This window comes from Malaclemys terrapin, chromosome 9 (assembly GCF_027887155.1).
Source record: "Malaclemys terrapin pileata isolate rMalTer1 chromosome 9, rMalTer1.hap1, whole genome shotgun sequence".
Taxonomy (NCBI): domain Eukaryota; kingdom Metazoa; phylum Chordata; order Testudines; family Emydidae; genus Malaclemys; species Malaclemys terrapin.
Window position 1 is genome coordinate 51523776 of NC_071513.1, and position 144179 is coordinate 51667954.

General features: G+C 44.5%; 1 protein-coding gene across 2 annotated transcripts; it reads right to left on the bottom strand.

Moving 5' to 3' along the window:
- Positions 1 to 7608: 7608 nt before the first annotated feature.
- On the bottom strand, positions 7609 to 115781 carry RYK (receptor like tyrosine kinase). Of its 2 annotated transcripts, XM_054039425.1 has the most exons (16): positions 115411 to 115781; positions 91098 to 91219; positions 87497 to 87596; positions 87213 to 87281; positions 85452 to 85586; positions 83991 to 84047; positions 78726 to 78870; positions 72940 to 73040; positions 65183 to 65308; positions 57361 to 57447; positions 34598 to 34667; positions 28276 to 28408; positions 22508 to 22617; positions 18039 to 18198; positions 10222 to 10358; positions 7609 to 9603 (listed from the first exon to the last, which is right to left on the bottom strand). In XM_054039425.1, the coding sequence occupies exons 1-16, from the start codon at positions 115673 to 115675 to the stop codon at positions 9492 to 9494; spliced, it is 1929 nt and encodes a 642-aa protein (XP_053895400.1). In that variant the 5' UTR covers positions 115676 to 115781; the 3' UTR covers positions 7609 to 9491. The 2 variants fall into 2 exon arrangements, with proteins under 2 accessions (XP_053895400.1, XP_053895401.1); XM_054039426.1 differs by lacking the exon at positions 87213 to 87281.
- Between the last annotated feature and the right edge of the window lie 28398 nt (positions 115782 to 144179).

Here is a 144179-nt window from a genome sequence, read left to right on the forward strand (position 1 = left end):
GGGCCTCCGGCCACCCAGTCACTCCACCCCAGATGATTGCCTGAGCATCGGAAGGCTAGCCTTCAATAAGTGTTAAAGTTTTAAAGTTTTAAACTGCAGTGTGTCCTTTTCCTTCCCTCCTCCCCCACCCATCCCGGGCTACCTTGGCAATTATCCCCCTAGTTGTGTGAGGAATTAATAAAGAATGCATGAATGAGAAGTAACAATGACTTTATTGCCTCTGCAAGCGGTGCTCAAGGCACGGAGGGTTCATCAAGGAAAACCAAACAGAAGTTTCACACTGTAGCCTGGCCAGTCACAAAACTGGTTTTCAAAGCTTCTCTGATGCTCACCACGCCCTGCTGTACTCTTCTAACCGCCCTGGTGTCTGGCTGCGCGTAATCAGCGGCCAGGCGATTTGCCTCAACCTCCCACCCCGCCATAAATGTCTCCCCCTTACTCTCAGAGATATTGTGGAGCGCACAGCAAGCAGCAATAACAATGGGGATAATGGTTTCGCTGAGGTCTATCTGAGTCAGTAAGCTGCGCCAGCGCGCTTTTAAACGTCCAAATGCACATTCCACCACCATTCGGCACTTGCTCAGCCTATAGTTGAACAGGTCCTGACTACTGTCCAGGCTGCCTGTGTACGGCTTCATGAGCCATGGCATTAAGGGGTAGGCTGGGTCCCCAAGGATAAAATAGGCATTTCAACATCCCCAACAGTTATTTTCTGGTCCGGGAAGAAAGTCTCTTCCTCCAGCTTTCGAAACAGACCAGAGTGCCTGAAGACGCGAGCATTATGTACCTTTCCCGGCCATCCCACATTGCTGTTGGTGAAATGTCCCTTGTGATCCATCAGGGCTTGCAGCAGCATTGAAAAGTACCCCTTGCGGTTTATGTACTCGGTGGCTTGGTGCTCCGGTGCCAAGATAGGAATATGGGTTCCGTCTATCGCCCCACCACAGTTTGGGAATCCCATTGCAGCAAAGCCATCCACTATTACCTGCACGTTTCCCAGAGTCACTACCCTTGATTTGCCCACTCCAAATTGATTCCCGACTGACCAGTAGCTATCTGGCATTGGAAGCTTCCACAGGGCTATCGCCACTCGCTTCTCAACTGTGAGAGCTGCTCTCATCCTGGTATTCTGGCGCTTCAGGGCAGGGGAAAGCAAGTCAAAGTTCCATGAAAGTGCCCTTACGCATGCGAAAGTTTTGCAGCCACTGGGAATCGTCCCACACCTGCAACACAATGTGGTCCCACCAGTCTGTGCTTGTTTCCCGGGCCCAGAATCAGCGTTCCACGCCATGAACCTGCCCCAGTAACACCATGATTTGCACATTGCTGGGGCCTGTACTTTGTGAGAGGTCTATGTCCATGTCAATTTTCTCATCACTTGTCGCCGCGCTGCAATCGCCTCCTCAGCTGGTCCTGGTTTTGCTTTGGCATGTCCTGGCTCTGCTTATACTCCAGGACAATGCGCTTGGTGTTCATAGTGCTCATAATTGCCGCGGTGATCTGAGCGGGCTTCATGATCCCAGTGCTATGGCGTCTGGTCTGAAAAAAGGCGCGAAACTGACGGAGCGAGGGAGGGGCAACTGACGATATGGCTTACAGGTACAGGGAATTAAAATCAACAAAGATGGCTGTGCATCAGGGAGAAACACAAACAACTGTCACACAGAATAGCCCCCCGAAGATTGAACTCAAAACCCTGGGTTTAGCAGGCCGTTGATTTCACGGAGGGAGGGGGAAGCAAATGAATACAGAACAAATCTGGTCCATCTATTTTTTACATCTTAAGCTGGCAGCAGACGGTGCAGCATGACTGATAGCCATCGGCATCTTCTGGGTGCTTGGCAGAAAATGATGTACTACGACTGATAGCCATCACTGTCAAGAATCAGATGCCCAGAGTGAAAAGTTTGGTGCAGTATTTCTTAGAGGAATCTGCTGAAGAACTTTCCCGGGTGCCTCTGATTGAACTCACTGAGGAGTACAACGACGACGGATACCAATCCTAATACACCATCCACTGCCAAAAGGCAATTAGCTGCTGCTGTGTAGCAATGCAGTACCACATCTGCCGGCACCCAGATGACCTATGGTGACGGTGAGCTGAGCGGGCTCCATGCTTGCCGTGGTATGTTGTCTGCACAGGTAACCCAGGTAAAAAGGCGCAAATCGATTGTCTGCCGTTGTTCTGACGTCGGGGGAGGGGCCTGACAACATGTATCCAGAACCCCACATGACACTGTTTTTGCATCATCAGGCATTGGGATCTCAACCCAGAATTCCAATGGGCGGCGGAGACTATGGGAACTGTGGGATAGCTACCCACAGTGCAACGCTCCGGAAGTCGCTGCTTGCCTCGGTACTGTCGATGCGGTCCGCCGACTTAATGCACTTAGAGCATTTTATGTGGGGGGGACACAATCGACTGTATAAAACCGATATCTATAAAACCGGCTTCTATAAATTCGACCTAATTTCGTAGTGTAGACATACCCTCAGTCAAACAGGAGTTTCATCACTGACTTTTGAATGGGGTCAATTAGGACAAACACATGACTCTCTTTTTGCCTGTATCATTACCTAATTTAGAATGTAAACATTTAAGGGGCCAGAACCGTACCTTATTTTGGGACAGATTTTCAGAAAGGTGTGAGCTGAATTTGCAATGCCTGGACTTTGATGCATGCATCCAATCTGGGACTTATATATACATGTTTGCACAGCTCTGGGTTGTTGCATGTCCATCGAACCTTGCATACATTTTTGAAAAATCCAGTCTTGTCTCTAAAGTGCCATACACACCTGATATTGCAGAAATGTTAAAGTATTAATACCCCTACTCAAATTCTCTCAATTTTTAACTCAATTCTAAAAGGTGCTGTCTCAGCCTGTGAAAACCCCAGAATGCACTTTAGTTCACCATGCACTCCATGGTGTACTCCTTTCCAGAGCAGAAGCCAAATGACAAACTCCTACTGCAATATTTAACAATCTTTTAGTCAAGCAAGCAAACTCTGGGTGGGGAAGGATGGAAATGTCAGTTATTAGAAGAATTTAAAAAAAGAAATAAACAGCAGAAGAGTTAGGCTGCATAGTCACTCTTTAACATTGGTTATCTGGAAACTGACAGGGGACTCAACTGTTCCCAAGTATCCACATGAGGAACTTTCTGCACTCGTACCTCCCTCTTCCATGCATCAGCCCCCTTCTTTCCCAGTCGCCACAAAGTCACAATGGAAGTTAGAGAACAAAAAGTCACTAGACAGGTAAACAATAAAAAAGGGTCTGTCTCAGGCCAAAAGAGTGCTAAGATCTTTCTGAACCACTGTTGTTGGACAGGGAATGGAAAGGAAAGCACACAGCACACTTCTAGCCTTAACTCATGTGCACTGTTTACAACTGCTGTCTCGAATTTCTTTGCTCCAATTCCATTCTATGCCCTCTCCAATCCGGCTTCAACTTCTTATTCTCCACTGAAACTGCTCTGCCAATGTCTCTAATGACCTCTTCTTAGCCAAAACTCAGAACTAGTACTTCGTCCTCATCTTCCTTGACCTGTCAGGTACTTTTGACATTGTTGGCCACACTTCCTGAATTTTTTCCCTCCCTCGACTTCTGTGACTGTCTGCTCCTGGTTTTCCAGGATGTCCTTTGGAGGCCCCTCCAACTTTCTGATAGGGCTCCCCTTCTCTTCTTCCTCTATACCTTCTTTTTGGGTAATCTCGTCTGCAAACACAAACTACCATTCCCTAGGCTGACAACTCACAGATCTACCTCTACTCCAGATTTGTCTCCTTCCGTCCAAGCTAAAATCTCAGCCTGTCTCTGACACTTTTGGCCATTGGCTCCAGCTCTACATGGCTAAAACAGAGTTCTTAATCTTTCTCCCCAGCCTCTCGATCCCTATGGCTAGCGAACACCACAATTCTACCTGTCACTCAGGCCCGTAACCTGGGCGTCACTTCAACTTGGACCTCTCTGTAGATCCTCACATCCAGGCTATGCCCAAATCTTGTTGATTCTTTCTGCATAAGATCACTAAGATACAGGTATTTCCTAACCACTTACATAGCTAAAACTTGTACAGGCTCTCATCCTCTTGATTTCTTCAACTTTCTTCTCTCTGGCCCTGACAAATGCAATCTTGCCCCACTCGTATCTGTTCAGATAATTTTCCTGACCCATTGCTTTGACCATGTCACTCCTCTTCCACTGATCCCCCCCTTCTCTACTGCATTAAACAAACAACTTGTCTTCACTTTCAAGGCTGTTCAGGGGCTATCTGGACCTATCATATCTAATTCAATATTGAGATGTCAACTCCTGCCTCCAGTGTCCACTTGTTACATTTTCAAACAGTAACCTTCACGCTTTTTCCTCATACTTAAGAGGGGCTGACTGTAAACATCTGTGAAGCTACTTTAATTATCTTCCTTCAGAAACCCTCAATATTATTCTTTGCCGTGATGCCTACAAAAACGTGAGGGTTAGGCTACTAGTGAGCTGAGACCATTGCCCATCCTGCTGACCAATATTGTCTCATTGTTTCCTTATACTCCATCGGTCATATCATATACCCTGATTGGATGCTCTCAGGGGCATGGACCGTCTTTTGTTCTGTGCTTGTACTCAACAGGGTCCTCAGCCATGACTAGGGCTCCTAGGCGATACGGTAATACTAAACATTTTAATACAGAAAAGGCATTAAAGCTGATATGCTCCCTTCTAATGAGCAGAGATAAGAACAACTCTCAGTAAACTGGATGCGAGAGAAAGGAAGGACAAGACAAGAGTGCCTATGCAGTGTGTTCTCATTCATATTCTTTTTGGCTGAGTAGTGGGTAAGGCGTGAGGCTTTGGCACAACTCCCAGTATTCCCAATTTCTGAGCAGCTTCAAACATAAAACAATTGAAACAACTTGCTAGGGAAATATTTCTTTCCTGCAAACATAGAATTTCCCGATAAGTGTTCTGATATGAACTGTACAGACAAACATTGTCCCTGGCTCAAAAAACGGATAGCTAAGAAGTGACATGACACAAAGGGTGAGGAAGGGAAGTCAAATATATACAACTTTTAGAAAGATCTGCATTTTAAGAAGAGTTACGAGTGTTTATCAACCAATCTGCCATTCATGCCACCACTGGTTTATAGGTATCATAGCAGACGTGAGTCTCATGGAGAGATTTGAAGACAGTGGCTTTGTGGATCAGTTCAGAGAGAACTGATGCATAAGGAGCAGCACAGAAGAGAGTTTGTTTCATGTTTGTACATGAAGTTAAGAAATGAACCGAAGCAGCAAAAGCCAGATTGTGAAAGTGAGGAATGGATAGTGGAGACAGAGTTCTAAAGGGCATTTCAGCTGCTTTGCCTCACCTTAACACTTGATACTGATATGGAGGGAGCCAGTGGAGGGGCTCAAATGGTGGTGCTGAACAGGAGCAGAAAAAATGTTATACAGATGTGATGATCTGGGGTATAAAGATTTGAGCTGTCACATTATTCATGAATAAGGCTAAGATTTTTTTCATGGAGGTCATGGAAATCATGGAATCTGTGACTTCTAGTGACCTCTGTGAATTCAGCCCTGTTGGCTGGGAGCTGCAGGTGGTGGGGGGACCCTGCAGCTCCCGGTGGGCGCAGGAGCTGGGCCCCTCCCCCCCATAGCTCCCAGCTGCCGCCGCAGGCAGCTATAGCCCCTTCAGAGCTGCTGCGGCTGATGTAGATTGTGAAGCCTTCTGGAGCTCTTGGCTGCCAGCGGGGCGGGGGTCCCGGGAGTTCCGAGCCGCTGAGGGTGGCAGGGCCTCTGGAATTCCAAGCCACCACAGGACCAGGGGTCCTTCAAAGCTCCCCACAGGCGGTGGGGGCCCCCAGAGCTCAAGAGCAGCCCCCACAGCTGCCCAACCTCTGCAGGTGGTGTGGGGACCCCACAGCTGAACTCCCCATTTTGTCAGAGATATTTTTAGTAAAAGTCAGAGACAGGTCACAGGCTTTCGTGAATTCTTCTTTATTGCCAGTGACCTGTCCGTGACTTTTACTAAAAATATCCCTGACAAAATCTTAGCCTTATTCACGAGTGGGACATGTAGTTCTTCCCAAACAAGTGCTGATAAAACCTCTATAACCACACCAGCATATAGAAGCCACGTATGCAATAGCAAAAACTCAGTGACCTACACATGATTTTAGGGTCCAATTCAGAGGCTAGAAGCAAGTGGTAGGCCCCATCAGGTCCCTTATCAATAGCATAAACCTCTGCAGATCAGATCTTCAGCATCTCAGTGGTAGAGGACTGAATAAAGTACCTGTCCTTGTCTTTGGCCAGGAACGAAAACTCTACAACTGGAAGGAAACATGGCAGCCTTTAGAAGCTGCTCAGAGGTTTGCAATCAGGCACCACCAGACGGATTATCAAGTAAGGCAGTCAAAAATTGACCAGTTAGTTGTAGAACTGGATCCGAATTTGTCCAGGGATTAAGCCAGACCCACTTCCCTGCTGGGAAGATGAGCATGATGGCATACCTACCAGAGTTTTGTCCCTGGATCTTGGTCAGTGCTCCATTGTTTGTAATGATGGCAATGTCATATACCCAAAGCCCTACAAGCTCTCCTCTTGCAGCTGAAAGGGAGAAGAAACATGCGTCTCTGGTCCAACCCCCAAGTCCAAGCTGCTGTGTGGGTATAGGTCTTCTGATCATTTACCCCTTCTTGAGCATATTTTTGGACCTTCTGCTTCAGTGCTAGCCTTTACTGTTGCTCAGAGCTTTCCTAAGATGTAGTGGAGTGAAACTGACCCAATTTTTGGCAGTTTCACTGCCCTACACCAGTTCCCAACAGTAGCAGGGAAGAGGGAGAACATTAGTCAGCTCTCACTCTGCTACAGCTTAGGCAGAAAAGCTGTTTGCAAACTCAAAGACAACAGCTCTCCATCAATTAACTCTGGTTCCTTTTGAAAGGTTTACTTCACCTGTGCAGCCAGATTTCTTTAATTTTTTAAAATGACATCAGAGATTTCCCAGAGTTGATGGCTCTCACCCAACTAAATGTCTAATTGCGGCAGGTGAATGGATTTTGTGTACACAAAGAGGCACACCAAGAAGTACATGATCAGAGCAGTGCACTCAATGGAGTAACTTTCTTAAATATATTATGAAAATCCAGAAATATGGTCTGTGCTAGAACCTGTTTCAAGATAGTGATCCATAAAATGATTCCTCAGCAATGATGATTGCAGAAAGTGAAGCTAGAATGTGTTTTGTTTTTAAACAATACTCTAAGTAGTATATCATTTTAAAATAATGCTGTTTTCTCTGCTTAGTAATCTCAGATGAGCATTACAACCGCAGTGTCTTTGTGGAACTCTTCATAAAGAAATTTGTAGAAAAATGGCCCAGCCCTGGATAATTTTACCAAGTGAGTCAGCATAAAACAAATATTGATTTTTTAAAAAATCTCAGCTATTGAAAGTGCCAAAAGTGTCTGGATGGCAAGGTTTTTAAAACCACCCCCCAGCAATTAAATATATGACTGTAAAATCAGTCATATGAAATGCGTTCCAACCAATTCAAACCCACACACCTCTTACAGCATCTCTTAGACAGAATGCTCAATGGGTGTGCCAGCATTTATTATTACAGCTCATTACAATGATCAGAAAAAGTTGTTTGGAATGAAACATGACTTGTTTCTCTGATCACAGGTTGAGGACCTCTCCATGTAAGGATAAAGACAGCTTTTCTATTTGAGGGACTTAAAATTTTCTAGTTCCATGTTTCCCAAATTACAGGGTACATGCTGTAGAAAGTATGAAGGCACAGCTCGGGGAGGAAAGGGGTACACATACAGTAGCATTGCAAACTCTTCCCAGATACTGCCTTAACGTGGCAGGGGAGAGACTGGTTTTATTTTCCTGAAAGGGGGCTCAGATTTCAGAAGTTTGAGAAAGGCTGCTCTAATTTTTAATATGCACATATCATAGCCAAGTCTAATTTCTTGTCCTTGTAAATCAAAGATTTCTAAACCTTGGTGTCAATAACCATCAGGTACAGGGCCTATTCTGACAGCAATGGCCAATGACAGCTGCAGGGAGCTTCAGGGTATGGGGCTCTCATCCTAAAGTGAGTGAAACTAGTGGGATGCTTGCTGGTTGTGCTTATGTGCTGTATGATCTGAAGTATAGGCTGCTTCATGCTGCCTGAGAGCTCTAATGGAGGCAGCTTGAATCTCATGAAAAAGTGAAAATTCTCCTCTCTGAGCCTCAAGCTGAATCAATGGAAACCTCCAGCCTCCATTTCCCTACAAGCCATACCTATATTCTGGATGTTACTTACAACTCACTGACAGGATGGAACATCCCCATCTCCTCCCCCGGTGAGATGGCATAGAAGTCTGGGGCAGATGGGGGTGGGTAAGATAACGATACATGTTGAATCTTTGGGCTTTGCAGTCAAGGGAGGTGCAATCTAATGCTTTCACAGTGGGCTACATAAACTAGTCCTAATAAAGATATATTTCAGAACCTGCAAGCTTGATACACTAGCCAGTGTTAGGGATTAAATTTTCACAATCATTATAATAGAAAAACATTCTTTACTCTGCAAGTGTGTGTCTTTACAAATATATATTTATGTATTTAAGCCCATTTCAGGCCATAAAAACCCTAAAAACAACCAGTACCTTTTCAGCAAGAGAAACTGCAATCTAGAAATCTGAGGTGAAAGGCACCCAAATAAGGGCTATTTTGGTGCTTCTCTGAAGGCCTCTACTTAGCATTTGGAACTATCTTAAATCATGTCAGCCTTTCATTTGCAAGAACAGGCTCCATTCAGTCCGATCCTTACCACTCTGTATGAGGTAAACTGGAATCTCTTTTACATTGCTTATTGTCTTAGAAAGATGATATTGCATCTTGAAGACCAGCTTTTCCAAGAACCGTTGATGAAGAATTGGTTAAAAAATAAGATGCCACTTATGGACCCAATGTTTTTGTGCCATCGTCTCAAAAGAAAAGCAGTTGATACTAAAAAGCTATTCCAGATAAATACAAAATCAAGCACTAGAGCTGGTCAGAAAATTTCAGTTTCTAAATGGGAAAAGTCTCTGCAATGTTGTTTGCATAATTTCCCCCTTTTCCTACCAGCTCTAAAATAACCTTTAAAAAAACAACTTGTGTCTGTTGTAACAGTGCAAAAGTCCGTCCAACTCTTGTGTTCAAGTTCACTATCACTAATATTTTAGAAAACCTGGTGGCAAATAAAACTGTCTCAATTTAACTTAGCAAAAGTGATATCTAGAAAATACTCAACATCAAGAGGTCTTACAAAAAAAGTCAGGCTACAAAAGCATTCTAAGGCACAGTGTTTTGGAAGAAGTGCTTTCTCCCGTTGGCGTTGCTTTATACACTTAGTGCGTGAGTAGGTCCAAGTGATGCATGGCGCTGGACGTATATGCACTGTCCCTTCCCAAGTAGCATATGGAATCCATGCCTGAAGCGTCAGACATAAGCTCCCAGAGCTGCATGGAATTCCGTTAGACATTGCACTAGCTGCTGGAATTTGGGTCTTTCCTCAGGATCTAGGGCCCAACAACAGGCCATCACAGCAAACCTGAAGACAAAAACAAAGGGGAGACATCAGAAGACGACAGCTAATCATGATACACACAAGTGTCAAGAACTTGAGTAAAGAGATCCAACCACAAGCAAAGTTTCTTTTTTCCCTTTGACCATCAATATTTTTACCACCTTATGGCACTGTGCCAAATTGTTTTTTCAGAAGTAGCATATCTGGAGTGACCAGCAAAGGTACTACTACTGGAGGTGCTGATCTGGTTTGACAAGAGATAGACATGTCAAAGGCAGTCCAGTAGTAGTATTAGGATAATCTGATAGTGCAATTAAAATGCTTTAAAAACATTACTTAAAGAATTTCTGTAGGCGGGTACAGAGAAAGGGAATTTTGGGAAGACAGGCTGAGACCAGGAAGGTAGAGTGGAAGAAAAATACTGGTTCTCTTTACTTATTCCACTTGAAAAATGTCCGAGTGTGACCTTTAAAACAACAACAACAACAACGCATCATTTAAATGAACATTTAACATAACCTTGTCGGGATGACTGAATTGAGACTTCCTCTGTTCTCTGCTTGCTCTGAATTTAAAAAATGTTTCCTGAAAAGTGGAATAAAAACCACTCTTCCTCCCGTCTCGTAATAAGCCCACACTTACAGTTCATCAGGGCAGTTGATTGGCTGAGCTATTCTGTATCCATCCTTTAGATATGCAGCCATCTCAAAAGGGTCAATATCCACATATGGAGTCTGCCCCAAAGTCATCAGCTCCCACAGTGTTACTCCAAATGCCCACTAGGGAAAAAAAAAAAAAAAAAGTGTTTTATACTGCAGCAAGTTAGCAGTCCAGTAGGGTTTGGGGCCTCTGTCAGCTTCAGTTCTCTCACAAAATTAGTCATGCACACTAAACAACTATTTAAACTTAATGTGTTCCTCATATTTTTGATAAGGAAGATATAAGAGCTTTATAAATGTGGCAACTCCTGTCCTTTCATGTTAAATGCAGTGCTGCTATAATTTTTCTCCCAAAATAGGAAAGTGACTTTTCTCATTTGCATCATTGAACATTTAAATGGGAATAACAACCTTAGAAACAAGAACTGGTTCTAACTTTCAACAGTAACAGATAGCTCTGACAGCACCAAGCTTTTAAACACACATAAAATCACAAAATGCATATAGGATAATAAAACGCTGCTTTTCTATAAAGTATTTGATCTGAAGATTTCACAACCCTTAAAAACACTAAGTTTAAGTAACAATGTACAGTACAGTTTACTTTGTAGAGAATGTAGCAAACAATTATATTTACACAGGACTTTAGATTTTCACAACACTGTGCAAACTAATCCCCACAACAGGTTTGGTGAGTTAGTTACTAACTTTATATTTTGCTCAGCGGACGTATCATAAGGCATGCCTTGGAGGTGAATGCCTGGCTGGAGGTGAATGCCTGGCTGCGAAGATGGTGTTGCCAGGAGGGCTTTGGCTTCCTAGACCACGGGATGCTATTCGAGGAAGGACTGCTAGGCAGAGATGGCGTTCACCTTTCGAGGAGAGGAAAGACCCTATTCGGACACAGACTGGCTAACCTAGTGAGGAGGGCTTTAAACTAGGTTCGACGGGGACAGGTGAGCAAAGCCCACAGGTAAGTGGGGAACATGGAGACCGGGGAGATGGGTCGGAAACGAGAGGGAGTGTGGGCTATATTGGCAGAGAGAAAGGAGAGTCAGGACAAAACTGGGAGGAAAGATCAAACCAGTATCTTAGATGCCTATATACAAATGCGAGAAGTATGGGGAATAAGCAGGAAGAACTGGAAGTGCTAATAAATAAATACAACTATGACATTGTTGGCATCACTGAAACTTGGTGGGATAATACACATGATTGGAATGTTGGTGTGGATGGGTACAGCTTGCTCAGGAAGGATAGACAGGGGAAAAAGGGAGGAGGTGTTGCCTTATATATTAAAAATGTACACACTTGGACTGAGGTAGAGATGGACATAGGAGACAGAAGTGTTGAGAGTCTCTGGGTTAGGCTTAAAGGGGCAAAAAACAAGGGAGATGTCATGCTAGGAGTCTACTACAGGCCACCTAACCAGGTGGAAGAGGTGGATGAGGCTTTTTTCAAGCAACTAACAAAATCATCCAAAGCCCAAGATTTGGTGGTGATGGGGGACTTCAACTATCCGGATATATGTTGGGAAAATAACACAGTGGGGCACAGACTATCCAACAAATTTTTGGACTGCATTGGAGACAACTTTTTATTTCAGAAGGTTGAAAAAGCTACTAGGGGGGAAGCTGTTCTAAACTTGATTTTAACAAATAGGGAGGAACTCGTTGAGAATGTGAAAGTAGAAGGCAGCCTGGGTGAAAGTGATCATGAAATCATAGAGTTTGCAATTCTAAGGAAGGGTAGAAGGGAGAACAGCAAAATAGAGACAATGGATTTCAGGAAGGCAGATTTTGGGAAGCTCAGAGAGCTGATAGGTAAGGTCCCATGGGAATCAAGACTGAGGGGAAAAACAACTGAGGAGAGTTGGCAGTTTTTCAAAGGGACACTATTAAGGGCCCAAAAGCAAGCTATTCCGCTGGTTAGGAAAGATAGAAAATGTGGCAAAAGACCACCTTGGCTTAACCACGAGATCTTGCACGATCTAAAAAATAAAAAGGAGTCATATAAAAAATGGAAACTAGGACAGATTACAAAGGATGAATATAGGCAAACAACACAGGAATGCAGGGGCAAGATTAGAAAGGCAAAGGCACAAAATGAGCTCAAACTAGCTACGGGAATAAAAGGAAACAAGAAGACTTTTTATCAATACATTAGAAGCAAGAGGAAGACCAAAGACAGGGTAGGCCCACTGCTTAGTGAAGAGGGAGAAACAGTAACAGGAAACTTGGAAATGGCAGAGATGCTTAATGACTTCTTTGTTTCGGTCTTCACCGAGAAGTCTGAAGGAATGCCTAACATAGTGAATGCTAATGGGAAGGGGGTAGGTTTAGCGGATAAAATAAAAAAAGAACAAGTTAAAAATCACTTAGAAAAGTTAGATGCCTGCAAGTCACCCGGGCCTGATGAAATGCATCCTAGAATACTCAAGGAGCTAATAGAGGAGGTATCTGAGCCTCTAGCTATTATCTTTGGAAAGTCATGGGAGACGGGAGAGATTCCAGAAGACTGGAAAAGGGCAAATATAGTGCCCATCTATAAAAAGGGAAATAAAAACAACCCAGGTAACTACAGACCAGTTAGTTTAACTTCTGTGCCAGGGAAGATAATGGAGCAAGTAATTAAGGAAATCATCTGCAAACACTTGGAAGGTGGTAAGGTGATAGGGAACAGCCAGCATGGCTTTGTGAAGAACAAATCATGTCAAACCAATCTGATAGCTTTCTTTGATAGGATAACAAGCCTTGTGGATAAGGGTGAAGCGGTGGATGTGGTATACCTAGACTTTAGTAAGGCATTTGATACGGTCTCGCATGATATTCTTATCGATAAACTAGGCAAATACAAATTAGATGGGGCTACTATAAGGTGGGTGCATAACTGGCTGGATAACCGTACTCAGAGAGTTGTTATTAATGGTTCCCAATCCTGCTGGAAAGGCGTAACGAGTGGGGTTCCGCAGGGGTCTGTTTTGGGACCGGCTCTGTTCAATATCTTCATCAACGACTTAGATATTGGCATAGAAAGTACGCTTATTAAGTTTGCGGATGATACCAAACTGGGAGGGATTGCAACTACTTTGGAGGACAGGGTCATAATTCAAAATGATCTGGACAAATTGGAGAAATGGTCTGAGTTAAACAGGATGAAGTTTAACAAAGACAAATGCAAAGTGCTCCACTTAGGAAGGAAAAATCAATTTCACACATACAGAATGGGAAAAGACTGTCTAGGAAGGAGTACGGCAGAAAGGGATCTAGGGGTTATAGTGGACCACAAGCTAAATATGAGTCAACAGTGTGATGCTGTTGCAAAAAAAGCAAACATGATTCTGGGATGCATTAACAGGTGTGTTGTGAGCAAGACACGAGAAGTCATTCTTCCGCTCTACTCTGCTCTGGTTAGGCCTCAGCTGGAGTATTGTGTCCAGTTCTGGGCGCCGCATTTTAAAAAAGATGTGGAGAAATTGGAAAGGGTCCAAAGAAGAGCAACAAGAATGATTAAAGGTCTTGAGAACATGACCTATGAAGGAAGGCTGAAAGAACTGGGTTTGTTTAGTTTGGAAAAGAGAAGACTGAGAGGGGACATGATAGCAGTTTTCAGGTATCTAAAAGGGTGTCATAAGGAGGAGGGAGAAAACTTGTTCACCTTAGCCTCTAAGGATAGAACCAGAAACAATGGGTTTAAACTGCAGCAAGGGAGGTCTAGGTTGGACATTAGGAAAAAGTTCCTGTCAGGGTGGTTAAACACTGGAACAAATTGCCTAGGGAGGTTGTGGAATCTCCGTCTCTGGAGATATTTAAGAGTAGGTTAGATAAATGTCTATCAGGGATGGTCTAGACAGTATTTGGTCCTGCCATGCGGGCAGGGGACTGGACTCGATGACCTCTCGAGGTCCCTTCCAGTCCTATAATCTATGAATCTATGAATCTATGCCAGCCCTGAAGTGCCCCCTTCTAACCACACAGCACTGCAGGCACTTCCTGCCTCAATTTTCTCTAACCAGGTTGTGTCTCTCTCTTCTCAGGGTTTCACACACCTCAGCCTTCAGCATCTCAGGCTCATGGGGCTGTTTCACTGCCATGTAGACTTCTGGGCTCAGACTGGAGCCTGAGCTCTGGGATCCTCCCACCTCACAGGGTCCTAGTGCCCAGGGCTCCAGCCTTAGCCCGGAAGTCTAAACAGCAATGAAACAGTTCTGCAGCTTGAGCCCCTCAAGCCCAAAAAACTGTCCAGGGATGTAAACACAGGTTTTTAAAAAATACAAAAAGATTGATAGTCAATGGACTCTGGTGAGAGTTTTGAAATAAGCAGCAAACTAAAATTTAGGAAACTGGATAAACAGATAATTCAAGTAAAACTACTTTATATAGTGACAACGTAGTTGTTTCTCATTTTATAACTATATTGTCTCAGAAAATTCACAAAGAAGGAAAAAGGCCCCATCTATCCTGGAAAGAAAATAGTATAAAAACATGGCTCCCACTGAACTATTTTTTTTCAACACTTTGGCTGACTGCTGTGGATGGGAAAAAAAACCTTGTAGGAACCATTTAAAAAATCAGCTAAGCCATATGAAAGAAAAACAGCTAAAACGGGCTCAACATAATGTGTCTGAACCCTATTTAAAAACTGTTAAAAGCACGGATTCCTTTTTCTCAGTGCAGACAAAACCTAAATGTGTACAACTGATACCACTATGCATAATGTATTACATGCAGTTGATACCTAACATTTGTTTTTGGAGGAGCAGACAGAAGAGTATAGATCTATAAAACAGCACTAAGGTAAACATTAAGAGGGAAGTTAGTTAGGGTGGATAGGCCTTCCTTTTCAGTTTCCGAAAATGATGAAGGAATTTTAATTCAGGCACATTACAGTATTCTAGTAGTTAGCTATAGCACACCTCTACCCCGATACAACGCTGTCCTCGGGAGCCAAAAAAAAATCTTACCGCGTTATAGGTGAAACCGCGTTATATCAAACTTGCTTTGATCCACCGGAGTGCGCAGCCCCCCCACCCCCCCTCCCCGGGAGCGCTGCTTTACCGCGTTATATCCGAATTCCTGTTATATCGGGGTAGAGGTGTTCTATCAATTTATTAACAACATGATCTACTATATGTTAAAATGTAGCTGCATTTATACTGTATAATGCAAAACATTTATGTATTGCATGTTAAAGGGGCACATTTAAATCTGTAGGATCTCAGAGACCCTACTACATTCTGACCCCCTTGCTCTATTGACGGATTTTGTTGGACAGACTTCAGCCTAGAAGGCGCCATTATAATTATTCTTCACACCCCCTGAGAATAAGCCTCTAATTCTGTCAATGCCAGGAAATTCATTAACTACCCTGTTATTTTTCAGCAGTGATAAAAAGGAGTGTTTGTAGACTGGGGAGTTCCAGGGAAGGGGCTCAACAGAAGAAGTGGAGCTGATAAGTACAATGTTCAAGTGGCTAGGGGTGAGTATAAACCATGCAGCTTCAATTTTATATATTAGAAATGATACACATCCATGACACAAAAGTGGTAAGACATGCACTATTTTATGTTCACCATGGCTCATGGTATCTCCTAACCAAGAGCACTTCACTGGTCCAGGGTAAAATTTCAAGAGTGCTTAAGTGATTTAAGTGCCCAAGCCCAATTGTAAGTTTAGGACACAGATGCTAAAGTCACTTACACTTGAAAATTTTACCTCTAGTCTGATCTTCACAGGACACGTTCACACCAGTGAAGGTTTAATATTGGAGATGAAATGGATACATTGTACTGATTCCACTGAATACAGCAAATCCGGCTAATGCAGGCTATTTCAGATAATAATCTACTCAATTTACAAAACAACAAGACTTTAGAAAAACAGGAAATACTTAGAACGTTTTATGCTAATATAGAAATAACCCTGAGGTAAAGCTGATCCTTTTCAAAGTCTTGATTACTAACATAGGAACTATGGCAATATGCAAGAGAATGGGAAACTTCAGTGGAATATGAGTTATGTGTACACACACCGTTAGAAAATTTGAGAAGACTTCTAAAACAGATGAGACACGAGGTTTCAAAAAAAATGCACAACACCTCACTGCATCAAAATTGTAAAGGTAACATCATTAAATGGAAATTACCCTATGTCAGGAAAACCAGATCACATGGCTGTGTCGTTTATCAATGGCTAGTGCTCAAACTACTGCACAATCTTAACCAAGGTTCTCCAGAGTCACTCTTACTATTGATTGTTGAAAACCGTTCTTTCCAATATCTACGGTTGTTGAAAGTCTTAATGAAGGAAAAGGTGTAAGGCATTTATCCTGCAAGCTGATCAGCACACGGCAACCACGGATATCAACAGGAGTGAATGGTACTTAGCATTACATAAGAGCTTCTTTTCACTTCTCAGAACAGGGCCTTCAATAAGAAACTCAGGGCAGACTGAAAAGAGCAATCTGATCTCAAACTGGAAAGGAGAATTTTTTTAATGCATGGTATGATCTATATGTCAAGGATTTACAGACTGGACAGTTGTGTTGGGGGATAAGAGCAACAATTTCATAGCTTGCTCTATGTCAGGGGTAGGCAACCTATGGCACGCGTGCCAAAGGCGGCACTCGAGCTGATTTTCAGTGACACTCACACTGACCAGGTCCTGGCCACCGGTCAGGGGCTCTGCATTTAAATTTAATTTTAAATGAAGCTCCTTAAATATTTTAAAAACCTTATTTATTTTACATACAACAATTGTTTAGTTATATATTATAGACTTCTAGAAAGAGACCGTCTAAAAAAATTAAAATGTATCACTGGCATGCGAAATCTTAAATCAGAGTGAATAAATGAAGACTCGGCACACCACTTCTGAAAGGTTGCCGACCCCTGCTCTATGTAATGAATGTTTTGAAGATGCTTAGTGTAAAAAGAATACTAATGTATTATACACTAAATGCCCTGTGCATTAAATTCACAAGTAATGTGTCTCAAGGAAGTGAGAATGCGAAATGTAAGGGTTTGTACAGTAGATAAATTCTGAAGCATTAAGACAAGCTATATGACAAGCTGAAGGCCATCAGGGTAATTTGCTCAGGAAACCATTCTGGCATACTTTTCAGTACTGCTCCTGCGTGATAAAATTATTCTTTTGTAGCTCAGTCACACACTTCCATTCTGAGAAGACAACCCAAGAAAAGCAGTGTCACAATTACCATTGGACACTACAATCAGGGTTGGAAGGGACAGTACATTTTAGATTCACAGAAAACATAGAATACATGAAAACGCCAGTTCTTGAAATCAGGTGAATTGTTTAGAAAGTTTCAGGATTTAATCAGCAAGTCCTCTGCTCATCTGTAGGTCTCTAGATAGAAGCCAGGCTATTAAAGGATAGCAGTGACTAAATGTCAGTAACATTTCATAATTGTTTAGTGGTATATACAGAACGTGTTCCCTCCTCTACTTTAGGAGAGAAGTGTCTGCGTCAAACACGCTACTACACTTGATACCCTTGCAGGCAATCTCAGAGGTGCCAAACCACAATGGGAAAGGAGTGAACAATCCTGTCGTTCAAGAGGTGATCCCTCTATGTTAGGGCTGGATACCATAGGCATGGCAGTGCGTGGTGGAAGCAGGTACAGCTGCTGTTCTGGATATATATGTTATGCACAGAGGACTTCAGTCTTCAGCACTGTCAATTCAACTCCTTTTTTCATGAATAAATTGTGTGAAAAAGGTGTTTAAAAGAAACCCATATAACTATATACTGTTTTAAAAAATGTAAATATAAAACTTACCACATCACTAGCACTGGAAAATTCATTGTTAACCAAGCTTTCAAGAGCCATCCACCGCACTGGCCTGTTTTCATTATCTCCCAGACAATGATAGTCCATGGGGAATAGGTCTCGGGATAGCGCATTGTCTGTAATCTTGACCTGAAGTGCATCATCAATGCTGATTAAAAGACAATAAGAGCATTTAGTTATGCAACATATTAATTATTTACAGTTGCGTTACTGCATCTTTTAAAAATATTGTATATATAGGACTTCACAGATGAGCTTGATCATGTTACCAAGGTTTTAAAGCCTAACATTTTCCCAGATCATGACACTGATATGCTGCCATTACCACTAAGTACATATCAGTTAACTTCAGGATAAAGTGATTTCAAAATTATTTTTGGCTATGAAAAGATGAGCAATAGAAAGCCAGAAATCTCAGACATAAAATAAAACCAAACTGTTTTAAAATGGGGAAATGTCCAGTTAAAATACTCAACAACTTTCTCTGTCCCTGTAACAACCAACTTTCCCAATTCCCTTCTTGTTTCCTTGCAGACCGATTTTACAGGATAGTAATTTAGGATTTCTCATATCTGATGAAACAAAGGTTCCACCTAATGGGTATTCTGCCTCTGACAACTGTCTGTATCAGATGCTTCAGAAAAAGTGCAAGAAAGCCTGAAGCAGACAGTTATGGAAGAACCTACTTACAGTGGCAAAGTTTCTTCACTTGCAGGCTAATTTACACTCTTCAACGTGAGAATTTTGTATCTCTTCCAAACTTTTTAAAAATCCTCTAACTGTGGATATTCTGATAATCCACCTATGTGTCTAATCCTTTTGCAAATCCTGCTAAACTAGACATCTTGTGGAAATGAGAGCCACAAACTAACTATGTTTTGTTTAAATTTCCTTTTATCAATTTTGAATTTGCTTTTCAATTTAATTGAATATCCCCTTGTTTTTATGAGGAAGGGTAAATAAAAATGTTTGATTTATCTTCTCTACACCATTTATTACTGATCATACCTCTGTCACACAGCCTCTTATTCATCTCTGCTCTAACATAAGCAGTCCCAATCTCTTCAATATCTCTTCATATGGGAGATATTCAGTGCCTTTAATATCAGATCACATGCCTCTGAACTCCATCTATTTCTGTTTTATCCTTTTTGAGATATAGTGACCAGAATTGAACACAGCAACCTAAATTTTCAGAAGTGACTTGATTTTTGGCACCTCAATTCAAAGAACAAAAAACTAAACTTCACACAGGTTGGAAACCTACTCTTAGAGAAAATTCAGGAATTAAATCCACTTTAGAACAGAACACTAACTATGGAGTTGCAAACAGGTGACTTCATAATGCTTTGTTTTAGAATTCTATTTTTAATTCTTGTGTCAACCAATTATCTTGGTAATTAAGTGAGGCACTACGAGGATCACCTTTTATGCCTATCTAAAGATATTGCAACATTTGCTACCCTCCAATATAATAGTTTATATATCAAGGTCAAGATAGTACATATTTGTTAACATTTGAGCCACTTCATTCTAAACTTACTTCAGCTCCTCCTCTTTTGACATCTCACACTTATAGTACCTGAGGAGACTCCTACTCTTTTCAATATCCTCTGGTAGAGATCAATACAAAGAAATCATGTCTTTTCTCTACAGTGTTATTTATCTTCCTTAATGACTTGCTTTACTTTCATAAGAACATAAGAATGGCCATACTAGGTCAGACCAATGGTCCCCAAAGCCCAGTATCCTCTCTTCTGACAGCAGATAGTGCCAGATGCTTCAAAGAGAATGAACAGAACAAAGAACTTTATCAAGTGATCCACCCCAACATCCAGTCCCAGCTTCTAGCAGTCAGTTATTTAGGGACACCTAGGGCATGGGGTTGCATCCCTGACCATCTTGGCTAATAGCCATTGATGAACTTATCCTCCATGAATTTAACATTCTTTTTTGAACTCAGTTATACTTTTGGCCTTCACAACATCTCCTGACAACAAGTTTCACACGGTCACTGCATGGTGTGTGAAGAAGTACTTCCTTATGTTTGTTTTAAACCTGCTGCCTATTAATTTCATTGGGTGACCCCTGATTCTTGTGTTATGTGAAGAGGTAAACAGCACTTCTCTATTCACTTTCTCCACACCATTCATGATTTTATAGACCTCTACCATATCTTCCCTTAGTGATCTCTTTTCCAAAATGAACAATCTGTCTTTTTAATCTCTCCTCACACGGCCGGCTCTAGGCTTTTTGCTGCCCCAAGCAAAAACTTTGCCGCCCCAAGCTCAGGTGGGGCTGGGGCTCGCAGGCGGCACTGGAAGCAGAGGGAGTGATGTCACCTTCTCCCAGCACCTGCAGGGGCTTTACCCCCTCCCCTGCCCGGCCGCGCAGAGAAGCCCCGATATAAGGGGTGGCACAAGGCAGCACAGCAGCCAGTGCGCAGATGAGGCGGCGCAGCTCCGGGGGAGAGATAACTCAGTGGTTTGAGCATTGGCCTGCTAAACCCAGGGTTGTGAGTTCAATTCTTGAGGGGGCAATTTGGGGATTTAGTTGGGGATTGGTCCTGCTTTGAGCAGGGGGTGGACTAGATGACCTCCTGAGGTCCCTTCCAACCCTGATATTCTATGATTCTCCCCGGCAGGACTTGCCCTCTCCTCCCCAGGTAGCGGCTGGGCCCTGGCAACTCAGCATCCCGGGGCTGGGGCTTCCCCTTCCCGCTGCGGCTGGGGGCGTGGCACTCTCGCCCCATCTAAGTGGCGCAGCTCCAAGAGCGCAACTGCCCCGAAAAAAAAGGACGGCCAGAATGCTGCCCCGGAAATGTGCTGCCCCAAGCACGTGCTTGCTTTGCTGGTGCCTAGAGCTGGTCCCGTCTCCTCATATTGAAACTGTTCCATACCCCTATTAATTTTGGTTGTCCGTCCCTGTATTTTTTCCAATGTTAATAGATCTTTCTGGTAGTCCAGTGTTATTCTTTCAATTTTTTTCAAGGCTTAAACATCTTGAATCTGGAAAAATACTGTGTAATAGTGACCACAGGGTACCATCTCCCCCAACTTTTACTCATAAGGGCTCTTGAGATTTCTGCAGATAGATTTCAAATATTTCAAGTCTGGATATGTTTGTATAGCTTGTGGATAGAGTATCAAAAATGTGAACCACAAAGCATTAGTTTCATAATCACTTTCACACACGTCTTGGATTCTTGGCATGGTGCTTAGTTATTACTAACATCTTTTTACCAAAGTGATATAATTTCATAATCCACACCTATACTAGCTCTGCATCTAAAGCTACTTATTTACAGAAACTGGAATTTCAATGAACACTGAGGAATGACTGCTTTATCAGGAATTTTTGAAGTGTCTCTCTGTGGACCATGTATCACCATAAAGAAAGCTGGAGTCAGTGCAAACACCATACAGTTAAGGCTAAAGTATTAGGTTTTGTGGACAGTGAGGGGCGAAGCTGTCAGTTATGGATGGACAAAAGTTGCCTCACTTATTAAACTGCCTTTGTAGCAATCCTCCAAGAGTTACAACTGCTGCTGGGGGGTGGGGGAGGCTTAACTGTTCCTTTCTATGCCTTCAAATACTTATTTAAATTTAATCTCACCTCTGAATTTTCTGGGTTTCTAATCAAGGGGAAATCAGAACAGACTTTTTGGGGAACGTAAAGGGGAGCAGGGCAGGCTGTGACTTTTTTATTTTACATTTTGAGGGCTCTCCCCACAAGGCAAATGTTTCGAGACCTGCTCTTCTCTGTCTTTAAATGAAAGGTAACATTTCAATTAATCATTTGGCTATTTTAAGAAGTCTACCAGGGACAAACAAACTATTCTGATATTCCTGATGTGCCAGAGAAAAGCTTCTCATACGCTAAGGGTACATCTACACTACCTGCTGGATCGGCGGGTAGTGATCGATCCCCAATTGCTCTGCCGTCGACTCATGTACTCCACTGTGGCGAGAGGCGGAAGCGGAGTCGACGGGGGAGCGACGGCAGTCGACCCCGCACCATGAGGACGCGAGGTAAGTCGACCTAAGATACGTCGACTTCAGCTACGCAATTCTCGTAGCTGACGTTGCATATCTTAGGTCAATCTCTCCCCCCCCACTGTAGATCAGGCCTCAATCTAAACAGTGTACTAGATCTCACCAAGTCCTTTTAAACTTGAAGTGTAAGAAACATTTTGAGACATGATCAGGCAAAAAAACCAAAACATTAGGAGTTTTCAAAACACAATTAAAAATTATTTTTTTTGCATCCTATCTCAAAAACAGTTCATCTGATTCACTTCATATCTGGACACAGACCACACGTGCAGCATTTGAAACATCTGAGGATATGGTTTGAGGTGGGAAAAATCAGATTTATAATGGAAAGCACATCTCAGCCATAACCATAGACAGGGTACAATCTGGCTCCATAATAGTCCTTTAAGACACTGTACTTACACACAGTTTCTAGCAGCCAGGTCTTTGTGAATGACCTCCCTTCTTGCTAAATAACTCATTCCACAGGCAATCTGAATAGCCATATGAACAAGATCCTGCTGGGAAATTGCCTGCAACAGCACAGAAAAATTATTATCACCACAAAATCCTACAAATAGAGAGTTGAGTGTCTGCCATGTTGAGTATTTTTTCTCAATTTTAATATTCCTTCGTTTCCACATTTTATCTCATTTATAAAAACTATCTGCAACCACTCGTTCTTCAGGACACAACATCATTGCTCCCTGGTATTTCTTGATACTTATTCAAAATACTTAACCCTTAATTTCTGAAAATGCCTTATTTTTAGCTGTAAATTGGCTTTGAAATATTTCCTAGCTTTCATTTTCCTTGTCACCATTTTTTCACATAAATCAGGGATGGACAGACAAAATGGTACCTGGATCCACCAAAATTTCAGCCACCCTGCTATACACTTCTCTGCATATTACTCACAAGAGCAGCACTCATTTTCAAGGAACAGACCACAACCAAGTATATAAAAGGAGCAGCAGCCTCAAATTTATAATTCCTATCCACTGCTGGAGACTGCAAGTCTCAACACCTTTGCTCCATATCCCTTTGTAATTTTGTCTGTGTTAATTAATGGAGAGCTTTGTAGTGAGAGTGTTTAATTTTAAAATGTAATATATATATGTGCAAACATTATGTTACTGCATGTTGTCTGCCATTTGAGACATTTACTACTTCCTGTGGCCTGCTCCGGGATACGGACACTGATTTAGTATTATATCATTGCCAGGGTCCTATGTATTCTGCAGAATTCACTTCAGAATCCACCGCTTCCCACAGATGTGTGCTTCAGGTGCTCAGTTCACAACTGCTGCAACAGTTATGCAATTTCTACACAAAGTTTTGTAGTAACATTCAAAATCTGAGGCAGAATAAAATAAATTGAATCTAATATCAAATGACATAAGCAATGTTGTACTGGTCACATTTAATGCAATAAGTCACAGATAATGATGAGAAAACAGAAGAATGCCAGCTAAATTGGAGTTTGCTAAATTAATCGTTTTAAAGTATTTGAATGAGTGAAAGAGGAATGGCACTCTCAACGAAGGACTCCGGTTTTATGGTGTTAAGTATTTCCCACTTTCTTACTTTATTTTACATTAAAAGAAAATATGGTCATAGCTAGTTAATACAAGTCAGTTGTGAAAACACTGTCTGTTTGCATTAACAGGGCCTTAAAGCAATAGTACATGAACTGTTATCAAACTGGATTAGTGTTTTCCTGCAGACTTTCTTTGGCACACGGACAGCGAGTCCTATGTGAATATTCAGAACACAAACTCCATCAGATGGGCTAATATCTGGATGCCTGGGAAGGAGACAGTATCAGTCTGTAGACATTTGCAATTTAGAGATCAAGCCACAAAGCAAAAGCAGACACAATCATAGTCCCACAGTTGCTCACAGTACAATACCTCTGCAAATTAACAGGAAGAAAGCCCTTGACTGCTTGGTACTTAGTGTACAAAGCAGGGATGACTTATTGACCCCAGTGAACCAGATAGCCCATAAAAATAAAGTAAGTGACAAGTCAATCATCTAGAGAAAGCCAGGCAGTGTTGTGAGAGAAAGATTAAGAAGAGCATGATGGAAAATTATCTTAACAAAATACACAGGCATGTGTCTGCTGTGGTTGATAAATCCTTTTTCATTCAGATTTTCCGCTTACAAGAGTTTTGTTCCATTTCGTTTCTGTATTAGACGATTAACATTTACTAGGGCTGTCAAGCGATTAAAAAAATTAATCGCAATTAATCACGCTGTTAAACAATAACAGAATACAATTTATTTAAATATTTTTGGATGTTTTCTATATTTTAAAATATATTGATTACAGTTACAACACAGAATACAAAAGTGTACAGTACTCACTTAATATTTATTTTTGGTATTTGCACTGTAAAAAACCAAACTAAAAATAGTATTTTTCAATTCACCTAATACAAGTACTGTAGTGCATTCTCTTTATCATGAAAGTTGAACTTACAAATTTAGAATTATATACAAAGAAAACTGCATTCAAAAATAAAACAATATAAAATTTTAGCGCCTGCAAGTCCACTCACTCCTATTTCTTGTTCAGCCACTCATTCAGACAAACAAGTTTGTTTACATTTGCAGGAGATAATGCTGCCTGCTTCTTGTTTACAATGTCACCTGAAAGCAAGAACAGGTGTTCTCATGGCATTGTTGTATCCGGTGTCTCAAGATATTTACATGCCAGATGCACTAAAGATTCATATGCCCCTTCATACTTCAACCACCAGGTCAGTGGACATGCATCCATGCTGATGACAGGTTCTGCTCAATAACAATCCCAATCTGAGTCAGATGCCACCAGCAGACAGTTGGTTTTCTTTTTTGGTGGTTTGGGGTTTGTGGTTTCCACATTGGAGTGTTGCACTTTTAAGACTCCGGAAAGCATGCTCCACACCTCGTCCCTCTCAGATTTTGGACGGCACTTCAGATTCTTAAATCTTGGGTCAAGTGCTGTAGCTATCTTTAGAAATCTCACATTGGGACCTTCTTTACGTTTTGTGAAATCTGCAGTGAAAGTGTTCTTAAAATGAACAACATGTGCTGGGTTATCATCTGAGACTGCTATAACATGAAATATATGGCACAGCAGGAGACATACAATTCTCCCCCAAGGAGTTCAGTCACAAATTTAATGAATACTTTTTTTTTTAAAATGAGTTGCATCAGCATGGAAGCATGTCCTCTGGAATAGTGGCCAAAGCATGAAGGGGCATACGAATGTTTCGCATATCTGGCACGTAAATACCTTGCAATGCCAGCTACAAAAATGCCATGCAAACGCCTGTTCTCACTTTCTGGTGACACTGTAAATAAGAAGAGGGTAACATTATCTCCCGTAAATGTAAACAAACTTGTCTGTCTTAGGGATAGGCTGAACAAGAAGTAGGACTGAGTGGACTTGTAGGCTCTGAAGTTTTTGAGTGCAGTTATGTAACAACAAAAATCTACACCTGTAAGTTGTACTTTCACAACAAAGATTGCACTACAGTTCTTGTATGAGGTGAATTGAAAAATACTATGTCTTTTGTTTATCTCTAACACTGCAAATATTTGTAACAAAAATAATATACACTTTGATTTCAATTACAATGCAGAATACAATGTATATGAAAATGTAGAAAAACATCCAAAATATTTAATAAATTTCAATTGGTATTCTATTGTTTTACAGTGCAATTAAAACTGCGATTAAAAAAATAATAGTTATTAAAAAAATTAAGTTAATCACGTGATTTAACTTAACATTTACTATAAATCTCAGTAGCACAAACACTATTAAAATGTTCCATCTTGGACGACAGTAAAAGTTCTCGGGTAGAAAAGGTCCCCAACCTCAAATTAACTTGTATACTTCTCATCTGTGTTTCTCTTAATACGATCAGTCCCCACTGCCCATCTCAAAAAAACATGACAGTTGCCAATAAATCATTATATTCAATTTAGTAACATTAAGCAAGCACTTTTGGTAAATTGTACAGGTTCCACTCTCCCTTCCCCCTCCCCCCCAACTACATGATACAAGTCAAAGGAAATAGAGATAAAAAGATTAATTCACTTGCAATTTGCTGACGTTTCCTTAAGATTTTCTTTTAAAAACATTAAGAACTTCAAAAATTAAGACCATTAATGGAAGTGTTATGATTAACTTCTAACAAGTGCATTAAATATCAATAAAACATTAAGTATGCACAGTTAAGTAACCAAAATTAAAGAATTGTCAAAAGTTAAAGTTGTGCACAACTAACCCCCCCTTTGTGTGTGCGCATTATAATTTAATTCTACCGTCTGTTTTGTTTTCTCAAACAATTTTTTAAAAAGTTAAGAACGATATACCTCTGTAGCATCTTCCACTTGTGGTTCTGTGTATGTTAGATACATAGCCTATTACAGATATTAATGTATAATATATGCATGAAAAGAAGTGTGATACTGAATTATGTCAGAAATAGTACACAGCTGCGTAATCGAAGATTACGGCAGTGCTCACACATTAGGAAGTGGAGTTCAGGTTGCAGTATAGTCTTAACTTTGGCATTTCTGGGTGGAGTGAGAAACTGCAACATTAACATTTTCTTAACAAAGTTTGCTAGAAGTTTTTCTGAGAAAAAGGAGGAAATACTCCATACTCAAGCTATTTGGCTAGACAACCACAATGCATACAGAGAAGGGCCACTAGGATGATCAGAGGAATGGAAAACCTGTCGTATGAAAGGAGACTCGAGGAGCTCGGTTTGTTTACCCTAACCAAAAGAAGGCTGAGGGGGGATATGATTGCTCTCTTTAAATATATCAGAGGGATAAATACCAGGGAGGGAGAGGAATTATTTCAGCTCAGTACTAATGTGGACACGAGAACGAATGGATATAAACTGGCGGTGGGGAAGTTTAGGCCTGAAATTAGACAAAGGTTTCTAACCATCAGAGGGGTGACATTTTGGAACAACCTTCCGAGGGAAACAGTGGGGGCGAAAGACCTCTCTGGCTTTAAGATTAAGCTTGATAATTTTATGGAGAGAATGGTTTGATGGGATAACGTGATTTTAGTCAATTAATCAACAGCATGCCATCGCTGGTAAATAGTATCAATGGTCAATGAGGGTCTGGCTGGAGAATCTTGCCTGCATGCTCGGGGTTCTACTGATCGCCATATTTGGGGTCGGGAAGGAATTTTCCTCCAGGGTAGATTGGCAGAGGCCCTGGAGGTTTTTCGCCTTCCTCCGCAGCATGGGGCGGGGGTCGCTAGCTGGAGGATTCTCTGCGACTTGAAGTCCTTAAATCACAGGATTTGGGGACTTCAACAGCTGAGTCAAGGGAAAGGGGGTGGGTCAGCTTTTGTGGCCTGCATCATGCGGGAGGTCAGACTAGATGATCATACTGGTCCCTTCTGACCTTAAAGTCTATGAGTCTATGTAAGGAGTGCACACAGGGATGTAAAGGGTGCCTATGGAGTTCCCTCACTGAGCACAGTGAATGCGGCAAAGCTCCTACAAAGAACTGCTGCTTTCAAGACACACCTTAGGAGATGGGGTCACACTGACAGATTGAGTTACAACACAGTGCTGCCTCACTTCCAAGATGCACATGACCTGCGGATACCATGTAGCCAAGAAGATGCATAAGGCAATGGAAGGAAGCTGTTTGGTGTTCAGAATTTTTGAAAACCAGGCAGATATTTAACTACTGATTTAGGAACCTAATTTTAGACTCCTATATTTGAAATTCTTATTCTGCTCTACAAATTTTAACAGCACTTCACTAACACCATAGGTCTTTAGGCAAGTAAACTATCATAACATTTTAAAAGAACCTGTGATGTTCAGCTGTAAAATATTAATCTGAAAACAGACAGAATGCAAAGTGAAACAAATGCTTAATGTAACACTCCCAATTTACAGTAAAAATAGGGAGTTGCTGTAATCAATAAGACACTGGAGTCAACTGTCTGTGATAAATGCACAGAAAAATTACTTTTTTTGTGAACCACAAAATATACACTTCCCATGTCTGCTTTTAAGTTTCAACTACATAATAGGCTTTCCAATTCATTCAACTCTGGAAAAGTCATCCCTGTACTGTCTCCACAGCTGGATCTTTAAGTCCGAACAGAGTTCGACCAACTAAAACATTGAGTTTTTAAATTAGCCGTTTCTTACCTGAGGATTGTTGGCCTCTACTAACTTGCACTGGCGCAGGAACAGCTTAAGGTTCCCCCAGTTCATGAAAGGCAGCAGCACCATGGGTTTCTCCCCATCTTCTATACTGACATGGGTGATAGGGAGCAGGTTCCTGAAAGATGAGAGCAGATGCTCCTAAATTTTAGAAAGGTGATATCTGATCAAAGTTAGCAAGTTGTCTAAACAAAAGAACCCACTATAAATGATAAATAGAAGTACAGTAGAAAAGGCAATAGATTATTTAACAAAATAAAGTAACAAGGTCTCCAAATAACTTGAAGCTACATGTTTAGGAATGTGTGCAAACATCTGAGTAGTTTTCCATCAAGAAAAAAAAACTTTTGCATGATCCAAAGCTGATTAAAGATAAAATCCCACTGAAGATTATTCTTTACACAAACTATGAGTGTATCTTCAGTTTGGAAATGTATCCATCTCTTTAAAATGCACCTATACATTTTACAGATTCCATTATATTACAGTAAGCATAGTTTATAGAACTGAGCAAAAAATTGGCATTTCCATTTTGCTGGAAAATGATAGTTTGACATTTGTCCTACACAAGGAAGGAAAGTCAATATTTGAATATTTTCATGGAACAAAAGTCTGAAAAACACTGGGTTGGAAGTGCCAAATCAAAATGTTTCATTCTGAGTCAGCTTAATTTTAAACTCATCTGTCTGTGGTGCTGCGGGGATTTATGGGTGCTGAAGCTATTGTGTTATTACGGGCTGGCTGAATCTCCTAAGATGCACCACGCAAAACAGCAGCTCCAGTTTAATGCTGAACTGACGTAAATAAAGTGTTCCGGTTCTGTTCAACAATTTTAATCTTGGTCAAAGCTACCCACATAATATTTTGTTTCAGTTTTCCCCAATTTACTATGGAAAAGTCATTTACAAAATTCTCAACCAGCACTAGTAATTACTTTATTTAGTACTTTTGATGCAAATTCCAAAGCCCTCTTTCTAAAATCTGTTTCAGCATCCCAGATCCGAGAGAGAGAGAGAGAGAGCGAGTGTGCATGTGCGTGTAAAAAAAGAGCCCCTCCCCAGAAAAAGTTTACAATCTAAACAGAAATCAGATTGGGGGAGAGGAGAGAAGAAAGCAAATATACTTCTACACTGATACATTTGAGCATTTTCATGGGAAGCATTATTTTGTTTATTTCCTTTAATCCAATCTCTTTTTAGCCATAAACTAGAACTTTAAATTAAGCATGACTCTGCAAAGAAAAGTGACTTAAAAAGGCAGTGTGGATCTTGTTTGTGTTTCAATGATTTCCGTATCAAACTCCTTCAGATTACAAGATTGCTCAATTGCCAATACGTGAGACTTGAATGTCAAGCTGGATTTGAATGTCAAACTGGGTTCCTTCCTGCTCACTTGCTATTACCAGTTAAAGATCCTGAAGACCAAACGAAGCCCTCAGTGATATCTCAAACCCCAGTGAATGGAGATTGTCTTGGATGACGTACATAACTCCCTTAAATACAGACTCCAAAAATCATGACAATAATTCATGTACACTACACCCATGCTATTAAGCACTCTTACATCCTAGATGCTTCCTATTTAGCAACACATAGTACTGCTTGGAGGCTTATATTTTTTTTGCATCCATTCTACTCCTTGTTGATCATTGTTATAACACTATTGGCAGGATTTATCTCTTGATATGCAAGAATACTTAATAGCGTGATGTATAGGTGGTGACAGAATGTACCTGAGTCCACACCCTATATATGCTACTGTAATAACACTGGTCTACAGTTTTTGAGAAGTCGTCTGCTTCAGAGATAAAATGTGCTATTTATTATGTATTTTGATGTGCTGAATTCAAATATGACAATTAAAACAACTGATTGGCTACTGTTTCTAAGATATTTAAGTTTTTACATTTTATGTCTATGTATATTGTGTAGATAGTAGAATTTTAATCATAAATTGTAAATCTAGGTCTTTTCATGTGTTTATGGTTGCTTTACATGATAATATTTCACCTGTCCTGTTTATGTAACACGGCGCTTCTTGGCTTGTCTCTTGTATTCATTAAATGGAGCATCTCTTGTCACTGTCCAGCAATAGTCTGCAAGCATTGATGGGCTCCATTTTCCCTGATAGCGTTTCTCCATTGTTGCAATGTCCTGGTGAAATCGCTCGCCGTGCTCGTCGCTCACTGCTCCGCAGTTCGGTGGAAAAAAATCTAGATGAGAGTGCAGAAAGTGTATCTTTAGTGACATGTTGCAACCAAGGCTTTTGTATGCCTTGAGGAGGTTTTCCACCAACAACCTGTAGTTGTCTGCCTTGTTGTTTCCGAGAACATTTATTCCCACTAACTGGAAGGCTTTCCATGCCGTCTTTTCCTTGCCACGCAGTGCATGGTCAAATGCATCATCTCGAAGAAGTTCACGAATCCGAGGACCAACAAAGACACCTTCCTTTATCTTAGCTTCACTTAACCTTGGAAATTTTCCACGGAGGTACTTGAAAGCTGCTTGTGTTTTGTCAATGGCCTCGACAAAGTTCTTCATCAGACCCAGCTTGATGTGTAAGGGTGGTAACAAAATCTTCCTTGATTCAACAAGTGGTGGATGCTGAAGACTTTTCCTCCCAGGCTCCAATGCCTGTCGGAGTGGCCAATCTTTCTCGATGTAGTGGGAATCTCTTGCACGATTATCCCATTCGCAGAGAAAACAGCAGTACTTTGTGTATCCAGTCTGCAGACCAAGCAAGAGAGCAACAACCTTCAAATCGCCACAAAGCTGCCACTGATGTTGGTCATAGTTTATGCACCTCAAAAGTTGTTTCATGTTGTCATAGGTTTCCTTCATATGGACTGCATGACCAACTGGAATTGATGGCAAAACATTGCCATTATGCAGTAAAACAGCTTTAAGACTCGTCTTCGATGAATCAATGAACGGTCTCCACTCATCTGGATCGTGAACGATGTTGAGGGCTGCCATCACACCATCGATGTTGTTGCAGGCTATAAGATCACCTTCCATGAAGAAGAATGGGACAAGATCCTTTTGACGGTCACGTAACATGGAAACCCTAACATCACCTGCCAGGAGATTCCACTGCTGTAGTCTGGAGCCCAACAGCTCTGCCTTACTCTTGGGTAGTTCCAAATCCCTGACAAGGTCATTCAGTTCACCTTGTGTTATGAGGTGTGGTTCAGAGGAGGAGGATGGGAGAAAATGTGGGTCCTGTGACATTGATGGTTCAGGACCAGAAGTTTCATCCTCTTCCTCCTCCTCGTCTGACTCAAGTGAGAACTATTCTGGTGCATCAGGAACTGGCAGTCCTTCTCCGTGGGGTACTGGGCGTATAGCTGATGGAATGTTTGGATAATGCACAGTCCACTTTTTCTTCTTTGACACACCTTTCCCAACTGGAGGCACCATGCAGAAGTAACAATTGCTGGTATGATCTGTTGGCTCTCTCCAAATCATTGGCACTGCAAAAGGCATAGATTTCCTTTTCCTGTTTAACCACTGGCGAAGATTTGTTGCACAAGTGTTGCAGCATATGTGTGGGGCCCACCTCTTGTCCTGAGCTCCAATTTTGCAGCCAAAATAAAGGTGATAGGCTTTCTTAACCAGAGTGGTTATACTGCGCTTTTCTGATGCAAAAGTCACTTCACCACAAATATAGCAGAAGTTATCTGCACTGTTCACACAAGTACGAGGCATCTCTGCTCACTTCGGCTAAACAGAAATGTGTCCCTTTGCAAAATCAAACACTGACAAATAAGAGAGCACGACACTGTATGATTTCTAGAGCTGATATAGGGCAATTTGTTCAGCAGAGTGATGTAAGCTTTGTTATGACTGCATCATCCATGACTTCTAGGAATAACATGATGCAATTCATATCATGTATGACGCAATACCAGCTTCAGATTGCATCATTCATTGTTTTGCCTCAAAAGCAAGTACTGTCCAAACCTAGTCATAGATTTATTCATAGATCCAGTCAAAGATGTATTTTGGTCATTTCTGGTTTAAACTGAGATCCCTTCCCTTTATAACTCACTTATCCTCCGCCATTCCCAAGTCAAGGGTCGTATATACTGACCCAATAGCATATCTTGAAAACTAGAGCCAATCAACAATTTTAAGCATCATTTTCGTTCTCAGTTACCCAGAATTAGTAAAGTTTGACTACTTTTATTTCAGAAGCATTTTGGCTGTAGAGCAGTGTAATCTTTGTACCAAGCATGCCTTCTGAGATATCATTTAAAAACTATTTTCTGATCAATAATATCATGGCAATATGCATGTAGCAGCATTATATGTGAAGTTATAAACATAAATTGAGATTATGACTAGGGCCACATCTACACTACCGGCTAAACTGGTACTGCTGCGATCGATGCAGTGGTGTTGATTTAACTGATCTGGTGACGACATGCTAAATCAATGGGAGAGCATCTCCCACTGACACAGCGCAGTGTACACACTGTGGTAAGTGGATGTAGCTACGTCGACTTCTGTTACGTTATTCACGTAACTTAGATTTATTTACCGTGGTAGTGTAGACCAGCCCTAAGGTTTGGTCTACTCTACAGAGTTTGGACAACGCAAGGCAACTTATGTCGACCTATGAAGCGTCTACACTTAATTTCACTCTCACCGACGGAACTGCCCCACTACATTGACTTAACTCCACGTCCATGAGCAGTGTAGTCAAGGTCGATGTAGTTTGGCATTGCTTACCTCGACTGTTACTGGCTTTCAGGAGCTGTCCCACAAATGCACTATGCTGACAGTACAACTGATACAAGCGTTCCTGGTGAGGATGTGCACCATCAATACCAGGAGCCAAGTATAAACAATGCACAAGTGATGTAATTACTGTGGCAGCGGTATGCTGACATAAGTCAGATTGACTTAATTTTGTAGTGTAGACATGGCCAGTAAGTTTTCCGGAGGTGTCTGGGGAATGGCCAAACCAGTTTCTCAGAGACAAAGGGCACACTGATGCCTCAGACAGGTGTAAATAAGCTGATGGGCCAACTACTCACTAAGCGGCCATTCTTTGGCAGGAAAAGGGGGGTGGGGGAATCTACATCTTAGTAAAGAAACAGCATGAAAAGTCCCCTTCCAAACAGACTGCCTGTTCTCCTTGCTCCCAGATGGAAATACTTCCCAAAGGAAGGAAAGGACTATAAGAAGATGCAGACAACCCCAGGCACCTCCACCTTCCCCATCGTTCATCGATTGACTGCATAAATATGGACAAAGGAAGCAGCCATTAAACAGAAATGGTCCTGGCCTAAGAAGTTTGTCCAGTGAGACTGTTGAGAGCACGTGGTAAGAAACTTTGCTTTGAATTTAACATAAGTTTGTTAAGTTAGGCACTAGTTGCATTTTATCTTTCTTGTAACCATTTCTGACGTTTAGGACTCATTACTTGTATTCATTTAAAATTGCTCTCTCTGTAGTTAATAAACTTGTTTTATCTAACCCAGTGTGTTTGAACTGAAGTGTTTGGGAAACTCTCTTTCGGATAACAAGACGTGTGCATATAATTTCTATTAATAAAATGACAGTCTTTAAATAAGCTTGTACCATCCAGGAGAGGGCTGGGCAGTACAGGACATACATTTCTAGCAGGAAATTAGGACTGGGGGTGTGTTGGGGTCACCCCACAATATAATCAAGGCTAGCAAGAGCCAAAGCATGGCTGGTTAGCTGCAGCTCACACAGACATAGCTGGGATTGACCTGCATGCTGGAGGCTGTTTATGAGCAGTCCAGACTAGAGGCTGGAGTGGTAAAGCAATGTAAAGGGCACCCCAGATTAGAGGGCAGGGGTGATACCCAGGGTACGCTTCAGACTATCTGTATGTCACAGTGGTGTACAGGAATTATTGGCAGGATTGTGTGATGACTGTGTTACTGGCTATGGTTGGAAGATAACCAGGGTGTGGATGCAAGTCTGACAGCACATATGCTGCCTTCTTCAGCATCAGCAAGACAGCACAAGTAACAAACTTGTTAATTTATATGGTCTCTGGAATAAGTGCCTGCAGCACCTCATGGGACTGTGAGGTGGTAAAAGGTGCATGCTAAATGCTCTTTACTTTAGTGTTCATTCTTAAAGGGTCTTTTCAGATTTTTATAACTTTGCCAAACATTTTTTGGCTGAAGTATTGTACATTTAAGTTGGGAAGTGATTTGTTTCTGAAATTTTTAGCACTGAAAAGACACAAATATTATTTTCAATACACATGGATATAAATTTAATTTAAAGCCTCTTACGGTGAGAGTGAAAGTAACAGTACTCACCTGTGATGAAGGCCTCGGAGTTTACAGCTTTCTGTCAGCATCATTGTCACTTGCACTTCCGAGGCTTGATCTAAAAAAAAAAAAAAGACAAGACAAGAAGGAACTGTAACCAATATTCATTCTGCAAACAAACTAAAGTGTAATTTTTTACAAAACTGGTTAAATAGGCACATGCACAAGTGACCAAAACTGATTTTCAACAGGCCAGCTTAAATAAATCAAGTGAACTGACTCAAGATCCTTCTGAAGTGAATGCAAAAGTAATTATCTGCATTAAATGTTCTTTATTTTCAACTTGTAGCCAGCTGTGGATATACTAGATATTTTTTCACGCTTCAACTGCACACTAAAGAATACCCGATTTGATTACTAGATTTATTAATTTTAACTAAATATAAAGTAAGATAGGTGAGTTTTGATGGCCATTTTTGTAACACTGCTCCCTTTGACCACCACCCACAAAAAATAACCCACACACTTACAGCGAGAACTCTACAACAATCACATATTACAGCAAGGAAAAAAATTGACCAATTCAAAATGAGGGTTTATTTTTAAAAAAGTTTATACATTTCCTCTAATTTTTTAAAATGTCTTTTCAAAAACAAAACAAGGATTAGACAAACATATTCAGGAAAATCCTTTATTGAAGCTTTCTTACAACTGCTCCAGAATCCTTCCTACCCTCACATATGCATAGCCAACCTATGGAATTCACTTCCACAAGATACTGAATCTGAGCTTGGTCGGATTCAAAATGTCATCTTGTTCACATAGATGCCTAATATTCAGTTACATTAGATAAGATACAAATGTAAAATGCATAAACCCTTGTACCTATGGGGTAAGTCAACTGGTTGGTGTGAGCAAAGCTTTTCCTGTAAGGGCATGTTACTTTATTAATGTCCATTACGAGGGGGTCACACCTTAATCTGCAATGTCTGGTACTAGTTACCTTTTGACCAGGACAGTGAACCACTGGTTTAATCTGATATGGCAATTTCATGTTAGTAGCAATCCTATGTTGGACTACTATAAACCCTCACCTGTAGCGTTTCCTGCCTGGAAGTGTTGGAGTTTCCCAGTGAGGCAAGAGGGGGTGTTTCTGAGCAGGGAGACAGGTGTTTGAAGCTGTTCTGAGCTGGGATGGAGCAGTGAGAATGGTTTGGTTAAGCGAAAGAGGGAGTAGAGTCAATTGGTGAATGTGTGTAGGTAAAGAGATGCTATTGGGGGCGGGGGAGGAAGAGAGGGAAGGGAAGGTGCTTGGGACAAGTATCACAGGGATAAATGTTGCTGTATTGGTCCCAGGATATTAGGCAGTATCTTTTCTTGGATCAACTTCTATTGGTGAAAGACAAGCTTTTGAGCTATGAAGAGCTCTTCTTCAGGGATATATATCATTTTCTCCCTACCTGGCACCCTTCACGGCAGGAGAGTCACTGTACAAAATCCCCTAGTGGACTGTTGGCCTCTATTTGTGGATATGCTGCTGGAAGCAAAGACCTGAAGCAGCTTAGTGTGTTCAGTATGATTTCTGTTAATCATCAGCCATTACTCCCCACATCAATGCTGGTACACAGGCCACACTGAAGATCCCATTGGACTGTTTGAACAAGAGTCCTAATTTGGAGCATTGGTAGCAGAGAGGAAATGGAGAGGAGTAAGGTACTCCATTCATGTTTCCTACTGCCATTCCTACAGGGCAGATTAAGGTTATCTTGTGGGAGTAGAAATCTGTGTAGTATTTCTTGCAACAGGAGGCTTTTGGGGAGATATATGCTGCTGAGGCCTTAACTGAGCATTTCCTGGTTTTATAAGGCTTGACGTCTCATGTTATGAAAAGGTATGGTGAGCTTTCTGGTAAGCGATTTAAATATGCAGTGAAGGAGACAAAAATTCCTATGTAGTCTTGTGCACCAAATGAGAGAAACCTCAACATTTTATTAAGATGGAGACCTTGTCTACACTACAGAGTTTTGTTGACAAAAGTTAGCTGTTGTCAACAAAACAGTGGGGGTGTACACCCTGAAATGCTCCTTCCGCCGATGTAACTCCTCTGTTATGCCAACAAAATAAAACCACGTCAACAAGCAACACAGAGCTTTTTGGGACGCTGAGCGATGCAGCGTCAGTGGAGACACTGAGCTTACTTATGCCACCCTAATTGGCCTCCCGGAGGTGTCCCACAATGTCCATCAGGACTGCTCTGGTCAGCAGTTTGAACTCTGCTGCCCTGCAGTTACACAGACATGCACCCATGGATTTTAGGCCCAGGAATTTCTGAAATTCCTCTTCCTGTTTGCTCGGCACGGACTGTTCACACAGCATGTTCCCAGCTGACCATGCTGGCTTTCCTCAACAGACATGGTCCTGCTTGGAGTACACCAGAGCTGTTGCATCTGTGGGGAGAGGAGGCTGTGCAGTTGCAGCTTCACTCAAGCTGTAGTAATTTTGATATCTATGGGCTGATTGCTCGTGGCATGCAGGAAAAGGGACACAAAAGGGACACGCAGCAGTGCTATGCTGAGATCAAGGAGCTGAGGCAGGCATACCAGAAGGCCAACCATCGCTCTGGTGTGGCACCAAAGACATGCTGTTCCTATGTGAAGCTGCGAGCCATAGTCGGTGGCAAACCCAATGCCACCACCGAGAGCCCCATGGATACTTCGGGGGACTGGAGGCAACAGCCAGCAGTCAACCCCGAAGACCAAGTGGTAGATGAGGAAATGGAGCTAGAGGGGGGATGTGGGACATGTGATAGGGTCGTCTGGTGACGTGACAAGCCAGGACCTCATTTTGACTATGGAGGAGTCTGCCAATCCCAGCACGCTGGCTCTGGTGTGCCTGAAGCAGGAGGGGCTAGCTCTGGTAAGCATGCCTTTTGCTTTGATATGCACACTGAGGATAGGCGACTACCGTCTCATTTACTTTGTTATATGACAGAGGAGGGATAAGGGGTAGAAATTAACAACAGAGCCTACACAGCTATGCAGTGGGGGACCAGTGGAAAAGTTTGTCCCAGGAATCCTCCATAGTGAGGACAATATGTTTCACAAAGTGCAGCAGTCAACAGATACAGCAGATAGCAAAACAAGAGCGTGGAGGGAGACAGTTAATGACAAATTCAGACTGGATAGCCTGGAAAGGAGACAGGAGCAGGAGTGGATGATAAAGCTACTGGAGGACCAGACAGAGATGCTCAAATCCCTTATAGCACTGCAGTCTGAGCACATCTGTACACGACTCCCCCTGCAGCCAATACAGAACGCCATTCCATGCCCTCCCCAAATTCCCTCAAACACATTGCCCGCATGTACCCCTTGCACTCCCTCCCTAGAGACTGGTTTCATGATGAAAGCTGGAGTTACAGCTGTGAGTGCCTTAACTGAGAGACTGTTCCTCATTGGTATGTCCTGTTTGCAAACAAACAAAAAAAAAAGGCATTTTATCCTTTTAATTAAAAGTATAGTCTTTGAAACAAAGTGAGTCTGTGCGTCATGCACACAGTATTTGCTGCTAAAATTCAAAACAGTGGCTATAGGCAGGAACATTAGCTCACTACAATTAAAGCTCAGGAAGAAAGCATTACGGGGGTTATTCAAGGCAGCAAGTAAACATTGCCTGGCCAAATGCACCACAAAGACACATTACTGGGGCTGTGTTCCCTGTAAGCTGCATGCTTGGGGAGCTGTACAGGAGAGATTTAAGTGGCACCCAGCTGATAGAGCACATACAGCCAGCAGCATGTGTTCAGGTGTCCTTCCCCACACGCTGCTCCATCCTGCAGCTGCTCCTGGGACCCTCCTGCTGGCTGTGCAGAATGGGGAGGAGAATGCTGATGTTAGGGTGTCCCCCTCCCCTGTACCCCATCTCCACAGAGCAGGACAGAGGGGACAGCCTGGCTCAGGAGGACTTGGAGCTACTGCGGTCTGAGCGCGTGCCTTTCTTAAAAAGACAGTGCACTTTTTCTGAGATTTCCCCAGCAGCCAGCTCAGTCTCTCCCCCCCCCCACTCTCTCTCCCACCCCATGTACCCCATCTTCACAGAGTGGGGGGGAAGGGAGAGAGACAACAGATCTCAGGACAGAGCAGGAGAGCTTTCAGTAAGCATTTTAGGGAGACAGTGCACTGCTTTTCCCACCCAGCCAACACACAGACAGTCTCTCTTACACATAAGTCTCTTTCACACTCGCCTCCCAACACATACTTGCATTATTGTTGTTACTTCTTGCTACTTCGTGCAATGCACATATATTCTCTAATTTTATTCTTTCAAAGTGTTATTTTAGTGTTTTGACTGGTCTATGCATTTCATAATTTTTATTTCTCTTACACTTAAAATTTAATTCTTTGAGTAGTGAGTTCTAAAATGCCTAACCTGGCTGGAGTAATTATCCCTATGGTAACTTAATAAAATTATATATATCTCATATCTAGGTTTTGTGTTTATATTGGTGGCGCACATAGGCACATACCTCGGTGCACATAAAATGTATTCTGCACATGGATGGAAAAAATTAGAGGGAACATTGCTGGGGGTCATTGTCAAAATGCTCCTTCAAAGCCTCCCTGATTTGAATAGCTCCCTGCTGAGCCCCTCTAATTGCCCTGGTATCTGGCTGCTCAAAATCAGCAAGCAGATGATCCACCTTAGCGCTCCACCCCTAGGGAAGCTTTTCCCCCTTCACTCTGCAAATATTATGCAGAGCACAGCAGGCTGCTAAAACCATCGGAATATTATCCTCACTGAGGTCTAATCTGCCAAAAAGGCAGCACCAGTGACTTTTTAATCTGCCAAAGGCACATTCAATGGTCATTCAGCACCAGCTGAGCCTGTTGTTGAAGCACTTCTTGGTGTTGTCTAGATTCCCAGTGTAAGGCTTCGTGAGCCAGGGGAGCAAGTGGTAGGTGAGGTCTCCCAGAATCACTATGGCATTTCCACATCCCCCATTGGAATCTCTGGTCTCGAAAGAAAGTCTCAGCATGAGCTTTCTATACAGTCTAGCGTTCCTAAAGATTCATGCATCATGACTCTTCCCTGACCAATCCACATTGATGTCAGTGAAACACCCCAGTGATCCACCAGCGCCTGCAAAACCATAGAGAAGTAGCTCTTATGATCGATGGCACCGCAAGATGGTCTGGGGGCAAAATTGGGATATGCGTGCCATCTATTGCCCCGCTACAGTTAGGGAATCCCATTGCTGCAAAGCTATCAAGTATTTCCTGCACATTACTCAAAGTCACTGTCCTTCATAGCAAGAAGTGACTAATGGCCCTACACACTTCCACAACCCCTACCGTGGACTTTCCAACTCCAAACTGATTTGCAACTGATCGGTAGCGGTCTGGAATTGCCAGCTTCCACACAGCGATCGTCACTCGCTTTTCCATTGTGAGGGCAGCCCTCATTCTGGTGTCCTTGCGCTGCACTGCTGGAGCAAGCGGCGCACACAGTTCCAGGAAGGTGGCTTAACATATCCAAAACTTCTGCAGCCACCGCTCGTCATCTTATACCTGCATCACGATCTGATCCCACCCCTCAGTGCTCATTTCCTGAGCCCAAAACTAACAGCCCACTGTGTGCAGCTACTCTGTGAATGCCAGCAGCAATTTTGAATTATTTCTTTCCATTGCCCACAGCAGGGCAGATTCATTTTGTTCCACAGCTCATGAAACACTGCAGGACCAGCTGCGTTGTGTTCATAATGCTGATCACCAGATTGGTCAGCAGTTCAGGATCCATGCTTTCAGGCAGAGATGGCGGGCACACAGTTTACAGGGGCTGTTCAAAAACAGCACAAAACAAGGTCGGAAGCCCATGGAATGATGGGACAGAAAGAACTGCATCATGGGACAGTGAGCATGCCCCCATGATGCACTGCAATCTGTTCCCAGATCTCCCAGTGGCAGAAGGTGGTGAGTTGCGCATTGGGATAGCTACCCACTATGCAATGCTCTCTTTGTTGATGCAAGGGCACAGACTGTGGACACTGCTGACACAAGGAGTTGTGTGGATGTGCACAACCGATGTAATTAAAGCAGCTTAAGTCGATTAAACTCTGTAGCATAGATATGGCCCGAGTTACACAAGCAATATAGCCCTCATTTACCAGACTGAGATTGTTAACATTTGTTCTTATGAATAGCTGAACCTTTCCAGAAAAATGCACCCTCCAGGAGAGACTAGACTTGGAAAATTCCAGGCCAAAACGTAAGTTACAAGAAGTTATAAGCTACTGGAAATGAGATCTCAGAATAATGCATAGGCAACTTTAATTACCAGTTTCATTCCCACTACAATTGAACCCAGAACTACTACATTGTGAGGAAAGAGGTTATTTCATTTTATGTTTTATTTTAAAACCTGTAAGCTTGGCTTGTATACCTCTCAGAAAGAGGAACTGACCCTGCACTCACGTAACTACTTTTTGGTATTTTAAAATTAGAAGTTACATTGCAATAATCTAGTGTTCCAGGTCAGAAGGTAGTTTAAATTGGCTGTAAAGTCTACAGAACAAGTTAAGCTTGTTTAGAAAAAACTCCTACAGTGACAATGAATTCATCCATCTCTTCACAGTAATACTGTTGCAGACCGTATATTTCTTTGTCAATGCCCTTCCTCTCTCCATCATGAAATCCAACAATGGCTCACTGAAAAACTACAGTATGTTCCATTGTTTCCTTTCAGCTCAGAAAGAACATTATATTTTAGGGGTAGGGCTCCCAAAGGATGATTGACTTCCATTCAAGTATATACGGAAATCCAAATCTTATCTTGTGAAACAGTTCCAGCATCCGTATTGTGTATTCTTATCAATATTATTTCCTTGTTTTCTATAAGTCAGCCTGTTTCTGCGGGAAAACAAAATTATATAAATGCAATGCATTCAGGACAAACAATAGGAGCACAAAGCCAAATCCTGCTCTGAGTTACACCAACGATAATGTAGAAGAACCACATGAGAGTCAATGTAATTATTCTGGATTTACACCAGTTGCAGCTCAAAAGAATCTGGTCCACTACTTCCAAAGTTTCTTTGGAAGAATGACTCATGGTGAAAAGGATAAATGGATAGAAATAATGCAACTGTCCTGTTGCAGTTATTATAATTCATTTTAAAAACTATTTTTTCATTAGTTATACTGGCCAAGACATTACAAAATGGTGATATAATTGGGGTCGTAAATCCATATTTAGGAACCAAAATAAGTAGCCTGATTTTCAAGAATTCCAAGCACCCAGAAGCTCCCACAGCCATCCAGCTTTGAATGTCCCCTGACATTCATGTAATAAGGAATGATTTTGATAGTGTCTATTTGTGCCCCTGGAAAATCTAGAATTATATATAGTGAAGTTCTACAATTGTCTTGCATCAGTTGTGCTGTACTTTGGATAGAACTTACAACAGCACACACAGAACTCTTCAGCACCTACTTCCTTTGGCATAGGGTATTCTGTCCTTATAACATTTGGCAGAATGCAGCCCAGCACCTGTAGTGCTAGCATTGTGGGAAATCTTTGCACTTAGGCTAAACTATGGTGACTCCTTATAGTGGTCTTAACTTCCTCTACTTGGGCCATAGGGTAATTCGGTGATTGAAACCATGACAAATCTCTTGTATCAAAGTCTCTGTTTATGGGCAGTGCTATTAAGAGGCCACATTCTCCAAGATTATGACACTGAATTTGTGTGTCAAGTTGCAACTTTGAGTTTAAGGGCTTGTCTACACTGGCACTTTACAGCACTGCAACTTTCTCGCTCAGGGGTGTGGAAAAACAACACCCCCGAGCGCAGCAAGTTTCAGTGCTGTAACATGCCAGTATAGACAGTGCCCAGCACTGGTAGTTGCGCCCCTCGTGGAGATTTTTTTTTAGAATGCTGCCGTGGCCCTTAATGTTGCCAATGAAGACGTGCCCTAAGCCAAACGCTCCAGGGTTCCCAAAAAGTAACAGAGCCACAAGTCTTGACACCTTGAAGAATTTAAAGAGCTACTCTAATCACCTTTTGAGATGTTAATTTGTTAAAGCTGCTTGCCTCTAAATGTTGATAGATATTTGCCAGCACCCAACACTCCACACCATTACTGCAACTCAATGCTTTAGAGTTTGTATGTGGCATGATCACTACTTCTAGGATCAAAGCACCCAACATCCCGTTTCATGAGACTGCTCTGTGCCAATATTCTACAATAGTTCAATGTCTCAACAACCAAGAATTGAGTAATAGCAGAGATCAAGACCAAGGTTGTCGAGCGACCTATAATTCTGGACGTCCAACTTGAGACACCTTAAAGGGTCTGTTTTACCAAAAGTGCCGAGGAACCTCTTAAAAAAAACTTCTTCAGACAAGATGGACACAAATAACGGAAGACATCCAAGATCACTAATTGCTTTTGAAAATCTTAGCCCAATGTCTCATGTCAAACTGTTGAGCATCAAAGATATCATGTGGAGCAGCATAAGAAAAACCTGCTACTTCCAGCCATAGAACCAGGCTGATCACCTAGCTCTTGATATGTTTGTATTGATACCCAACACGATGGACCAGGAGCACATAGCTAGCGGCTCAAACGGGGGGTCCGTGAGGCGGGCCAGCACCAGGTTCAGGTGCCACTGTGGGATGGGGGAAAACTGACGTACGGGAAGAGACGATCCAATCCCTTAAAGAATCGGCCAGTCATAGCATGGGAGAATACCGTGTGGCCCTGCACCGGTGGGTGGAAGGCCGATATGGCCGCCAAGTGCACATTGACGGAGGAGGGCACCAGGCCCTGGGGTCTAAGGTGAAGGAGGTAGTCCAAAATAAGCTGGATTGGGGGCAGCCATGGGGGAAACACCCCACTCTTCCGCTCATCGGAACCAAGACCACTTTGCGAAGTAGGCTCAGCGCATGGAGGTTTGCCTGCTTTCCAAGAGGAAGCGCTGAACCCCTTCCAAGCACGTCCTCTCCTTCCGGCCTAACCATTGAGCAACCACACTGGGTTGGAGTGGAGGAAGCGGCCTTGGTCCTGGGAGAGCAGGTCTGGGCGGGACGGCAACAGCCACGGCGGGGCGACCGCCAGTCCCATGAAGGTACCATACCAATGCTGCCTGGGCCATGCCGGGGCAATTAGTAGGACCCGGGCCCTGTCAGTCTCTCTTTTCCAGGACCTTGCCTATCAGTGGGAACGGTGGGAAGGCACAGAGAAACCGGCCCGACCAGGAAAGGAGGAAGGCATTGGAGATAGCACCTCATCCCAGCTCCCCCGGAGCAGAACCGGAGACAGTGATGGTTCTGCTGGGTCGCAAACAGGTCCGCCTGGGGAGTTCCCCACTCTTGGGGAAGTCTGTACACCACCTCTGGGTGAAGGGACCACTCGTGCTGAGAGGAGAAGTCCCAGCTCAAGTGATCTGCCTGCGAGTTCCAGATGCCTGGTAGGTGGTAGGCCTGTAGGCAAATGTCATGGGCTATACAGAAGTCCCACAGCCTGAGGGCTTCCTGGCAGAGGCTCGGGCCCTGCCTTACCTGTTGATGTAAAACATTGAGGCCATGTTGTCTGTGAGAACCCTGACCACCCAGCCCTCCAGGTGCGAGCGGAAGGCCATGGATGCCTGGATGTTTATGTGGGGGCCAGGTCCTGCGCAGACCACAGACCTTGGGTCTGAATGTCCCCCACACGGGCTCCCTACCCCAGGTCCAATGCATCAGACACCAGTCCCATCGATAGGGGCCTGCCTCTGAATAGGACCCCGTGGAGCATGTTCCCCAGGAAGGACCACCATCATAGGGAGGTGATCACGTGTTTGGGCATAGTGAGGACTTTGTCCATCCTGTCTCTGGCCTGGGAGAACGCAGAGGCCAACCAGAGCTGGAGGGGCCTCATCCTGAGTCTGGCGTGGCGGAACACATATGTGCATACCAACATGTGACCGAAGAGCTGGCTGTTGTCTGGAAACCTTGTGACCGTGTCGATGAGCCCTTTCAGGGCCTCGAACCTGTCCTGTCGGAGGGAGGGAGGCGGTGGCTGACGTGCCATCCACAACCGCCCCGATAAACTCTATGCGTTGTACTGGGACTAACGTGGGCTTGGTGTCGTTTACCAACATGCCCAAAGTGGCGCACATGGACAGAAGGAGCGCCACGTGATTCCCACACCTGCGACCAGGAGCTGCCCTTGACCAGTCAGTCATCCAGATAGGGGAAAATCTGGATCCCACGGTGCCTGATGTAGGCAGCCACCACCGACATACACTTTGTAAATACCCTGGGGGCAGTGGACAGGCCAAAAGGGAGGACCGTAAATTGGTAGTGCTCCTGCCCAACTCTGGAATGGAGAAAGCGTCTGTGCCCCTCGAATATATGGATGTGGAAGTACACTGCCTGCAGATCGAGGGCAGTGTACCAGTCCCTGGGATCCAGGGAGGGAATGATGGAGGCCAGGGAGACCATGCAGAACTTGAGCTTTACCGTGTACTGGTTCAGGCCTCGCAGGTTCAGGATGGGCGTAAGCCCCCCTTTGGCCTTCGGGATAAGGAAATAGCGGGAGTAGTACCCCTTGCGTTTGAACTCCACTGGCACCACTTCCACCGCTCCTAGGCCAAGGTGCCACCTCACCTCCTGCTCGATCAGAGCCTCGTGAGAGGGGTCCCCCAGGAGGAATGGGGGTGGAGGGTGGTCGGGTGGGGTGGAGGTAAACTGGAGGGTGTATCCCCAGGAGATGGTGTTGAGGACCCATTGGTCTGAGGTCAGCTCCGGGAGGAAAGCTCACAACCGGTTGGAGAAGGGAAGCTTTATTGTGAGTGGATCCCTGATGAGAACTGTCAGGGTGCCCCCGGGTGTCCCGTCAAAAGTGCCGTTTCCCTGCCTGTTTGCCCTTGGAGGACCCCCCAGGCCGGGGGGCAGACCGAGATTGCCTCTGCAGGCATTTTATAGTCCCACGACTTTTTATAAGCAGGATTGTATTTAGAGTGGGCGGCCTGGGCGGGAGCCTGCTGCGGCTTAAACAGAGGCCCAGAGCCTGAAGCATCATGTGGAAATCTTTCAGGCCATGCAGTTTTATATCCATTTGTTCTGCAAACAGAGCTTTGCTGTCAAACAGGAGGTCCTGCAAGGAGGTCTGCACCTCACTGGACAGCCCAGAGAGCAGGAGCCATGATGCCCTTCTCGTGGACACCGTAGAGGCCATGGACTGCGCGGCCGTGTCCGCTGCATCCAATGCTGCCTGCGGGGTTGCCCTGGCAGCCGCTGTACCCGCCTCCACCAGGGCTTTGAACTCCTTCCTGTCACATTCCTGGAGGGGGTCCTCGAATTTGGGCAAAGAGGCCCACAGTTTGAACTCATACCTGCCCAGGAGAGCCTGATGGTTTGCCACCCATAACTGGAAGCTCAAGGGCAAATAACTTTTCCTTCCAAATGAGTCCAGCCTCCTTGAATCTTTATTTTTCGGAGTAGGGGCTGGTTGGCACTGCCGCTCCCTGTGGTTGACCGATTCGACCACCAGGGAGTTAGGGGCAGAGTGGGTGTATAGGTATTCATGCCCTGTGGCAGGCACAAAATACTTGCATTCCGCTCTTTTAGAGATGGGGGCCAATGAGGCCAGGGTTTGCCACAGGGCATTTGACATTTTAGTCACCCCTTCATGGAGAGGCAAGACCACCCTGCCCAGTAGAGGCGGACAGTATGTTAAACAGGGAGTCCGAGGGCTCCTCCACTTCCTCTGCCTGGAGGTTGAGGCTGGATGCCACCTTTTTTAATAGTTCTTGGTGGGCCTTAGAGTCCTCCTGAGGGACGGAAGGAGGAGGGACCGCAATCGCCTCATCAGGTGAGGGGGAGGAGGCCGGCGCAGTACTCTGTGTGTCCACCGGGGGATCCATCACCTGGTCGGTCTCCGGGCATGGTGCTGAGGATGTACGACCTATCGACTCCTTCCTCGGAGGTCTGGAGGCCGACGGCCCTTCTGAGGCTCTGGCCACCAAGCAAACACCCACTGGGGGCTGTGTTGGGGGCCACAGTGCCCATTGGTACAATTGCACCAGTCACAGGGCCCGGTGCCACTGCACCTGCTGTGGCACCGGGTGAGCGGGCTGTTCGGTCTGGCTGGCCTGACCCATCGATGGATGGGTATGAAGGGAGGCTGGGCTGATGCATGACCTGGACCGGGAGGAGCGGTGCCGACCTCGAGACCGTGACCTCGATGTGGAGGACCGGTACCATAGGTAACAGCTGCTCAGCGATCAGCTCCGACGGGCGGATCCGCGATGGTGACTCGCCGGTGATCGACTCCCGGGGCTGCGGGAGCAGTGCCTTGGCGGGGTTCTGGAGCAGGACGACAAACGGGAACGGCGCTGACATTTGTGTCGCGACCGGCTACGATAGCCCCTCTGAGACAAGGACCTTCGGTGTCGTCTGCCTCGGTCCCATCGGTGTTCGCTCCTCGAGGTGGAGCGGTGTCTGGAGTCTCGGACAGATGGAACCCAGCCAGACAACCTGGTGGGAGTCGACGGCGACCCAGGTGGACTACGCATGGAATGGTTGCTGAGTGGCAAACAACATCAGGAATGTTCCCTCAACCGAGACCAGTACTGAGTCGGTGGCCACTGCCAAAATCCCAATGGCAGTGCTCCTGGTACCAGCATTGACATAACGTCCCGGGGCGCCTGCAGGGCCTCTAGCATGGAGGACATCTGGGGAAGCCTGCTCCGACTGGGCCGGGGGACTCCGCTCAACTTTAGTAGGAGGCCTAGAGGCCGATAGGGATTGAGGACTGCCCAACACGTGTCTAGTCTCTGCCCCAGATTTACTCCGATGCCGCGGCGGCGAAGGCCTCTTAGCCTTCTTGGCGTGCCCCGTGGACGGGACGTGGTGCCGACTAGTAGTTGGCACCAGGAGGTCGCCGTGCACCGACATCACGGTGCCGACTTGGAACAGCACGCCAGAATCGGGATCAACACCGACTCCATGAGGATAGCCCGGAGCCTAATGTCTCTCTCTCTCGGTCCGAGGCTTAAACGACTTGCAAATCTTACAGAGAGAGCAGAGATGAGTTTCACCCAAACAGCGTAGACAGTCCGCGTGCAGATCACTCACTGGCATCGGGTGCCTACAAATGTTGCATGACTTAAAACCCGGGGCACGGGGCATACCCTGGCCCAGGTGCACTATCTAAACTAAACTAAACCAAACCTAATTGAGTACTAACTACAGGTCACATACTCTGAATGAACAAGAGTTCTGGGGACAAGCTATAGCAAAGCAGTTCCGAAGCACCTTCACTGGCAGCAAGAAGGAACTGAGAGTGGGGGGGACTGCGCAGTGCCCCTTATACCGTGCCATGGAGGTGCCACTCCAGGGGTCGCTAGGGGTACTCCCCTACGGGTACTGCTAGGGGAAAAACTTCCCACACTGACGCACGTGGCGAGCACACGCACCTATTCTGGAATACACATGAGCAATCTCTCGAAGAACCTTTGACATTTCTCAGCGTGGAGAGCTGACAGAGCTGCTGAAGATGCTGTGGGAGAACTCTGAGGGAATCACAGAACCATCAATGTGGAATTGGTAGGCAGGCAGAGCCGGCTGCTGCTGCAGGAAGATGGGGGTGGGGGGAAGGGGAGAGACTGTGCTGAGCATGGGCTGATATGGGCGGGGGTTCCCCGTCCCCCAGGCTTGGTTGCTCAGGCTGCTGTCTGAACTTAGAGACAGCATGCCAACACACTTCCCAACACACAGTTTCTGTCTCTTCCCCCTCCCCCCCACACTCCCTATCACACACAGTCTTCCCCTCCCCCATACACTTTAGCTGAAAAGCAGCTGGCAATCTAGTAAGATGCCCATGGAATGATAGAATTGAGAAACCTGCATCATGTGATACTGGACCTGTGCCACGAGGCAGGGCCGTCCTTAGGCATATGCAGCTGTATAGGGCACCTGAAAAATTGGGGCACCACTGGGTCTTCGTGTCCACCCTCCCACCTCTTCCTATCCCTGTTCTGACCCTTCCTGCAGGCTCCCACCACAGTTGGCTGCTGCAGCCTGGGGAGTCTTCCTTCTGAGGAAATTTAATAAGCCTTCCAGCCTGCCAGACCTATTAGCATAACACCGAAACTGTTAAAGAACCATTCAAGTGGTAATGAAGCCATTTAACAGGCATTTGCCAATATACTGTCAATTATTTTCTCAGAACATGTTAGTCTACTACAGGACCTTAGTTTAAAATTTGCTTTAAAAATACTTCATTAGTGAGTTGGTGAAGATTATAAAATCACATCTCTAAAAAATCCTTGCATAGATTTTTAGATGCACCATCATCTTTAGCCTTAAATGCTCAGATCTTCAGACAGTTTTTTAAATAAATCCTTCAAAAGACCACCCTTATCTAAAACACACATTTTAATTACTATAGTAAAAAAAAAAAAACTTGCTTCCAAAGTCTTCCTGTCCTTTCTGCCCATCCCTTTCTCCCTTCACGTGCCCTACCTCCAAGTTTAGTGCTTTTAATTATTCACCATCTGGCATGCAGTGGAAAACATGCTTCATTTTCTTTAGAAAGAAATCACAGAAGAGTGTTTTTTCAAATGTACGGTAATTTGCTTCATTTGGATGGAAGGGGGTGAGCAGGGTGAGGGAGGGAAGAGAGAGGGAGACAGTGGGGAGAGGGCAGGGCCTGGGCAGAGTGGGGTGGGGTCTGGGGCGGAGCAGGAGTGGAGTATGGGTGGGGCCACAGGCAGAAGAGGTGGGCTGGGGAGCTAGCCTCCCCAAGTGGAAGTTTTACCCACTGCCCATGACAGCAGGTAAAAGCGGGTCGGCTCCCGCAAACCCAGCACGGGCCGTATTCACAGAGCCGAATGTGCCAGCACCACGTATTCTGCGTGAGGGGGAGGGGATAGGGGTCTCTGTGGGGAATTGTGACTCTCTGGGGAATTGTGACTCTCCACTGCCGTGAGGCGGGCTGGGCATCTCGGTATCCTTTGCTGCCTCATCCCTTCCTGCCCCCGGGGTGCCGTCAGGCATAGGGGCACCAGTTTAATAATACTGCGTAGGGCCCCATAAATCTTAAGGACGGCCCTGCCATGAGGCATTGCAAACCCTTTCCAAAAGGCCCTGAGGCAAGTTGCACAGTGTGATAACTACCCACAGTGCACTGCTCTGTCTTGATGCAAGAGCTGCTTCTGTGGATGCGCTGCGTCAACACAAGGAACATAGTGTGGACATGCACTATAGCTTTAATTAAAGCAGCATAATATTTGTTGACAACTCTATAGTATAGACAAGGCTAAGATGAACTGAAGTGTTTTTTAGTAACAAAACTTAAATTTGTATATTTTCTTAATGACTTAACATCTTAGAGAATATCAAATACATTATATCTGAAAATTTTTAAAAATTCCTCATTTGCTTAATGTCTAAGATGAGAGTTCGGGAATCTGTTTCTTCTGAGAAGTTCAAACACCTAATGCAGGCTGGAAGATGCATTCCTTGCCCTACTTCAAGTGTTTAATGATTTGACAGTTTAGGGAATCTGTCTGAACAATTTATGATCTCACACAGAATTCATGAACTATGTATGTATTTTTACCAAGCTGCAAACTCCATTTTCAACATTCAGCCCCTTTGCCTTCTCCATTGTCGGCTTGCCTACATGTTAGACTGAAATTCCAAAGGCTAGTGACAAAGAAATAACAAGAGGTTCATTGCTTAAAGGGCTCTCCCATTGAAAAGAAATAGCTGAGACAGTAAGATAGCTCCTACCCAGAATCCCTGGTTTCTCAAGGGATTGGTCGCCTTGGCAACGAGGTCAACTGGTAGGGTCTCTGGTCACCTTTCAAGGCTGACGAGAGAGTCATCTGACAGAGGAAACTGGAAAGTTATGAAAAGGGATCAATCTGGAGTACTTGGCCATTTTTCTCCAGCTGAGGACAAAGGAGAAGCAACTGAACATGTAGCAGCCTGATGAGGTAGGGGACTCTGCATACCTACCTGAACACAGATGATCCTCCGATGACTTCCAAGGGAAGGGTGAGCTAGTGAGGGGCACTGTGTTTAGGATGTTTGTTGTGTGCTATGTGATCTGTACTATCTTGTGCTTTATCTGTTAAGTAAAAAAGCAATGGTGTTAGAATCTTGTGCTAAATGTCTATGATTTATGCTTTGCACTTACCACAAGTCTCCTGAGAGAGGTTCACACCTTGGGGTGGAGTTCTGGGAGAGGGGGTGTTTACACTATGGGGTAGCCTGAGGAGTCAGCACTGATCCCAGGGGCCAGGCAGCTGGTCAGCAGGTTCCAGCTCCAAGGAGGGGGTGCTAGAAAGTGGATCTGTACTTCAAGAATGTGCTTAGGATGCCCCAAACTGGGGCAAGTGGCTGAGCTCCATTCAGGCTCAAGACTTAAAACACCTGGGGATCAGCATCTAGTTTCCTTCATAGCAGTCTGGTGAGTATATCAGAGGGGGTGTTCAACTGGGACCTGTGAGATGTCATGAACAAATACTGGAGAAACAGGATCCTGGGAAGGTAAGAACACCTTTCAGTTTACTTATTATAACGTAGCTATGTGTACTTTTAAGACTACAAAGATATTGATTTAAGCTCAAACATTTTTGCATTAAAAAAATCTGTAACCTTTAACAAAACTGCACACAAACAAGCTCTTGCCCTCTTACTACTTCATGTGCCACAAGTCTAACTCTTCTTAACATGTTCTTCCCTCTAACAAGCCCTGCATGAATCTGAGAAGAGCCAAGACACTAGACTGCCTTCAACTGGTTTGTGACAGCTGAAATAGATGTAAATGAACACAGGTAGTACTTGTCGAAGCCAAACAGGTAAGTTAAGAAGGAAGTCAGAGTTTGTATGTGTGCGAGTTGTCAGCTATCCAACATGGCCTGTTTGCATCATGCTGGAAACCTTTCACTTATAGGTCCTCTGGATGCATCTTGGTTTCTCTGAAGGAGTCTGAAACATCTGGCAGAACACACCATGGTTCCTAAGTTCTACTTGATCAGCAGCTATGCTGATGAGATAGACTCCATGTGGAGATGCAGTTAGGTTGGACAATGATCCAGGGCCAATTCCAGCAAATAGGCCGGTCACAAACATCTGAAGCAGATTTGAGAATCCTTGACCAGTATAGATAGGGAAACTAAGATAACAAATTCTCTTCTTGGAGCTTAGCAAGGACTCTTGTTACCAGAAGCACTGGTGGATAGACTTAAGCCTCCATCCACAGTAGACAGACCACTGGAGCAAGCACATGTCTACCTCTGTTCATATGGCATCTAGCACAAAAAGGCCTTGATCTTAACTGAAGCCTCTGGGCACTTTCATTATTTATATCATGGCAGAATAGAACTGTTTTATTGCCCTCCTCTTTACAAACAAGTTAATTTTTAGGGGACCCTAGAATCTGCACACACACAAAAAATTCCAAGTATAGCAGAGAAAATCCTTTAGACTCTTGTCAATACTCTATCATTGTTATTAAAGAGGGGAGGGAATCTATGATAACTGATACTAAGAAACAGCTTCAGTAGTGAAGCCCAGAACAAATGGGGGGGGGGGGAGGGGAAATCCAAGAAAAGTTTCCATTAAGATGAAATTTTAAGTACCCAGAACCCAAGCCATGGCCTATTGTAATGGATACAATAGGTGTTGTTTCTGTGCTGTTAAACAATCTATGTGCATCCCCAGGACTGATTTCAAGCTGGCAGATACTCCAAGTAACAACAGTTAATTTCTGCATCTAAGCTGCAAACCCCTAAAACCACTAAAGCAACTGAAGAAACCTAAGTCACATTACAAAAAGCAGAAAGCAAAGAAGGGGAAGTTAACCTAGGAGACCCGCCCTTACTGCTGAATTGACTTGCCAGTCTTTTCTTCCTTCTGAAGATATACTTACCTGATGCTAATCCAACTCCACTCAACAAAAAGAAGGAGGTGACAAAGTGCCAATCACTTCCTATAGAAGACTATGCTCCTTTCCCACCTCAGTCAGCAAAACTTCCCAAGGAACCACATTGCAAGTGGGAAAGATAACAGCAACTAGGATGCCTAAGAGAAGAAAACTGACATACTGAAAATACAAACTGTCAATAGAGAAGGTGGGTTTAAATTAAGAAGATTAGAACACTTCTACTAAACTCACTTAGCCTCACAAGTAATCAGGAGTGACTGGTAATGGGAGACAATGATGACCGCCATTGTGGTTTTTCAGATGCAGTATTGACAGAACAGCCTTTCCAACCAAAGCAGCCTGTGCTACTCCAATTGAATATCTTTGAATATTGCTGAATAAATGCTGACCTGCCCTAAAGTAAGCATGTGTAACAATCTTGAAAACACAAAATATAGCATTTGCAGCCTTTTTGCTTGCTTGACAATACAGAGTGAACTTGAAAAAGGGCAGTCAGGCCAAGATAAAACTACGGGTGAATGATTATCCCTTGAATTAATTCTATGAACTGGGCCATCCACAGATCTGGACTTAGCCTTCATGAAGTGGGATAAATCTTCTTCCAACTGGTATCAGAGAAGCAAAGTGAGGGCTGGAACTCTTTCAGAAGGGCTGCTTGTGAGAAGGAACTGGGTCTGAAAGGGTGAAGCAGAAAGGAGCAGAATGTGGGATAAGGAGAATTGGATTCAGAAAATTCCTTTGTTTGTTGTGGCGACCCACCCCAAACAATTCCTCCCTAACCCCTTTAAAAAAAACAAAAACAAAAAACAAAAAATCCAGGAGACCCTATAACTAGCTTAAATTCTATAGCTGGCCTCTGTTATTCCAAGAATAAAACTAGAGAAATTAGAAGTAGTCATAGTGTTGGCTACTCATGTCACACTAAAAGCTGCAACCTCTGAGATCATCTCCAACTGCTGAAGGGACGTATCATCTTTACACAATGAACAATATTCCCCAAAATTAACTGAAAAGAGAAATGCATGGTGATAAAGGAGGACAGAGCTATGATTTTACAGTCTGTGTAGAGGGAAAATTAACTCATCACATTTGTGACTCAATAGGTCATAGGTTCTATAGGGAGGGGTCCAAGCCTACCTTTGGGACAGAAAAACCCTAGTCAACCTCTGAAAAGGTATTATGTTTAGCATTGATCCATCTAGTTCCTCTCCTGGCTCACCACCCCTAGGCCTATTTCATGAAGGGGCAAAGTGGCTAGGGATTGGAACAGCATCCCTCTCAACCAGATCTGCCTTGGGTTTCTCAAAAAAAGTTTCATGGGTTCCCCCCTCCCCCACTTTCGTGATGGGGCAAGTGAGATCTCTTATCTAATGGGTGTTTTTTTTTTTTTTTTTTAAATCACTTTTATCCATAAATGCCCCTTTTTAAAAGTTCTATTGTTGGTCTCTACTTTTGCATCAGATTATATGTTCATTCTGAAATCTGTTTCTCTATCAAGGTATTTCCTCCACTACCACATGCACACAGATTGTTATTGTTGGATTACTCATGGCTGAACATAAGAATGGCCATAATGGGTCAGACCATGGTCTATCTAGCTCAGTATCTTGTCTTTTGACAGGGGCCTGTGCCAGATGCTTCAGAGGGAATTAACAGAACAGGGCAGCAATCAACTGATCCATCCCATCATCTAGTCCCAGCATCTGGCAGTGAGGCATGGGGACTCCCAGAGCATCCCTAAATAGCCACTGATGGATCTATCCTCCGTGAACTTTATCTAGTTCTTTTTTTAACCCAGTTACACTTTTGACCTTCACAACATCCCCTGACAATGAGTTCCACAGCTTTACCACAGCGCTGTGTGAAGTACTTCCTTTTATTTTAAACTTGCTGCCTATTAATTTCATTGGGTGACCTGGGGTTCTAGTGTTATTTGAAGGGGTAAATATCACTTCCTTATTCACTTTCTTCACACCATTCATGATTTTATAGACCTCTATCATATCCCCCCTTGGTCATCACTTTTCCTAGCTAAATGGTCCCTGTCCTTTTAATCTCTCCTCATATGGAAGCTGTTCCATACCTTTTTGCTGCCCTTCTACATTCCTTTTCCATTTCTAATGTATTTTTTTTGAGATGCGGCGACCAGAATTGGATGCAGTATCCAAGGTGTGGGCATACCATCAATTTATATATAGTGGCATTATGATATTTACTGTCTTATTATCTATCCTTTTCCTAACGGTTCCTAACATGGTTAGTTTTGACTGTAGCTGCACATTGAAAAAAGAAATCACCAGTCATCAAACAAGTCCTGAAGCATTTGTTTGGAAAAAACAAAGATCATCGTCTGACCTGATGAAAATCCATTTATGTTCTACACCTACCAACCTTGTTAATTCCTATTTTATATTCAAAGGGAAGAAATGCACAGACTGGAAGGTTTGGCTAGAGAAGTTTAAAATTTAAAAAAGAAGAAAAAAGAAAAAAAGAATCAGCCTCTACAAATAGTAATATGAAAAATACAGTAACAGGCTACAGGAAAACTGTTTGCTTAAATTTTAAAATCTTGCTGGCCATCAGTCAAAAATTAATCCAGGAAAGGTTTAAATTTGCTAACTAAGCCAAGATGGAAAAGGAAACCTTTTCACTGAAGCTCCAATTTGCAAAATGGAAAATGACAAACTATAAAAACACCAGTTAACTCAATCAAAATGATGTAAGAATGTCATAATTAAAGTAACAACGGCACAAAAGGTCAATCAAACACACAAACCGTTATAACAATACTTAATTTGTCTCATTATGCTGAGTATTTTACCAAAAAGAGCAATGATAACTAAGAGTTGTGGAGGGAAGGTCTGGATGAGGTTTTTTTTTATTTAAGATACTGACATCCTAGAGTACGGTTAGGTTACATCTACATCAGGGGTAGGCAACCTATGGCACGCATGCCAAAGGCGGCATGCGAGCTGATTTTCAGTGGCACTCACACTGCCCGGGTCCTGGCTACCCGTCCGGGGGGCTCTGTATTTTAATTTAATTTTAAATGAAGCTTCTTAAATATTTTTAAAACCTTATTTACGTAACATACAACAATAATTTAGTTATATATTATAGGCTTATAGAAAGAGACCTTCTAAAAACGGTAAAATGTATGACTGGCACACGGAACCCTGAATCAGAGTGAATAAATGAAGACTTGGCACACCACTTCTGAAAGGCTGCCAACCCCTGGTCTACATGGTGAGCAATGGCCACTGCCAGTGTGTGATTTCTAAAGTGCACTAATTGATTTACTGCTGGTGAACATTAAGAGTTCCTGTAGCGAAGCAGACTCACCGGTGCAGCACCTCCTGCTGGTCGTCTTGGGAATTAGCTCTTGTCCAGCCCAGAGCGCCCTCTGCAGGCTGGTGTCTCGCCTGCCTTAGGGCCTCTGTGTCCCTCTCAGACCGCGGTGTCCCTTTTCCTCAGGGTTCTGCACCCAGCAGAACCCCCTTAACTCTGGGTCTCCCCTCCCAGGGGAACCCCCAACCCTCTAAACCCACCTTGCCTCAGTGGCTACTGCCAGTCATCTAGCCCCCACTCACTGGGGCAGACTGCAGTCTGTAATGGTCATTCATTGGCAAGAGGTTAGGACCTGCTGCCTTTGCCTATTCCCTGTATCTCTGCAGCCCAGGACCTCTGTAGGCCTTCAACAAGGCCTGCAGCCTGGGGTTTTACCAGGTTGGAGCTCCCCAGCTCCCTTGCCCTATTCCCCAGCACTGCTTCAGTTCAGGTACCTTCCTCTCAGGCAGCTAGCCCTTCTCCCTCCGTGGCTGGAGAGAGACTCCTGTCTCCTGGCTCCAAAGCCCTTTTATCAGGGCCAGCTGGGCCCCAATTGGATCTGGCCCCAGCTGTGGCTGCTTCCCCAATCAGCCTAGCTTGGCTACTTTTAAACCCTGTTCTCCAAGAGTGGGGCAGGCGCCCCACTACAGTTCCCTAGTGCAATTTAATGTCTTGTATTAATGTGTTTGGAAGGTACTGTCTTAAAATGCACTAGGGAACTCGTAGCCTGCACCAGAAGGGTCTACATGGACCAATTGGTGTGTGATACATTGTGCACTTGAGAAATCATACCTCCATAGTGCAGCTCCATTGTTGCACTGTGGAAACATGACCTTCATATAACTTTAGTATGTACTTAGGCACAACATGAAAGTGGAGGAAGATCTATCCATCAGCTTCTAAAGACCCCTTCAAGTACGCTTCTACAAAAACCTATTAACCTTACAACAAAAGGGAAAATGGGTTAAACAAGTTTGCATGATTTTAAAATGAGACCATCTAATGCTTTGTATATCTGAACCACTGTCTAATTTAGAATGGAAGCATCTTGGGCAGCAGCCATCTCTTCTTCCTCTACGTTTAGTACAGACGCCTGTATACTCATGTTACTTAATAAATAAAAAAATTTGAGTATTACGGCGTGTATAATTACCCATTCTTTCTAAAACGGAGTTTATAGAGGGGCACAAAACAGGTTAAAGAGCTCATATTTCAATTATTTTTCTGTAGTATCAACATCTGAAAAACAAAAATTTTAACTGACATTTCTAACTAGCATAGGACTAAAGCCCTGGAAAACAAGGAGATTAAGGGTGCAGTAACTGGCACCTCTGGTGGAGGGTACATCCAATCTTTCTTGCACAGTAGATTTCTATTCCTGACGGCAGCATTACCAAGCTTATGCTTTTATGGAGAAGGCAACCATTGGGAAGAGAGTGTACATAACTGTGTACTTTACTTACCATTTTAAAAGGCAGATTTGATGCAGTGAACATGCCATAGTCTACTTGAACAACATGAGGGAGAAACACTACAATAACCTACCTTTGACTGTTTTGACAAAAACTTGTTTCTCTTTACTGGGGTCTTTTTCCTCTATTAAAATTCCATGGAAAATGCGTCCAAAGGTGCCTATGGAAAGACCATGCAAAATTATTGTATTGTATAGTTAATATATTACGAGATTAGAAAAACCTTTTAAACACACTTTGATGGGTTATTATAAATTATGTTCTTGTAGTATGCAGCAGAAAGTCTGGATGCTTTTGCAGTGAGATTTGGAAGGCAAAAATATATTTAAGACAGACTTTGAATACCTCATTAAAACAAAACTGTCAATCCATGCCCACATAAGCTACCAGTCTCAGAATTGTGTAGAAGACACCCCCACATCCCCTATGAGGGGCACTAGGACTTTTATGTTATGATTCCCCCTTCCTCCCCCCCAAAAAATAGTCATGTGACCTTTGGGACAAAGTATAGGGATCAACCAAGAGAGAGTGAAATAGTACAGTAGCTGCAGATAGCATTTAAAGCAAGGACAACATATTCACAGCAGACTGCTTTCTGAAGTTTGCATTGTAAACATTCTCTCTTGTGCTGACTGTTTGCTCCAATACCCCCCAACACACATCCCCCTTCCTTTGTCTTTTATCTAGCTAATCTCCAATTCCACTTAACATAACCCCACTGAAAGGATTTAAACAAAATTCACAGAACAGGACTTTTGTCACCATTGCATTGTTCACTCTACTTGTGTTATTCCTTTCCCTACCCTTTGTCTCATCTATTTAGGCCTGGTCTACACTACCAAGTTAGGTTGACATAAGACGCATTAGGTTGATTTAATAATGTGTGTGTCTACACTACCAAGTCCCTTCCGCCGACCTAAGTGGCCTGTAAAGTACACTTCTGTACTTCATCTCCGCAAGAGGCGTAGCATTTGATTCGTCGTCCATGGATCGACATGGAGATAGTGTAGACATTGCGTTGTATAATTCAAATGAATTGACCTCCAGGTGGTGTCCCACAGTGCTCTGCTGTGACTGCGCTCTCCAGAGCGCTTTCAACGCCACTACACGACAGCAAGGTACACAGAAAACAGCCACTCCCCTGTTAAAGCCCCGGGAACTTTTGAATTTCCATTTCCTGTTTGATCAGTTTGGAGAGCTTGCCAGCACAGCTGATCATGGAGACTCAAGGCTGCAAATGTGCTCCAGCATGGAGTACACAGGAGGTGCTGGATCTTATTGCTGTGTGGTGAGAAGAGTCTGTGCAGGCAGAGCTCCGATCCAGCAGAAGAAATGCTGACATCTGTGCCAAAATCGCGTGGAGCATGAGGGAGAAAGGCTACACCAGGGACACAGAGCAGTGCCACGTGAAAATAAGAGCTTTGGCAAGCATATCAGAAGACAAAGGAGGTGAACAGTCGTTCTGGTTCTGCACCACAGACATGCCGCTTCTATGAGAAGCTGCATGCGATTCTCGGTGGTGACCCCACCATTACCCCAAAATACTCCGTGGGTACCTCCTAGGAGCCCCAGGTGACCTCGAGCAACAACGAGGAGAACATTGTTGACAAGGAAGAGGAGGAGAGGATCCACTCCCTAATAGCCAAGAACTGTTTTTAACCCTGGAGCCCACCCCCTCACAGGATGAATTGTCGGCAGAGGGTGATGCCAGGGAAGGCACCTTTGGAGAGTACACATTTCCAATCACACTGTAGGGGTTACAAACTATTATTTTTAATGTTTAATCTGAACAAAAAAGTAGGTGTAGTGGTTATCGGTGGCCACTGCAGCTACGCAGAAGGTGCTCTCAGAAAAAGACTGTTTATGTGCATGGGGATGGCCCTAGAATCCTCCATGGAGATCTCTAGGAAGCTTTCATTGAGGTACTCTGCAAACTTTTGCATTCCTTGCAGCTGAAACCTTGTTGGTCAGTGCATCCCTCACACCAGGACAGAGACTTTCCCAGATTAGAAAGTGGAAAAAGAAGACTAGGGAGGACATGTTCAATGAGTTAATACGCACCTCCGAGAGTGCACAAGGATAGGGAGGACAGGAAAGCATGCAGGATGAGATGCTGCGGATTATGAAGGAGCAAACACACGTTGAGGCATCTGGTTGAGGTTTAAGAAAGGTAGCTGGATGCTAGAGTCCCTCTGCAGCCTATGCTGAACCTGCTGCCATCATCACCCAGTTCTATATCCTCCTCTCCCAAATGTCCTATGAGGCGGGGGGAGGTTTGGTATCCCTTGCACTCAACTCCAGGGGAGGGTACAAGGACCAGAAGACACCCATTCCCACACCTTTGATTGTTACTGCAGTGCAATTGTAAGCAAGCTTTCCTCCCCCCCCCCCCCCCCGCCCAACCCCGTGTTATGAGCCCTTTTGCCCCAGTTAACTTACTTTTCTTTGCTGTCTCTATGTGTTTGTGAGCATAAAACTTAATAAATTGAGGAGAAAGGGCTCTTTATTCATTCAGCACACTCTGGTTAGTGAGGGTGGAGTTTACAGGGGAGAAAATGCAATGAAGGTGACAAGTTGGTAAGGAACACCACACAAGTGTCACATTACTGAGGGTCATTGCTGAAACCGTTTTTCAAAGCCTCACAGAGACGCAGAGCCCCTTGATGTGCTCTTCTTATTGCCCTGGTTTCTGGCTGCTCAAAATTGGCTGCCAGGCGATCTACCTAAACCCCCACTCCGCCAGAAACTTTTCTTCCTTTGTTTCACAGATATTATGGAGCACACAGCAGGAACATCAACAATGGGGATATTGCTTTCACTGAGGTCTAACTTAGTAAGCAAACAATGCCAGTGGCCTTTTAAATGCCCAAAGGCACATTCCACCACCATTCTGCGCTTGCTCAGCCTATGGTTGAAGCAGTCCTTACTGCTGTCCAGGCTGCCTGTGTACAGCTTCATGAGCCATAGGTAGGCTGGGTCTCACAGAATCACAATTGGCATTTCAACATCACCAATGGTTATTTTGCAGTCCGGAAAGACCAGAGTTTCTAAAGCTGCCTGTGTTATGCACCTTTCCCGACAATCACACGTTGATGTCAGTGAAACAGCCCCTGTGATCCACAAGTACTTGCAACATCATTGAGAAGTATCCTGTTTGGCTTATGTACTCTTTGGCAAGGTTGTTTGGTACCAAAATAGGGATATGAATTCCATCTATAACCCTACCGCAGTTAGGGAACCCCATCGTGGCAAAAACGTCCAGTTTGTCCTGCACATTCCCCAGAGTGACAACCCTTCTTAGCAGAAGTCTATTGATTGACCTGCAAACTTGGATCACAGACCCCATGGTAGATTTACCCTCTCCGAATTGATTCCCCACTGACTGGTAGTCTGGTGTTGCAAGATTGCACAGAGCTATCGCCACTCACTTCTCAACTGTCAGAGCAGCTCTCATTTTAGTACTGCACTTCAGGGCAGGGGAAAGCTCTTCACACAGTTCCATTAAAGAGGCTGTACACATTCGAAAGTTCTGCAGCCACGGCTCATCATATAACGATGTGGTTCCACCAGTCAGTGCTTGTTTCCTGGGCCCAGAAGCAGCATTCCACCGTGTCACGACTGTCACCAGCAACTGCAAATTGCTCCGCTCAATGGCTTCCAGCAGTAGTGCTTGCGTGGTATCACACTGTTCTGCATGGCAGCACCTGCTTTGGATGAGTAAATACTGCAGGATAAGGTACGAGGTGTTTGTAATGCTCACAACAACAGTGTACAGCTGAGCAGGGTCCATGCTTACCATGCTATGGTGTCTGTGCCGGTAACGAAGGTTTACAAAACAAGGTGCAAAAAAAGCTTGGTTTCTTTGCCGCTGATTTCAGGGAGGGAGGTAAGTGCATCATGGGAGGCTAACACCATATTCCCATAACTACCCGCGCAAATGTTTTGGTCCCATAAGGGACTGCAAGCCCAAACCAAAATTCCACTCTGCTACATTCACTGTGGGATAGCTACCCACAGTGCAGCGCTCCGTGCATTGATGCAAGCCCTGATAGTGAGGATGCACTTCACCGACACAATGAGCATAGTTGGGACACGCAAGATTGACTTACTTAAATTGGAGGCTCGATGTCAACTTACATAAAATTGACTTAATTTTGTAGTGTATACGTGCCCTTAGATTGTACACTCTTCAGAATAGGAACTGTGATTGTAAAGTGCCTAGCACAATGTGCTACTATGGTAAGATGCAAATTTCTATATACTAACTACAGGAAAAACAGATTACCTCCACAGACACGTTCTTGTAGTCCATGTAAAAGCAGTTAGCTCTAAAGAGAGCTAACATGCTGTGATAAATGAAAGGGGGGGGGGGGGAGCAGCTCCCTTTTAAGTACCCCCAGCCAGCCAATTAGCTATAAAATCCTTGTTAGTAGCTGTTCTCTACTTGCTTTACCTGTAAAAGGTTAAAAAAAGCCCATAGGTAAAAGGGAGTGGGCACCTGACCAAAAGAGCCAATAGGAGGGCTAGAACTTTTTAAAATTGGGGGAAAAAAAAAACTTTCCCTTTGTCTATCTGTTGTTCTCTCCGGAGAGGAGAGACAGAGCAGCTATGCTGTAAAAAGCTGTGGGCGAGGTATGAAAGTTACCAGATCATACATAGAAACTACTGATTTGAAACCCCAGATATGTAAGTAGATCAGGAAATGTCTAGGAAGACGTGATTAGGTTCATCTCTTATTTCTTTATGGCTTGTGGACTCTTCTGTGCTAATCACAGGTGCTTTGTTTTGCTTGTAACCTTTAAGCTGAACCTCAAGAGAGCTACCTTAATGCTTAATTTTTGTAATAGGCTTTTTGCTAGATTTAAAAAAAAAAAAAAAAAAGTTCCAAATGTATTTCCTTTCTTTTTGTTTTTAATACAATTTACTTTTTAAATAAAAACAGGATTGGATTTTTGTGCCCTAAGAGGTTTGTGCATATGTTGTCTAATTAGCTGGTGGCAACAGCTGATTTCCTTTGTTTTCTTTCTCAGATCTTCCCCGGAGGGGGGAGTGAAAGGGCTTGAGGGTATGCCACAGGAAGAAATTCCAAAGTGCACCTTCTTAGGGTCTCATGGGGTTTTTTATGCACTTGGGTGATGGCAGCATCTACCCATCCAAGGTCAGCGAAAAGTTGTAACCGTGGGAGTTTAATACCAGCCTGGAGTGGACAGTATTAATTTTTAGAATCCTTGCAGGCCCCCACCGTCAGCACTCAAAGTGCCAGAGTGGGGAATCAGCCTTGACACATGCAATCAAATACACAGCCTGGATTGTTTCAAAAAGCAAAGCAAGCCAGTCTTCCTCCCTCCATTCCAGACTTGAAAACAGCACTGCTGAAAGTACTTTAGATCTGTGTTACAATTCTACAAAGGCTTGAAGAATCCCACAAAAGCAAGGACATTTTATACTATAATATGACTTTAGCATTATTCTTCCCATCTTCAGTACTGTAGCTGGTGTCTACCTACCTTGTAATCATGAACTGTTGGGATGAAGGCCGTTAGAACAAGTTAATCTTTCATATACTCCAGTATTTAAGCACAACAGTGATATACTCGGTCTCACTTTACACACAATTTCATGTAGGATTTTTATAATACATCAGAAGAGTCACAATATTAATATAAAATCCTTATGAAAATGTATAGAAACTATACAGACAGCATTCTTGTTTCCTGAAGTACTAATTACAATTGCTCCACGCTCTTCAGTCTATGCTCCTTGAAAACTCCAAAATTTGCAGTGCTCCAAAATTGAAGCTTTGAGCCATTAATCTAGTTTATCAGAAACTGGCACGTCTACCTACCATTATCATCTATCCCATTTAAATTTAGCTAAATTAAAAGCTTTGTTAGAAACAACTTTTGGGGACTCACACCAGCTAGTTTTGCAGGATTCCTCAAAACCTAGTCATATTGCAGTGCTGTAATCCAGCATTGTGCCACGTGTTTGGGTGTCATGACACTGTGCCAAAAACAACAACAATTGTGCTACTGGGCACACCCCAATGTTTTAGAACGATGGTACAACCTCTCCTGACCTCTTCTCGCTATATTGCTCCTCTCACCTCACCAACAGGAGATGGGTGGTTCAGCACATTTGAAAGTCAGGCCACTTATTTAGATGTCTAACGGAGAAAGTGAGGTCTACATCCATGATCAGGACCTCCCCCTGGCCTTGTATGTCCCCTGTTCCACTGGAAATAGTGTGCAGAGCACAGGGTCAAGTGGTGAGAGCTTCCATAATACACTTTTGCCTGTGCATATTGAAACAACTGAAAGTGTGTGCTGCAATAAGTTCTGGACAAGATTTTCAGATGTGGGATAACTAACTTCAGATTCCATTGACTTTTAATAGGACTTAAGCACTTCTGAAAAGTTTACTAATACTTCTACTGATGGACCCTTTGACTGAAAATTTCTTTTTCTTGATCACTTACAGCCAAAGCACTGCTACAATTTTGAATGGAAATGGATGATTCTGGCTTAGAAGCTTGACTTCAAGTGGGGCACTCACTTGAGCCTATAGCCTTTGAAACTTATGAGACACTTCAAATCAAGTCAGAAAGCTTCAGGCATGCCAAATATAAATCTAATGTGTCTCTTACAATCCATCTACAAGGCAGTATTATTTGTGCATATCTTGCCTTCAGAAGCACTTGGATCCTTTCCAAGACAAGACAAGCAACCCTATTTCTCTTTGTTGTGGACATTTATGAGCATACCTGGGGTGGCATTTGAGGATGCTTGCTGTTTCAATTCTTTAGATATCTCTCTGCATTAGAGTTAATGGCTGGAAGTAGAAAATTAGAAGATTTTCCCCTACACACAAAGGAAGCAAATTAATGGTTCAAGAGCCCTTAAAAACAGCTCTTTTTTGTGGAATCAACTAGTTGAGACAGAGGAACAAAGTTCACTAAGGTTTAAAAAGTTTTGGATAAGCGTAATGTGAATACTCAAGTGGGTTTGTTCACTTCAAGAAAAAGAACAGAGGCAATTAGTTTATATCTCCTCACAAAGATTCAGCATAAGCTCTCACGAGGTGATTTAATAGCTCAAATCTCTAGCTTTTAGTGTTCTAACTCCGGTCATGCTTTGGAGAAGATACACAAGAGCATAGATCTACTGTAATTGTACAGATTACTGAGAGAACATGAAAACAGCTATTTTTAAAATTAGTTTCTTTACTTCTACATTACCAGATACAAAACTGAGGTCAACATAAATCTACAAGTGTACTTTCAAAATGAAAAACACTGAGCCAGACAGAAAAGAATCAAGTGATCTCTCTTCTTGTGAACTTTCACATCCACAATCTATTTATTCTGCACCCATTACTCACATTGTGGTAGTCATCGGAGTCTTCATTTAGCATCCTCTAATTTGGCTGAGTTGAAAGGGAGACTGCTAAGATCAATTTTAAAGGCTGACTGAATTTTTCAGTGAAGCGCTTTCTCTACCATTGGAAAATGAGTTATTTTGCCATCACTTTGAGTTGCAGGTAGTCAGCCCACACTTTATGGGAGAGCCTGATCAAATGCTAAGACTTATTTAAATAGACTATATTATCAAGACAGACTAATTGAAATGCCACCTTTCACAATAATTTAGTTTGAGGAATTCAGGAGACCAGAAAATAAGAGAAAAGCATTTTAAAGAAGTGAATTGTTGGACAAATGGTATGCATATTTCAAGTTTCTAATCATTTCCTTACATCTTCAACAAAAAAATCACATAAGGTTCAGAAGTAACATCTACTGTCCATGTGTAACATTCTTGGGGAGAAAATCATGTGAGGACAAAAGAATACATCACTCATGGTACCTAGCAAGTGTTTAAGGAAAGTCTTGTAAATACCTTCTTGGAGTACATCTTTTAGAGTTATCCTCTCTCTGGAGATTGCTATGTCCTTCACTTTAGCTTTTGCCTCCATCAAGGTGACGCTTTTAAGATCATTCTTCTCTATACGTAATGTAGGATAACCTGAGGAGCCAGCAGAGCCAAACAAACCAATATAAATACCCTTATAATGAGAATCCAAGCACATCACTTCCCTCAATACCACCTACAGATGGAAAGAACACTATTAATACCAAGTTGTAAGTAATCAAGATAAGGTTTCAGCATAAAATACAAGGCAACATGAATATAAATGCCTCTGAAGTGAGCACATGCTCAGTCATTCTATATAACTAACTCATTCAGTTTTTATTTGTTTACCTTGTTATATACTTAAGCCAGTTATTGCCTTAACCAAATGCACAGATTGGTGGGCAACTAAACAATCATGCTCAGAACTGTGCAGTACATGGCTACAATGAAGCCAACTTCTTACTATGGATTACAACAGCAATCTGAAAAGCACAGACACATCAGTGCCCTCTTCTGGACATTTGAGACTTCTAAAGAGGTGACTATATTCAGGCAGGTTTTAATGATATTGTAGTAATGGAGTCCATGGATAAATGTTTAAAGGGACAACTTGAAAGTCATATTTATTCAAAATCTGCTACAAGTTAACACTTAAGATTACCAAAACCAAAGTAGGTCAGAGAAAAATGATTTTTTTTTCAGTTTACTTTGTACATATATTTTCTGTTTAGTCATTTCTACTGTTTCCCCATCGGTATGGGTCTCAGACAACAGGTAAAAGATCCTTAGAAATAGAAAAATGTAGGTTGAACTCCATTTAGCAAGAAGTCTCACCATGGTAATGACGATACACAGCATTGCCACTGTAAATCTGGTTTGATGTTTATTGTCATAAAGCACAAAAGTAAAGCTGGTTTCATACAAACAGTATGTGTACTGAGAGTAGGATCCTTTATAAGACCTAAAGAAACCTAGATTATGTGACATCACCAGTGCAGCACAATCATTTTAATTTACACGACATCTTTCATCCAAAGATAACAAAACAAATGTTAAACCTCAAACCCACCTCGTAGGAGAGTTAACTATTGCATATGTATTCACAGGTAGCACAAACCACATTCCATCAATCAAGGGACCCTGCTGGAGTACGGCTCTGCCTAAAGAAGATCATGTGAGTGTCTTTTTTTAGGCTCATTAATAGGTTTCCAGGGGCTCAAGATCCTGCCAAAGTAACTGAAGTGCAACTTATCTGAAACCCCACTGGGTTGCTCCTTATTTGATATGACATCACCAGCATAGCGTGCAAGAAAGGCGAGGAGGGTTTGGGAAAAAGGTAGATCTAAAATCACTGTATGCTAATGTCCTTTTCTGACCTCTTGTGGGCATTCATCATAATTTTGAAATAGATTCTTAATTAACAGTTTCTTAATTCTATTTGTAAATCACCTTTGCAGGAGCTTTTTTGTTAGAGGAGAATGAACTCAAGACTTCAGAATTCACTTTGTTAGGGAAGATAAGTGTATGCAATTTCGAGGACTGTTATTGGAGATTATAAATGCACAACTTCCTCCAGTTGGAGGCATCAGGAAAATTTATTTGAGATTAAGTCTATTTCTGAAGGCGAAGGAAGTTCACTGAAATTTCTCCTGATATACTGTACTGGTGGCGTAAGTAACATCACAGTGATAAGAATAAACAGTGGAAAGTTTTTGGTTATATGAGCTTTTTTTTTTTAAATCAATGTTTTAATATTTTTACTTTAACACATTCACCCTATTCTAGGTAGCAGAATAGTGAAATATGATTAAAACCTCAACTTATCCCACTACTAAACAAAACTCAGCCAGTATACATGCAACTGCCAAGTGCTCAGGCAAACAGCTGAGCATTGTCAAGAACAAAAAAGTGACTTGATTTACAGTTTTACTCTTTCTAAACTAGCCACTGGAGATACATTTCTATTGAGAGAAATATGCAGCTGGGGTTAACAGGAAGGTGGAGTTAGTGCCTCCTCTCTGGCTTCACTGACAGTTCACACCCTCCTTGTGCAAAGACATATTCCTCACCTGCTAGCCCAGCCATGTCACCTCCTCTTTGGATCTCTCAAAACAGGCTCTCTGAAATACAACATCAAGTTCACATTCCTCATAATTGGCATGGAAAGCCTTCATAGACCTACCCTACATCTCTGACCTCATGCCTTAGTACATTATCTCCAACCCTAGAGACCCTTTCCTTCCTTTACACTCTTAATACTCCTGACTCCATGTTTTTTTCTCCCACACTGCTGCATGTCTGGAACACACTGCTGATGCCCATTCTAGAGACAGTCAAAACTTCTGAGACAAAAAAGAGTTTTTGAATAAAATAACTTTGAGAGTCGAGCATGTTGCATAGCAAATTTTGATTTTTCAGCAAAAACTGAAATTTTCAGCCCAAGTTCTTGGGTTTTCAATTTCCACCGAAAACACATTTTCTACAGGATTTTTTTATACCAGCTGTTCCCATTCAAACCACTATCCCGCCTCATTCAAGTCCCCATTTAAAACCCAACTCTGATGTCTACCATACAAGCAACAAATTAATTACAAACTAGTACATTACCACCATCCCTGAATTCTGCCTCATCCTCTTGTTTTTGTGTGTCTACCTTCTAGATTATGAGCTCACTGGGGGAGAGACTGTCTTTAATTGTGTGTACTGTAAAGCATCAAGCACACTGATGGCACTAAAACTGAGAGAGATGTTCTAGTGGACGTAGACTTAAAGAACACGAACTTTGTTTTAAATACAGCATCAAACTATTAACTCAATGCTTCATAGATTAGATAGAAAAAGTTATATCAGCCATTAAGGAAGTTTCTGTAAGAAAAAAATTACAGTATATGCAATTAAGTTGATCATTTAGGAGAAAATATTAGTCATAATTATATGATTGAGTACAAGAAGTGCAGTAGACAGGTCTAAATTTGGATATTACAAGCCAAAGTGAAGCTATTTCTCATCTATTTATTTCAATTTAAATAAAAAAAGCCTGTACAAAGCTTTGGACATATTAAAACAAAACCCCAGCAACATTAAACTCATTTAAAAGGAACTCTGCTAGCCAGTCACCTATGAGAAAAGCACCTTTCCACAGTCTAATCATGTGTTTAGCACTCTTCCAAAACCCTATTAACAGATGTCTCTTACACAGGGGTGGCTCCAGGCACCAGCGCAGCAAGCGCGTGCCTGGGGCGGCAAGCCACGGGGAGCGGCGTGCCAGTCCCTGTGAGGGCGGCAGTCAGGCTGCCTTCGGCGGCATGCCTGCAGGAGGTCCGCCGGTCCTGCGGTTTCGGCGGTGGGTGCACCGAAGGCTCAGGACCAGTGGACCTCCCGCAGGCATGCCGCTGAAAGCCGCCTGACAGCCGTGCTTGGGGCAGCAAAATACATAGAGCTGCCCCTGCTCTTACAGCCTGCCCAGAAGGTCTCTTTCTGACCAGAGGGGGAGCAAGTTCCAGAACCCTCAAGCCATGCCAGAGAATTCACTGCCAACAGACTCCCACTTTGACTGCTATGGCAGTATGGAATGGGGAGAGGGGCAATTCCTCCTTACTGTTGTAGTTTTATAAATGAATTTCTTACTCAGGAACTTTTCTACCAGAGGTGAAGTTGATCAGTCAGTCATCTCCACTATAAAGCTCAGTCCAATTCCTTTCCCAGACTTCTCAAGTGACTTCCAGCAAAGGTGACAATAGATAAAACATCAAAAGAGGAAAAGAGATGGGAGAGATTAAGGAGAAATGGATTGGGCTGATTTTCGGTATCAGAGAAAAATAAGATGGTGGGGACATATAGTCTTACTAGAAAGTTAATGGTTTAAACATGCAATGAGCATTGATTGTGTGACAGGCTTTCACACTGTTTGTTCCTTTTCCTTTCATGGATGCTTCTCATGCATTCACCTCTGCACAATATCTACTTGCTATTCTCTCATCACAAGCATCCGGTCTCCCACATCTTCCACAGCTCAGTTAACAGAGTCATCTCTGAATCTGTGTTCTGTCTTTTTTTCATTCTCTTTCCTCAACCTTTCCCAATTTTCATTTAGGTATTATTTTGTTTTTGACTTTTTAAGATGTTTTCTTCCTCTCCCAAAGCCTTATCTTGCAAACATGGAAATCAATGGCTAATCTCTCCCTGACTTCAGTGGATATAGGATCAGGGCCTTTTTCATCAGCGGTTTCCTCTTCCCCTAAACTGTATCTACAGCTCCCTCAGTACTTCCTGGTTTCCCCTCCTAATCTTTTGTTGCTTTCCCATATGGTGTGGAGAAAGTCAATAAGGAAGTAGTATTTACTCCTTCACATAAACACTAGAACTAGGGGTCACCCAATGAAACGAAAAACAAACAAAAGGAAGGACTTCTTCACACAAAACGTACAGTTAACCTGTGGAACTCTTTGCCAGGGGATGTTGTGAAGGCCAAAATTATAACAGGGTTCAAAAAAGAATGAGATATGTTCGTGTAAGATAGGTCCATCAATAGCTATCAGCCAAAATCGTCAGGGATGCAACTGCATGCTCTGGGTATCCTGAAGCCTCTGCCAGCCAGAAGCTGGTACTCAATAACAGGGTATGGATCGCTCAATGACTGCCTGTTCTGTTCATTCCCTCTGAAGCACCTGGCATTGGCCACTGTCAGAAGACAGGATACTAGATTAGATGGAGTATTGGTCTGACACAGCATGGCTGTTCTTATATCTTCCCTCATATGCTTCATAACTCTATTTCCTCATATTTACCTCCACTATGTTGTTCCAGATAAGGCAGAAGATAATTAAATGCTGAAGCATCACCACACTTGCAGAGCTTTTAAATTGATTTTCTGCTCTGCCTGGAGCAGCAACATGCAGAGAAACAGCACCCAGAAATAAGCATTATTACTTCATACTGATGTCCAAGCCTGAGCCCTAAATGAAGATGCTTGACCCTCTCTCATCCATTTCCTGCAGATCTTTTTCTCTTACATACTGCTATTTGCTGTTTTCAAGAAATCCTAAAGCACTGCATAAGAAAGCTCCTCGGAAGGATTAGGCAAGACATCAGTGGATACACAGAGGCCTGGTCTACACGACAGAGTTAGATTAAAGTAAGCTGCCTTGCGTGGACCTAGCTATGCAAGTGTCTACACTTAAAATTATTTCCCATGAATACAAGCATCCAAATACAGCAAAGCAGTACCACCACTTTCCCGAGCGACGCTGAGCCACGGTCAAGGTACTGAAGTCAATGCAGCGCAAGTGTAGACACTGGGTTACTTATTTCGACCCTAACAGTCCTTCAGCAGCTGTCCCACAATGCCCATCACTGACCACTCTGGTCATAATTGTGAACTCCACTGCCCAGGGGTCATGGAAACCAGCACATTTCTGAAATGCCTTTTCCTGGCCACCCAGCTCAGCGAGCACATCTAGCAGCTTTCCACTGCCTCTTGCCCAGCTGACCATGCCGGCTACACATCCAGATGCACTCTGTCCTGGAATAGACAAGAGATATTGGATCTCCTGGGCCTACTAGGAGAAGAGGCTTTGCAGTCATAGGAACATCAACATCTATAAGCAAATCGCACAGGGAATGCATGAAAAGGTGTGCGAAAGGGATCAGGAGTAGTGCTGCGTGAAAGCGAAGGAACAGCATGAGGCATATCAGAAGGCTAGGGGGCCAACAGTCTCTTTTACAAAGAGCTGCATGCCATACTTGGTAGACACCTTACTGTCACCCCACAGACCACTGTGGATACCTCTGAGGAGCCCAAGTCACAGACCCCCAGTATGAACAGCAAGGATGAGGAGGATGAGGGGAGCAAGTGATGCCACAAGCCAGAATCTATTTGAGACTCTACTGCAGTCTAGTCAGTTCAGGTGTCAACTAAAGTTTGTAGCACAGACATGGCCAGAGACAGCTAGAATAGATGCATCTGATAAAGCAGAGGAGTAGAGACATTTCTCCCCAAATGCAAAAAATATCTAATTGAAGGATAAGCAGCAAAACCACAGATTCATACAGATGTGATGATGCCTTGGACAGAATAGCAACATGTAGTTTGCCTAAACTGGCAAAATGACATAGCAGAGCTTATCATAGGGGGAGGGATAGCTCAGTGGTTTGAGCATTGGCCTTCTAAACCCAGGGTTGTGAGTTCAGTCCCTGAGGGGGCCATTATAGGGATCTGGGGCGAAAAAAATCTGTCTGGGGATTGGTCCTGCTTTGAGCAGGGGGTTGGACTAGATGACCTCCTGAGGTCCCTTCCAACCCTGATATTCTATGATTCTATAGAATCATAGCAATGCAGGGCTGGAAGGGACCTCAACGAGTCATCAAGTCCAGCCCCCAGCACTGGGGCAGGACCAAGTAAACCTAGACCATTCCTGATAGGTGTTTGTCTAATCCAGTGGTTCTCAAACCTTGGGTCGCAACCCCATTTTAATGGGGTCACCAGGGCTGGTGTTAGACTTGCTGGGGCCGAAGCCCGAGGGCTTCATCCATGAGTGGCAGGGCTCAGATTACAGGCCCCCTGCCTGGGGCTGGCTTTGGCCCTCCCACTCTGGGCAGCAGGGCTTGGGCAGGCTCAGGCTTTGGTCCCGCCCTCCTGGGTCGTGTAGTAATTTTTGTTGTCAGAAAGGGGTCGAGGTGCAATTAAGTCTCAGAATCCCAACCTATTCTTAAAAACCTCCATTGATGGGGCCTCCACAATCTCCAGTGGACACTTATTCCAGAACTTAATTACCCTTGTAGTTCGAAATTTTTTCCCCAAATATCTAACCTACATCTCCCTTGCTGCAGATTAAGCCGATTACTTTTTGTCCTACTTTCAGTGTACATGGAGAACAATTGATCACTGTCCTTCTTAATAACAGCCCTTAACATACCTGAAGACTTATCAGGTCCCCCCTCAGTCTTTTCTCAAGAAGAAACATGATTAAAGCAGATCAAAAATGGTATAAAGTTCAGAAAACCTGATGCTCTCCTCTGGAATCTCTACAATTCATCCACATCTTTCCTAAAATGTGGTACCCAGAACTGGACACAGTACTCCAGCTGAGGCCTCATCAGTACCCTGTAGAGCACTCCCTTTTCCTACACACAACACTCCGGTTAATACACCCCAAAATTATTTTAGCCTTTTTACAGCTGCATCACATTTTGTTGACTCATTCAATTTGGGATCCACTATAACCCCTTGCTCCTTTTCCATTGTACTACCACCCCCTCCCACCTTCAGCAGTAGAGTTAGTCCCCATTTTGTAGTGTGTATTTGATTTTTCCTTCCTAAGCAAAGTACTTTGCACATCTTTATTTAACTTCATCTTGTTGATTTCAGATCAATTCTCCAACTTGTCAAGGCTGTTTTGAATTCTAATCCTGTCCTTCAGAGCGCTGCAACCCCTCCCAGCTTGGTGTCATCTGCAAATTTTATAAGCATACTCTCCAGCCCATCATCCAAGTCATTAATGAAACTATTGAATAGTAGTGGACACAGGACTGACCCGTGCTTGTGACCTCAAAGAAGAATTTTGGCTGGCAAATTGTTATCAGAGGCCCAGGAAGCACAGGCTAAACAGATGCCAAGCCCAGATCTTGTTCATGCTCCTCCCTCTTGGTCAATATGAATGTCATCAATAGGACACTTATCATTGGGACACTAGGCCAGCCCAGAGTCACCTGTTGAACATTTTTGTAATTAGATTAATACTTACTGGTTACTGGTGTGGCATTGTTAGGGGTGTCAGCTCTCAGGTACTGTGTCGTCTGTGTAGAGGGCTGAGATAAACCTTGTGAGCTGCTGCTGTCACTAATGCTGTTTTAACCCAAAAAAATTGACAAAACATCAAACTTGCTTCTGTAACATAAAATTCTTAAGATCCTGTCAGAGAAATTACAGCATATCAAAATTAAATTTAGAAGATTATCCATAGTACTGAGACTAAGGAAAGCAGGGTGATTTCCCATAGCACACAGTTTGATTCTCCACAACCTTATCACTATTTTCCTTTAACATTTAATGCTTTTCATTGATTTGCATACTGATCTATTTTCTATTAAGTTTTCTCAATCCTTGTTTAAATGTTAAGATACGTGTACAGATAAGTCATGACAGACAAAAAGCATTACTTATCTCCAGGAAGTTTCATATACCTTCCTTATTTTGTTGATACTAGTCTTCTATTGTGGTTGAATAATATTCATTAAATAGACCCACAGCACCAGTCTGAGCCAAGCATAAAGCCAACAGGTACAGTTCATGCTTCCATACACACATATGCACCTTGGTTCAGACCTGTAAAGATGGTTACATACCTGTTTGGTAACTTTTGTTCTTCCAGGTGTGTTGCACATATCCATTCCATTTTAGGTATGTGCACCGAAGACAGAACTTTTTCCAAAGCAGTACCCGTATCAGGTACCCGCGTGCTCATGTTGCTAGGTAGGGTATAAAGGGGCAGAGTTGCCCTGATCCCTCAGTTCCTTCAAACTGAAAGTCAACATCAATTGTGACTCAAATGAAGAGGGGGAGGAGGCTGGGTCATGGAATGGACATCTCAAAGAGTTACCAAACAGGTATGTAACAGTTTTTAATTCCTCAAGTGCTTGCACATGTCCATTCCACTTTAGGTGACTCACTAGAAATTCCAGATGGACGAGGGTAACAGAGTCTACCTAAACAAAGACTGCAATACCCCTCTCCTAAATCTACCTTTGTTGAGGCCTTGGAAAGAGCATAACGAGTAGTGAAGGTATTAGCCAATGACCAAATCTCAACCTGGCAAATGTTACTGATGGGAATGTGACTTAAGAAAACAGCGGATAGTTTTGTGCTCAACTCTTTGAAGTAGTGGATTAGTAGTAATATAGCACAGACATACAGGAGGAGATCCAAGAAGAAATCTTCTGCAAATGTAGGTTGCCCTTTCTTCCTTTCAGAGGAGATAAACAGCTGGAGACATTCTAAACTCTTTAATCCTGTTCAGGTAAAAGGCTAACGTCCTACCAACATACAGTCTGAAGATTTTCCTTATCTTTGAGAGTGAGGTTTCAGAAAAAAGACTGGTGAGTATACATTGAGATTAAAATCCAATACCACTTTGGTAAAAAATTTGAGGTCCATTTTTATTAAAATAACTACCGTTATATTCAGGCCACTAACACACAAAGGATTGGGGGGAAGAGGGGAAAAACAGATCTTTTCTTCTATAGGAGGATGGAATGCAGAGATAGCTGCCAGATGAACTCTCAGAACTGACAGACAGTCCTCTCTTTTAGGTGAAGCAGGTAATCCAGTTAAGTGAATGGGAGCACATGAAAGAGATCTTTCTGCTGGGACCACACTGAAAATCTCTTCCATTTCTTGAGGTATGTATTCTGGTGGAAGGTTTCCTGCTATTTAAAAGAACATTTTGAACCCCAAGTGAACAGACTGCTTCCAGGAGAGTTAACCACTGGGCATCCAAAACACCAGCATACGCCAAAAGGGCCAGGATGCAGAGTCCTGCAAAACTATGACCAAAACTTGAGGGAACATTATAGGATACCAAACTGATTCTTGGATCTGTTGAGCCTTTCAATCTGATGGGGTCAGGCTGGCGCTATCAAAATTGGATGGGCATGATCCTGTCTGAGTTTGCTCAAAACTCTTGGCGCCATTAGGATGTGGGGGGGGGGGTGGAGAATGTATAGAAATTTTGCCTTCCAGGATAGTAGGAAAGAGTCTGACACAAACTTCAGGCTGTGACCTGCCCTCAAAACAGAAATGGTGACACTTTGTTCTGCCAGGTGGTGAATAGATCTATTTCTGGCATTCCCCAAATTTGAAAAATAGACTTCGCTATTTCAGGTCCGAGGAACCATTCATGATCTCTGCTAACAATCTGCTGAGATTACTAGACAGTTTTAAGACCTGGTAAGGTGAGATGCTTTGAACATAATCTCCTTCCTGAGGCAGAAAGACCAGAGGTTCATTGCCTCTTGGCAAAGGTGGCTTTGATCTAGCACTTCCCTACTTATTTAGATAGGATATCGCAGCTGTGTTGTCTGAGCACCTGCACCAAACAACCTTTGATGTGGGGAAGAAACACTTGACAAGCCAGGCAGATAGCTCAAAGCTCCCAAATATGGATATCGATGGAGAGATCCTGATCTGACCAGAGACTCTGAGCCTGGAAGTCCCCTAAATGAGCTCCCCAACGGAGAGGTTAAGCATGTGTCACTAGGGTCATGGAACGTAGGGTTGGGGCAAAGAAGATCCCTGACCACTGTGTAAACCTCAGGTATTGTCGGTTCCGAGAGCTTGGGGTGTACCGCAAATGAAGTCGATATAGAAGGTACCAGCAATGGAATCTGTCTTGATGGCACCAAAAGTGATGCCAGAGTCAACAGATATATTGCTAGATGATGAATGTGGTATCAAGGAATACCTAACTGGATTAGGCTGAGCTCTAACCTTGATACCAGACTACTTCTTATGAGTTTCCATAGGGGACTTGGCTCTCAAAGTGGAAAAGAACGTCTTCTAGCTAGAGAAACTGAAAGCATCCAACTCCTTCTGGTGTTTATGTGGTACCAGGGAAGGAGAATGCCTTCCCTGTGACAAGGGGAACTGCCAAGTCTAGCAGTGCACACCAAGATGGAGTTGAGACCAAACCGCTATGTACGGAGCAGCTGGGTTCTTACTGGAGGGGGCAAAGCTGCTTCCATTAAGATATGTTGAAGTCAAACTCCTCTCAACTTTAGTCCTGGATTTAAAAGCCATACACATAGGGGACTTATGTCATACACGACCCACTCCTAAACAGTTTAAACAACTAGAATAAGGGTCGCTGACTGGCATGGATTTTCAACAGCAGGAACAGCACTTAAATCCCACAGACCTAGACATGCCTTGCTACTGAGTTTAAAGCCCAGAGAATGTAAGAAACTAAACAGGTTACTAAAACAAGTACCACTAGCCATCAGTATAAACTATTATGTACATAATGGAAATTATTTTCTTAGAGAAAGTTAAGGGAAAGCGTGACTAACACACACATGCTTTGACTACCGATCACAGGCAGTGAGAAGGAACTGAGGAGGATTGGGGCAGCTTTACCCCTTTATATCATGGGCAGAGGGTGCAGGTGCTGCCCCCATAAGTTACCTCTATGCAAAAAAATTCTGTGGCTTCAGTGCACTGGCACACACAAAGTGGAAAGCGCACATGCATGAAGAATACCAGTATATACAGTACAGACCCAGTTACGCGTGAATCGGCTTAACGCATGGTAGCGCCATGCCTCCCAGTGCTACCTATTTAACATGCGAGACTCCTTAACAGGCGGTACAGGAACTTACTATGTAGCGCTACAGATTTGCTCGCTAACTCACTGACATAGAAGTCGACAGGAAGTGCGAAGCGGAAACGTGTTGTATGCCTTTACCGCCAACGGGAGGGGGGGGCAGCAACACTGCAGCAGTGCTTTAAGGATCCTCAAAGCACTACCGCAGCAAAGGACCATCCTTAAAGCGCTGCCCTACCAGCAGGGCTGCCGACCAGGAGGCAAAAAGGACAGGGACATTAAAGTGCTGCCGCGGCAGCGCTTTAAGGACTGTCCTTTGTCGCAGCAGCGCTGGGCCGCCGACGGGGGTGGGGCGCAGCAACGTTAAAGCACTGCCGTGGCAAAGGACCCTGGCGAGGTGCGGGGGCAAAGGAAGCACCTGCCCCGGGGCTGGCTATTTAAAAAAGGGCCCGGGGCTCCGGGCGGTGCGGACCAGGCAGCCTGGCTGGGAGATGCTGACTCCCTAGCCCAGCCCCTTCCGCCCAAGGCCCCACCCCTTCCGGGGGCCAAAGACGCCCTGTCCCGTACCGGTAAGTGTCCTGAGTTACTTTCACCCCAGTGTAGTAATAAATAAATAAATGTTTTTATTAGATTACACATTTGAATTTATATTCTTGCAAAGCAACGTTAACAGATAGGCCTGCAGTATTTGGGACGCTGTGAATACATATGTAATCCTAGATAATTTTATATTATATATCTTATATTTCAGCGCGGCCCTCTTAACCCGCGGTCTGTTAACACGCGGTCGTGACGGCTTGACTCCCGACATCCACGTAAACGGGTCTGTACTGTAAGCCTTTGGGATTCTCTTATGAGACTGCCAAAACTGGTTTTCAAAAGTTAATAGCTACAGTAGTAAACTATTACAGAGATCATACTCAGGTTAGATCACAAGTGATTTGAGAGCCTCTTTTCCCACTGCTGTTTGCTCAGCTCACCAGCTTTCTATACCCCCCTTATTTAGGTTAGCTAATCTCCTACCAAGACTTTAAAAAACTACTGTGTTTTGTACAGAGCCTAGCACAAAGGGACTGAGATCTCAGCTGGCGTCCCAAGGCCCTAGTATAATACCAGTGACGCACCAAATAACTGACTACAATGAAGACAATTTTTGAGCATCCAAGTTCTCTCAAAACTAGGAAAAAGCAACTATTTTCAGTGTACTCAGATACACTCTCTTCAGCTGTGACAGCCTGAGTAGCTCTGAATTTTTGGCTCCCCAAAGCTTCTATCCCATTGCCCCTAGTCAACTTTATTGCACAAGAGGATATGGTATTTTGAACCATGTCTGCAACTGCTGCCTCTGACAGGGCTTTATGTTTAACCGCCACACAGTTTCAGCCTGAAAGTGAAATAGTAGGTGCAAAACCATCTTAAAGAGTTCACTTTGAGGCACAATCCCTTCCTTGTCCTTTCCCACCTGTTAAGAAAGAGAGTCATAATGGGTTCTTAAGAGATAAGAAACTTCCTGGCCACAATGAAATTTAAGTATTCCAATAAGGCCTGAAGGCAGGACAGAGAAAAGGATCTGAATATAATCATAAGTATTAAAAGACACCCCTACCCCAATTACTGGCTGTTTCAAGATAGTGGTGACAGTGTATGGTCCTTTTCTTTACCAACCTCCTATACCACGTTTCTTGACCCAGAGATTCCCAGATTCTGACTAGCACTCTAACAAATGGGTGCACTACCATTGCTGTTGAACAACGCTGCCACTTTACGTAGCTGGGCCCAGCATTTCTGTTTTGACCATTTGGAGAAAAAACTGACCGCTTCAAATTAAACAAGTCTAAAGAGAAGTGCCATGATCAGCTTTTGCAAAAAAACACAAGCCAGAGAGGAGCTGCCACTGGATTCTGATTGACAGGAGGGCACCCAAACTGCCAGCATTCCAGATTATTGCCTTTTTACTTATCCAGTGCAATGGACTGCTGCTGCTGCCACCTTAGCTACCTTACTTCAAGGAACCCAGCTATGCAGATCAGAGGTCAGAAGACAACACTGTCTAAGTACAAGAAAGGAAGGAACATATTATGACAAGCAAACAGTGACAATTAGTTTCTCAGTTATTAAAAGTGATTCTCGGTGTATGTGTCTCTTTTTACACACAACAGACACCTTCACAAATGTCAAACAATTGTATATGAAAAGAAGATTGTATACTTTACCTGTCATCCAACTCTATTCTTTTCATACTATGAAGATGCAAGACAGCTAATATTATTGCCACCAGGAATATAACAGCACAGCAAACCCCTACACTGATATAAAACACACGGGTAGAAGTGGTGGGAGCGGCATTTACAGGATCAACTGAAATGGAAGGGTAAAACATGTCATTGAAACGTACTTTTCTCCAAAAGAGAGAGAAATTACATCTATCAATTTCAAATGAGTTCATATATGATTGTATAAGGAGTATGTTGGGGTTTTTAATTCAGTCTAATACTAGCACTTGTTTTACACCAGTCTAAAATAACTGGACCAAAGAAAGGCAGCCTTGATGTCTCTCAATGTTTAGCTTTCCATTAAGCAAAGATTTAAAGACTGTTTTCCCAGTAGAGGTCAGTACAGGACAGAGTAAGCAGACTCAGGAAAAGATCACAACATTCTAACAAGAAAAAACTCCCAGAATCCTACTGCCTTAAGCCAAGGCCAAGACGGAGGGCTTGTCTACACTGACAAGTTTTGTCGCCAAAAACTGCCTTTTGGCGACAAAACAGCAATAGCGTATATACTGTAATGGGACTTTTGTCGAAAAAAACGTCCAGTTTTGGCGACAAAGAACTTCCACCCCTGCGAGAGACTTTGTCTTTTCCCCTCCCTTTATTGTCGACAAACAGCCAGTGTAGACACAACGCCTCTCTCCCTCCCCCATTTTATTGGCCTCCAAAAAGTGTTCCACAATTCCCATGCTGCCGCTCTGGTCAGCAGTTTGAACTCCGCTGCCCTGCAGCCAACCCGCCCATCCCCCTCGCAAGCCCCGGGAATTTTAAATCTCATTTCCTGCTTGCTGGGTTCCCAGCTGAGCATGGCTGGCTATCGCACCAAACGCACTCCCGCTTGGACTACCGCTGAGCTGTTGGATCTGATCAGTATATGTTCAGTTGCAGCTGCGATTGACCCGCAGGAATCTCGACACATATGGGCAAATTTCTCGAGGCTTGTGTAAAAAGGACCATGATCGGGACACGCAGCAGGCAGAATGAAGATAAAGGAGCGGAGGCAGGAGTACCATAAGGCGTGGGGGAAGGCAAACCATCACTCCAGTGGTGCACCTAAGACCTGCCACTTCTATAAGGAGCTGAATGCTATCCTCGGTCGTGACCCCATCTCCATCGCAGATAGCCCTGTGGATACTTTGGAGGCAGCAGAAAGAGGAGGTAACCTGGAGGCTGAAATTCTGGATGAAGAAGTGGAACTAGAAGAGTATGTGGAGCTCCCAGCGGGGGTCGCCTGGTGGAGCCGCCAGCCAGTAACTTTTCTCCACTCCAGAAGTGCTCTATGGGAGCAGGAAGCAGATGAGATGCTGGGTAAGTTGCTGTGGCTTGTGTAGGGAATCGAAAAGTGGGAGGCAGGTAGTGTTTTATGTGAACTGGACATTGCCTGGTGTAGCTAATCTGCATTGCTAAGCAGTGTGTTGATGGACATCAAGACCTGCAGAGAATCCTACAGAAAGAGGCTCTGGAACATTTCCAAGAGGTACTTGTTAATAATCCTCTACTGCAGATTCCAAGGGATTGCAGCCTTATTAGTTCCCCCATTGTAGGAAACTGTACCATGCCATTTAGCAATCACTGGAACTGGGACTAAAGCAGCACATGGCTGAGCTGCATATAGACTGGGGTGAAAGCTGCAAACATGCAGTAGTTGTGCCCTGGTTTCCCTGCTTACCCGCAGCAGTGAGATGTCAGCCAGCAGGTTAGCCGCCTGTGAAAAAGTGTGTGATAATTTTAGAATGAGTTCCCTGCAAATCTCCCCTGCAAGCCATGTCCGTTTTGTCTGTACCCACAACCACCTTCCCCCCACTCCCGACACTCACCATGATTAGGGTGCTCACGGAGCTCTGTGCCTGCCTAGAGTCAGTGAGAAAATGATTGCTACTAGTTGCAAAAGGCCCTTGTTACTGAAACGTTTCAATCGTTTGCTGGAATGTAACAATCCCTCTTCTGCGCATTGTCCACAGCAGCCGAGACCTTGGGGAACACACCATGCACACCTGCCAGCCAGCTTCGGCAGATAAGGAAGAAGCTGTGACGCAGCAAAGACAACATGTTCAAGGAGGTGCTGCAGCGCGATGAGGGAGAGACCAGGGAACACAAAGAGTGCTGGGAAGCCGAAAGTCAGGACAGAAAACAGAATGCAGCATTTGCTGGGCAAGCGACAGGGTGGATGATAAAAGACAGAGATGATCAAGTCTTTGATACAGCTGCAGACAGAGCAGATCCGTGGTTGACCTCCACTGCAGCACATGCACAATTCTTTGCCAACCCCACCCCCCTCTATGCCCAGACATTTCTTTTACTTCACAGCACTCCTGAGTTTCCCCATCACTCCACCCCCTCTCACAGGTTGCACAATGATAGCTGGAGCTACAAACAGTTGTGAGGTGTTACCCTTTTTAACAATAAATAAAGGCTAAGGTATTTAATGGTGCAGCATTTATATTCTGTGTTCTACAAAAGCATATAGCAATCAATTCATTCTTGGGAACAGGCTTCTAAAACATTTTGTTGCATGGATCTTGGGTCCCAAAATCATTCATGGATGCACCAGGGAAGCAACTCCAAAGCAGACATGTGTTAGTGCCCCTCATTGTCAAAGTGGTTCCTCAAAGCCTCTCTGATGTTAAACTCCAGACTCCTCTGAAAGCCTTAGCATCGTCTGTTCAAACTGTTGATAAAACGCTCCTTGCTGCTGTCCAGGTGCCCTGTGTAAGGTTTCATGAGCCAGGGCTAGAAGGGGTAAGCTGGATCATTCAGGATTACTAAGAAAGTCTCCGCCTGCAGCTTTCTGTACAGGCCACTGTTCCTGAAGATGCGTGCGTCATGCACCTTTCCAGACCAGCTTGCACTGATGTCCGTGAAATGCCCCCGGTGATCCACAAGCGCCTGTAACACTATGGAGAAGTATCCCTTCCTATTGATGTATTCTGAGGCAAGGTGGTCTGGCGCTAAAGCTGGAATTTGTGTGCCATCAATCGCCCCGCCACAGTTAGGGACAACCATCTCCGAAAAGCCATCTACTATTTCATGCACATTTCCCAGAGTCACGGTCCTCCGCAGCAGGATGAGATTTATTGCCCTGCACGCTTGGAGTAATGCAGCCCCAACAGTGGACTTCCCCACTCCAAATTGATTTGCAATTGACCAGGAGCAGTCTGGATTCACCAGCTTCCAGACAGCGATTGCAACACGCTTCTCTACCGAAAGGGCAGCTCTCATTCTGGTGACCTTGCACCGCAGGTCGGGGGCCACCTCAGCACATAGCTTCAGGAAGGCTGCTTTACGCATCCTAAAGTTCTGTAACCACTGGTCTTCATCCCACACCTGCATGACAATGCGATCCCACCAATCAGTGCTTGTTTCCCTAGCCCAAAAGCGACAGTCTCACAGAGCACCTGCATACAGTAATGCCAAGAGCACTGATAAGTTGCTGCCGTCCATATCACACACGAGTGCCTGTGATTCATCCTCTGTCAGTAACTTTGCGAATAACTCTGCTGCCATGTGAGATGTCCTCACGACAGTTAACAGCGCATAGGAAAGAAGTGCAGGATCCATCCTCTCTCACTGCAGATGCTGGTGCGCACTACAAGGACTGGCAGTTGTAAAAACGGTGCAAAAGGAAGCCAGAAACCACTGGAGGGCTGGGACACAAAGCAGTGCATGACGGGACATTTTGCATGTCCCAGGATACGCCGTGCTCCGTTTCCGCCTTCCCACAACACCTAGCAACAGATGGTGTCGCCAGGCACTGTGGGATACATACCCACAGTGCATTGCTCACACTGTCAACAATGGTGCCCCGAATGTGGGCATGATCTGTCGACAGAGGGAGCAAATGTAGACTCGCTGTGGCGACTTTGCTTTTGTCGATTTTTTCATGTTGACATTAGTTTCATCGACAAAACCTGACAGTGTAGACAAGCCCAGGAAACAGCAACCCAATCAGTGCCATCATATACTCACCAAGGACACCCTGGTGTCCTCCAGGCTAAATGTAAAGGGGCAAGGGGGCCTCTAAACTGCTGGTCTTGGGGGGCTGCTCACTGGAAACTAACAATCCCTCCCCACAAAAAATGCTATCGCTACCAAAGTACACATGAGGGAACTGGGAGAGCTGCGGTCAAACCAGCCAGGTGCTTCTGACTCTCTCCACTCATTCTTGCAGATTTTGGTAGAAACTGCACTAGAGAAGGGGAGTTATAAAGAGGCATAACTTTGCAGCAATGAGAAATCCAATTCAGCCATATATAGCATGGAGAATCACACTCAAGACTTCATATTGGAGGGCAGTATGGCGTTAGTGCACAGAAGTTGTGTGCCTTTCCCCCTCCCCCCCACCCTGAACTGACCTGCAGCTTAAAGGCTCCCTAGCCTGTAGCTCATGGGTACCTCACACTCTGCCTTTAACAAGCCTCATGGGTGGGATCCCTGGTGCCTGTCCTACCCTTGTTTAATGCAGCAGTATTTACAGGTGATTAAACCTGCCTTTTCAACCAACCAACCTCAACTGCATGGATTCCTGGAGGCCAGCACAAATTAGCAGTCACTGGGCTACCTGTCATGCCTGCCCTCTACAGTGCTAAGAAGCTGCCATTTGTGTGCACCAAAAGGAGGTAAGACCTACTCCTATTTTAGGAAGAGGGCCCTACCCACTCCCCTTGATTTTTAAACAACGTCCATATTAGGCAAAAAAAGTGCACAGGATAATTAAGTAAAGAATTAGCACCACAGGAAACGGAATAAAGATTCCCATTGAGTTCCAAAAGAATTTTTACAATAGCTTATGTTTTGGGTTCCACAACAGGTGCTAGCATGCTGTGGTTGGCATTTCCAACTCGAGACATGGTTAGGGAGATAAAAAGGGCCAAAGCCACTTCACACTGCACATTTACTTCAGCAAGTTAAATGGCACACACAACAAATTCTAAATCTAAAGGTCAGAAACAGATTGGTTTTGATAGCTCAAAACTTGACTGATACATGACTCCAGAAAAGTTGTCATTACCCCAGAACACCTTCTCACCCCCATTATATATTGCTGACTGAACAGAAGAATGGAGTTAACAAAACTGCAAAAAGCCTATCTCTAAAATCTGAACTTGATGGAAATTACTGTTTTCACATCATTCCCTTCATAAAGAAGATACATCACAAGGTTCCTGTTAAGTTATGCCAAGAGGAATAAGTGCCCTTAATATTACTTACAAATAGCTTTGCTGCTGTTTTTGTCAGATGTTGGAGTTTTTACTTCTTGTTCAAATTCTAAATCAACAAGAGAAAAATGTGAAGTTCTAGTACACATTTTGTATTGTAATTCCTTTACACTGAATCACCTGGTTCATTTTTATAAAAAACTGTTTTCCTAACTCAGCAGACTGAATTAAAACCTATTGTTAAGGTTAATTTCAGCTTTTCATTATAACCATGTTTTCCCATGCTCCCAACTTTCAAAAATTCTCCTTCCCAACTGAATTTGCCATGTTTGGTCTCAACTGAGTCTCCCAATTCCTACAATGGGTGGGAAAAATGACACCGTATAACCTTTGTCCACAAATTCTCAAAATCTAAGGACCACTGATACACAAATGGCTATTTTTCAAGCTATCCTAAAGTAATCAAAACCAATTTTCACCAGAAAAGCATTTTTCAGTAATAACTACTTTCCTGCAAAATATCAGCTTTCAATCTCTTTGCACTAATTTTATTGTACGAGAAGTAGCTTAACTGCTTTTTGCTCACATTTTCTAAAAACTTCCGTTTGGAAATTCATAACCAAATGGAAGCGAAGTCATTCTGCCCTCAGGGTAGATGGTGACTGACAGACACTCCCACACACACTAACACCACCAAATGCTACCAGGAGACTGAAGAATTACGAGGAGCAAGCAAACCAAAGTAGTGGCCGTCTTTGCTACGAGCAGTCTATTGAGAATAAGAGATTAAAGAAAAACATTTTTTACAGTACTCCAAAACCTCCTTCAAAATGGCTGCAGCCTCAAGTAAAAGAAGTGTTCAGTTATGAAAAGTGGCCAAAAAACAAAAAAAGCATTAATCCTCACAAAAAATATATTCAAATGTAGCTTTGTTCTCCAAGTTTCAGTGTTTTAACTATATGGGGAGTTTGAAAAGTCTGCATCGTTTTTTTACTGAGATCATAAAAAACAAAAAAGACACTCAGGGTGCCAAGTTTAAGTGACCCATTTTAAGATCATTTTAACTTACTTTATAAGATATACTTTTAAATTCTTAGAAAAAAGTCTTTCTACATTAAAAATGCTGTAATTTTGGGGAGAGTCTTTTTTCCAGACATAAGTGGTGGTATCCCTGCTTTAAATGCAGAACTCAGTCATAACTATGAAGCTGCAGTCACTATCTCCATAATACAAAGCCAGTTATTCAATTAAAGCCCATCAATTGCCCTGCCTTCCCAATTCTGCCTAAATTTAGAACATTTATTTGTTCCCCCATCATCTTACTTCATCCAAATTTCTCTTATTGATCTGTAAAGCAAGAGATCTTACTCATCCCTCCCTCTACTCTCACGTTCCTGGAAAACATTTTATTCCATCTGAGAGATTCTTATTCCACACCCATCACCATAATCTCTCCCCTCACTCCTTTTTCCTCTACTTTAACAATAAAAGTTGCTGAAGCTTGATGTCTTACTTTTGTAGCACATTTTCCTTCGTTTGAAATTTAAGACTGTGATATTTTTTGAGGAATTTATTGTTAAGTTGAGCTGCATTAATATTGTAACCTCAGAATCTAGTCTGCCTGTGCAGGAGAGTTCAACACGAAACACTGCAAATAAAAAACGAGAGTCAGACATTTGTTTACAATACATTTCAACAATTTTTAATACAATCTTCAAATGATGCAGGATTCTGTTGCACTTTTTGTTTTAAACTCAAGCATTTTCTTAGAATTTCACTTTGGTGTTCAAACCAGGTAATTTCTGGGAACACTTATGGCATTTTAAGGAGCAGCTGTCAAATACATTTAATCTAACAACTGAAATTGAAGTGTGCAGATCTCAAAAACCCAACAGTTTCTGTGGGTAAACAATGGTTGCAGTTACCAAATATTAATGAATCATATGCAGAGGCTTAGTGTGGTCCTCACTATCTTTGGAACACACAGAGAAGTGCTTTATTTCCTCTTATTTTTTAAAACCATCAAGATGGCCTTTTTGTCAGCACCCAAACTGGTCTGAGCAAATTTGTGTGGGAATCTAGCTTAAATTAACATGACTAGGTTTGTTTTCAAGGCTATATACCAGCATCACTGATATCAGCGCAACTGCAGAAATACTAGGCTTGACTCTAGTGCTTACCTGTACAAAAAAGATAAAGATATACAAAAAGCAAAACAGCATTTTACATCCATTGCACACAGGTACAAGTAACTTAAAAGGGTACAAGACAGTGCAGAATTAAACCCAGTAACTGTTACTTTGCTGCTGCAGCAGCAGATGAATGCGTTTGTGAAAATCCCACACAATACAGTTTTATTTCTAAAACATGTTGGAGAGGAATGAATATACACCAAATAGTTGTTTTTATTTGATTTTTTACAATGCATCAATGTCCTTAGTATGTTAAACTTATTTCTACTACTTTTGTTTAAAAAAGGCAATCATTAAGTTACTTATCTATACACTAGAGAAGTGGGATTAAAATCTGCACAACTGTTGGCCAAACTAGAATAAGAACCTTCTATAAATTCTTGGAATGTGATGCTTCCCTTTCTCAGGAAAAGGGAGACAGGGGAGGGAGGGGGGAGGCACGCCAAGTCCTTGCTCCTTCCCCCTCCCTCCTGCCTCTAAAACGCAGCAAGCCAACTGAGTGCCCTGGGCAGAAGGGAGGCAGGAGGAGCAAGGACTCGACGCACCTCCCCCTCCCTCCCCTGCCTCCTGCAGGCGGCAATCAGCTGGCTTGCGGGGTTTTGGAGGCAGGAGGGAGGGGGAGGAGGGAGGAGCGAGGACTCGGCGGGCAGGCTCCCCCCTCCCTCCCGAACGCAGCAAGCCAGCTGATTGCCCCGGCAGGAGGAAGGGGGGAGGAGCGAGGACTCAGTGCGCCTCCCCCCTCCCTCCCCTACGCAGCAATCAGCTGGCTTGCGGCATTTAGAAGGGAGGGGAGGGAGGGGGGAGAAGCCAGGATGCAGCGAGCAAAGTAAAAGGGGAGGAGATGGGGGAGGGGAAGAAGAGGCAGGTCAAGGGTGGGGGCTTGGGGGAAGGAGTGAAGTGGGCTGGGCGGGCTGAAGGTTGAACCCCCGGCCTCTGGTGCTTGCAGAGTAGGGGAAGCTGCCCTGGAACCTAACCCCCACCATTTACATTAATTCTTATGAGGAAATTGGATTCACTTAACATCATTTCACTATAAGTCATATTTTTCAGGAACATAACTGCAACGTTAAGTGAGGAGTTACCGTGTTTGATTTTCCTTTGTTTAGCATGTTTCAGAAAGTAGAATTTGTTTATCACATATCTCAGTGCATCTAAATCAAGTGAGATACAAGTGTTAAGATTTTCTATATACAGAATTATCTAGATAGGTCATAATTGTTGTATTTTATATGTTACAACTAAAATTACACAAAATTATACTATATGCATTTTTGGGGAAACTAGGAAATGTTACTGAGTACCAGAAAAACAGTATTCATGGTAGTACTTTGCATGTGCCTTCAAAGCTGAAAGCCTGTTTACTCACCTGATAAAGCACGAGGGACTTCTCCTTGAACAGAAATATTAGTCTGAGGCATATCTATAGCCATTGCATTATCTACCTGAAATCCCAGTTTATATTCAACCTGTAACAGTATGTGGGAAAAGGTTAAGAAACTTCAATGATAAAACAATTAATATTAACACCTTTTCAAGCAATTTTTATTCGAGATATAAAATTAAAATCACTAATCAAATTTTTTGAGTTTAAAGTACCTCAGGTTCACCACCTAACCTGATTTTCACATGGCATAATGCTCAGTACTCTGAATATCAGGCTCTGTTAAGGTATTTCAAATTGGACATCCAAAAGCACTCTAAATCACTAGTTACATCTCTGAAAATTTAGGCCAGAGTTGTTTTTTAAATAATCCTTTAAAAATGCTTAAGGCTAACTCCAATATATTAAGTTTATTTGCTCAAAAGCAAACACTCATTCTATGGGAATTAAGAAATGAAAACGGACATTACCACTCACCTAGTAAGTCTAAGGGTACGTCTATACTTACCTCCGGGTTCGGCGGTAAGCAATTGATCTTCTGGGATCGATTTATCATGTCTTGTTTAGACGCGGTAAATCGATCCCAGAAGTGCTCGCCGTCGACACCGGTACTCCTCCTCCGCAAGAGGAGTACGCGGAGTCGACGGGGGAGCCTGCCTGCCGCGTGTGGACCCGCGGTAAATACCTTGTAGCTCGAACTAAGATACTTCGACATCAGCTACATTATTCACGTAGCTGAAGTTGCGTATCTTAGCTCGAACTGGGGGGTTAGTGTGGACCAGCCCTAAGTATAAGAAGGCTATAAAAGGTAAAAACTTGTTCAACTACAGTTAAGGTTCTTTTCCATTTTAAGACCCCGATTCTGCAATGCTTGCACACAGGAGTAGGATCAAGGCCCATGCCAAAAATTCCAAAAGTTGTAACTGATTATAAGACAAGTAAAAATTATTTCCCTGCTTTGTTTTAAAGCAAAGGTTGTTGGTTTTTTTTTTATTAGACAGCTAGCTCTATAGGCAAAATGCCTGGATGTAAAGTAAAATGTAACAGGGAGAAGTCTTCACTGAGTAGTGTCTGATCCAATACAAATTGGTTTTGATTTGTCTGATCTATGAACCTTTGAAAATTACACGTTGTGCACATACTGCACAATTAGTACTTTTAAGAAGCACTTTTTGTCAAAGGTCTCACTGGAGGTAGGCTGGGCTATGCATTTGCAGGGAATTAAACATGATGTCCCAGGAGCTCAGAAAAAATCCTACTAAAAATTCATGTGCATACACAATCCTATAACTTGGAGTTATAAGCAGCACTTCTCAAACTGGGGTCTGAGGACCCCTGGGGGGTCCCCAAGGGTAGGGGGTCCGTGGTCCCCGCTGATCAACTCCTCCCCCTCTGGAAGTGAAGCAGGGCTAAGGCAGGCTCCCTGTCGCTCCCAGAAGCGGCCGGCACATCTCATAGACTCATAGACTCATAGACATTAAGGTCAGAAGGGACCATTATGATCATCTGGTCTGACCCCCTGCATGCTGCAGGCCGCAAGACCCTTCCCTGTACTCTACCGTTGAAGTCCCCAGTCCTGTGTTTTAGTGACTTCAATCGGCTGAGACCCTCCTGCTAGTGATCCCTGCCCCATGCTGCGGAGGAAGGCGAAAAACCTCCAGAGGCTCAGCCAATCTACCCTGGAGGAAAATTCCTTCCCGACCCCAAATATGGCGATCAGTAATACCCCGAGCATATAGGCAAGAGTCTCTAGCCTGACCCTTGTTGGCCATTATGTTGTTCATGTACCATTGCTTGGTTTTCCTTGGCTACTATGTTTTATCATTAAACCATTCCCTCCATAAACTTATCCAACTTAATCTTAAAACCAGACAGGTCCGTCGCCCCCACCGTTTCCCTCGAAAGGCCGTTCCAATATTTCACCCCTCTGACGGTCAGAAACCTTCGTCTAATTTCTAGCCTAAACTTCCCCCCGGCCAGTTTGTATCCATTCGTTCTCGTGTCCACATTAGTACTAAACTGGAATAATTCCTCTCCCTCCCTTGTATTAACCCCTCTGATATATTTAAAGATAGCAATCATATCCCCCCTCAGCCTTCGCTTTGTCAGACTAAACAACCCAAGCTCCTCTAATCTCTTTTCATACGACAGGTTTTCCATTCCTCTGATCATCTTAGTCGCCCTTCTCTGCACCCGTTCCAGTTTGAGTTCATCTTTTTTAAACATTGGAGACCAGAACTGCACACAGTACTCCAAATGAGGTCTCACCAGCGCCTTATACAACGGAAGCAGGACCTCCCTATCTCTACTAGATATACCTCGCCTAATACATCCCAAGACCATCTCTGAAGCCCCGGGGGAGAGGGGGAGCACGGAGTGAGAACGGGGTCTCTGCGTGCTGCCCCTACCCTGAGAGCTGGCATTGGCAGGGAACTGCGGCCAATGGGAGCTGCAGGGACAGTGCCTGCGGGCAGAAGCAGTGCACGAGACCCCTGGCCCCCCTGCCAGAGAGATGTGCCGGTCGCTTTCAGGAACCGCCTGAGGTAAGTGACAGCTGGCTGGAGCCTGCACCCCCTCCTGCACCAAATTCCCTCCCAGAGCCTGCACCCCCTCCCAGAGCCTCCTTCACCCTAACCCCTTGCCCCAGCCTGGTGAAAGTGAGTCATGGTGGGGGAGAGCAAGCGACAGAGAGAGGGGGAATGGAGTGAGGAGGAAGGGAGGGAGGAAGATGGGTCGGGGGAGGGGGTGGAACTGGATCTGAACAAGGGGGATTGGGAGTTCCCAAAAAGTTTCAAATCAAAATGGGGGTCCTCGGGTTGCTGAAGTTTGAGAACCGCTGCTTTAGATTTTATTTATATAATGTCAAATGTTTGTATTGATTTACTCAAACCCAGCAAAACGACTGTGGTTCAAATTTTACGAAAACATTTACCCTCAGGCAGACTAGACACAATTTCAGCTGCAAAAACTTCAGCCACAAAGTTGAAGTAATAAGTAAATCAAAATCCTTTAAAATGGAAATGCATATAGACAAACTTTACCACAGGTGTTGCTGCACACTCCAATTATAATGGATATATGAAATAAAAAATCATCTCTAAATACCACTCAAATAGATCCCTCTCTTCCCTCAAGCAACGTCTTTTCTAGGAATCCACAGAACACAAGATTCCAAGTTTTCAAAGGCCTTAATTCACAGCTGCCTGTTTCATGTTTAATTCACTGCCAGTATCACACCTGATAGACAGGTAACCTGTAACTGTATTTTGAAATAAAAAAAGATGATGCCCCAAAGAACACTTATTTAAAAATTTTCTGAACACTTTAGAAATGTTATGTATCCAACAAGCCGTGCCCTTTTCTTCAGTCTTTAATTTCTTCTTGAGCACAATTAGTTGGTTCCCTCTGACTATATATTAAAAAAAAAACCCTCAAAACAGTATATCCTTTTATGCACTAGCCTATTCTAATTTGTGTAAAGGAAAGAACAAAAACGTGGTCCAACTATTGACACTGACCTTTTGTTAAAATCTAGGCAAGACATTCATATATTAAAGTATGTAATGCAAATTCTGTTTATGCTTACCTTGGATTTAGCATGCCAACTGAAATGAAGACTGTTGGTCTCACTGGGTATTAACAGATTGAAGGACAATGCGTAGTGATTAATAAGATCATTCCTCACATAATATAGCTCTGCATCAAGACCTAGAAATCAGAATATTTAGAAAAAAAATTAGGTGAGGAAAGCAAAAGCCACTAGTAACTGAAGCACAACTACAGTCTCTCTTATTTGAGGTATTCTTGACTCTTCGTACTAGCAGCTGTTATATATATATATATACACACACACACACACACATATATATATACATACACATATATATATACATACACACACACAAAAATTCATAAATTCTATTTTTAGATCCATAGTGGAGATGAACCATTATTTTTGTCAGTGTTGAGAAGTACTGCAAATTTCTGACAAAATATTAGTTCATAAGAGGAGCTCACATCCTAAGGACAGAAAAATAGACCAGGTCAAGGAAGGGGAAAGAAAAGGGATTTTCTATACAAACTAACAAGAATCACTACAGGCAGTAATGAATGGACCCCTCATCTCATGGACCACATACTATCTATTCCTGTGCATTAAGGGCTCAATTCTGCTCACATTTACAATGATATATGCAGCACTGGCAGACCAGGTGCCAGCTCAGGCCAAGAGCCCTGGTCCTCAATGAATATTGACAAATGCATAGCTAGAAACCAGTCTTGGTCACCTGTGTGTTAGTATTGTTAAATAGATATTAGAGTTATGAGAATGTGTTTAGATTTTATGAAATGCGTGTAGGATGCTGCTTGTATTAATCTTATTAATATCTGTATCCCATGTTACAAGGTAATATTTAAAGTGTTTGCTCTCTAACTATAAAAACATTTGTTAAGACTATAACCACGCCCCTCCACCGCCCCCATCAGGAGAAAAGCATTACCAGGTGTGAAATACTAGTTTACCACAAAAGCTGTCATTTCCTCCCCAACAAAAGGTGGCCTTCAGACACCAGCCAAACCACTGGAATATCAGTGGACAAAATACTTTGCTGATTGGTTCCCCCACACTGAAGAGGGTACATACACGAGCCCTCATCCCACCATAGCTTGAACACTGGGGGAAGGGAATACAAATTCCTGACCAGAAGGATCTGTATTACTATGCTGCCTGGAATTTGGAGAGGGCAATATTTCTAAGCATAAGCAAGAGATCCCCATCTGCTTAGCCCTAAACTACATTAGTTAGTTTAATACAGGATTGGCTACAAATTAGAGGATTGAGCCAAAAGAAATCTGATGAGGTTCAACAAAGACAAGTGTAGAGTCCTGCACTTAGGTCAGAAGAATCCCATGCACTGCTACAGACTATGGGCCGAATGGCTAGGCAGCAGTTTTGCAACTCTTCTCAGGGCTGACATACTCATTACACCGCACATACTAGTGTCATGGTATTTATTTAAAAGGTTACAGTGTACTCCTGGGGGAATTCTGCAGTAAAAAAAACAATTTCTGCACCAAAAAAACCCATAAATTTCTGCATATTTTATTTGTCAAAATAATGCAATATAATCACACCAGTTTCACTTATTTTGGTAATTTATTTAAACTACCATACAGAAAAAAAAATCACAACTGTTCAGCATTTCCTAAATACATGAAAGTTAAATTACAAATACTAGGTAACCAATACCCTGCATTCCAGTTATAATCCTGGATTTTCATTTAAATTGCATAACTTGTTTTGATGTTCTATACAGTAGAATGTTGCTTTAAATTACTCAGACTTTTACACATGAAAGTCAGGGCCAGATGAACCTTTTGTGGGCCTGGTGCCAAACATATTTGTGGGCCCTCATAGGGGCAAAGGAGCATGGCGTGGGGAGGTCGGTCCCCAGAGCAAGGGGCCAGCCAGGGGCAATGGCCTCGTCCAAGATTTCCTCCTCCTGGATCAGTCCACTCTCAACTGGCACACGAGCCACCGAAGTATCTACAATGGTCTTCGCAGTGAAGGTGGGGTCACTGCTGAGTATCACATCCAGCTCTTTGTAGAACTGGCAGCTTGTGGGTGCAGCACCGGAGTAGCGGTTTGCCTCCTGCGCTTTGTGGTAGGCGTTCCACAGCTCCTTCGATTTGACCCTGCACTGCGATGTGTCCCAGTCATGGCGCCTTCCTGTCATGTGTCATGAAATCCATCCATAGGTATCATAATTCCTATGGCTGGAGTGAAGCTGGGACTGCACTCCTCTCTCCAAATGCTGGTGAGGTCCAGCAGTGCCAAGCTGGTGCGTGGAGCAGGCATGGCCACCTGGAAAGATGCGCAGTTTCTGCGCACTAAGTGCTTGGCAGTGTGTACACCTCGGGAGTTACAGCACAGAAAGTTGCTTTACTGCATGGAAACTTGCCAGTGTAGACAGGGCCAAAATCATTGAACTTTGAAAGATATGAACAAAGACAGAAGCCATCTTTGGCATCCATCATTAGAAGACACACAAGGGAACACAGCTCTTCTAAGCTGAGGAATGTGGGTTGTTCAACCAAAGCGTGGGGAGGGGAGGAAAAGGAGGGGAGAGGCATTGAAGTCTCTGGCAATTAAGTACAAGTGAAAACCTCCTTGGGAAAAGATCTTTTGCCTAGAAAAACAAAGGAAGCCAGCATCTTGTACTTCTGTGGAAGGCCCTGACTGAGGGAAAGTGAGTTATTGGTGTGAAGAAGAATGATTGGTGAGAGAAATTATCCTGAACAAATTCAGTATCTCGCTAGATTAAGTTTTAGACCAGTGATACTGAGATCTCAGTGGTTCAGGAGCCAAATTAGCAATCAACATTACCCAAAAGAGCCACAGTAGTGTGAATTCATTATTTCATTTACTTCAGTACTATACCTTCATATTTAAACACCATTGCAGGGAAAATATTTAGTTTTTAATATATACATATATTATTCTCCCAGGAAAATGACTGAAAGTATTACTATTTTATCAGCTGCAATTGGTTAACAACATAGTAAAAGCATCCTGGCTGGTTAATAATTAAAATCACACCGTGTTTTAATATCATGTGCTGCAAAGAGCTGCAGGAGACACATTAAAGAGCCACTTTGCGACTCGTGAGCCTCAGTTTGAGTATCTCTGTTTAAACTTATATGTATATTTTCAATTTTTTTATTTTTTTGCTTGACACCCTTTCCAACTTTATTCCTTTTACTTGGTATCATTTAATCTATGTCATATTATTAGTTTGTTTGTTTTTTTACTATAAACCAACCTAGTGCTGTGTTTAAATGGAAGGGTGTATTTGCATCAGGTAAGTTAATAAGCTGTGATGCGCTTTCGCATCTTTAGAGGAACAAACTAATCTTATTCTCTCTAACTGTCCAGGAAAGGGCTGAACATTACATAGCATATGGTTCTGAGAAAATTCAGGACTGGGAGGGTGTTGGGGTCACTCTGCAAGACGTGATCAAAGCTGGTAGAGATCAGGGAGCATGACTGGCGTGTTGAAGGCAAGCTGCTGGGGTCAGAGTTGCTGGACCAGGGCTGCAGTTATACAGACACTCAGTGTATGCTTGTTGCTGACTGTGAACATCCCAGACAGGGAGTTACAATAGCAAAGCATGTGAGGCACCCAGGGTTACAAGGTAGACGGTGCTTCAACTCCTCATTTATCTCAAGTGCACCCTGAACCCCATGATAAGGTGGTTTACATTTTAGTTCAAATCTTTACAGGTATGCTTATGGCTGGAAAGTGACAAACTAGAAGGATTATTTTAAGTTTCTAGAAAGATGGGAGGGATAGAATTTGATACATATTAATATGTTCCATTATATGCATCCGAAGTGGGATGTAGCCCACGAAAGCTTATGCTCAAATAAATTTGTTAGTCTCTAAGGTGCCACAAGTACTCTAGTTCTTTTTATTAATATGAAAGTTACTCCAACAGTACAAGGAAGCATGAATGGTAATATTAGTTCGTATCTTTAATTTTTCCCTAAAGTCTTGCCTACACAGTTTTAGTTAAACTTGTGCAAAATCAGTAGAAAACCATATTTGGTTAACTCAATTTTTCTACTGATTTAGTTAAACCAGTGCAAAAACTGAGCATAGACCATTCTTAAGTAGGTGAATGCAGCTCTGTCATTCCAGGCATAAACAGATATATGCATCTTATTCCCACAGCACATGGAGATAATATTCCTCTTGATTTTTTTTTTTTGTTGATTCTCACTAAATCCCCACTGGCTCATTAGGATACTGCACCCAAGTTGAAACCCCAAGGCACGTTGTCACTGCTGTGGAGAAAAACTGGAGACTGGATTAAATTTATGAAATGAACTAAATGAAGCATTGACTAATTCAGATTAGCCCTGATGAGAAATTCTCTTTCAAACCATATCTCAGAAATAAACAGCTTAAATATCTTACTATTGTAGGGCACAGGCATATTTTAAATATCAAAGTTAATCACTGGGAAGAATCTGATGGACAGTAGTAGGCCCCCACTTAGAGAGGAAAAAATACAGTGTGACGGTACCTCCCATAAGGCTTTATGGAAATATGCTTAGAATGTGTTTTATGCTACATATGCCATGTAACATCTCAAAGGTTATGATCTACTGAATCTATTAATCCTATTTGTATGCATGTATCATTTTTGTATTCAAAGTTATGAATATTGGCTGGGTACTGCCTTGATTTCTAAATAATCTTAGTAGAGCATTTGGTCAGTTTCTTCAAAAAGGAATGTTGAAGTTAAGTACCGAATCAAAAGGCACTTAGAGGACAATGGACCTTGGAATGCTCCAATCCACATAAGAAGTCTACTTGAGGACATTCAAGGTAGCATGTGAACAATGGATGCTACCTGTAAAAACTGAGTCATGCATGGACATGTGACTTGCCCAGGTGACTCCTAAACTCCATCTTGGGCCATACCAATCTAATTAATGCAACTGTTTTCTAAACTATGTTGGTTTGAGCAGCATGAGAGTAAAGAAGTTGACTAACCCCATGAAATGTTGAATTCCTCTTTGAAACAAAATTAGGAGGAGTTTGTCTGAATCACTTTTATAGCAGATAAGACTGGTTAAAGGAGAAAGCTTCCAGCTTGCTAACATGTCCTGCTGACAAGAAAGCAAATAGAAACAATATTGTCCCCACCAGAATTCAGAAGGAACTCAAGGTTCAAAAGAAACCTGTGGCATCAGACAGATTCCATTGCTTGAAGGGTTGAAAATCTTTGTAGGAATACTACTTTTAGAAACAGGGCAGAGCTAAGAAATTGACATTTGTGAAAACCATCTGTAGACGTCCGGGGTGGGGCTCGTCCCTTGCAGGGGCGACCGGGAGCCAGGCCGCCTCACATCACGAGGCCGGGAAACCGTTCAGTCTGGCAAATCCAAGCCCTAGGTCGGGGCAGGGCAGCAAACAAGCAGTGGTTCAGGGGCTCAGGCCCTCAGGCAGGGCTGAGCCAACACACAGTAGTTCAGGCGCTCAGGCCCTCAGGCAGAGGCTGAGCAAACAAACAGTACTTCAGGGCTCAGGCCGGCGCTGAGCATTGGCTTAAGGGTAGGGGAGGAGGAGAGACTGCCACCCGGGGTGGGGTGGCAGGGGGGGAACACAGGCCCACCCACTCCATTGTGTTCCAGCCCGGGGCCCTGTCAGCAGCAATCCGTCTACTGCTGGGTCATTGGGGATCCTCAGCGCAACACACTGACATGGGTTCGGGGTCTACTATCCCCGGGCCACTTCTCAACTCCTCCTCCATGGGTACCTGCACGTCCTTAGCCTCGTCCGCCGTGTCCCAGACCATGGGCTCCTCAGAGCAGCTAGCGTTGGGTAGGTTGGGCGGCCTGTCCGGACCCTCGGTGAGGGGAAGTTCAGTCTGCTCCTCAGGATACCGGGCTCGGGGTAGGCTCGGCCAGTCCTGCTCAGGATACTGGGCTCGGGGCAGGCTCGGCCCAGCAGAAGCTCGGGCACCAGCGTCTGTCCTCTCCCGCAGTCGGACGGCAACTGAGCGCTGGGGCCGGGCCTTTATACTTCCTGTCCCGCCCCTTGACTTCCGGGGGGCAGGGACAGGCGGCGGCGGGGACTCCACCCACTCTGGCGGCTGTTCTGGCTCGTCTCTCGCAGGGGCGACCGGGATCCAGGCCGCCTCACTACACCATCTAAACAAAATTCCAAGATATTCTGAGTTGACAGATTCAATAAATCGGTCATCTCTCTGACACCCCTGCCTGGCTGTGCAAAGACTTCAACTTCGAAAAGGAAATCCACTAGCTCTTATGAATACCCATGCTCTAGATATGACCATTCAAGTATCAGGATGGTACCAGGAGCTTGCAGGTAGATGATATGAGCTACACGACCACTCTGCTACACTGTTTTAAGAACTGCTGTCCGACCCAATAAAGTGGCAGATTAGGCCTCCTTATTGCACATGGCGGAAGGAAAGATTACTGACCCTGTGAAGTAGCTGCAGTTCTTCAAGATGTGCATCCCAGTGGGGGCTCCACTTCTGGTACCCCCAGATGGAAGAGGGAACATCAAAATAGAGTCCAGTACAGAAGACAGAACTCCACTGCCAACTGCCACATCAGATCTAGAGGCATGCATCAAGGCACGGTGTTTGGCGAATGTATGTACTGTAGTGGCTCTGCAAGATTGCAAGTACCGGAATGTCCTTAAAGAGGGCCATAGACGCTGTGTCCTTGACCTTGTAAAGTACATCAGAACCCTAGCAGGAAACAGAATATTGGCAGCATTATAGCAAGCAATAATACACCCTGAAATCCACCTTGATAGTACTGGGGTAAAAATAGTGGATCCCTTAGATCTGTCTGCAATGAAAGTGAATAGTCTATTCTAAGACAATGTTTCTTGACTTTACCCAGGACCAGTTTGCTGCTTTCCTAGACTGTGTTAGCGATATCTCAGGGACCGATGCCGGTCCACAGACCAGCCATTGAGAACTGGAGATTTCCAAAATTGTTTGGTCCTATCTAGGTAGAAGGCCAATGCTCTTCTGATGTCTAAAGTGCAAAAAGAAGCTTCCTGTCTTGAGCAATGTTGGTTTGTTTGGTTTGTGTTTTTGGGGGGGAGGGAGAGAGAAGGGGAGAGAGACTCAAATGGATAGTCTGGTTCAGATGAAACTTTGACACCTGAGGCAGGAATTTAGGGTGTGGATGTAGGGAAACCTTGTTCGTCAAGAAAACTATAAGAGAAAGATCTGCGATCAAGGCCCTGAACTCTCTAACTCTTTGAGTCAGATGTAATGGCTATTAAAAAGGTCATATTTATAGATTCAATAAGGAACAGATTGCCATAGATCAGGGGGGCCAACCTGTGGCTCCGGAGCCACATGTGGCTCTTCAGAAATTAATATGCGGCTCCTTGTATAGGCACTGACTCCGAGGCTGGAGCTACAGGTGCCAGCTTTCCAATGTGCCAAGAGGTGCTCACTGCTCAACCCCTGGCTCTGCCACAGACCCTACCCCCAACTCCACCCCTTCCCCACCCCTTCCCCCAAGCCAGCCGTGCCCTCACTCCCACCCTCTCCCCCAGAGCCTCCTGCATGCCACGAAACAGCTGATCGGGAGGTGCAGGGAGGCGCTGATTGGCAGGACTGCTGATGGATGGGAAACATTGGGAGCGGGTGGTGGAGCTGCTGGGGCACTGACGACATATTACTGTGGCTCTTTAGCAATGTACATTGGTAAATTCTGGCTCCTTCTCAGGCTCAGGTTGGCCACCCCTGCCATAGAGTCATAACAAATTTCTTGTGAGACTTCTGAACCAGATTAAGATTCCAAACCAGAGTCCGGGCTTTTATTTGAGGGAGAGGTTCCCCAGTCCTTTAATTAATCTTATAGTTGTAGGGTGAGAAAACACTGAGACCCTTCCCAATAGGGAATGAAATCTGTTATCGCAGCCAAATGAACCTTGATCAAGCTATCTGAGATAAACCCATTTTCTTCAGTTGTAGAAGGTAATCCAGGATAAGTGAAAGTGAGGAAGATTGAGGTGTGAGTCATTGGTGTTACACTAATAGCTCATCTTTTCCATTTCTGAAGATACATACTATGGGTAGATTCTTTCCTGCTGTTTAACAACACCTGCTACACCTCTACTGAGGTAGACTCTCTCTGCCAATCATTGAGGAGCCACGCCCCTTGAAACAGTGAACTTCCAGGTTGGGATGAAGCATTCTCCCCACATTTTGGGAGAGATGAGGGGTGCACGGAAGACTGATAACTGGACAAGTTATCGGGGGGGGGGGGGTGGATAGCTCAGTGGTTTGAGCATTGGCCTGCTAAACCCAGGGTTGCGAGTTCAATCCTTGAGGAGGCCACTTGGGGATCTGGGGCAAAATAAGTACTTGGTCCTGCTAGTGAAAGCAGGGGGCTGGACTCGATGACCTTTCAAGGTCCCTTCCAGTTCTAGGAGATGGGATATCTCCATTAATTATTATTATTATTACTACTACTACTACAAGGAGATATCAAACAAGTAAGAGTACCATGCTTGTCTTGGCCACATTGGGACTATTAGGATAGCCCTGGCTTTGTTCTACCTGATCTTGTTAATCACCATTAGAATTAGAGGCACTGGGGAAAATGAACAACATAGGCCCTTTGTCCAAGATAGGAGGAAGGCCTCTCCCAGGAAATGGATGCCTAGACACCCTCTTGAACAGAAAAGAAGATACTTCTTGTTTGTGGCAGTTGTGAAGAGGTCCACTTCCAGACATCCCCACATTCAAAATAGGTCATTTAGGATTCGTGGGTCCAATTTCCATTCACAGTCCTGAGGAAAATGCCTGCTGCCGACATCAGCCATGGTATTTTGTACACCAGGAAGGTACACTGCCCAAATGCGAATGTGATGGACTATGCACCAATTCCATAACTGTATCGCTTCAGCACGCAGAGAGGTGGATCTTGCGCTCCACTGTTTGGTTGATATAAAACAGGGGTAGGCAACCTATGGCACACGTGCCGAAGGTGGCATGCAAGCTGATTTTCAGTGGCACTCTCACTGCCCGGGTCCTGGCCACAGGTCCAGGGGGCTCTGCATTTTAATTTAATTTTAAATGAAGCTTCTTAAACATTTTAAAAACCTTATTTACTTTACATACAAATAGTTTAGTTATATATTATAGACTTATAGAAAGAGACCTTCTAAAAACGTTAAAATGTATTACTGGCATGCAAAACCTTAAATTAGAGTGAATAAATGAAGACTCGGCACACCACTTCTGAAAGGTTGCCGACCCCTGATATAAAAGCCTGATGCAGGCTACACTGTCAGTCATGACCTTGGTACACTGTCCTTTGCTGAGAGGTGGAAAATGGAGACACGCATTCCTGATTGCCCTTAGTTCGAGTAGGCTGATGAAGAGACTGGTCTCAAGACTATCATCTGCCCTGGATTATATTAACATCAAGATGTGCCTCCATCCGAACAGCGATGCATCTGTCATTGTGGTGACCGTTGGCACCGGTCAGAAAAATGGAATGTCTGCCCTGATGTTGTGGTGATCTTTCCACCAGCCTAGGGACTCTTTCACCATAATCAGCAGAGACTCTGGTTCTTCTGACACAGGTAAGTCTTAAGTTCCTGAATTCTTGAAGTACTAAGTGCAGTGTTGGCACCATCATGGTCTCTCTAAAAGTGTACAGAACCAAGGATTTAGAATGCTCCAATGGGGCACGAACAGAGACAGATGATTAGATTTGTTACGGAGAGACCCGCCAAGGTTGGTACCAGTGAGAGATTTGTCTGACAGTACCAGTTCAGCTTGGAAAAGAGACGACTAAGAGGGTATATGACAGAGGCCTATAATATCATGTCTGGTGTGGAGAAAATGAATAAGGAAGGACTACACACTCCTGAACATAACACAAGAACCAAGGATCACCCAATTAAATTAATAGGCAGCAGGTTTAAAACAAATAAAAGGAAGTAATACCTCACACAATTCACAATCAACCTGTGGACTCATTGCCAGGGGATGTTGTGAAGGCCAAAACTATAACGTGGGTTCAAAAAATAATTAGATAAGTTAATGAAAGATAGGTTCATCAATGGCTATTGGCCAAGATCATCAGGGACGCAACCCCATGACCTGGATGTGCCCAATCTCTGATTGCCAGAAGCTGGGAGTGGATGACAGGGGACAGATCACTTAATGATTGCCTGTTCTGTTCATGCCCTCTGAAACACCTGGCATTGGATACTGGACTAAATGGACCATTGGTTTGACCCCAGCATGGCAGTTATGTTCTTGCGTTCTTACGAGCCCCAAAATTGAGGAAATTATTCCCCAAAAAGGAATACAGATAATTTGGTTTATATGAATCTTTTTACATCTATCCTGGGAGCTGGTGAATATTAAAGATTCAACAAAACCGTTAAAAATAAATCCAAGCCACGAAATGTCCAAACCAAACACACAAGTTACATTTTACACTTGATTTAAGGACGAGCAGCATACCACAGTATCAAAAACTGGGAAACTGCCAAATAAGGCCAACTCAGCCTGCACCTATGGAAACCAGGCATACAAAATATATTGTGCGCACAGTGGACCCTGTTCTCTCTTTACTCAAATGATGTACCTGCCATATCACATATGGACTTCACATTACATCTCTCTTGTACTTAATGTGAGAAGGCACTTATTCTGAAATTCAAAGGACTGCTTATTTTTCTGCACAAGTATACTAATGTTACTACTGTTAATCTTGTGCTCTTTTGACTGTATTAACTATTACAGTACTGTTTTAGCATCTAAAAGAATTTTTTAAAGAAACTAATCTAATTATTTTCCAGGTATGTAGAGGATTTTTAAAAGCACATTTAGAGGCTCTTCCCTTTAATCAGTTAAGCTTTCAGTATTTTTAACATTCTGCCTCTGGAATGTGTTTGACATTGATCTGCTTACTAGTTATCGCCTATCAACAATGAAAAGAGGATCTTTACACAATTCAGTCTCTCCCATTTTCTTCCAAATCCACTATTGTGAACTCAGCACTGGCATATTTAAAGAGAAGTCAAAATACAGAGCTACATCTAACAGATCAGACGGCCGAAGTCACGTTAACTTGAACGGTTGGTCAGTTTGCCTTTTCCTCTTCTCCATTTCAAGGACAGAATTCAGCAACACCTTAGCATTTGTAACTTGTGTTAACTACCCACATAAAGCTACATGACAGCCAATTTCTAATTTATTTTGTATGAATTTGAATTATGGAAAAATTTAAACATAATTTGAGGCACTTAAAAAAATAAAAATCAGTTACAAAATAAAATGTAAGATAAGAATTATGCCCCAAATATTTAAAAGGACACAGTCGTCAAAATACCTCTGAAAAATCTTTTCTGGATATAATCATTTGTAACACTTAAGTGTTAAGAGAAAAAAAATAGATTTTTCCATTTACTTTGCATATTTAGCACTAATTTGCATATTGTCAATTTCAATGTTTTGTCTATGTAGGCTCTCATCACCACAACATCTGGTTTCCTCTTCTGTGGGTGTTTCATTTAAAAGAAAATTGAGAATGACTATGCCCACAAAAATTGGTAGGGGAACACTGGAGCAGACAACATACCCTGAAGTTACTTTTAACTCTTTATAAATTGACCAATTTCCCATTGACCATAATCCTTTAATGCAATGTAATATTGCTTTAACGAGGTAAGTTTTTTCGAGGCTGCCACTGAATCATTATGGCCAAGTGATATTTTAGCTATACAACATTATTACACGTTTGCAACTTGCTTAAAATATTTTTCTATTATATAGGGTAGAAAATAAGCCACAAACTATACCAAAACAAAGAGCACACTTCATCCCCCATTTGTTAGGTCCATCCTCCAGAAGACTTCAGTGTTTAATACAATACAACCAGCATCAGGAAAAGAATAAATGTAAAGTTGTATACTGAATGATCTTATTGTTTCTACATAAGGGAAGGGGAGAGGGATAGCTCAGTGGTTTGAACATTGGCCTGCTAAACCCAGGGTTGTGAGTTCAATCCTTGAGGGGGCCACTTAGGGATCTGGGGCAAAATCAGTACTTGGTCCTGCTAGTGAAGGCAGGGGGCTGGACTTGATGACCTTTCAAGGTCCCTTCCAGTTCTAGGAGATGGGATATCTCCATTAATTATTTATTATTTTATTTATTTTTATTTACATGGGTTGATCAAAATATAATTCTACACAGGGACGAAACTGGAAAAAAAGAGGTGGTACTCTCCCAAGCTCCACCCACAATCTAAGTTTTGTCTACTTGTGACAGCAACAGGAAATACACAGTGATTTGTGCAGATTTTAACATAACTGCCCTTCTTTTCTGAGGTTAACAATTCTTGAGGTTTAACGTGTCATTTGGCTTCAGTGTTAATAGCTAACTGAATGGGAACAGGTCATGTCTCAGATACTTTTTGGAGTTGTATGTAGACACAGAGCTTACGTACACACACCAACATAACTACCTCAGTTCCAAAGTGATTTTGTTACTTCAGTAACTCCCTCTATTGTGAGCACAAATTAGTTTACAAGGATTTAGAAAACAATTTAGTCAAATCAGTACAATTTCCATGTGGAGACTAGGCCTCAAGTAGATGCAGCTTCCAGTTTAAGCAAACCACAGCAAACTTGCCCAATCTACCCTCTGAATCTCAAACTACGGAATTTCTTAAATTTTCAGATCTTTGTTCAAACATAACTCCAGCAACGGTAATAAACCAATCAAGCAAAGTAGACTGAGGGGACAACAGGAAACAAACATTAAGCTTTTTCAATAATACTAACAGGCATAACCAAATTTTAACTTAAATATGATTTTATTCAATTTTCAATCCGAAAACTTACCAAATAAGCACTGCTACAGTAGGTGATGTTAACCAACATTACAAAAGTCATTTGGAAACCTGATTCTGCAAGGTGTCAAGTTCCTCCTAATATGCTGAGCACTGAACCTCACCTTTAAGTCAAGGGAATGTGAGGATGCTTAGAACTTCAATAATCAGGCCCTAAGTTAGTAAATAACAGTGTATATTATATGTGAAATGAAGAAAAGAAAGGAAACAGATGGTTTTAGGTGAGGCAGGTGGACAGATCAGCATTTAAAAATAACATGGGAAAATGAGAAGTCCAGCACTGAATTCTGTATGCAAAGCAGCAAAACCTAAATGCAATATCCAAAAAATGTTATAGTGCAGAAACGTCAGATGAGCAAATGCAAGAAGGGTTGCAGGAATGTTTCAATTGTTTTAAACAGTATATTAGATATCAACTAAAACAAACGAATTCTAAAAATTAAGCTGTAGTTTTGCTTTGGCAAGGATCCTTAAACAGGTCCATATGCAGAGAGTGCTCAAGGCTGCAGGATCTAGTTTCTCATTACTTGGACCTGACTAATCTAAACCGACCCACACTAAAACAATAAGGCCTACTTTTTTTGCTTTTCATTTTAAGCAAAAGAAACCTTTCCCTTGCCCAGACAACCCCTAAATCACGTTAACAATGTACATATCTTTGTGCCCCCACTGTTGGACATATGCCAGTAAGAATAAATTAAATTAAGAGCACATAAAAAGGTAAATTTAGGCAGCACCATAGAAACAAGATCATTCTTTAAAGTTTTTAACATAACAAAACATTCTGAAGAAGTTCCGACAAAAAGGGGAGGCAAGGTTTTCATTCCCAATCACGGAGAATGCTGGAGAGCCTTGTGTTCACTACAAAACTGGATCATGTTACTCTAGAAGAGTAACAAAACACCTCTTTTCAAGTGCCTCTTGTGTAAATGCAGTCTAGCTTCAACCCCTTAAAAAGTTTTTAAAAACAATAAAAAAAGAAACGCTTCAGTTAGCATGAGAAAATGAGACTTTTTTAGTCATTAAAGAAGGTGCTCTGGTCTGCAACATGAATAAAAAAATCTGCTCTAAAAGAAAAATTAACAACAGGTGAATTTCATTCCCTAAACAAATAACAGGCTTCAAATCATTGCAGGGCAACTATCAGAAGATGCTATTTCTACCTTTAAATTTAAGTAAATTTAAATAGAAGGTATCAGTTCAGATGAGGGTCTAATGTTTCTGTTATAGAAACTATGTATATTGCAATAATTAAAGTATGGTTTCAATATTCACTTTCAAAGCAATCTGGTAATACTTCAAAATCAGGAATATAATACAGTTTGCACATTCAGATAATGTACATTCAGCTTTAAAACTTCACCTTACACATTTCAACACAACATCGATTCTGACCCCACAAGATATTCTTATGAATTCTTGTTCATATATTGTCTTGTGGGGGCAGAGTTAAGGCTGTCTGTGAAATGCGTAAGATGAAATTTTACATCTCAGTGAGAATACCAACTATAAAGATTACAATAGTGACTAACAAATATGCTGCCCTTTGTCAGTGTTTTACCTAGTCAAGAGAATCATGTCAGTTTCTCTGCTGGCCATACCTCAGCTTCCCTTCAACAGTTGGGTAGTTAGTTTGGGTTGGCACTGTGGCCAAATCTTAAAGTACCTTCTCCAGGGTAAACAAATGTTCAAATGAAAAAAAAAAGAACCCAAGTCCTTGATCTCCCTGGACCACAATCTTTTCCCCAGCTCTATGCAACCTCCTCCCTTAGATGCAAAGGAGAAGAGGGGGTGGGGGTGAGAGAAAAGAGACTTCCTCTTATCCTCTATGGAAGACCTAGGTTTGGACAAAGTAAACAATAAGCCAGGCTTCAAACCCACACTTTCATTTTTACTAGGCAACTTTTTGAACTGCAAAAAGAAGAACAGGAGTACTTGTGGCACCTTAGAGACTAACAAGGAAACAACATCAGATAAGAATGGGAACAGAGTGCCAGGTACCGCTTTACATTTATTTATTATTTATTTATTTGTTAGTCTCTAAGGTGCCACAAGTACTCCTGTTCTTCTTTTTGCGGATACAGACTAACACGGATGTTACTCTGAAACTTTTTGAACTGCTTTCACCAAATCAGTTCAAGGTCTTCCCTCCTCAGTGGAAATCTCCCACAGTGACAATCACCATCAACTCCAGGGCCTACAAACAGTCCTTTACCCCAAAACGTAAGGAATCTTACACACACCTTCCTGAAGTTTCTTATTCCCCTATCTGCCTGTATCAGCGGTTCTCAAACTTCATTGCACCGTGACCCACTTCTGACAACAAAAATTACTACATGGCCCTAGGACAGGTGACCGAAGCCTGAGCCCCACCGCCCTGGGTGGGGGGCCAAAGCCGAAGCCCAAGGGCTTCAGCCCCAGGCAGGAGGTTTGTAACCTCAGCTCCGTCACCCAGGGCTGATGCCCTCAGAAGGCTCCAGCAAGTCTAATCCAGCCCTCGCGACCCCATTAGAACAGGGTTGAGAGTCACTTTGGGGTCCTGACCCACAGTTTGAGAACTGCTAGCCTATATGCTTCATCCCTGGCTCTTTCCACCAAGCCTCTTCCCTAGCCTTGCCAAAGAGAGGGGTGGGTCTGAAGAATCTCAGCCAAACAGTAACAATTCTCCCAGTCAGATAAGGAAACAACATCAGATAAGAATGGGAACAGAGTGCCAGGTACCGCTTTACATATCACCAAGCTAGAGTTATTAAAACATGCAAGGATGCTGCCACAGATTTGGTGGAATGTGCCCTAATGCCAGTGGTGAAGAGATTCATAATAAGTTTGGTGTTAAAAGCCTAAGTGTTTCGTCCTATATAAGTAATACTGAGAGCCTCTGTAGAAGATCTGCTATACATCTAAAAAGAATGTTTACTGTGGACAATGTGCAAGACATTTAAATTAAGACAGTAATCATTAACATCAACATCAGGACAAAGGAATGCAAATGTGCAAGTTGATGGCTTTATGCTTTTAGCTTCTGGATTAACTGTTGGATTTTCATTTCCTATGGAACACAGCCTCAAAGATCAAATAATATGCTCTGGTAGGAAACCCAGCTTCCTAGCAGCTTGGGAAGGGGATTCTCAGCAGGGAGCTGGTCATGAATTCTCACTAATAGGCTCCCCTTCATCAACAGTGTCTACTAGACAGAGCTCGAAAGTTCCACTCACCACTGGAAATGGGATTTTCCACACTGGCGAGTGTTTGCTGCAGTCACAGAGCAGAGCTCTGCCACTCCACAGCAGGCCTTTCTGTGGAGGATCAGACTGTAGGGATCCAAAAGGCCTCATGACCCTCACAGAAATGAAGAGTAGTTGTTCACCAGTTTCCAATTGCTTCCCCTTTTTCTTGGCTCTGTAATAAATGGGAGTGAACAGCCCCTTCCCCTGCCTACTTGCTAATTCTTGTTCCCTGGGTCTGCAGGGAGAGTGAAGATCTTTCAAGTTAGGAGGGTGCATGGCTGGCTGAGGAGATGGTCAGAAGATAATTCCCATTGAGAAAATGTAAGGAATCTTGTGTCTTCCTGTAAGATGCAAGTAAACTCTGCTCCTGAGAACAATTTTCAAATTAAAATATTTTATTTAAGATTAAAATATAAATTTAATAGGATTCCACAAAAAAGAGAAGGCCTAACAATGCCTCAGGCTACTTTGCTGCTTTACTCTACAAGTGTCGTGGTTCCGGAAGAGTACTGAAAAATGAAGATAGGATGCATCCTATCTTCCTGCCCCTTATTTTCCTGCCTCAGGATCAAGAAATAGATACACCTTCTTCAACGCTTAGCCGAAAGGTTAGTCATAGCGATTGTTCGGCATTTGGTCCGCTCCTGTGCCGCTGCAAGGGCTTGACAGGTCAAGAGTCCAACGTTGGACAGACTAGATGCACCCATGTGTGGAGGTCTGCCTCTGGGCCGCCTCCATCCCTTGGTTGGTGGAATTTTATCCCGGATGTTACAAGCCACCCAGAGAATGGCATTCACCGGAACGTCTTGCGGCATTCTGGCAACATGGCTGAAAAGCGTAAGACACGGTCTGCAGGCAATGGCCCCAGTAGTCTGTCGACCAGAGAACCCATAAACATCTGTGTTACAAATAATGTCTTTTCACTTTATGCTCAATATATAATGTTGGCATTTTGTGTGGAAAGCCTCCAGCTTTGCCCAGTCTGAGCGGCGTTGTGTCCATCTTTCACAACTGTACAGCAATATAGAGAGAATACAGCTCGAATAGACCCAGAACTTAGTTGTCATGCCAAGATGATGCTGACACCATATTCGCTGTAAACGACCTATGGCAGACGCTATGATGCCAATTCGGTGAAGAACCCCCGTATGAGAGTTGGAGAAACTGGTGAGTATAGAACCCAAATACCAAAAGCTGGAGACTGCTTAAACAGTTTCATTATTCAAAGAGATTGGAGTCACGGGTGGACCTGATTCTAGGTTTGGCAGCTTTGTCTTTGATCACAAAACATGGAGACCAACCTTGACTGACTCCTCCATTTGGAGGAGTGCCTCACAAAACCTGTTGTGGCTCTGTACTAGAAGAACGTCATCAGCATAGTCAAGATCTGAGTGGTGAGAGATCACTGACTTTAATACCTATGGATCTTACAGAATACTGCATTATGAAATCCACTGCCCAACAAAAGAGTGCAGAGGCCAAGACACAGTCCTGCCTGACACCAGACACCGATTTGAAAGGTGCCAACATCCAATTCTCAAGATGTACATGGGCAGTGGTTCCATAATGCAGCTCACTAATAGAGTCCAACACAGTGGTTGGGACCTACGCCCTTTAAGGCCTTCCATAGCGTGACTTGATCAATTGAATCAAACACAGCCTTAAGATACACATACATTACATATAGGGGCTTCTTGAACTTGCGGTGTATTCCAACAACAAGCGAAGGTCCAAAATGGCGTCTAATCAGGACCTGTTCCTTGTAAAGCCTGACTGTTAGGGGTGATGCTTCTGATGTAGCAGGAGCTCCAAACGCACCAGCAGAACATACGCAAACACGCTCCCTGGCACAAACAACAAGATTGACCTGTAGCTCTTACATTCACTGCGCAGTCCCTTACCCTTATAAAGTGAGATCACAATACTGTTTTGGCTTTGCAAGGTTCCAGTTCCACACCAGGCAAAAAAAAAAAAAAAAAATGGCCAGAAGTGATTCCACTACAGGGTCAATAATGCATTTCAGCAGCTCCAGCGGTATGTCATCAGTACCGGCTGCGCATCCGTTTTTCAATTGCAAACAGTTCGCTTCACTTCATCCAATGTTGGTGTGTCAGTACAAGTGTCTTATTGCACATCTTAAACATCGGCATGGTCACCTCACTGTCATAATAGTCCGCCAAGAGCCTTGCCGATCAACTCCTCCCCCTTCCTCAAACAGCCTCCTGCATACCGTGAAATAGCTGAATGCAGCGGGCAGGAGGTGCTGGGAGGGAGGGTAAGGAGTTGATCAGCGGGGCTCCCGGCAGACGCTGTGAGGAGGAGGGAGCTGGCTAGTTTTTGACAGCAGTAGCCTCTTCTGTAGGTAAAGAGAATATTTTCTTCATTTCACTTTATTCAACTAGTTCAAAGTTAAGAAACCAATTGGGAGTTGAAAAAGCAAGAAAGTTTGTTTTCTTCTGCCAATCCATGAATAAGAACTAGAACAGGGGTCAGCAACCTTTCAGAAGCGGTGTGCCGAGTCTTCATTTATTCACTCTAATTAATTTAAGGTTTCACGTGCCAGTAATACATTTTAACGTTTTTAGAAGGTCTCTTTCTATAAGTCTATAATATACAACTAAACTATTGTTGTACGTAAAGTAAAAATATTTTTAAAATGTTTAAGAAGCTTCATTTAAAATTAAATTAAAATGCAGAGCCCCCCGGACCAGTGGCCAGGACCTGGTCAGTGTGAGTGCCACTGAAAATCAGCTCATGTGCCGCCTTTGGCACACGTGCCATAGGTTGCCTACCCCTTAACTAGAAGATGAGATCCACTAGTTCTAAAATCTTAAAGGACAAGGTCACTAACTACAGATAACATTTCCAGTAAAAGATATTACCTCACTCACTGCATCTGCGTTAAATAAATCAGTTTTAAATACAAAACATGTTTTGATAAAATATTGATAAACTTTTGTATGTATCCCATCACATTTAAGGGAATTTTATTTAACAGAAAAAAATTTAAAATGCTGTTTTTATGCAATTAAGCTTTATTTGGATGGAATTCAATTGACACAAACAGCAAGTAAAAAAACTAATCTAGTAAATACGAAACGCATCATTCACCATTTCTAACATAGTAAAAATGTAAAAATTAACCCGAATAAATGTAAGATTTACAATTGCTCAAATAAATGCGTATGTATATAAACACATACATACACAATGTAGCCTCTCAATTAGCAAAAATCAGCACTAGTTTAGTGTAAACGCTATATTTAGTCGCAAATCAACAGGTTCTAATGGTTACCAACCAATGAGAACCACATTTTTTCAGAAAAATTTTTTTTGCATGTGTACTTTTTAGTTAAAGTCGATTATTTAAATCAATGCACCCTGTGCTCTGGGTATGAATCAGGGTTCACTGAATTCATTGTATTGTAGTGGGGTATTGTTTGCAGGACCCCTGCTTCATTTGTTGCAGAAATTGGAGTGTGTGGAGTGAATGAGGCAAGGGATTGCATGAAGAGAAAGTATGATCTGGTAGTTAATGCAATTAAATGCGGCCCTGGGAATTTGGATTCTATCCCTGCCTCTGCCACAGAGTTCCTATATGCTGGGCAAGTCACTTGAACCAAACTTTTCGTAGGTGGTCATTAATTGTGTGTTCGTTTTTCTAGATGCTTGATTTCAGACCTTGCATCTGATTTGCAGAAATGCCAAGCACTCACATCTGCAACTGAAATCAATGGGAGCTGTGCTTTGAACATCGTGTTATATAATGTTAAGTACTCTGAAAAACCCGGTCTTAGGCATCTCAGTTCGGGTACTCCAAATCAGTGGCTTTTTTGCCCTAATCGCTCTATGTCTCTGTTTCCCACGTGTAAAAGAGGAGTGAGAATATTCCAACTCCTTGCCTAGCCCATCTCATTACTCCCTTCATCCAATCTTTCTCTGAAGCATGCCCAATGTGGACAGAATCTTCAGGGAATTTAGCTACTTAAGTCTCTACTGAGCATGTAGAAACTGGGAATTTTCAAAGGTTTTCAACATTGCTAAATTTGGAGGAGATTTTCATTGGGATGCTTTTTGCCACATCATGATACAAAGGCCATCCCAATTTCGAGTCCCTACTCCAAACACATAGGGTTCACAAGCTTGTCAAAGGTCACCAGAAATTTTTTAATGAGTCAAACAACATTTTTTCCTAGCCTTATTCTTGGAAATGGCTAAAACAGTTCAGCCTGAAGCAGACACCTGGCATGGAAAATTTCAGCATAAACAGTTAAAGTTTGGCAAAGTTATAAACAACTGAAAACAGGTTTTATAATGAAATGGGTCAAGCAAATTTAAGAGGTGGTGCTACTAGCCCCCACCTAGCATATAGTCCGAGAATGTAGATAGACACAAGTGACCCTGGGCAAGTCACTTCACTTCTATGCCTCACTTTTCCCACTTCTTAAATTGGAAATAATGATACTTGCCTTCCTCTGCAAAGAACTTTGAAATTGATGAAAATTCAGTCTGTAAGAGCCATGTATTATATCTGAGGCTAGTACCATTTCCCTAAAGTCCTTCAAGTTATCAGGAGAAACATCTATTCATAGCAAGATAGTTTCTAAAAACAATTGAGTAATAAGGCTAACGGTAAAATAAGACAGTGTTACTTGGTTATAATGGCAGATTCATCAATACAGCAATATATGGCAAATCTACCTAGCAAATGAGTTAATTTTCCTAGCTACACTGAATGACAGTTCTAACGGTCAACTGAATCATTTTTTCCACATGTAGAAACTTTAAAAAAAATGTAAGAAAACTGGAGTGCTTTTACTGCTTTATGCACGCTACAAGTCATGTAACAAGCTTGTATCAACCAACATTTATAGTTAAAATGACAATTCAGGCACTGCAACACTGAAGAGCTAAGAAGTCACTAGTTTTGTTCACATTCTTTACATTTAAAAACAAATACATCTGTTCCTTCCAATATTCTTCTGTAGGAAAGATGACTAAGGCTATGTCTATACTGTACATCTTACAAGGGCGTGGCTGTGCTCCTGCAGCTGCACTGTTGTAAGGTAAGCAATGTAACCACTCTGCCAGTGTAGTCAAAGTCTTAGTATGCCAGGTTTAGGTATGTCTATACTACATGCTTTACATGAGCCAAAATCTCAGCTGTACATGCCATAATTTCATTCTGGAAGTAAGCAACATCAAGAGAAATAATTACACCACATAGTAACCTTCTTTAAAAATCACAAACTGTTTACACAATATCTAACTCCAAACACATAAAATAAGCTTTATGGAACTAGAGGAAACTCTACCAGAGAGAACTGTCAGCATGTCTCCAGGCTTACTGCCTCGCAATTACCCGAACATATGGTGTCACTGAAGCTGTTCAGATCTTTTGGATTCATCAAAGTTACAGAAGCAAAACAGCTAGAGATACTGTCTTGAGCAGCAGTTTTCAAACTATGGGTCGGGACTGCAACGTGGGTCACGACCCCATTTAAATGGGATCACCAGGGCTGGCTTAGGCTTGCTGGGGCCCGGGCTGAAGACAGAGCCTCTCCACTCAGGGTCAAAGGCAAAGCTCAAGAGCTTCAGCCCTGGGTGGCAGGGCTCAGGCCCCCTGCTCGGGACTGAAGCCCTTGGGCTTCAGCTTTGCGCACCACCACCCCCCGCCCGGAATGGTGGGGCTCGGGCTTTGGCCCTCACCCGCCTGTGGCAGTGGTCCCCCCTCCTGGGGTTATATAGTAATTTTTGTTAACAGAAGAGGGTCGCAGTGCAATGAAGTTTGAGAACCCCAGCCTTGAATAATAAATTACTTAACAATACTGGCAATACATCACTCATAAAAGATACACTTCCAGTTCTGGATTATCTATGGAGGACACCTGCATGTAGTTCCATTGGGGGGGTGGGGGGAGAATTGTGTTTAGTCCATGACAGTTTGACCAGGTTTCTAAGGGCTAGTCTACACTGGTAACACTAGAGCGCCAAAAAAACACCTCCACAAAGGGCGCAGCTCCCAGCACTGGTACACTGTCTACACTGGCAATTTACAGCACTGAAACTTGCTGCGCTCAGGAGGATGTTTTTTCACACACGAGCGAGAAAGTTTCAGCGCTGTAAATTGCCAGTGTAGACAAGCCCTAATATACATTTCAAATGCTAGACCAGGGGTGGGCAAAATTTTTGGCCCAAGGGGCCACATCTGGGTATGGAAATTGTATGGCGGTGCATGAATGCTTATGAAATTGGGGGTTGGGGTGCGGGCTCTGGGGTGGCGCCAGAAATGAGTTCAGGGTGCAGGAGGGGGCTCTGGGTTGGGGTGTGGGGCAAATGATGAGGGCTCCGGCTGGGGGTGCAGGCTCTGGGCTGAGGCGTTGGGGGTGCAGGAGGCTGCTCTAGGCTAGGACAGAGGGGTTCAGAGAGCAGGAGGGGGATCAGGGCTGGGGCAGGGGGTCAGAGCACAGGAGGGGGTCAGGGGTGCAGGCTCCGGGTGGCGCTTACCTAAAACAGCTCCCAGAAGCAGCGGCATGTCCCCCCTCTGGCTCCTACACAAAGGGGCAGCCAGGCGGCTCTGCACACTGCCCTGTCCGCAGGCGCTGCCCCCGAAGCTCCCACTGGCCACGGCTGCCGGCCAATGGGAGCTGTGGGGGCAGCACTTGGGGCAGGGGCAGCTTGCAGAGCCCCCTGGCTGCCCCTTTGTGTAGGAGCCAGAGGGGGGACATGCCACTGCTTCTGGGAGCCATGTGAAGCGGGGCAAATCCCTGATCCTGCTCCCCGTCAGGAGTGGGGCAAGCCCCAGACCCCGCTCCTCAGCGGTAGCTTGAGGGCTGGATTAAAACGTCTGGAGAGCCAGATGCAGCCCCCAGGCCGTGGTTTGCCCACCCCTGCTGTGCTAGACTCACATGTCCATGATTAGTAGGGCTTATAAGCAAGAAAAATTATACAGGGAAGCTTACAAAATATACAAGAGTCATCTGACCCTTTTAATCCTGTATATTTAATAAAGCAGCCATACAGTAATAAGTACAACCAATGTAAAAACGTTAAGACAACAAAAAATTAACTGCGGAGCAAGCCGCAGGGGAAAAAATGTTTACATATCTATCCACCCTCAGGGCCCATCAGCTCCAAAATTAACTATATACTCCCAGTGCTTGATTAGTTTGAGTCATTTCTATTTTATAACTTCTATGCAAATAATGTTTTAAAGCAGAGGTTCTCAAACTGGGAGTTGGGATCCCTCAGGGGGTCGTGAGGTTATTATGTGGGCGGGGGGGGGTCACGAGCTGTCATCCTCCACTCCAAACCCTGCTTTGCCTCTAGCATTTATAATGGTGTTAAATATATTTAAAGGTGGTTTTAATTTATAAGGGAGGGAGATCACACTCAGAGACTTTCTGTGTAAAATGGGCCACCAGTACAAAAGTTTGAGAATCACTGTTTTAAAGCCTGCACTGTAAAAAGTTCTTTTTCCACTAAGCCACATGCCAGCCACCTCCTAAAAACCCCAAACCATTTTAGAAGCTTATACATATCTTTTGTTAGGCTCCAACCATAAAAAAAAAATCAATCAAACCAAGGTCTGAAATGCCAAAATTTAAGACGAACCCTTACTAAAACCAAACCTCTACCTCACACAGAGGAACAGCAAAAATAAAAATGTAGTAAAATAATTTGTGATATGCCCTATCAGAGGAAAGCAAGTTGTACCATGGTGCAGAAATCCTCCTACTTATTTGTGTAGTGATTATGAAACTGCCTGGAAGTTGAGATTCCTTTCACACACTTTCCCAATTACTGTCAGGTCTCCTCAATGCCCTCTCAATAAAACCTTGGGCCTCAACTCCCTGTTTTTGGTTTTACCCTGTTCCAGCAACATTACATCCTGCACAGCTGAAGTTGGGAACCTTCCACCACCACAATGGGCCCTGTGCCCCTCCAAACAGACCCTGGGCAGCTAAGCCTACGGCAACCCCTCTCCTGACTCCCCACACAGAGGGGCCCCGGGAGCCCCTCGCCCCCGCTACACATCCGCGCGCACGCAGCGGGGCCCCGCCACCTCCACACACAGCAAGACCCTACCTCTGCGCGCACCTAACCACGCACTGGGCGGGGGCCGGGGGAGCCCCCCGACCGCTGACCTCGACACCTGCCTCCCCCTCGACGTCCGCCCACCCCCCACTCGCCCTCCCCGAGACCGGGGCCTCCCGGCCCGACGCACTTACCGATCAGCCTGCGCACCTCCTCCTCGCTCATGTAGAGGCTGAGGCCGGGGCCTGCGGGGGAGCCCACGCCGAGCGGGTCGGAGCTGGGGCTCGCCTGGCTCTCGGCCCCCGCGGCCAGCAGGAGCAGCAAGAGCAGCGGCAGGAGATGGCGACGCGGGACCCGCCACCAAGCCGCGGGGCCGCCGGGCAGTGCACGGCCCCCGTCGCCCCAGGACCGTCCCGCAACCTCTGCCCCGCGGCCCCTGCCCCGACTGCCGGGCCCCATCGCTCCTCAGGGAGCGGACCCCGCCCGGCCCCTCACACGCCGCAGCCCTCCCCGCCGCTCATGCTCGATCTCCCGCCGGGCCGCTCGCTCCGCTCCCGCCGCAGGCCCCGCCCCCCGGGCCGGGCTCTGACCGACCGACGCACCGCCCACCACTCGCGCGCGCGCCACCTCCTCCGCTCCCGAGGGCCCGCACGCAACGCCCACCCTCTTCGCTAATGCTGCGCATGCGTCACACCGCGCCGGGCATGCGCATTAGCCACGCCCCGTTCCTTCTATCACTTCTTGGTCCCGCCCCCTGGCCCCTCCTCAAATGACCCCTCCATTACCCATTAATATGTCCCACCATTGTGCCCCAGTCCATATTCACCCCATTTAGGGTGACCAGATGTCCTGATTTTATAGGCACAGCACCACTATTTGGGAATTTGTCTTATATAGGTGGCTACTCCCCCACCCATCCTGATTTTTCACACTTGCTATCTCAGGAGTTCTCAAACTGGGGGTCAGGACCCCTCAGGAGGTCGCAAGGTTATTACATGGGTGGGGGTCGCTAGCTGTCAACCTCCACCCCAAATCCCACTTTGCCTCCAGCATTTATAATGGTGTTAAATATATATATATATATAAAGTGTTTTTAATTTATAAGGGGGGGGGTCACTCTCAAAAACTTGCTATGTGAAAGGGGTCACCAGTAAAAAAGTTTGAGAGCCACTCTACTATCTGGTCACCCTACCCCCATTAGCCCATACTCCCTCCCCTCCCCCTCTTTTCCACACAATTTCCTTCATACTACTCCTTTCTATCTTTCCTCTTGGCATACCATCTTCCCTTTCTGCTCAATTCCCTTTATCTTTTCCCAGGGCCCCACTAAGGCATAGGCACTATAGGCCCATGGCTAGGGTCCTAGCTCTTGGAGTCATATAGTCATACCAGAATCTCACCTTTCATTTAAAAAAAAAAGTTTTTAGCCTTCCTGGGTGGATAAAAAAGCTTGAAAATGGGACCAAAGTATAACTGATGCAGTCATACATATCTGCTTGATTCTGCAAAGAGAGTAGAACAATAACTCAGAGAGGAACTGCCCCATGCATAATCCACTTAGGGTGTTAACTCCAAGACCGACTGTTCTGGGGTGCCTGGCAGGGAACTCAGTATGGTATGGGAGAAGAAGGATGCAGCTGGCCTAGCTCAGTCCTCCCATGTGGATCACACTGGCTGCTGGAGTAAGTACTGGGGGGATTCCTTCTCTACCAGCTCTGAAGCGGGGAAGGGACCTCTGCTGTTCCTGAAAGAAGGGGAGCCTTCCCATCACTGTCACTACGTATGAGGAACATGGCCACAGGGTGGGGGTGAGACCATAGGACCAGGCCCATGGGTTCCTACTTGCCTTAGGTCAGCTTTGCCTCTTCCTTTCTTTTCCTTGGGCACTGCTGTTGGCAAGTCCTGCTCTACCTATAGCCTCCATGAAATGGTTGGCACATCCCATTCCTGAAACACTTGTACCAACCTTCCTCTTAAGAGCTTATGTCCCCTGCACATCAATTCTATATAGATTCTTATACCACATTCACCACCATTGTTTCTGAGCACCTGCTTGTCATACATTAAGCAAGATGACTAACGTCTATCAAGTGTTGTTTGTTCTCTCGTTCTCACCCCAGGGGAGAAGTGCATACAGTGGAGTCTCTTGGTTGATAGGGTTGTTGGTTTCCTTTCATACGTCCCCACCCACAGGGGTCTCAAATCCAGATGCACAAGGGAGCAGACACGTTCCAATCCTCCACATAGCAGCCTGCTGGCAATAGCTTACCTGAAACCCACAAAGCCCTGCCCAGTGAGACACTCTGCCCTTGAGGTCTGATTGGTGGAGTCCCAGAGCAACTGATTGGCCTGCTAGCCCTACTCAAGCCGGCAGCAGGAGGCTGTCTGAACAACTGGGCTCTACCCTACTCCAGCCTGTGTGCCTTGTGCTTCTTGCTACACACTCTTGCTTCCCCGGCTTGATCGCCTGGCATTCCGACCTGGCGTGACTCCAACATCTGACTCATGGCTCCTGATCTCCAGTTTGTCTCCTGACCCTGACCCCCTAGTACCTAACCCAGTCTCACTCTTGTTCCCGCCTCGTGGGTCTGATCTTCTGCTTCTGCCATCCCAGTATCCCGACCCATCTGACTTTTGACTCCCATCTCATGCCTGCAGACTTTGGCTCCAAGTGTGAGGCATGGCCGCTCATGGCCTGGATGTGACAGAACACATGTTGCTATGTATTTATGTTAGAGAAAGCAAGGTCAACGCAGTTGGAAGAGAAGGTGGTGAGGTTTGTGATGGCCCTTAGGCCCTGGGTGACTTCATTCCACAGTCTCAGACCAGCGCCCAAGGAAGTTCTGGCTTCTGCACACATGAGCTTTACCCTTATCATACAAAGTTTCAGTCAGCTAAAGGAGAGAAGTTGTCAACCATGGTCTTCAGCCTATGGACTGAATTGACCAATTGTGGCAGTGTACTTTCAACCAAAGAAATCTACACAATGGCTTCAAACTCTTTCAACATGCTTTCCGCTGCCCACCAGCATCACCTCTGTCTTGCTCAGTTCAGTTTCAACCTGCTGATCTCGTCTAAGCACTGGGCCATCGTGGTAGTAGCATTATGGTGAAAGATTGGTAGAGCTCTGTGTCATCTGCATATTGATGGCACTTGCATCCATGTCATCTGACTAGTGGCTGCATGTATATATTGAAAAGGGCTGGTGAGAGAATTGATCATTGTGGAACCCCCGAAAGGAGGGCTCTGATGGTGGAGGTTCAGTTTCCCATCACTACTTGCTGGGTGCATTGTTGAGGAAGGAAGGATCTGCCACCTCTCTTAGGCATGTAACAGTAACTCGTGATCAACAGTGTGAAATGCTACAGAGAGGTCCAGGAAAATGAGAATGGAGGTCTGCCCTCTCTTCACTGACAGGAGATCATACACCAGGGCCACTAAAGCAGTTTCAGTTCCATATTCTGGCCTGAATCCAGACTGCACCCAGGTGTAGAATATTTAGAATTAGAAGATTTGATTTCTGCCTTCAGGCCATTTCTCTGTTCTTTCTGAGAAACCTCCAGATCCCATTTTAGTTCCTTCTGGGCTGCTTTAATTGCATCTTAAGCAGCTTTGATTTCTTCAGGTGCCTCAGCTATTTCTTACATCTTGGTTCAAAAGGAATAAATTGCAATTTCTGTCATTAGAAACTTGCTCCTACTGCTGACACCAGCATTGCCTCATGTCTGTGTGGTGGTCAGTTTTTGTAAAATGACCCGCTGTGGGGCCCCATTAGATGTCTTGGAGTCAGGTGTAAAGGGCACCCTCATGAGGCTCTGGAGTGCTGTGGTACACCAGTCTTTGTCTTGGAATAATCCCAGGGATCAACTCTGGTTACCAAATCCAAGACAAACATTATAAGCACTTCAGCTGCTGAGGCTCTGTGGGCCCTAACACTGGCTAGGTTCCAATACATATTCCCTCACAGTCTAACACCACACTCCTCCCCAGGCCCAAGACACCCTGCCTCTGTGACCCCTCTTCCCAAGTGCCACAAAGGCCCACTGACCTCTCACCCTTGCCAGCTGGAGAGAAAGAAAAACACATTCACCATGCTGCCCTCTGCTCATTGATTGGTCACACAGGTCTTGTGTAATGTGGTGTTAGAGAATGTACATGAGTCCTGTTATTCTTAAACCAAGAATTACCCAAGCGCACACAGGCAGCTCTGGAAACCCCTGCTTAGTCACTCAGGGCAGCTACCAGACACTGTCCACACAACTGCCTTGGAACCTGGCTGCCTTACCACCATCACTCTGGATCCAGAGATTCACCCCTAGCAGATCCATCATGCTGCCCACTGCTGATTTATGCCCACTGAGCCAGCATTCATTTATCATTAAGTTACATCAATCTACTACATTGCAGTTAAATAGTAATGCATTTTCTGCTTATTTCTGACCGGCCAAGAAGCATTCTGTAGCTTTCTCTCAGTTATGCACTATGGCAAACCATGAGAGCTTCATACTGTTGCGTAATGGTGGATACTGATTGACTGGTGAAGATTTATAATCAGTACAAGACAGTGTGGCAAATCTTTTCAGCCCCTGAACATATCTATGTACAGAATATAGCAAATTCTGCTCTTGTAATTGCTATGGTGAAGGAGGCCTTGCCCACATCCCTCCCCACAATAAACATAATTTATTTAACAGCTTGAGGTATAGGGGAAAACAAAACAGATAAACGCTGGAAATGGAATGGAAAATTACATGTAACACTTCACTTTGGTGGATATGGAGAAGACTGAGCAATGGTGGTTGCTGATGCATTCAGACACACCACACAGCCAGTCTGCAAAAAAGCCCTCTATACCACAGGTTCACCCATAACAGAGACAATTGTCTCACCCTTCTAAACAAAGACTTGGGTGTATATCTATATTTTCAGCTCAAACATGGGCAAAAAAGAAATCTTGGACTCCAGGAATTTTCTGCTGCACCTCTGTGGAAACCTATGGACAGATAGGGTATTTGCAAGTCTAGAGCTATCCAGGATGAAACTGAGACTAATCTATCAGTGTCAAGACTTCTGAAAAACTGTCCAAAAAGGCTAACGCACAAAATGATCATGAATTGCACTGGGTTCCAACTAAACATGAAACTATGCAATCCCCTATTACCTGCAAGTTAGATAATGCAAAATCAACATGCCTTGATAAAGGCCCTTACTTATTCTTCTAAACCCTAGAATCATTTTACAGTAACAAAATTGCAACAGACTATTCTTCAGGCTGCTGAAAGTAAAAGATTTTCACTGCCTCATCATTCTGTTGTGCAAGAGATCACTATAAAATGGATGAAATTATCTCTCTTGAAGTTCTGCCACTTTCTCTAATGGAATACAGGTCCTTTGAACTTCTGCTTCAATGCCTGGAATCTGTTATAATTTCATCATGGAAAGCTTCTGTTGGTCCTGTTGTACTATCTCTTTATAGGGTAGCAAAGAACAAATTATTGGCCAAGCAAACTATAGCAAAGCCTTGTGTGTGATTTGCTTCACAGAGCTATTTGGATCAGCACCAATGTAAAACATGCCTCTATGTATCTTTGATAGCACATTGGACACAGATGGAACTAGGTTTCAGATTGATAGCTGTGTTAGTCTGTATCAGCAAAAACAACGAGGAGTCCTTGTGGCACCTTAGAGACTAACAAATGTATTTGGGCATAAGCTTTCGTGGGCTAAAACCCACATATTTTCCACTCCATGCATCTGATTAAGTGGGTTTTAGCCCACGAAAGCTTATGCCCAAATACATTTGTTAGTCTCCAAGGTGCCACAAGGACACCTCGTTGGTTTTTTTTAGATGGAACTAGGTGGTGAAAACAATGTGTTATGCTTATAACAAGCACACAGGATCTTTTTCAGGGGAAAAGGCAATACGCTGAGTTTATTGAAGATACAACAATTAGTATATGCATTCAATCACACCACACACACACACTGTCCTACCAGTCGATGTTATGGCTACCAGTACAGAGTCCGGATCAATCTAGTGGCCAGCTAGGTAGGTAGAAGCCAGGTTCCGTCTGTTGCAACACGATGCTCCGGGGAAGTCTTGGCAGGACGAACCCCAAAGTTTCATGGCAAGGCACGCTGTAATCCAGTGGTGGCCAACCTGTGGCTCCAGAGCCATATGCGGCTCTTCGGAGGTTAATATGCGGCTCCTTGCATAGGCACCAACTCTGGGGCTGGAGCTACAGGTGCCAATTTTCCAGTGTGCTACAGGGTGCTCACTACTCAACCCCTGGCTCTGCCCCAGGCCCTGGTCCCACTCCACTGCTTCCCCCAAGGCCCCCGCCCCTTCCCCGAATCTGCCGCGTGCTTGTTCCTCCTCCCCCCAAGCCTCCTGCACACCACAAAACAGCTGATCGCAGTGGGCGGGAGGCGCAGGAATGGAGGATTAGGTGCTGAACGGTGGTGCTGCTGGCAGGTGGAAGACACTGGGGGTTGGGGGGGAAAGCTGATGGGGGACTGCTGACGTGTTACTGTGGCTCTTTGACAATGCACATTGGTAAATTCTGGCTCCTTCTCAGGTTCAGGTTGGCCACTCCTGCTGTAATCAATTGTTGTTTGACGAGTGCTTGTTTTCTTAAATTGTCCTTCTCATCCTTTATCTTGTTCTTTCATCAAGTCTCTCAGGGAGTTATCCCATGCTGGTTTTGATCACAGCTATCTTGTCCCCATTGATAGGTGCCTGTCTCATCTTTAGAGTTGTCAATCTGGCTTCCTCTGACATTTCAATAGGGGTGTGTTGCAGCCTCCTGACACCCTTGCGTCTCTCTCTGGTGCTTCCTAGAACATCTGGTTCAGCGATGGCCTTCACACTTATCTCTTAACACCCATTCCTCATTCATACACAAAACAGAATTAATAATTAATTAATTAACTACAACTAATCAGGAAAAAGATCTTGGAGTCATTGTGGATAGTTCTCTGAAGATGTCCAAGCAGTGTGCAGAGGTGGTCAAAAAAGTAAACAGGATGTTAGGAATCATTAAAAAGGGGATAGAGAATAAGACGGAGAATATATTATTGCCCTTATATAAATCAATGGTATCTTGAATACTGCATACAGATGTGGTCTCCTCATCTCAAAAAAGATATACTGGCACTAGAAAAGGTTCAGAGAAGGGCAACTAAAATGATTAGGGGTTTGGAGAGGGTCCCATATGAGGAGAGATTAAAGAGGCTAGGACTCTTCAGCTTGGAAAAGAGGAGACTAAGGGAGGATATGATAGAGGTATATAAAATAATGAGTGATGTGGAGAAAGTGGATAAGGAAAAATTATTTACTTATTCCCATAATACAAGAACTAGGGGTCACCAAATGAAATTAATAGGCAGCAGGTTTAAAACCAATAAAAGGAAGTTCTTCACACAGCGCACAGTCAACTTGTGGAACTCCTTACCTGAGGAGGTTGTGAAGGCTAGGACTATAACAGCGTTTAAAAGAGAACTGGATAAATTCATGGAGGTTAAGTTCATTAATGGCTTTTAGCCACGATGGGTAAGGAATGGTTTCCCTAGACTCTGTTTGTCAGAGGGTGGAGATGGATGGCGGGAGAGAGATCACTTGATCGTTACCTGTTAGGTGCACTCCCTCTGGGGCACCTGGCATTGGCCACTGTCAGTAGACAGGATACTGGGCTAGATGTACCTTTGGTCTGACCCAGTATGGCCGTTCTTATGTTATGTTCTTAATTTACACAGAACATTTTGAACAGGAACATCAAATTGCAATGCAGAAGAAAAACAGTCATGGCATTCTTTTACTTTGTTATAGGCTTAGCATTTTAAAATAAGTGGTGATCTCAAAGGTCTGTCACTGCCTTGAAATCAGTCCAGACACAAAGAGATTCTGGCTGATGCATCTCTACCAATAGTCCATTCCTTTCTGCTATTCAAAAAGGGTGGCTGGCAGGATATGGTCAAATCATACATTAATGCATGCTACATTATTATCTTATTATTCTTTATCCTTCATTCTAAATTATAAAAAATACAAACATAAATCCTACTAGAACAAATGGGTGTGGCGGGTTTTGTACCTCGTCACCCCTTTGATTCAAGGTTAACCCCGTCTCCCTCCATCTACCTAGGTCTTACTACCTCCCTGGTAGTCAGGGCTGTATGGCCCAATGGCCAGAGTCCCTCAAATCCGCCTCCCCGGGTGGGATAGCGTGGCCCAGTGGCTGGAGTCCCTCTACACTCTCTTCGCCCGGCAGGATAGCACAGCCTAGCGGCCGGAGTCTCTATAATGCACTCCTAAGGCAGCGTTGCCTAATGGCCAGAGTCTCTCTAAATTCTTCTCCCCTCGGGGGATAGCGTGGCCTAGCAGCTGGAGTTCGTCTACTGCCTTTGGGGCAAGAGAGAGGGGTCAATGAACTATGTCATCCCCCAAAAGGGAGGGGTTAGAGACCTCCAGTAGGGGAGCCCAGGCCCACCTGCCTTCACCAGGCTCCGACCCAGGGCCCTGTCAGTGACAGCATGATCCGTCACGGGTCAGCGGGGGATCCGACCGCAACACACTGCCCTCAGAGTGGTGGAAGATACCACTCCCTTCCCTTCCCTGGGTCACTTCCTACCAGTCCTCCAAACGCAGCAGTCCTTGTGGCATCAGGGTCTCCAGGTTCCTCAGCACTCGATGCTCCCTGGAGTTCCCACAGCTGCCAGTCTGGGCCTGCTTCCTGGCTCCTCAGCTCCCTCCTGTAAGGGTTGCAACTGCTCCTGGGCTGGAGCTTCTGCTGGGCATCCTCCTTCCCCAGCCACCAGCCCTGACTGAGCGGTTCTGCAGGCTTTTATGCTTGACTCCCGGTTGGAGCATGGCCAGCAGAGCTTCAGGGGCGTGGCTTCCTCTGCCAGAAGGGAAGGGTTAATTTTCTCAGTCCCAGTGCGGGGCCAGTCCACCCCGTCACAATGGGCCAGTACAATTGGGGCAGTCTTACATGATTGATGGCTTTTGCTCATATCTTTTATTTATTACCAACTTCTCTTGGTGAAAGAGACAAGCTTTCGAGCAACACAGAGGTACAGAAGAGGTCTGTGTAGCTCTAAAGATTGCCTCTTTCACCAATGCAGTTGGTCCAATAAAAGGTATTATCTCACCCACCTTATCTCGCTAATATCCTGGGACAAGCAGGGCTACAACACTGCAAACAAATGTTCACCAGCAGCACCAGATTCTGGATTATGAATCCTCCCACAGTATGGGGAAGAGGTGAGCAGCCCTCAGTGGTGAAAGAACAAGTTAAGGACTATTTAGAAAAGCTGAACATGCGCAAGTCCATGGGTCCAGATCTAATGCATCCAAGGCTACTGAGGGAGTTGGCTAATGTGATTGCAGAGCCATTGGCCATTATCTTTGAAAATTCGTGGTGATTGGGGGAGGCCCCAGACGATTAGAAAAAGGCAAATATAGTGCCCATATTTAAAAAAGGGAAGAAAGAAAACCCGGGGAACTACAGACCGGTCAGCCTCACTTCAGTCCCCGGCAAAAACATGGAGCAGGTCCTCAAGGAATCCATTTTGAAGCACTTGGAGGAGAGGAGGGTGATCAGGAACAGTCAACATGGATTCACCAAAGGCAAGTCATGCCTGACCAACCTGATTGCCTTCTATGATGAGATAACTGGCTCTGTGGATATGGGGAAAGCGGTGGATGTGATATATCTTGACTTTAGCAAAGCTTTTGATACGGTCTCCCACAGTATTCTTGCCAGCAAGTTAAAGAAGTATGGATTGGATGAATAGACTATAAGGTGGATAGAAAGCTGGCTAGATTGTCGGGCTCAATGGGTAGTGATCAATGGTTCGATGTCTAGTTGGCAGCTGGTATCAAGTGGAGTGCCCCAGGGGTCAGTCCTGGGGCCAGTTTTGTTCAACATCTTTATTAGTGATCTGGATAATGGGATGAATTGCACTCTCAGCAAGTTCGCAGATAACACTAAGCTGGGGGGAGAGGTAGATATGCTGGAGTGTAGGGATAGGGTCCAGAGTGTCCTAGACAAATTGGAGGATTGGGCCAAAAGAAATCTGATGAGGTTCAACAAGAACAAGTGCAGAGTCCTGCATTTAGGAAAGAAGAATCCCATGCACTGCTACAGACTGGGGACCAACTGGCTAAGCAGCAGTTCTGCAGAAAAGGACCTGGGGATTACAATGAACGAGAAGCTGGGTATGAGTCAGCAGTGTGCCCTTGTTGCCAAGAAGGCCAATGGCATATTGGGCTGCATTAGTAGGAGCATTGACAGCAGATCGAGGGAAGTGATTATTTCCCTCTATTCAGCACTGGTGAGGCCACACCTGAAGTACTGTGTCCAGTTTTGGTCCTCCCACTACAAAAGGGATGTGGACAAATTGGAGAGAGTCCAGTGGAAGGCAACAAAAATGATTAGGGGGCTGGGACACATGATTTACAAGGAGAGGTTGAGGGAACTGGGATTATTTATTCTCCAGAAGACAAATGTGAGGGGGGATTTGATAGTAGCCTTCAACTACCTGAAGGGGGGTTCCAAAGAGGATTGAGCTAGGCTGTTCTCAGTGGTGGCAGACATAGGCACTGACTTCTGCTCCCGATGGTGGGTGCTTGACCCCTCCTCTGCCCCTGGCCCCACCTGACACCACCCCTTCCATGAGGCCCCGCCCCCGTCCCACCCCTCCCCGCCCCCATTCCAACTCCTTCCCCAAAGTCCCCGCCCCAACTTCGCCCCCTCCCTGCCCCATTCCGACTCCTTCCCCAAATTCTCGCCCTGGCCACGCCTCTTCCCTGCCTCCTCCCCTGAGCATGCCACATTCCCATTCCTCCCACTCCCTCCCAGAGCTACAACACCAAACAGCTGTTTGGCGGCAGCCTGGCCGGAAGCACTGGGAGGTAAGCGGAGGAGCAGGGATGCGGCACACTTGGGGGGGGGGGGTGGAGGAGGAGGGGGTAGGGGATCTTGGCTGCCGGTGGGTGCAGAGCACCTACTAATTTTTCCCTGTGGGTGCTGCAGCCCTGAAGCACCCACGGAGTCAGCGCCTATGGTGGCAGAACAAGAAGCAATGGTCTCAAGTTGCAGTTGGGAAGGTCTAGGTTGGATATTAGGAAAAACTATTTCACTGGGAGGGTGGTGAAGCACTGGAATGGGTTACCTAGGGAGGTGGTGGAATCTCCATCCTTAGAGGTTTTTAAGGCCCAGCTTGACAAAGCCCTGGCTGGGATGATTTAGTTGGTGTTGGTCCTGCTTTGAGCAGGGGATTGGACTAGATGACCACTGGAGGTCTCTTCCAACCCTAATCTTCTGTGATTCTATGTCACTCACTGAATATATATTGAAATGATCACTTTAGCACACAGGGCTCTACAGGCAACAACTATTGAACATAGTGGTATTCTCTCTTGAAATCAGTGGGGAATCTTAAAAGGCAGTGATATGTTTCCTATGGCCATTTGAGCAATCCCATGACCTATGTATTCAACAGGCTTCTCTGAGCCAGATCATCCACCATGCCCAGATTTGGTTATCCTCAGTGGAAGCAGTGGTGGTTTACCTTATGGGTCGACGGGGCCCATGCCCAGCAGCCCTGGAAAATTTGGGGGCTCCACAAGAGCGCCAGCACTCTGGCCCCACCCCACTCCTTGTTCCCCACCCATGTCCCTCAGCCCTGCTCCTCTGCCCCATGCCTCTTCCCTGAGGCTCCGCCCCCGGGTAAGCCAGAAGACAGACGTAGCCTGTGTAGAGAGTGAATGAGTATATGAGTAATGCCCAGTTTTGCCAAAAAAGTTGGGACATCCAGGGCCAAAACAGGACGTATGGTTACCCTAGGCCAGAGGTCCCCAAACTTTTTCGGTTGTGCCCCTCCTTACTTGGTCCGCACCCTCCTGGAAGCCAGGGCCTGAGCCAGGACCGGGGGTTGCAGTGGGGCCAGTGGCTGCAGTAGGGGCCTGTGGCCGGGAGCAGGGCTGGAGGTGCAGCTGGGGCGTGGCCAGGAGCAGAGCCATGGCTGGGGCTGGGGGCAGGGCTGGAGTGGGGCCAGAACAGACCTGGGGGCAGAGCAGGGATGGGTGGTGCTCCCTTCCCACCTCCATGGGGGCTCACCCAGGCCCCATAACACCCACCACAGATGTTCCTCCATGCTCCCCAAGAGGGATGCACCGCACAGTTGGGGGATCCCTGTCCTAGGCTGTGCTAAAAGCCATGCAGAGAGTCTGGGCAGCTGTGGGGAGACCATGGCCCTCCACCTGCCCTGGGCGGGGGACTGGGGTGCCCAAGAACAGCCCCTGGCCTGTGTCCCTGCCCCCCCAGGGCAGATGGAGGGTCCAGAGCTCCCTACAGTGGCCCGGGCTCCCTGGGCAGCTTTTATCCCAGCCCCAGCTTCTGGCCAGGTCAGGGGGGCAGAGCCTTGGGGCAAACAGAGGAGCAGGGGGCAGGGCCCAATGGTGGGTGGGGGGGGAGGATTTGGAGAGGCCCAATATTCTTTGTGCTCAGGGCCCCAATAAATCTTAATCTGCCTCTAAATGGAAGATACAGATTTGGCAGCACTCCACGGAAATGATGGCGTGGATTGTTAACCTGTGGGACAAAGAACAATTGTGTCTTTACCACCACGTGAAACTCTAATCGCAAAGGTACTCTCTTCATGGATGTTAGGAAGTGGAGGGAAACATCCCTTTCAGTCAGTTCAAATAGAGAAAGCAGCTATCAGTAGGCTAGGATCAGCTATCCCGAGTATGACCAAGAGAGGGTGGCAGGCGTGGCAGGGGAGCCAAGCAGCCCATCTCTTTCTGGTAGTCTGTACTTTACAGAACCAAACAGCTTAGGAAGCATGTTAAGACCATAGCACTACAGTATTTAAATGAGCCAAATGAATCCAATCCAAATACTCCTGGGAGACTGGCCTGCCAAAGGGTACAAGCAGATGGAGGGGTGGGGAATGATATAGACCCTTTGGAACAGAAACTAGCAGAGTCTTATATAAGGCAGCCAGCATGGTGAAAGGTGGCTGTTCCTGTGAAAGCAGTTCTCTACTGAGAAGATTGTGTCAGGAACTGTGGGCAGACTCTGCCTAAACGGCCCCAAGCTGCAGACCTCGTTTTGAATTTTGATAGGCTGACTGGCTGGAAATAGATCAGCAGCAGGGCTCTTGAGTAAAGGAGGGGGGGTTCCCCCTTGTAAAGTACTTGCTTGGGGAAAGGGCTGTGGTGGAGCTGGGTTCTGGCACATAGCCGCAAAGGAAAAGGAGCTTTCACCTATTTGTCCTGCTTTCCACTAGTGTGCAATCAGTAGCCTAATTCCTCACTGCCTTGCACCTTTTCTTCTCATTTACATGTATGTGAAATGAGTGGCTACACAGGGCCAGATCAGAATCCTTCACTCACACCTGTGGTGAGCATTTCACACTCACTTTGAGAGAGGAGCAGGGACGGCTCCAGGCACCAGCCCACCAAGCTTGTGCTTGGGGCGGCACCTGGAGGGGGGCGGTGCGGTGCTCCGGCTCCGGCCGCCGGGGAGAGCGGAGCCCCGGCTGGGCTCTCCAGCCTCCCCCCGGCACTCTGGCCGCCGGGGAGAGCGGAGCCGCGGCGGGCTCTCCGCCCTCCACCCGGCGCTCTGGCCGCCACTCCGCCCTCCCCCCTGCGCTCTGGCCACGGGGGAGAGCGGAGCCGCGGCGGGCTCGCCGCCCTCCTCCCGGCGCTCTGGCCGCCGGGAGAGTGGAGCTGTGGCCGGCTCTCTGCCCTCCACCCGGAGCTCTGGCCGCCACTCCACCCTCCCCCCAGCGCTCTGGCCACGGTGGACAGCGGAGCCGCAGCGGGCTCTCCGCCCTCCACCCGGCACTCTGGCCATGGGGGAGAGCGGAGCCGCGGCGGGCTCGCTGCCCTCCTCCCGGTGCTCTGGCCGCCACTCCGCCCTCCCCCCGGCACTCTGGCCACCAGGGAGAGCGGAGCCGCAGCGGGCTCGCCGCCCTCCTCCCGGCGCTCTGGCCGCTGGGGAGAGCGGAGCCGCGGCGGGCTCTCCGCCCTCCTCCCGGCACTCTGGCCGCCGGGGAGAGCGGAGCCACAGCGGGCTCGCCGCCCTCCTCCCGGCGCTCTGGCCGCCGGGGAGAGCGGAGCCGCGGCGGGCTCGCCGCCCTCCTCCCGGCGCTCTGGCCACCGGGGAGAGCGGAGCCCCAGCAGGGCTCTCCGCCCTCCTCCCGGGGCTCCGGTCGCCAGTGGAGCCATGGCAGGCTCGCCGCCCTCCCCCCGGCACTCTGGCCGGTTGGGGAGAGCGGCCTGCGGCCGGGCTCGGTGCCCTCCCCTGCCGCACTGGGGGGGGGGGGGTGGCGGGGGGCGGCGGGAGGCTTTTTTGCCTGGGGCGGCAAAAAAGCCAGAGCCGGCCCTGGAGAGGAGACAAGGTGCAAGGCAGTGGAGAATCAGTACTTATATGTTAGCCCCTTAAGCACACAGAGGTCCAAATTTACATCTAAATTAGTAATGAAGTTTGTTTACATCAAGAGCACAATATCTGTAGTTGAGTGGCTGCCTCATGGTGTCCTCTGGTGGCGTCAGGGCAGCCCCACACACAGCCCCGTACCTCAGTTTCCCCTCCTGGACCCCACCCCCAATAAACTCCACACAGAGGTTTTCCAGTCCAATCACAACATCCCTCCTTAGGGCCTGATTTTTTAACTTCAGTTTCAAAACTAAACACAAAAGTCTTCCCTCCAGCAGGGTACAGATCAATCCTGGTCTTGTGAGTGTACTTCCTGCCTTAACAGGCTACTCCCAGCCCTTCCTAGCTGAGAAATTCCCCCACTCTCAGCAGCCTCTCTCACTCTCTCCAGGCTCACTTCAGCCACCTGAGCTTCCCCGTGACTCCTGGCACCTTCTGCTCTTTCTAGGACATGCTGCTGATTTCCCTCACGTGGGGCTTGCACTGACCCCAGGTCGCCAGCCCAGGCAAGCGACTCTGTGACAACACCATTGCTGGGTTAGGACTATATTTGATCTTACCCATTTAAAAATTGTGGCATCAATGGTTAAACCAGCAGGCGAGAGAGAGAGAGAGAAAGTACGCACACGCATACACAGAAGATGGGCAAATTCCCTGTAAGTCTTCTTGCAAGCAGGTTAGCAAACTTGATTGCAACTAATATCTTTCTCAAAACATTTCCTCCTTTAAGAAATAACATACTCAGACACAAGATCAATCTTAGATATTTCCTTGCATTTCTTGTGAATATACAATTTGTTATTAAAATATAAAGGCACCAAATACATACAAACCAAATACAAAAAAACATATCTGAGATGTATATGCTAGACCCTGGACATACATGAAGGGCAAACTCATTTCTGAGCTCTGATATTGAAGTTATAATTAAGATTTTAACCAATAGACTGCAAAGGATTATTGATGGTATTATACAGAAGCCAAAAGTAGGTTTCTTGATGTCAAGGAACATATAATTTGAGAAAGGTGAAAAACACAATTCACTTGGTCCATTCACATGATCTGCTGATTTCTTTGGCTGTATAGATTTTTTGGCCAGGTCAAGTTTCTCTGATTCTGTTCTTTTAAAACTGGTCTAGCTAAGGGTAAATTGCAAGGGAATGTATAAAGTCCATATATAGGAAGCTTTTGGCAACAGCCAGGGCCGGCTCTGGCTTTTTTGCCGCCCCAGGCAAAAAAGCCTCCGGCCGCCCCCTCTCCCCCCAGCACGGCAGGGGAGGGCGGCCGGAGCCCCTGGGGGAGGGCAGCGAGCCCCAGCCAGGGCTCCGCTCTCCCCGGTGGCCAGAGCGCCGGCGGGAGGGCGGCGAGTCCCGGTCGGGACTCCGCTCTCCCCGGCGGCCAGAGCGCCGGGGGGAGGGCGGCAAGTCCCGGTCGGGGCTCCTCTCTCCCCGGCGGCCAGAGTGCCGGGGGGAGGGTGGCGAGCCCGCCGCGGCTCCGCTGTCCCCGGCGGCCAGAGCGCCGGGGGGAGGGCGGCGAGTCCCGGCCGGGGCTCCGCTGTCCCCGGCGGCCAGAGCGCCGGGGGGAGGGCGGCGAGCCCGCCGCGGCTCCGCTGTCCCCGGTGGCCAGAGCGCCAGGGGGAAGGCGGCAAGCCCGTCGCGGCTCCGCTGTCCCCAGCAGCCAGAGCACCGGGGGGAAGGCGGCAAGCCCGTCACGGCTCCGCTGTCCCCAGCGGCCAGAGCACCGGGGAGAGGGCGGCGAGTCCCTGCTGGGGCTCCGCTTTCCCTGGCGGCCAGAGTGCCGGGGGGAGGGCGGCGAGCCCACCGTGGCTCCGCTGTCCCTGGCGGCCAGAGCGCCGGAGGGAAGGCGGTGAGCCTGCCGCGGCTCTGCTGTCCCCGGTGGCCAGAGCGCTCGGGGGGGAGGGCGGCGAGCCCGCCGCGGCTCTGCTGTCCCCGGCGGCCAGAGCGCCGGGGGGAGGGCGGCGAGCCCGCCCGGGGCTCCGCTCTCCCTGGCGGCCGGAGCCGGAGCACCGCGCCGCCCCCCCTCCAGGTGCCGCCCCAAGCACAAGCTTGGTGGGCTGGTGCCTGGAGCCGGCCCTGGCAACAGCTGTAAATTAATAAAGCTCTTACAGAGGAAATTTGCTTGACCAGTTAGGAAGATGTATTGTTTCTTACCTTGTCAATATTATGTTGAGAATCTCTTTCCACTATTTTATCCTACAAGAACTGGAAGAATTGAGATTATTTTCCAACAGTAGAAATGAATATACAAAAGCACATGGATCTTGTCATTGATGAAAATTTGATGCATTAGAACATTTTGTCCTGGTCAATGGACAGCATCTAAAATACATGGACATTAATATGAGCATATGAAATCAGGGGGTCTCATCCTCCACCACCCTGTACCCTATATATTCATTTAGACATGGGCAAAGAAGGTATAAAGGATTACTAAGTCAGAATAGTAGCATCCTACACTCAAGTTGCCCAGCTGTAAATGACTGCACACAGTGCACAGCAGTGGAGAATAAGACCCTTAGTGTTAGATATTTGGCAGATGTCACTCAGGTGTCTCACAATCATTCTTCAGACATTTCTGGTGCTGTCTAAAAACAGTTTGCTTTTCTCCCATAGGAGCACAATGCAGCTGGAATGCATCTACGAATCTGATCCACTATCTTCATTGGGGATTTGTGAGTCCCTTAATATTGATCATTCAAACGGCACAAATATCAGCAAACAGTGTGGAACTGCTGATACGGCCCAAGGGATCAGATTCTGTTCTACATCTCCAAAGGACAGCACTTCTAGCAGCACATTGCTCCTTAACACCAGGCTGGGACCTAGGTTCAATACAGACTCAAAGGGAAGAGTGTTACTTACTGTATCATTAACACCACATCCTGTATTACCTGAGAGTTCTCTGAAAACTTCCCCTTTTCAGCTTCTGACCCGGCCTACATCTGCTTAAGCTGTGAGAACTCACAAGAGGATGCTTGAAGGTGGTTGGCTATAGGCCTTGAGAGGCAATCTCTATGCTTTAATAAAATTCCAGGGGATTTTTAATTTACACCTGGACAGTTACCAGAAATGGTCAGAAGAGCCTGCAAATTAGAGAGACCCGGTAAAAGATGCCATCTCTTCAAGGCTGTGTCTACACTAGACCCTTTCAGGAAATCTCCTGCTGTTACACTTCTCCTGGTGAAGCTCCCGCAATGGCAGCAATGATGGCTGACCCTCACAGCAGGTGTAGACGACATTGTAGTACCAGTGCTGAACGCCTGAGCCCTGTCTACCATAGTGCTCCCACCAAGTTTAATGGTGGGGGATTTCCCCAAAAAAGCCTATTGTATATAGCACAAGGAGAAGGAAGGCACATGCTCTATGGGATAGGATGCTGCACTTGGAAGATATGCCTTGGGACAGCATGGCATGCCTGGAGCAGCTGGAGAGAGGACTAATTTAGAAGTTGAGTAGGGAAACAGTGTAGTTTGTACAGCCAGAGCAAGTTTGCTCTGGGTATTCCTGTATTGCAGACGGAGATCCCTGGCATCTCCAAGAAACTAGCCCTAGAACAACTTGATGTTCCCAGCACCCATTCATTTGTATGTATGTGGCAATGGAAACTGAAGAAGACCCATTCACGATACAGCAGAAGGGATCAAAAGATCAGTGGAACAGGTTGCAGTAGAAACATAGCATCTTTCATTTTAATATGAAGGTTCCACTGATTGTACTGAACTATCTCAACAAGCTGCTTAGGCTGACTTCTGTAAAGTCACACAAACTGAGGATGAGCTCACACATCGCCATGACACCTAACAGAACCTTCAGTGTCATTTGACTCCCAGCAGTGGTTCATGTGAGTCTGTGTGATCTGCTCAGAGCTCCATAAGCTGTGATTTTTGGAGATACAAGTTGAGAACTGGAGAGGAACCAGTCACTTTTCACCAGCCAAATGCTTGGATCACCCCACACATACTGAGACAGAGAATGCAGAAGGCTTGGAGGACTGTGATGAACCTTGTTTTAGTCCCAGATCAGAGACCTCCAGGGTTTCCTGCTGAAGGTTCAGATGTTGTAAAGTCTGCCAGGAGCACAGGAGTCTATACGGGAGATTTCAAGTGATCTCTGGGAATGTGCCCTATCCACAGTCAGGTAAGGGGCTGGCTTGGAGATCAAGGGACCTGAGCTAAGGGAGGAGCTTGGCTTCTTAATCCCCAGGCTTCAATCCAGTGGGGAGGGGCACTCTTGGATGTCCTCCTTTGGCTGCTATGGGATGTTCCTAGACCTTCTGCTTCACCTCCACAGCACTTACTACCATGCAGCGCTACCTTTTCGCTTTGCTTCTGCACATGTGGGGCCTGATTCTTCGTTGCCCTGCAGATTGTGCAATCACTTACGCCAATACAGAGCGAGTATAAAACGCTACCAGATCAGCCTGCTAGCAGTTCACACACACTCGACAGACCCTGGCCCAAAGAAGGCTGCCTGGTGCCACTTTGAACCTGGTTTAGGTCTAGTCTACCCTACAAAGTTTTGCTGGCTAGGTGTGTGTGGGGGGAAGTCACCCACACTTCCTCTCCCCTCCCCCCAGTGTAGAGTGCATCTGTTGACATAGCTAATATAATTTGGGGATGTGCTGTAGCTATGCCAGCAGAATAACTCCTTTTGCTGGCTTATATTGCATCTACACTGTACATGGCTAGCATAGCTATCCCAGCCAGATAAGCCCTCAGCCAGTAACATGAGGATTGCCCTGCTGATGGGATAGTCCCAGCTGGTATGGGGCTGGCTCTAGTCCCTAATGTAGGGGATCCACCAGTGGAAGGCATGTGGACAGAGTGCTCAGCAATCCATGGCTGCCCTTGGGTGGCCAATGCAGCCAGGTGTAAGTAAGAGCAGCTTGGAGTCTGCTCTAAATTACACTGTGAGTTTGAGCATGCAAAGGTGACTTAAAGCGCCCAAAAGCAGAGCTCTGGCGCAGTGAGGCTCTGGCACACTTGTCCAAGTGTAAATGACATCACAAGGAGCAAGGCACGGTAAATAGGCCCATAATGTTCAAAAACAAAACAAAAACCCCTCCACAAAGCCTCTCCTGATGCCATAGTCAATAAGTGTTAGGACATTTCAGCTCCCGGGTTTGTTCTTTTATTTGTATTTGTTGTCCACCAGTGCACAAGTGGACCATGGAACAGCCCCACTAGGACCTCCATGCTCTAATAGGGCTCCAAACGTAGCTTTTCTGACCGAAAAAAAGAATGCAATGAATGCACCTAGGCACCTGTGTTGTACTGAAGTCTGAGCAGGCCAGGTCTGGAGTGGGGCTTTTGGCAAGCTGGGGGACTCAAGCTGCAGGATGTACCTCCTCCTTCTCCACCAAGCAGCTATTTGCTCTACAAACCCAATACAGTGCATGTGATTTGAGTGTTGTTTACACTACTGTCCCCCCCCCCCCCCCTGGTTTGCAGCTTGCGGTCAGGGGATTCCTTAGCGGAAGGAAGGGATCTAGTGATGGGACTGATGATGCTTCATGGGGTATTGCAGCCCAGAATAACGTAGCACCAGTCCCAAAGCAGAGTCAGTAGCTATAGCTTAGTGGGTTTTCGAGAGGGGTTAACACACAGCACCAAAAATATTTCTAGCACCACAGCAATAGAGACATCTGGCTGCCATTGCCACAGACCCAAGGGCACCCCGCCTGCAAGGTACGTATTTCCACAGAAAGGAGTGATCTACTTCAACATGAGCATCAGGCTCTGTAAAGGCTGGGGGCTGTATAAGCCTCCAGAGGGTGGGATGTTTAGCCAGACCTCTGGAGCACACCTCCCCTCCACCTGCTGCACATGCCCACAATCTTCTGTCCCCAAGCAATCCCTCTTCCCCAGTAGATGCACCACACATGCCTTCTTGGCTGTTGCAAAACCCACCTGACAAGCCCTCTTCCCACTTGCTTCTCTGTGCTGTTCTCTTGCTTCTCTCTTTCAAGCACATGGGGGGAGGGGGGAGGCACAGAAAAATGGTCAAAGCCCCAAATCATTTCCACTCTAATCAGAGGAAGGGGGAGAATCCCCCATGGCCTGTATCTTAATTTTCCCTCAGCCCTAAGAGGGAATCCAGGGTAGCTGCGAGAATGGACTTCGTGCTTACACATACAGGCAGACACACACCAGCAGCAGTAAATGGGATCTGCAAAGGGCAAAGAACAACTGGGTTTGTGCCTTGTTTTGCTCCTGTAGGCTGTCGAAATACGGCCTGAAAATGATTGTGCCTCCCAAAAAACAAACCCTAGAAGTATCAGGAATATCAAATTTTATCTTCCTTTTATGGCTGGGAGGGCTCAGTCCAAGGACCTAGAGAAGTGGGTTGAGAGCTTTCTCAGCCTTTAACTAAGGAGCAGAAGCACTGAATCTTTAACAAAAAAACAAATTTTATCATGTTTTCCAGGGGTTTTAGTTAAATGAGTGTCAACCAAAACTAACTGGGGGGAAAATACAACAGCATTCCTTCTCAGATCATTCAGTTCTACTTCCTTGGGACCTTTGATGCCATACATTTACTAGGTCTCCAGTCATCCATAGAGTCTGCCAGTGAGATACAGGGTAGAGAAAACCTGAATTTCTAACGTTAAAAACAAGCAGGAAAAAAAAAAAAATCAAACTGTTTTTCCTCCCTCAGAAACAGAAAACAGTCTCCCTCCCAGGCCTTTTGTATTCATTGGGAAGAGGCACAGGAACAGGCCCAATTTATTCCCTTTCCACGTCCACTTTAAGAGGCTGGGCCAAGCACAGTCGAGTCATGGATCTGAGGCAAGGAGAGAGGATGCCAGGCAGCCTCAGACCTCCTTCCTGCACTAGTGACAGGAGAGCATGGTTTTAGATTTGTTTTTAATTGAGCCCTAAATCTTTGGCCACCGGAGTGAGAGGAGCATGAGACTTTAAAAAAAGCCAGGGCAGTCCCAGCAAAACCAGGGCAGTTGGCAAATACTGCAGGATCCTGGCCATGGAGAGAGGGAAATGTAACACACCAAAGGGAAAGGGAAATTCTCGTATGCTAGTTACTGTAGCATCAAACACAAAAGCATTCCGAGAACATGAACCTAATAAGCTAACTATAGCTATGAGAGCATTAAACAAGCTGAGGTTGGAGTGTAGCAGAGCATCTGAATATTATTATAGCCTGTGGTCTGTAGGATACATACCATTCTTTTGTTTGCCTTATAAGGGGAGTGGCATCTGGTGTAATAATGCTGAACTTGAAAGAAATTGCTCAGGTTTGGCGGCTAACCATCACCTCTCTTTCCTTTTCTATACACTCATGGAATGCTGGCCAGACTATGATAGGGTCTGGCTATTAATTGGTTCTACATTTCAGAAGCATTTACATGGTCAATGTATGCCAGAATCTTTGACCATTCTGTGATTGAGATAGAAGACAGTACATTTCCAATTACAAGCTGTTACATTTTGCTTTGCATTCAGACAATTAGAGCATAACTCTATTGTTATAGGGAGATGCCAAAAAGAAACATGTTGGGGACAAAGATGAGAGATAATATATTTGCTCAGCTTTCTAACCTTCTTCCAAAATTCCTATACAACTGGGCAGTGCCAGCATTACCCCATGGCTCTCTATTTCTTATAGAAATAGTCAATGGGAGTCTTTCCATTGACTTCAGTGGACCTTGGATTAGGCCCTAACAGCATTAAAATTCACTATAAAATGCTCATATGTAAGGAGTAGTTTATTAGCATTGGCTTCTCCAACTGAGTCAGATCCAACTCATTGCTATGGCAAAACTAGGGTCTCCACCTCTTTCTCCACCATATGAGAATTTTGCTACACCCTTCATAAACCATTCAGCTAGGCACTTTTAATTGAGAAAAAGTGCATTACCACACAGGCATGGCAGACATGTTCCTATTATATAGGGGAAAATGCAGTCAAGTCCCATTCCTCAGTCACGCAGTTCAATTTTAAGCATGCTTTTGTTAGAGACCCTGTAAGTTTACTGTTTCAATAGCTTTCTCTTGGGCTCTGAACATGCTCAATACCAATACAGCTAAAGACTTAACAGGATGTTTCACTTCATTAAAACGATTTGTGACTTGGGTTTTATTCTATTCTCCTTAGGCTGATGTGTCTTCACAGAGTCTGACCTTTAAAATAAGGTTGTGGTCCGAGCAGTGATTATGGAAAGAGAGCTCCCTCTCACTCCACAGAACAGCTGGCTGTGCGTAGTCAGAATTTACTAACAGAAGTGGGGGGTTAATTCTCCACTGCCTTACTCCATGCACACTTATTCCCACCTGTGCCAGGTGTGGGGGAAGTGGGTGTGTAGAGGAGTGGGCTCACCACTGACAGGCTTCCTCGTGGCTGGCAGTTGCATAGCAGACTCTCCTTCTCCAGCACCTTCTTTTGAAAACTAGGCTGGCCCTGGAGCAGTCTGCCTCCTCTCAAGGCTCAGCCCTCCGGCAGGTCACATTTAGCCCTCATCCCCCTTCCAAAGTCATTATACGCCAGTGTCCCTGCCCAGGCTCACTCCCACACAGACCTTCTCCTCCTTCCAAGGCTCTGCAGGGTTGTCCTCCTGCTCTTGTGCAGAGCGATGCCTCCCAGAGCTTTCTCTCTGGAGGCCCAGCTCCAGACTCAATAGTCCTTCTCCCCATTATGTCCAGGGGTTTCTACTCCACTTTGTCTGGTGAGTGACAGGGGAACCCAGGCTCCCCACTCCTCTGGGCTCCAGTCCAGGGCCCCTGTGGCAGGCAGCTAACCTCTGTTCCCTCAGACCCCTTAGTGCCTCCCTGGGCTTCATACCTTAGCCTTCCTACAGCCCCTCCCTAGGCTCACTATGCATCTACCACTCTGTAGGCCTTTCCACCACTCCCTAACCACCAGGGAAGGACTGCAGAGCTCTTCCTTCTTTGCCTGCAGTTTCCTTCTCAGCTGGGCTGCCTCATCCTCCCTCCACCTGGGCTTCATCTTCACTTGGGCCTGGCAGGTGCAACCAGGTACAGTAATTGAGCTCTCCAGCTCCAGTTAACCCTTTAATGCCAGTTATACCAGGTATATACCCATTCACGGTATAAAATACTACCATGCTGCTTTGGCAGCAGCTTACAGCCACTGTGCAGGTGTAAATGACCACACAAAGTACGGGGCAGCTGTGATTTGAGGTTTACTACTTTTTACTCCTTTATTATTTTTACTAAAAAGAACAGGAGTACTTGTGGCACCTTAGAGACTAACAAATTTATTTGAGGATAAGCTTTCGTGGGCTACATCCCACTTCTTTGGATGCATATAGAGTGGAACATATAGATGAATCTATCTCTCCTTGTAAGTATGCTCACACTTCTTATCAAACTGTCTGTACTGGGCTAGCTTGATTATCACTTCAAAAGTTTTTTTTTTTCCTCTTATTTAATTGGCCTCTCAGAGTTGGTAAGATAACTCCCACCTGTTTATGCTCTCTGTATGTGTGTATATATATCTCCTCAATATATGTTCCATTCTATATGCATCCGAAGAAGTGGGCTGTAGTCCACGAAAGCTTATGCTCTAATAAATTTGTTAGTCTCCAAGGTGCCACAAGTACTCCTGTTCTTTTTGCGGATACAGACTAACACGGCTGCTACTCTGAAACCTGTCATTATTTTTACTGTTGGTTTTTATTCCTGCTAGCACTGCAGAAGAAATTCAGCCAGGCTGCACTCTCAGCAGTGTAAGCCACACCACCTTTGAGCCACGTGTCACTGTGCTGCATGAATGGGAGCGCATTGTACAGTGGGTAAGGATTCCCAGATGCCTTGCATTGCTCACAGGCTCGCAGCATTCTGGGGGATTTTTGCAGATGATCAGGGTATACCTCCTAGAGGCCAAAGGAATTGTGGGAGGGGGAGTTAAATGTCCCTGACCACCCTGCCATATCCACATGATGCCTGCGCCACTGTCAGTCTACACTCTGCCTCCACCACTGAGGGAATGCTATGCTCTGGTCCATTGCTGAGGTAGAAAAGCAGACTCTGTTGTATTTAACAGCCTGCAATGTAAAGGTGGGGGAGGGTTGGTTTAGTGCTGCTTGAGCATGCACAGACATTTCTGTGTGAACTACTCTTTGGTCAGCTTCGTGATGTGGATACTTCCAGGAGCTCCAGGCACAGAGCATTCCTAATGTTGATCAGTCTCTTGGGAAAAACAGAACTCCCGTGTATTAACCTGATCTGTTAATTTCTAGACGTGTCTAAGTGTTTTTCTGTTGCTGTTGAATTCAGAGCTCAGTGATTTTTTAGTTAGTCCATTAAAAAGAACCCATCATGTGTTGCATAATTGGAAAATATTAGGGCTGTCAAGCAATTAAAAAAGTTAATTGCAATTAATCACCCAATTAAAAAAAATTAATCATGTTGTTACACAACAATAGAATATCATTTATTTCAAATATTTTTGGATGTTTACTTCATTTTCAAATATATTGATTTCAATTACAACACAATACAAAGTGTACAGTACTCACTTTATATTTATTTTTATTACAAATATTTGCACTGTAAAAACCAAAGAAATAGTATTTTTCAATTCACTTCATACAAGTACTGTAGTGCAATATCTTTATCATGAAAGTTGAACTTACAAATGTAGAATTATATGCAAAAAAACTACAGCCAAAAATAAAACACTGTAAAACTTTAAAGCCTACAAGTCCATTCAGTCCCACTTCTTGGTCAGCCAATCACTCAGACAAACAAGGTTGGTTACAATTTGCAGGAGATACTGCTGCCTGTTTCTTGTTTACAATGTCACCTGAAAGTGAGAACAGGCATTCACATGGCACTGTTGTAGCTGGTGTTGCAAGATATTTATGTGCCGGATGTGCTAAAGATTCATATGTCCCTTCATGCTTCAACCACCATTCCAGAGGACATGCTTCCATGCTGATGATGGGTTCTGCTTGATAACGATCCAAAGCAGTGCGGACTGACGCATGTTCATTTTCATCATCTGAGACAGATGCCACCAGCAGAAGGTTGATTTTCTTTTTTGGTGTTTTGGGTTCTGTAGTTTCCGCATCAGAGTGTTGCTCTTTCAAGACTTCTAAAAGCATGCTCCACACCTCGTCCCTCTCAGATTTTGGATGGCACTTCAGATTCTTAAACCTGATACTTGGGTCAAGTGCTGTAGCTATTTTTAGAAATCTCACATTGGTACCTTCTTTGCATTTTGTCAAATCTGCTGTGGAAGTGTTCTTAAAATGAACATGTGCTGGGTCATCATCTGAGACTGCTATAACATGAAATATATGCAGAATGTGGGCAAAACAGAGCAGGACACATACAATTCTCTCCCCAAGGAGTACAGTCACAAATTTAATTGACGCATTATTTTTTTAACGAGCATCATCAACATGGAAGCATGTCCTCTGGAATGGTGGCCGAAGCATGGAAGGGGCATACGAATGTTTAGCATATCTGGCATATAAATACCTTGCAACGCTGGCTACAAAGTGCCATGCAAACGCCTGTTCTCACTTTCAGGTGACATTGTAAATAAGGCCTGGTCCACACTAGCCCCCCACTTTGAACTAAGATACGCAACTTCAGCTACATGAATAATGTAGCTGAAGTCGAAGTACCTTAGTTCGAACTTACCGCAGGTCCAGACGCGGCAGGCAGGGTCCCCCGTCGATGCCGCGTACTCCTCTCGCCGAGCAGGAGTACCGGCATCGACGGCGAGCACTTCCGGGATCGATCCCAGAAGATAGATTGCTTACCGCCGGACCCGGAGGTAAGCATAGACCTACCCTAAGAAGCAGGCAGCAGTGTTGCCTGTCAATGTAAACAAACTTGTTTGTCTTAGCAATTGGCAGAATAAGAAATAGGACTAAGTGGACTTGTAGGCTCTAAAGTTTTACACTGTTTTGTTTTTGAATGCAGTTATGTAACCAAAAAAAAAAAAATCTGCATTTGTAAGTTACACTTTCACAATGAAGAGATTGCACTTTGGTACTTGTATGAGGTGAATTGAAAAATACAATTTCTTTTGTTTATCATTTTTCAGTGCATATATTTGTAATCAAAGTAATATAAAGTGAGCACTGTGCACTTTTTATTCTGTGTTGTAATTGAAATCAATATTGAAAAATGTAGAAAAACATCCAAAAGTATTTAATAAATTTCAATTGGTATTCTATTGTTATAAGAGCAATTAATCACGATTAATTTTTTTTGAGTTAATTGTGTGAGTTAACTGCGATTAATTGACAGCCCTAGAAAATATGTAACTTTACTGTGCTGCCCCTGCTGTTAGAAAGGGCTAGCGGGGGAGGGGGGGGAGGGAAGGGAGGGTTGTAAATTCAATCCCTGAGGGGGGCCAGTTAGGGTAAAAATCAGTACTTGGTCCTGCTAGTGAAGGCAGGGGGCTGGACTTGATGACTTTTCAGGTGTCCTTTCCTGCTCTATGAGATAGATATAGCTCCTTAAAATTAAATGTTAGCAGATGAGGCAACATATAGTTGTTAAAGATATTGAGCTGTAGTAGCTGGGAAAATATTGTGCTAGTCTGAACTCCATGACTCCTATAGCTACTTTTGTCTAACCATCACTCCCATTCTCACCACAGCCCCAGTAAGGCCTCCATTTCCTAGTTTCTGAGTCCCTAACCTAGCTCTCCTGCCTTTAAGAAGATTTTCTAATGAACTCCAACAGGGGGAGGCATCTGCTGGGACTCCTTAGGAAGAGGAAATAGAGCTGTGAGATCCTCAGATTGAGGCTCATGAGCCTCAAGTGTCTCCTGCAGCTCTTTGCAACACATGGTGTTAAAACACTGTGATTTAATTATTAACCAGTCTAAGTTATTATCCAGTCATGATGCTTTTATTATGTCATTAACCAATTAAGTTATCAACTTGCACTAAATTATTAACTTATTTGCTGTGGGAATAATATATATATATAAAAACTAAATATTTCTCCTGTCATACTGTTTAAATATGAATGTATAGTACTGTAGTAAATGAAATAATGAATTCACTGTACTGTAGCTCTTTTGGGTAAAGTTGATTGCTTATTTGGCTCCTGAAGCATTGAGGTTGGAGTATCACTGAAACAGAGGGAAGAGTTGAGCCTAAACCTTTACTCCAGGGGTAGTCAATTATTTTTTTGTCAAGGTCAAAATTTCTTGGTCAAGGTACAGTCAAGGTCCAGACTCCAGAGAAAATAATACAAAAATAACAATAATGATAATAAGTAGGCATCTAGCGGTCTGGATTTGGTCCACGGTCCACCTATTGACTACCTCTGCTTTACTACCTCGAGCTGCTTGATAGCTTTGTCAGCGCTTTTTTAAAAAAACTACAGGTGGCTGTTTGACTAAATATAATTTTTGCCCACGTTTGACGCACACACACACAGGAAAAATACTGAAATCCTTTTATGCCCGCAAAATAAAAGTTCTCTTTATTTAAATCATGGAAAATAAAATACCTTTAGACCAGCTCTATTTCTCCCGTATATTCTCCCGTATATACTTCCGTTTACCAAAGCTAAACAGAGCCAGGCTCTTTAAACTGGTGTCATGGTCAGAAGATTGACTGTAAAAAAAACAAATCTTGTTTTCCCCACAGCTACTCCCTGGGTGTCTTCCAAGACTTTATAGATCCATAGAGTCATAGATTTTAAGGCCAGAAGGGATTATGATCAGCTAGTCTGACTTCTATTGAATTTCACCCAGTAATTCCTGCATTAACCCATAACTTTTGGATTGAGCTAGAACATCAAGGTAGACTGTTTTTAACAGTAAGGGTAATTAACCATAGGACCAACTTACCAAAGAAAGTGGTGGATTCTTCATCACTTGAAGTCTTTAAATCCAGATTGGATCTCTTTCTAAAACATTTTTTCACCACATCCACAAGACATCCCTATGTAATTTGTTCCAATGGTTAATTGCCCTCAGTATTACAAATTTGTGCTTTATTTCTACCCAGAATTTATATAGCTTCAGCTTCCAGCCATTGGATTTTGTTATGTCTTTGTCTGCTATATTAAAGAGCTCTTTGCTAGCAAAAACCTTCTTCTTATTGACTAGAACCAGTCACCCCTTAACCTTCTCTTGCATAAGCTAAATAGATAGAACTTGGCAAATCTTTCCCTGTAAGGAAGATTTTCCTGACTGTCCGTCATTTTTGTAGTTCTTTTTGGAACCTTTTCCAGGTTTTCAACATCCTTTTTGAAGTGTGGACCCCAGAATTGGATACAGCATCCAGTAATGGTGTCACCAGTGCTGTATACAGAGGTAATATCATTGCCCTACTCCTATATGACATGTCCCTGGAATGTAGCACTAGTCTGTCCAGAGTTACATTAGAACATAGGTTCTGGAACTAGCGGCATGGGGGGTCCTGCAGCACCCCCTGATATCAAGGGGGTTCCATTATATACAGGATTTACAGTTTGGTTCAATGGCTCTCAGCACCCCCACTATACAAATTGTTCCAGCACCCCTGCATTAGAAGCT

Bases quoted from the DNA above. Each gene is read 5' to 3' on its own strand.
- RYK (XM_054039425.1), bottom strand. From the start codon at position 115,675: ATGGGGCCCGGCAGTCGGGGCAGGGGCCGCGGGGCAGAGGTTGCGGGA. The intron at 91,220-115,410 runs GTAAGTGCGTCG...TCTGATTTCTAG, and splicing joins GGAGGTGCGCAGGCTGATCG to GTCTTGATGCAGAGCTATAT. The intron at 34,668-57,360 runs GTAGGTTATTGT...TTTTTTTTTTAG, and splicing joins TTTTGTCAAAACAGTCAAAG to ATCAAGCCTCGGAAGTGCAA.